General features: G+C 37.4%; 1 protein-coding gene across 1 annotated transcript; it reads right to left on the reverse strand.

Annotated features, from left to right (window-relative positions):
• Positions 1 to 12,925: 12,925 nt before the first annotated feature.
• TRPC4 (transient receptor potential cation channel subfamily C member 4) lies at positions 12,926 to 112,594 on the reverse strand (the record flags this gene model as incomplete). The annotated part of the gene is made up of 10 exons (XM_084296704.1): positions 12,926 to 13,642; positions 16,024 to 16,113; positions 18,929 to 18,970; positions 27,884 to 28,078; positions 29,802 to 29,997; positions 30,855 to 31,165; positions 39,078 to 39,217; positions 54,935 to 55,271; positions 82,365 to 82,883; positions 112,217 to 112,594. 10 exons carry the CDS (start codon positions 112,592 to 112,594, stop codon positions 12,926 to 12,928), a joined length of 2,925 nt encoding a protein of 974 aa, XP_084152830.1.
• Between the last annotated feature and the right edge of the window lie 31,585 nt (positions 112,595 to 144,179).

Raw genomic sequence — 144,179 nt, forward strand, 5'->3', positions numbered from 1 at the left:
AATGGATAAAAAACAAAACAAAACAAAACAAAAACAGTTCCTAAAAGCTGAAATAGTACATCCATGTGTTGGCAACATAGAGCTATACAGGGAATTCATACTGTTGATATTACTTTCAATGCACAGCTTGATCTAAAGCTGGATTCCCAGCAAGATCTGTGGACAGATGTTGTTTTGTTATAACAGCTACACTTTTTAGCTATAGTTTTGTTATAATAGTTATAAGTAGACCCTGAAAAAGGAGCAGTGTAACAAACAAAAATGAGTCCTGATCACCGTCATTCTCGACTCCTGTATGTGAGACCTAGGGATGTGAAACCTAGTACATTTTGCAGGATTTCACTATAAAGGCAGAAATAAATCTTCCTGGTAGTCAGAAAGCACGTATAGAATAGTACTCAGGAATTTCTGGGGTCATTTCTGTAAGGAGAATTTGAATTTTACATTCCTGTCTTTCCTCGGAGGCTTGGGGAGCAGTCTGTGCTAAAGTAAAAACTTCTGAGAAACATCAGAACAAACTATTTAGCACAAACTATGATAGCCTCCAGGCATCACAGAAGAAGTCTGCAGCTTTCTAGCAAAACCCTGGACAATTTCTGAGGGGAAATCTTCCCTCTGAGTTGCACAGAGAGAGGTACTTCTTAGATATCAGTTTTTCTGTTTCATTGCATGGGGCTATCCCATGTTGTTCTTTTGACATAAAAAACTAGTTTTAACTGAAAAACTGAGTTGTTGATGGTACCCTGAATTAAAGTGCAGAGTGTCTTCTGTTTCTTCATTGAGTAGTTTACAAGTTAGCAATACAGAAGTTAGAGGGCCAGTCGTCTTCAGAGAGAAGCTGCATTTGTGCATTCAATGCACAGTTCCATACAGTTTCAATTTCAGTGGGAGTACTTGTATGTTCGAAGCTAAACACACTGGTGTTTGTGGATTAAGGATAGTTTACTCTTGGTAAAATTAAAATCCTTTCAAAAGCAGAAAATAAACCTTTTTGTCAAAGCCTCCCTGAAATAACAAAGTTATCTGAAATAAATACAAGTCAGCAAGAACAGAATATATACAAGTTATATATATATATATATATTTTTAATAAAGAGAATACATGGTTTTCAGCTTAAGTTGTTCTAAAAATAGAAAGTCAAACTTATTTTTCTGTTTATGTCCTAAAACTGTTTTGAAAATAGGTCTTAGACTTCCAGGTGTGTTGGTATTAGACCTATAAAGCTACTCCAATGCATTATTTATTTATTTATTTTTAAATTCATTACTGTAAGTGTGATTAAAACATTTATTTTATTTTATAATCTTTTTTTATCCTATCTGATTTTAAACTTTGTGAACACATTCAATAATTTCAGATGTTCTGAAAAGTTCCTTGAGGCTAAAAAGCCTCAAGTTACCTGGGGTCTGTACTTTCTCTACAAAAGTCTGAAAATTCAACCACTGAATTGATAAAAATCGGTAATAAATTGTTCTTGATAAGCATCAAGAACAATCCATCAAAAAATAGCAGAGAATTTTAAAATGAAGGCAGCAATAGCTAGTCACCGAATTCTCTTCGTATATTAATTTTTTCAAAGGCAAGGTCAAACCAATAGTACATTGCTGCAAATACCATGTTTCCATCTCTTTCCCTCTCACAGGATATAAAACATAAATCCCATGAACTTGTTCAAGGCAGAAGCAAGGACAAGGGAGAAATGATTTAAAGCTACCTCTTAGCTTTTTTTTTTTTTTTTTTTTTTTTTTTTTCCTCTGAGATTCAAATAAATGCTTAGCATCTGATACATTTCTGTTCCCAGGGATTTAGTGAGTGGAACTGTGAGGCTTTCAGAAATGCTTGTGGGCTCCAGCTCATAGCAGAGGTTCAGCTGACAAAGACAAACCAGCAACTCAGTTCTTTGCAAGTAAAGAACCCTCCACAGCTTGGGCTAAGGTGCAGCTTCAAGTCAACCATGCCAGAGAGTAATGAACTCTTGGCAAGCCATGGATTTTCCCAGCTAAGTCTGGATTATGCTTGTCTTTCATCCAAGAATAGGTTAATGTTGAGAGAACTCCGGTAGTCTCAGGGGAGACCTAGCTACTTGCTGCTGATGATAGTGTGATAAAGCCCCATTAGAGACAGTGTGTTGTATCTGAGACAAGAGCCAAATCCACTGGAGTATTTTGAATAAGCAACTTTCTTATACTCTCCTGTTAGATGTGTTTTATTTTAAAGTGTTTTTTGTTTGTTTGTTTGTTTTGTTTTGTTTTTTAATAAATGGAGAGACTGTTGAGGGTACTTAGCTGGAGTTAGTAACATCATATTCCTTTACAGTAGATATTTCATCTGAGATTGGGAAGCTTGCTACGGTCTAAAAGTCTTGAAGTACAGACTATCTCTTTGTAGACGTTTAACTCAGAGAAAGCAAGAATTGGAACCTATTCTTCTGAACTGAGTGTCTGTCAATATTTTGGAAGATCAGTCCTTTTCTTACCTAGGAATCTAAACCAGACAGAAACACCTCCTTCTCCTTTGTATCTTCCATTTTGCCTGGAGTAACTGAGGTGGCTTGATATTCAGAGGTTTTATTTCTAACTCTCATATGTTGTAAAGTAAGCTTAGGTGCTAAACAATGAGGCAGCTAAATATCTACATGTTTTTTAATAACACTACCTAGGTCTGGTTCAAGGTATAGCACTGAATTATTTAATTTTCAATATTATATTTAGTTAATAGAACCATAGAATCATTAAGGTTGGAAAAGACTTCCAAGATCATCTGGTCCAACCATCCCCCTACCACCTATGTCACCCACTAAACCATGTCCCTAAGCACCACGTCCAACCTTTCCTTGAACAGCCCCAGGGATGGTGACACCACCACTTCCCTGGGCAACCCATTCCAATGCCTGACTGCTCTTTCTGAGAGAAATGTCTCCAATTTCCAACCTAAACCTCCCATGGTGCAACTTGATGCCATTCCTTCTATTGCTATCACTAGTTATTTGCGAGAAGAGGCTGCCCCCCAACTCCCCACGCCTTCCTTTCAGGTAGCTGTAGAGAGAAATAATGTCTCCCCTGAGCCTCCTCTTCTCTGGACTAAACAACCCCAGTTTCCTCCACCACTCCTCACTGCAGTAAAACAAACATTAACTTCTCAGTAATGTTTCAAGTAAGTTTCAAGAACCTCTATGAGAAGAGATGGTCTAACTACTAGGCAGCATGCTTGGATATTAAAAGTATATGCTTGTTCACTGCCTTGATCTCAAATCAAAAGCACATCCTAAACAAGCCCAGTTCATATGCCAGAAAAATACAAAGATCACAAGGTCATGATTAGCAAACAAAACATTAAGAGCAGAAAATAAACTACTGAAATACAAGATATTTCTGTTCCCATGTAAATCCCCTATTCTCAGGGAGTGGAAGGATAGAGCATTTCTGGGAAAGAGGTGAAAAGTGAAAACTTTGTTTCAGAGCCAACAAATGAAAGTATGAAACTAAAAAAAAATGTGTTTAATTTATATTTTTTTTATTATTTTTGTTGTTGTTGTTATTATTATTATTAATCATTTGCATTTTAAAAGGTTAGAAAATAAAAAAATATCATTTAGAAAATCCTTCTGCAAGCGATGGGAATACTTTAGTCATTTTCATATTCAGTTCCTCCTACCATTAACTGAAATAGTTTTATCAGAAAGCACCAGTATGAACTTCAGATAGGAAGGTGTAAAACACAAAATAGGCCCCAAGCTGGAAATTAAAATGATGAAGTATAATACTAAATCCTCAGTGCTTGTCGTCATTAAAAAAGCAGACGGTCTTGTTGTGTGAGTAGGTGTCTCAGACTGAAAGGCTTAAAACTGTACTGGAAGTAAATTCCAACTGCAGTTTCCGGTGATGCGGTGTTCTTCACTCTCAACTTAAGCTTTTAGAGTGCTATTCAATATTCGTAGTGTCTGTTTAATGCATTATGTCAGATGAAAAAAGGCCACAATAGTATGAAAACACAAGTTAATGTTAGATTTAAGGAGGAAAAAAGGATTCTTTGCACCATTTGAAGTGGCAGAAAATCCTTTTACCTTGAACTTATTCATAGGAACCTGTGGGCATGGCAAGTGAAGTATCTTCCCACCACCTGCAATTGCATTATCAAAAACATAGAGATTAAAAGAAAATTTGTGTTCTAACCCAGGATTAGTGAGAGGAAATAACTAAAAAACAACAACAAAAAACAAACAAACAAACAAACAAAAAACAACTCTTTTGATCACATGACACGATTAATTAGAGAATAGGATAGTTCAGAAATTGTGAATGACATGAATGCGTGAACATGGAGGACAGAGGAGGGAAAGAAATTATGAAAAATGACTAGGAGATAAGATGACAGGAAAAAGAACGGTGGAAGAAGAAGAGAAACTGAAGGACTAGATTTAGAAGTGGGGAAAAGTCATTAATAAATAAAGACAGAAATGTAAGAAAAGAGAATTTGGAATACCAGAGAGAGCCTGGAAAATAAAGAACCAAGTGAACGCAGAGGTAGGTGTACTGTTCATCTATGCCATTTACTGATAGAATTAATTTTAAAGATTGAATTGATTGATTGAATGATTTTGTGTGATTTCCAAAGCAGGTGCTGAGGACATGACTTAGCATGGTGTATTTTCTTCAAAAATTCTGTTCATTATGATGTATTTCCAGTCTCATTGCATGGGAACTGCTGTATAACCCTACTATTCAAACTGTGCAGCTCAGCCTTGCATCAAATGAAGGTATAAATACTTCCCACAGGCAGCAGTTTTGGCTTGTAGATGAAGCAATAATACATTTTAATGTTACTGTAATTTACATTTGAAGTTCCCAGCACATCTGTTCTCTTACACGGATATACAGAAAGGAGCTATTCCATCTTCCTTGGAAATGTACCTGTCTCTAGAATGACCCATTACCTTTTTGAATAGGATAGTTACTCTAGTCTGAAGTAATAAGATGTGAACTAAATAAATTATTTCTTTGAGTTGTATTCCCTCTCTGTTTTTCAAACTGAGAAAGAAATTTAATTCAGAGAGGGAATTCAGCCAACATGAAACCTGAAATGTTGCTACTAGTTTGAAGAATCACTTTGGCAGAGTCATAAGATAACTTAAGTTGTTGGTGTTATACTTTCCTTGATGCTGGTGACAGTGTTAGAGAAGATCAGCAAGCAAATCATGGATTTAGCTCCTGGAAAGAGTCCAGTGGAGGGCCACAAAGGTGATACGGGGCCTGGAGCATCTTCCCTATGAGGAAAGACTGAGAGACTTGGGCCTGTTCAGCCTGGAGAAAGGAAGACTGAGAGGAGATCTTATTAATGTTTACAGATATCTTAAGTGTGGGAGACAGAGGGATTTGGCCAACCTCTTTTCAGTGGTTTGTGTATACAGGACAAGGGGTAATGGCCACAAGATGCAGCACAGGAAGTTCCGCACCAACATGTGAAAGAACTTCACGGTAAGGGTGACGGAGCAGGCTGCCCAGGGAGGTTGTGGAGTCTCCTTCTCTGGAGATATTTAAGGCCCGTCTGGACACCTAACTGAGCAACCTGCTCTAGGGAACCTGCTTTGGCAGAGGGGTTGGACCTGATGATCTCTTGAGGTCCCTACCAACCCTACAATTCTGTGATTCTGTGAAATACCATGTGAGATTTCAGAAGCTGACTAATGAGAATTCTTCAATTGATTTGTCTTGGTTTCAGCTAAGATAGGGTTAATTTTCTTCACAGAGGCTGGTATGATGCCATATTTTGGATTTAGGAGAAAATTAATGTTGACAACATACTAATGTTTTCCTTGCTGAGCTGTGCTTACACTAACTCAGGGTCTTACCAGCTTCTCATACTGCCCTGCCAGCCAGGAGGCTAGGAGTGCACAATGGTGGTGACAAAACCAGTACAGCTGACCCAGACTGGCCAAAGGGATATCCCACACCTTATGGCATTGTGCTAAACAATAAAACTGGGGTTGTTGGCTGGGGGGGCTGCTGCTGCTTGGGGTCTGGCTGGTCAGTGGGTGATGAGCAGTGGCATTGTGCATCATTTATTTTGTATATTCTTTATTATTGTCGTTGTTGTTAGTGTTTACTCTTCTTTTTCAGTCCTGTTAAAATGTCTTTATCTCAACCCACAAATTTTGCCTTTCGCTGATTCTTTTCCCCATCCCACTGGTAAGTAGAGAGCAAATAGCTGTGTAGTGCTTAGCTGCCTGCTGGGTTAAACTACAGCGGATTTTAATAAATTTATACGAAAAAATATTTCCCCAAGCAAATTGTGACATAGTTCTTTATAAAAACTTTCATGTTTTATAATACTTGCAGCCAGTTTCAAGCTTATGATTGCTTTCACTCAGTCTTTCATCACTTACTTGACCATGCTGCATAACTCTTGGCTCGGTATCATACATCTGGTTCTCTCTTCATCAGACTCTGGGTGTGAGTGTGTGGGAATATGTCAGATTTCAGAGTTTATTTGTGTTCAGCAGAAATAGAAAACAAACAAACAAGCAAAGCAGTAGCCGTATTCTTTTCTCTGGGGAAACTTGGGCCAGATTTAGGTTTGAGTGTGATTTTCCAAAAGTCTGGATGTTTGGACTGAGGTTCTGGGTGGGCATGTTTTAGACTGTCTGTTGCTTCAATATTAAAACATGGATGATCCCCTCTTTTATTCAGCATATATTGCTTGTGTCTATTTTTTGTACTGTTCTTCTGACACTATGTTAAATGATGATACTTAATGGGTGACCCTCCTGAAAACAAATTCTTTGTGCAGACTCTCAAAATGAGCACAGCATATTTCTCTGTGTCTGAAATCTTAATGCTTCCTCTATGTGAATCTGATTTCAGTTCAGATCAATGTAATTCAAGGACTGTGACTTTGTTTGGAAAATGGTCAGTGAATTTTATAACCCAGGGAGGTTACAGTTCTGTAAAAACCAAATCAGTGGAACCAGTTCTCAGATGAGATCTCCCTTAAAATCTCATGATTTAGAATCTTTCAGCTAATGAAACTTTCATTAACTATTAAATACAAATTCTGCATCTTTTGCAAAGCAAAACTAAAAAGAAACTATAATTTTAAAGATAAATACTTAAAAAACAAACCCCTTAATATTACTTAATTAAAGTGAAGGGAACTGAGGATACTAAAAAACTATACCAAGTTTATGTTTTGTTTTTTTTTTCTTTTTTTTTATATGTGTCTTTTTAAAGTTTATTTTTGCTGCTTACTTCTTGAGTTAGAACTGTATTCAATTGAATTAGTCATGGAGAAAGATTATTTCCATGCTTTGGTGTCTGGATGTAAGTATTCATGTTTGTAGTATCTCTCAGTATTAAATGTAATTCATCCAAAAAAAATTATTTCTAGTATTTCATAATAAACTTTCATGTTATGGTATGGACACAAGGACCTATGTTATACACCAGATGATGCGACATAAAGTATTGCACTAAAGGGTCTTAGTGTCTACATTTGCAAAGCATATACTGGAAAAATATAAAAGGTATCTTTACTGGGGAAACAACACATCCTCCGTGTAAACAAATCATCAAAAAGGGAAGATGAAAGAAAGAAAAATGATGAAAATTATTGCAGAAATAAGCACTTGCACAGAACTTTGTACGCTTTCTCTATATGCATATGAATACTTACCATATTTATTTTAAGGCATACGTGACACTCATCAAAGGTTGATGTATGCATCTCCCACCTTGTAAATTACATATTGTGTACTAAAACCATTAGTCATTTACCAGAATGAGTTATTCTGCAGTTATGATTCTTACTTTGCTACATTTAAAGAGCAGTTTATGCTGCCCATTCAATTTATGAAAGGTTAGTTCAATGATTTCAGATGTTGTGAGGGTATTAATTATACTAAGAAAAACTATAAATCTCTGAAGTCTGAGAAATCTGTTTGTTTGTTTGTTCTTTTTTTTTTATTATTATTTTTCCTTTCTTGTTGTTTTCTTTTCTTCTATTTTTTTTTCTCCTTTCACCAAGCTACTAAATTGAAACACATGGATTTCTAGAAAATCATTATATAATAAAGTTTTTTTTTTTTTTAAATTGATCATATGTAACAAATATAGAGTGTTATCTTTGCTTTTTCAGTTCCACTGAGTGAAAAGTGTGCAAGCTCTTTTGAATTAATTATTGATTTCATGTGATTGAATAATTTCTAATGAGTTCTGCTTGAGTGAGGTTCTATTACTAATTTCCAGACTAGAGAACATAAGTAATAGCAATGTCTTTTGTGGCTTAGTCTTGTTGGAAGCTCCAATTTTACATCTTGAACACTCCTTCTGTTCCTGATGCAAGCACTGCTCTTATACTCTTAAAATACAGTAGTGCATATATTGCCTTCATGAGAGTCTGTTATCAGCAAGCTAGAAGAGAAGAATTGGTGAGAGAAAATAAACTGAAGAAGCACCTTATGGAACTGGTATCTAACATCAGCTGTTGGAAAGTTAAATTTCTAGTAATAGACAGCTTTCTAAACTCCCTTTAGAAAGTACAAAGTGGGAAAAGTATCTCTCAATTTGAAATAAGATGCATTGGCTTCTGTACCAATTGCTTTCTTTCCACAATAAAAGAATAATAGATTACAAATGGCTAAAGGCCAGGCTGAAAAGCCACTGTGAACACTATGACACCCAATGCTGCACAGCACTCAACAGTAACTATGATGGTCAACTAAAGAGAGCAGAAAGTGTTTGCTGAAATGTAAACAGCATAATTTCTTTAAACCCAAAGAAAAACAAAGCTGAAAGGAAAAGAATGCTATCAGAACAAATATTAGATGGAGAAGAGCTATAATGTTAAAAGTTACTGACCACCTAAAATGTATGAATAAAAACAGCTGAAATATTTCATGAGTATAAACATTTCAGAACTATATTTAACAACAACAGAGGATTTGATTGATTTAGGATGACAATTATGTGATGGGGCGACTTGTAAAAAAACTGAAGTATATTGTAGGACTGGTTTGCTACGGTCCTATGTTCATGAAGGTGAAAGACTGAAACTTGTTGTTTAATATAAAGAAGAGCCTTCTCTGCTGCATTCTTTTAAACTCATACAAGAAGGTAACTCTCAAGTATTAGATCAGTGGTTACTGAACTTGATTTGATGTTGTTCAATGTGTTCAATTCCTTTTCATATCTGGAGGGTTCAGACTCATCCTTAACTCTGGTGATTTATTTTGGAGCACACCCAACTACTTAACTATGGACTGTCTCAGAGGATCTCTAATCTGCTCTTGCTACAGTGGCTGTAGGGTTCAAAACTAAAGCTAGTCAAAGAGCTGAAACATGGAGAGGTAAGATTTTTAGCCTAGAGGTTAAAAGTACTTCTGTGGGAGGAAGAAACTCCAGGTTCCAGTCCCTGCCCCAAGAACAGCTTACTGGTATTATCAACCCATAGTTTGATGTGGAAGACACAAAGTCTTTTGAATAAGGGTCAAAACTGAGGAATTCTGTTTCCCAGGTAAATGTACAAGATTGCTATTATTACATTTAATATTACTAGTAATAATTATTACCATTGCCATTACTAATACTCTTTTATGAGGTTGCCCTACTCAGCAAAGGTGTTGGATTCTTTTAAGAGACTTTAAAATGAAAATGGATTATAATCTTCTCCAATTTATGTCTCTACATTCCCATAAAAAAGTCTTGATACCAGATAGAAACAAATATTTTGAACTGGAAGCAAAAATGCATTGCCTCACCACCCTCTTTAAGCATATGGCTCACCTATTTTCTCTTTCTTGTTACCTCCCTCACTATTTTCCCTACATTTCCATACCAGAATCTAATTGCTTATTGAAATCTAGAGAGGAAAAGGGGTGTTATGGCCTGGAATACATATATATAGTAGAATTTGAGATGGACATATAATTGTTTCTTCATGTCTTTTGTCTACAATATATGTATGTGAGGTAACTATGCAGAAATTATCCTGAAAATTGGTTCAAGGATTCTCTGAAGGAAGACATTCTTGTTTCAAGCATTCCTTTTAAGAACTTTTTGGTGCCCATACACCCAAATTTCATTGCCTTTTATACCTCTCAACAATTACAGTTATGATGAAGATACACGTTGTCCTGAAAGTAGACACTACTTATTCACAGAAAACTTCAGATTAGGAAAGTCATCGTAGGATGAGAAGGTGGAACTCTTCACAGTTCCTGTCTACTTGGGGCAAGCAATGCTCATGGACAGAAAATGTAGCCACATTTCACAGACTCATAAGTTCCAATTCTGCCATGATTACAGTAAAATTGCAGATGCCAGTTTGTGCCATTGCACTCAAGCTGCACTCTACATTCCCATAGGGAGAAATCTCCTGTACTGAGATCCTTCTCTTTTACAATTTTTTAACAGTTGTAGTCACCATCATTTGTCATTAACAAAGAACCTGTAGAGTCATTATGGTACTAATGCATTTTTCATTTGTTGTGATGGAAGAGGAAATCATTTACAATGACACCTATGCTATGGTTTCACTCATCTGTGCCCTGTTCTATATGTCTATAAAACATCAGTGCTTGGCATGGATACTTTTCTCTGTGTTATGTTAGACTGCAAAAGATCAGGCAACCAGATGAGTTAATCATCCCAATTCAAATGGGCAGAATGGCAAGATGCCAAAGGGAGAAGTAGAAAGGAAAAAAAAGTTTCTAAAAGCTCATGGGAAATTAATCCAGTATCTTTGGGTAGCTGCATCTCTGGAGTAGCAAATTTTAGCATCCCAAATGGTTGTACAGGCCTTAATAAAATATGATGTAAATGTTATATGAAATCAGTGATGGTAAAAGACTGTTAACTGGGATATAGAGAAGATTGTGACGAAAGCTACATGGGACACATTGACTTTATGTCATTCTTAGCACAAATGTTACAGAAGAAAAGAGAACTCTCTAAAAGAGTTGACCTGGTAAAAATGATATGAAGTTATTCCACCATTATTATTATTATTATTATTATTTATTTCTTGTTATGCTTGTAATAATTCAAGTGCTTTCCAAACAGAAAAGCTTCAGGCCCTGCCCCAAGGAGCTCACAATCTAAAGGTGGATAAGGGGAGAGATGAGGAGAAGAGGTTCACAGAGCATTCAAGAGGCCAAGGTGGAAATCAACCATAACTTAGTAATCAAATGTGATGTGAACACAGTGTTGCAAAGCCATACAAACTATTTCCCAATTACTTGTCCATTTTTGTTCAACTAATTCACTCCTAGGTCCCATGGCACAGGTACACGTACAGGAAGGAAGCTCTCAATATATGAACTCAGAGAGAGTAGTACACGTGTAAAGCAGAGCAGGAAAACACACCCAAATGTATAGCAATGAGAGGAGGTTAGTCTGAATTTTCAAAACTCAGTAAAGTACAAGCATAGTTTAGGTACAGAATGCACCTAAAGGCTTTAGGTCATGTCCTACATGGTGAGAGTTAATGTCATGGATTCCATCTGTTTTGTCCTCATTTTCTTCTTGTTTTATATTTATAGGGATATGTTATGTAAGTGTACTCTATGCATCTGCACATCCCTTAATACAGGGTAAAATGAACTTCGAAATCTATTATAGTAGGGCTAGGGAAGTTCAGAATGAAATGACCACACTGAAGTGGTATATTCATGTTTCCATGGGAGAAGAAGGATGGTGCTGGGAGCTCAAGGGTGGTCTTTCTTAGGTCAGTTGTAAACTTATTATTTTTAATAATGTATGACACCAGTCACTGATTAAAAAGCAACAGACTGTTTAATTTTAAAAATACTGTTTTTGACTAAGACAATAAGTCACTCCGTTAAGAAAAATACTATTATGTTATCTTTATACATTTAAATGTCTAAATATTTTTTTTATAAAACCTCCAATCAGTTTCTCCCAAACTCTGAAGTTGTCGAAGAAACTCTCCTAAGTTTTGCCTTTAAAAACTTCTCAGCAAATTGTCATGTCCTCCCAAGTACTCAGGGGATCCTTGTATGCTTGTTTATTCCTGAAGTATCTTTCTCTTCGCAAATACTAGTGTATTGTGAAGGCAAAAGCTAATAAGCAGTTAAACATTAAAGTGCATAGGTTGTCCACATTTGGAAAAATAAATGGTTGAAGAAGCAGTAGCTGTTGTGATTACGGATTCCTGAGGAGTAATCCGTCATCAAATTTTAGCAAGCCACAAATATTTCTTTTACCATAAGAAACATTTTTACAGTCTTCAGATCCTGCAAAATGCATTCCTAACATTGGTATCAGGAAGGTAATAGTCCTCTTCCTGGGTGGGAGAAGATGTAATTGAATAATCAAATAGACTGATCATTCATAATTTACAGGTATTCATATTCCTTCAATAAATAAAAGAATATACTTTATATTTTGTTTCTTCATAGATTTTGAAGCAAATCAACTTTCTAGCAATTTAAATAAATGATTCTAATAGCTTGACATGAATTATGTTGACAGGAACCACTTATGATAATGATGTTGTCCAGAATCTTTTAAGAACCTACAAAGTTAAATAAAGGCTTACAAGTCTCTTAAGCTACTTTTTATTTGCATAGAAAAATATTTATCATAGGAGTCAACTATCATATGAGAGAAATTGCATTTGTTGTAATTGAAAAAGATAGCTAAAAAGTTTCTGTGGGTTATTGCAACAGTACAAGAATACAAGATGCTTCCATTTATTAAAAAATGTAAAACAAATTGTGAAAGCTAAAGCAGGCTACAAAACAGAAGGTCCCTTTATTATCTTTCTCTTGACTACTATGTTACAAGATCATGTGCCACAGTTGAGTACTATAAAGTGTAATTCTGCATTTGCTAATATGTTCTTAAAACATTGCCCCCCAAAAGCACTATGCAAAATATATATATTTGTAAATGCTTCTTCCTGTAAGCATCACAACCTTGTTATCACATAGTCACCCTGATCAATTGTTTCCTGTTTCCCATCACAGTCAATGCTAATGTCCAACTCCTTGTCCTGCTGATCCTGTGGTGTGGCTGGTTCAGAGTTGTGTAACTCCGTTTTCTCTGTTTCTAAAGCACAAATACTTCCCTCATCCTGCGAATCTGAAGTGTCGCTGTTATTTTGTGACTCAGCTAACATGCACTTTTCATCAGGACTTTGGGTGTTTACTTCACAGTTCATGGTCAGCTCTCCCTCTTCCAGTTCATCAGCTTTCTCACATTGTTCTTCTGCTTGTTGACGGGAAACTTCTTCAGAAACGGTGTATATTTTATTTGTACTTTGCTCCACAGAGTTTGTTTTTGACCGTCTGTGAAATAACCCAAAATTTTTTATGTCTGTTACAAAATTCACACGTTTTTGTTTCTCTTTAGAAGACTCTGATACCATCATTGCTGAGCCATTGCTTACGTTATGTGCTTCAGAGGCAATAGTGGCTGATCTTGGGTGAATCATTGTAGTTATGTCAAAAAGGCTAAAAGCCTTTTTCTTTCCTTTCTTGTTTCCCTCACTCTCACTCTTTTCTTCAGTTTCTGACAGAGATGCTGCATCTTTGTTCATTTTTGGAGTATGCAAATTAGAAAGCTTGCTTCCTTTTAGTAGACCCAGGACTTCAAAACGAAAGCTGGAAATATCTTGTTTTAACTCCTAAAAATGAGGAAGAAAGATGAAACATCAAAGGATGAACACTAATTTAACTTTTCATCTTGTAATTAAAAAAAAAAAAAAAAAAGAAAAAAAAAGAAAAAAGAAGTCAGTTATGGTAGGGATAAAGAAGTTAGTTATGGTAGGGATAAATAAGAAGCCTCATCATCTGGACAATACCTGAGATCTTCGAGGTGCTTTGCATACTCTGTCTAATGGATCTTCCAGGTGAGGCAAAATAGTGATAATCAATGTTATCAGGGGAATCTTCAAAGGAAATGTACTTTGGCCTAGCACGGAAATCATCAACAGTGGTGGAGGAAGGAGCAAGGATAACTTAAACACCTGCAGGACAGTGTTGTCCCATCATCATAATGGCCTTATGACCAGATGTTAACACTATCCCCAATATACAGACACACACAAAGAGGCATAAAGAATCACTGAATGGTTTAGGTTGGAAGGGACCTCCGGAAATCATCTGGATCAACCACCCTGCTCAAGCAGGAACACCCATAACAGGTTGCCCAGATCCACATCCAGGTGGCTTTTGAAAATCTCCAAGGAGGGAGATTCCACAACTTGTCTAAGAAACCTGGGCCGGTGCTTATCCACCTGCACAGCACAGAAGAGCTTCTTGATGTTCAGAGGGAGCCTCCTGTGTGCCATTTTGTGCCTACCCTCTTGTCCTCGCACTGGTCACCACTGGAAAGAGCCTGGCTCCAACCTCTTTGCACCTTTCCTTCAGGGATTTATAGACATTGATGAGATCCCTCCTAGCCTCCTCTTCTCCAGGCTGAAGGTCCCAGCTTTCTCAGCCTCTCCTCTTCAGAGAGGTGCTCCAGTCCCATGAGAATCTGGGTGGACCTCCGTTGGACTCTCTCCAGTATATCCAGGTCTCCCTTGTACTGGGGGGCCCAGAATTGAACCCAGCACTCCAAGTGCAGCCTCAACAGTGCTGAGCAAAGGGGAAGAATCACCTCTCTGTACATGCTGGCAATACTTCTCATAAGGCAGCCCAGGAGACCAATGGCTTTCTTAGTGGAAAGGGCATGTTGCCGACTCATATTCAACTTGGTATCCACCAGGACCCCCAGCTCCTTTTCAGCAGAGCTCCTTTCTATCTGGGTAGCTCCCAGCTGGTGACTGGGGTCATTCCTCCACATGTGCAGGACTCTGTACTTCTCCTTGTTGAACTTCATGGGGTTTCTGTCAAGTCTGTCAAGGTCCCTATTAATGGCAGCATGATCCTTTGGTTATCAGCCATTCCCCCCAGTTTCATATCATCTTAATTTCTTGAGGGTGTATTCTACCCCATTGTCTAGATTTTTAATGAAACTATTAGACAGGACTAGAACCAGTATTGACCCCTGAGGAACTCCACTCATTACTGGCCTCCAATCAGACTTTGTACATTGACAACTTCCTTCTGGGTCTAGCAGTTCACCCATTTTTTTATCCACCTTGCTCTTTGCTCATAGAACCTGTACTTCTACAGCTTCTCTGTGAGGATCTTATGGGGAACATACGTGCTTGCTTCCCTATGAGTAGCGTGCAGGAACTGCAGGTAGGACTTTGTGCGTTTCTCCTAAATGTTGGGCAGCTGTCAGGTAAGTCAAGAGCTAATCATTGCAGACTACTTTCTGCCAGTGCATCCTCTATTTCTTAAAGACCTGTATTAGGTGAAAACTCCTTGCCTTTACAAAATGCCTATTTCTCCTCATTTTTTGTAGAGGAATATTAGAGCAGCTAGCTCAGGCTCCAACTGTATCTTCTTCTTGTCAAAGCTGAGACTGATGGATATAATTTTGGATATTTGAAGGTAGAGGCACTAATAGTAACAAAATGTTTGATGCTAGAAATACACAGTGATTAATGTAAAAGTTGTGGTACATATGGACCTGTTCATTTAATCTTTCAGATAAAACAGATTTTAATAGTTAACTCCTTATTTAAGTTTTCCATCTATTAAGCCTGAACATCCCCAGCTCTCTCAACCTTTCTTCATAGGAGAGGTGCTCCAGACCACTGATCTGGACCTGTTCTAGCATATCTGCACCCTTCTCTGTACTGGGGGCCCCAGAATAGGATGCGATACTCCAAGTGGGGCCTCACAAGAGCAGAGTAGAGGGGGACAATCCCCTCCCTTCACTTGCTGGCCACTCCTCTGTTGATGCAGCCTGGGATCCAGTTGGCCTTCTGGACTGCAAGCACGCAGTGCACACACACGCAGTGCTCCAGGTGGAATCTCACAAGAGCAGAGTGGAAGGGAACGATCACATCCCTCGCCATGCTGGTTATGCTTCTTTAATGCAGTCCAGGATACAGTTAGCTTTTGGGGCTGCAAGTGCAAAACATGCATGAACACATAATTAAATACATACCTTAAAATTTTCTTCTGTCAGTCCTTCCTCAGTTTTGGCATCTCTTATCATTGCTGCAACATATCTCTTAACCAGGTTTCTCATAACTTCCTAAAAATGTAAAATATTGTGTTAGTTTTCTTGGTAATAGTTACTAAATCTACACTCACTGTGTCTTCTTGCGTTTAAGGAACATGACAAAAAAATGTATAAACCTTTGATCTGGTTAAAAATTTGTCCTGCTTTTCAATTGAAAGAGGTGATAATTAATTATCCTAAGAATGGCTGCTTTGGCTTTGATCAAAGGTATGCCTCATGCTAGTAACGTCTTCTCTGACAGTGAGCAGTTGCTGATGCCTCATGAGAAGTATAAGTCTAGGGCAATTGTATAATGTTTTTTTTACAGCTATACTCTCTCAAGCCTCCTGCAATCTGAGATTCAGGGACTTCTTGAATCAGAAATGTTAGTTTTATGTTTAATGGTCCATGAGAGGTTTTCCCCATGGGTTTTGAACTCATGTAAACTTTCAGCATCCACAAATTCTCTCCTGATGAATTCCACAGTATAGATAGACTAAAACCTAGATATAAACCAAAGTATAGATAGAATAATCCTTGTGGGGTTTTGCTTATTTTTAATCTTCTCTCTGATAGTTTCCAGTGTTGCCTTCTACTTCTAAGAATTTTAAATTTATTTAGGTTGGAATAAATGTCTGGAGGCAGCCTGATCCAGCTGCCCCATTCCAAGCAGGGCTATCTCTGAAGTTGTATCAGGTTGCTCAGGTCCAGTTAAGTGCTGAACAACTCCCAGGCTAGAGATGCTGCAGCCTCCCTGAGCAATTTTTTTTCCAGTTCTTTACCACCCACATCGTGATAATGATTTTCTTTACAGAATTTCCCTTGTGGAACTAGTGTCCATTGACTCCTGTTCTGTTGCTATGTTCCTCCAAGAAAAATCTGGCTTCCATTTCTCTCTAACCAACATTGTGATATTGGAGATAGCAATAAGCATGCCTCTGCCTCCCCCCCCCCCCCCCCCAAACCTACTCCAGGCTAAAAAAACATGGATCCCAGCTTCTCCTTTTAGGTCAGCCCTCTAACCTTGTTGGTGGCCCTTTGCTGATTTCCTTCCAGTTTGATGCATCTTTCTTGCAGCAGGGGGCCCAAAACAGGACACAGTGCTCCAGATACAGACTTACAAGTGTGGGCTGGAGGAGAATAATCACTTCTCTCAAAGTGCTGCCTACAGCCTTATTAATGAAGCCTAGTACTTGTCTGGTATTTAGTTTGAGGATAGATGGTAAAGAGCTGCTCTGTGTTCATCTTCTCCATGATTTTATAGATCCCTGTTGTACTCTCTACAGCTGTCTCTTTTTCAGGTTGGAAAGTCCTGGTTTACTCAGTCATTTCCCATATGGAATCTATTCATTACCAAATTTATAAGTGTACAGCCCACATCTTGGTGAACTTGCACCCCTTTTAACAGAATGAAAATTGAAAATAAATCTGAAAATTCCTTATGCTACAATAATCTCAAAAAATCCAGACTCTGAAGCAGGAAGGATGGAGAACAGTTTACAGGGCATCTAGGGAAAGGGATTATTAAGGAACAAGGAGGTGTCTATGGGAGAACAGAACTGGGGATAGAGAGAGATGGAGAGCTGACTCTGATGGAGCATGTCAGTTAGCTGCACATATGGACTTGGTTAATCCCAGAAGGGAGGTGGAACTATCTTTTTGTTTTGTTTTGTTTTGTTCTGTTCTGTTTTGTTTTGTTTTGTTTTTTAAAGGGAAGTGTCAATCTGCCGGAGGGTAGGAAGACCTTGCAGAGGGACCTGGACAAGTTGGATCAATGGGCAGAGGCCAACAGGATGATGTTAAACATAGCTAATTGCCATGTCCTACACTTTGGTCACAACACCATGAAATGCTACAGGCTTGGGGCAGAGTGGCTAGAAGACTGTGCAGAGGAAAATGTTTTGGAGTTTTGGTCAATGCTCAACTGAACATGAGTCAGCAGTGTGCCCAGGTGGGTAAGAAGGCCACAGGCATTCTGGCTTGTGTCAGGAATAGTGTGGCCAGCAGGGCCAGGGAAGTGGTCGTCCCCTTGTGCTCTGCTCTGGTGAGGCTGCATCTTAAGTGCTGTGTTCAGTTTTGGGCCCCTCACTACAAGAAGGACATCAAGACCCTGGAGCATGTCCAGAGAAGGACTACAAAGCTGGTGAAGGGCCCAGAGCACAAGTCCTATGAGAAGCAGCTGATGAAACTCAGGTTGTTTAGTCCAGAGAAGAGGAAGCTCAGGGGAGACCTTATTGCTCTCTACAACTTCCTGAAAGGAAGGTATGGAAAGCTGGGGGTCAGCCTCTTCTTGCAGATAACCAGTGACAGGACTAGAGTGAATAGCCTCAAGTTGAACCAGGGGAGGTTCAGGTTGCAAATGAGGAAATATTTCTTCTCAGAAAGAGCAGTCAGGCATTGGGATGCGTTGCCCAGGGAGGTGGTGGCATCACCATCCCTAAGGGTGTTCAAGGAAAGGTTGGACACGGTGCTTAGGGACATGGTTTAGTGGGTGACATTGGTAGTAAGGGGATGGTTGGACCAGATGATTTTGGAGGTCTTTTCCAACCTTAATGATTCAGTGATTCTACGTTACAGTGGATAAAATACTAGTCAGCATACTGTGGCATTAGGAAATATCATTTTGCACCCCAAGAGAAGAAAATTCTATATTTCAAATGCTCTTTCAAGACAAAATGTACTATCCTTTTGCTTTTTTTTTTTTTTCTTTCTTTCTTTCTCTTTTTTATTTTTTTTTCCCTTTGGTATTTTTCTCTGCTTTCTTGTGAAAATTTTCCCTTTCTCCTCCTGACACTTTTTCACAGCCATAGAAAAACAATTACAAAAAAAAAAACACATGGACCTTTACCTGGTACTGATGATGTCTTCTCAGATTGTCAGCTGCACGCCTCTGGAAGAAAACAAAAAACAAAAACCAAAAAAAAACAAAAACAAAACAAAACAAACAAACAAACAAACAAAAAAACACAAACAAACATGAATCTCTATCTGGTAGAAAAATATATCATGGCAAAACAGCAGGTTTGTGCAGTCTGTGGGGTATCTAACAACCTGAGAGATGGTTCAATGGTTCAATGTCTGCTGAAAAACTGCAACATTAGAGTGAATCCTGTCATTAGCTTTACAGAAGGGAGTATGTCGTCACTGGAGAGGCAAAGTTGATTTTCTACATTTTCTTGTGTGGTGCTAGAATTGGCATTGGTGTGGATGTGGTGGAGCAGCGAGGTCTCTGCTTGCAAAGCTTTGAAGTCACAGATCTGAGATAGAAGATGTGATTATGTCACTCATTTGCGCAAATTGAAGGATATTTTACTGAACTGAGAAGAGCTTGACATATACAAGGTGTTACCTACGGCTGTCTCCTTACATCTCATTTAGGATACAGCTATCCACAGCCTGCAATATAAAACCATTTTTAAAAGAAAATTCCCTGCTTAGTTCTTTGTTAAAAAGCCACATGATACATAAAGAAGTATGAAAGACAGAAACTTAGCTTTGTGATAGAAAGTTCTGTGTTAATAAGGAAGGAGGGTATAAGGGATAGCAATTATGAGGAGGAACAGCAAAAAGAAGCTTAGCAGAATGAAAATAGAGTATAGGCTTCAAGAAAATGTTGCATTAGATTATGCTGCTATATCGAGGGGGAGTCCAGAAGAAGATGGTGAAAAAGAGCCTTGAATTACTCAACATACTCAGTATGTTGAGGACATACTGAGTAACATTTCTTTTTATTTTCTACCTTAATTATCCCCAGCTGGTGGAAGAGAGTCATATAGTTTTTACTTGGCTTCTTATATCTGCTGCTGGTGAGAAAAGTAGGTGTCTGACCACTAACCATATTTCTACAAAACAGAACACTTAGAGTATCTTAAAACAGGATAAAATGGCATCCATGAGACTCAATAAAATTGATCTCAGTTGCATAATGAGCCAGGCACAACAAGGTATTTTGTCATCTTCTGTTACTTGAAACTGATTGGCAATTTATTTATGATTAATAATTTCCCTGTTTGGGAATAGTTTCCATTTTATTATTGATTTCGTTTTGTAATTAATTTGAGAGATGCAGTACCTGTGTGGTTAGGGTTGGCAAAAGAGAATATACATGTAAAGGGGAAAGCCATGATTTCCAAACTGCTCAGATACCATGAGTTTGTACATAAACATTTTGCTTTCAAAGTTTTTTCCATATGGTGTTTCTGCATCTTATATCACATCCAAAGGCAAGATGGATGCGATTCCTCATATTTAAGGAGGGAGGGATGGGAGTCTGTGTCCACTGCTGGGGCTGAAGGGGACAAGGTAGCTATGGGAAAGGTAATACCCTCCCAACACCTATTTTAAAGCAGATTTAATTTTCAGATTTTTTTGCAGTTGACCACACGATGGAGGTATTTCATTCCTGCTGAGAGAGCACAAGGGAAATCTGAGGCTGTACAAGAGCTTTCCACAACTGCTCTGACTCACAGGCAAAGGAAAAAGAACACCTTAAGGTGTAAGTGAAACAAATTTCAGTTCAGGTAACCCTCTTAAACTCCTATAAATAAAACAAATGCTAACTCTTGCCTTGAAGGCTACTTTCTACAGTTGCTGTCTGCTCTGCTTTATTTTACAGTTAAAAGTAATCCATTACTCTAAGAAGCTGAAAGAGAATGCATTTAAGGGTGTATTTGCATACACATAGACACAGCATAAGGGAATATGCATACACCTACACTATCAAAGTTATTAACCACATCAGTTCATTATCTCTGGTTTAAATGCTCAGATTCAGTCCCCAGATCATAATCTCCTTTTGCTTCCTTGTCAAAGTGGAACGAATCTTTAAATAAATATGTCTGAAAATCAAATTACTCCCCAAAATTGATATTTAATTGATACAAAAAATGATATTGACACTTCTTTTCTTTATTTAGTTTATAATTAGCTGGCTTTTCTCTACTTGGTCATAGTCTAACCTGTCACTGTTCACAATTTGTTTCAAGGAACTGCTGTGCTGTGTGCAAGAAGAATTGTTGAAAAGTATGGCTGACAAAGGGTTAAACGTTAAATCTGATTGAAAAATAGCAACAAGGGAAGAAACAGTTTTGTGATGGAGATATTGTATGAGATGGCGAAATAAAAAGAAATGTTTTATCACTTCCCAAAGGGGGCCCCTAATACGTTTTATGAAGCTTTAACAGCACTTTACTGGCATTGACAATCATTTTGGTCTTCCTGTATATGGCATTGCTAGTAATTTGTACTTTTTTTGGAAGAAAAATTTCTTTAGCAGTTAAAAAAAAAGTCAAATTAGTTCTTTTGATGTGATTTATCAAAATTATATCCTTTATAAAATATGAATTCAAATTTCACATCTATCTTTGACCTCAAACTGCTTGGTGATAAAGGTCCAGAAAACGTAATGATTATCTGAAGTCATAAAAAATATTCCTCATCTGGAATTGAAACATTACAGTGGTACAGGGGAAAGAACTTATTTGTGTCTTCAGAAAGGTTTCCCTGTGAGATGGTGGTCTTTGGTTATACAACATATATGTTCCAGATTAGTGATTTCCATTCCAGGTGGAAAGTGGTTTGTTTTTGCCCTAGTTTTCAGCAAGACACATTTCAAGGAAAATACAAAACAGTTGTATTGACTGAGGACTTGCATCATTTTCCACTTGGAGAAAGAAGGCTAAGAGAATGCGAAAGAAGATTTTCTCTGACAAATGCTTATCACTGTAATGTAGATCGCTTGAAAAAATGGCAAGAAAATCAGGATAGCTAGGGGAAAAAAAAAAAAAAAAAAGTAGCTATTTATCTAAACATTAGATGCGCAAAAAATACTGAAGGTATGTCTGGCAAGTCCTTTCAATTTTATCCTCTGAAATTCTTGAAATTATAGATAAAAACTTTTTGGTGACTGATCAGACACAAAGTGAAATATAATTTGAGGAAAACAGTACAATTTATTCCAGCGGGCTTGGGGTTTCTTTTCTTACATCTCTTCTCTTTAGAAATATCAATAGATTTCAGATGACCAACAGGAGTATATCAATAGATTTCAGATGACCAACAGGAGTAACCTTGAGACACCCAAAGGGTAGTCAGGAAAACTTCAGCCTGATCAACGGAATTGAATTACCATTCTAGCTTTTGCAAAGGCGAGCTGAAAAAGTTGGCAGAACTGCTATATATAGCTTTAAGAGCAGCACACACTGTTATTTCAGAGTTTTGAGTGTAGGAGATACTTTGTAATAAAAGCTAAAGAGAATGCTGCGTACCTGGGATATGTCAAAATGACAAAATAAAAATGTGCTGAAATCTGAAAAGGCAGAAGATCTCTGTCTGATTAATAGCATGTTGAAGTGCTAGTGAATCATGTGTGAGCATACTGTCCTTCCTGTACTGAGGAAGCCAGTTGTAGTTGTGGCTAAAGATCATGCCATCAACATGGCTGGGCAGCCTGTGGAGAAAGATACTGTTCTTTGAAAAAGCTCCACTTGACTCCACTGCCCACCTCTTCATCTGTCCCGGTACAAAAAAAAGGATGCTAGAAACAGAACTGACAGTCAAGGAGAATAAAAGTCATCATCTCTCTTCAAAGGCTCCTCACTTCCATGCAGACCCTCTTATTTCCCATGATAGCTTTTCTGTAAGTAGCACTGTAGACGGTCCTCCCAAGCAATCATGACAAAGGTATCTCTACTGACATTTTTTGTGTGTGAGCCACATAAATCTTTTCACTGGGTGCTGCTGTAAATTATGCTGACCCTAAAACCTTTCTTTACAAGTTCTACCTACGTATAATTTTTCAAGCGCTTTTTTCTTTATGTATATGTATTAAATCTAACATTACATATATAATCCAACAATACACTGTGTATATATATATATTCTTTATATATATTTATCTTTATATAATCTATATATACTATACATATATATACACACAGAGCAGATTGTTGGTGACACATTTATACCTCCTTGATTCCTTTTAGCTCTTGATTGATGCTTTTTTATGCAGATCTTATGCCTGATCCTTGAAAAATGCTGGCTTTAACATGACACCTATATTCTGTCTATCATTTGTTTTTTACCCTGTAGCACTGACTCAGCCTTTGGATGCTCACTATTGTTTTTCCTACTGGAAAACACCACAGTATGCCACTGCTGATCACAGCTTCCTAATAGCAAAGTTAGCATACAGAAATTTCAGGAAAAAAATGTTTTCAGATCTGACTTCTGCATCACAGACAACCTGGCATTCATACATCTATTTAGCTGATGTAAGAAAATGAGCCTGAAATGGAGTCAAGTGCATTTTTCCCCACTACTGATCACAAAAAAAAAAAAAAAAAAAGATATCAGAGTTCATAATACAAGACTCAGTGAAGAGAAATATTTCCCAAAAAAGCTTATCTTGTAGATCTGAGGCAGAAATTCCAGTGAGCTGGAGTCAGAGAGCTGTCAGCTGAAGTCTTCAAACAAAAGGCAGTGATAACTCTTCATTTCCCTTTGTTTGTAAAGGTATAAAGTTTCTAAATTTAATTTTTGGTACAGTTTGTTGGGACAACTGAAAGAGTTCTGGGAACACAAGGCTGAGCTGTGGGTGATATAGGTGATGATAATAAGTTGTTCAAAATCAGAAAACAGTGCACTTCTCCAGGACAAACTCTGAAATCATGAAAATGTGCCCATTTTTTCTTTAACGACTTAATCTCTTTATTGGAGAAAATCCACTTAACAGTGTCTGCTTTACATCTGCCCAGACAGTGTGTAGAACTGAATGATGGAGTGAGTGGCTCTCACACATGTACAGATAAATTTTCCTTATGCAGAAGTTATAGCGCATACGCCAATCTTTGCCCATTTTGGAGCTTGAGTGCATAGCTGGGCCTAGAAACTTCAAAATATTCATAATGTAGACAGCTCTATTGGGGCAGCTGTTACACCTGAGAATGGCTTAAGAACTTCATAGTTTTATGAGATGCCCAGATATGTAGACTGAATCTGGCTGGTCAACCACAGCCTTTCACCGTTTCCAAGAAGCTGTAATTCTTGTTGCTGTGATGATTCAGCTGGTGAACACTCTGCATCAGAGGGATTTCAGCTACACTTACAGCTGTCTGTTCTATAGTTATAATTAGTGATGGACATGGCCCTATTGTCTCACAGAGCTTCATAATTTTTGCATTTTCTCATCAAACATTTTTTTTTTTAAGTTTACTGTACAGAAAACAACAGCAACAACCCCCTACATCTCTCCCTCCCCTATGCCCACTGCTTTCAAAGAGGTCAGTTATTGGAAGTTCACTTTCAGATCATAGGGAAGCTGGGTTCATCTCCTTCTTTTACATTGTCTGAAGAGAACACCTTTTCCCCCAGTGTCCTCACCCTCGTGAGAAACTGGCTGGGGGACTGGGCCCAAAGAACTGTGGTAAATAGGATTAAATCCAGTTGGTGGCCAGTCACAAGTGGTATCTCCCAGGCCCAGTTCTGGGGCCAGTTCTCTTCAAAATCGTTATCGATGAGCTGGACAAGGTGATCAAGTGCACCTTCAATAAGTTCACAAATAATGCCAAGTTAGGCACGAGTATTGATCTGCTCAAGGAGCTCTGGATAGCCTGGACCAATGGGCCAAGGCCAACTGCATGAGGTTCAACAAGGCCAAGTGCCAGGTTCTGCACTTGGGGCACAACAACCCCATGCAATGCTACAGGCTGGGGTAAGAGTGGCTGGAAAGCTGTTTGGCAGAAAGGATCCTGGGAGTATTGATCAATAGCTGGCTGAATATGAGCCAGCAGTGTGTTCAGGTGGCGAAGAAGGCCAATGGCATCCTGGCTTGTATAAGAAATAGTGTGGCCAGCAGGTCACAAATGATAAGGAAATGATAAGGAGACCTTATCATTCATTACAAATACCTCAAAGAAGGTTGTAATGTGGTGGGGGTCGGTCTCTTCTCCCAAGCAACAACCAAGAGGACAAGAGGAAATGTCAAGTTGCACCAGAGAAGGTTTAAATTGAAAATAGGAAAAAATTATTCAATGGAAGGGTGGTGAGCCATTGCAACAGGATATTCAGGGAAGTTGTTGAGTCACCATCCCTGAAGGTATTCAAAAGATATGTAGATGAGGTGCTCAGGGACATGGTTTGGTGGTGGCAGTGCTAGATTAATGGTTGGACTTGATAATCTTAGATATCTTTCCTAACCTAAATGATTAAATGATTCTATGACTATGATTCACAGTTTTGGGACAGGAATCACCTCTTGTCAGAGCTGTTATGCTTGGCATAAATAATGAAGTACTTACTGGAGAATGGAAGTGAACCTGGGTCTCCTATAGCCCAAACTATTAGCTATTTTTAGCATGTGCTCCAACAAGAAATTTTGTCCTGAATCTGTCTTTCCCAACAAAAAAAGTTTTCTGGAACTGGTATATATTTATGAAAAAGAAAATAAGCAAGCAAACAAACAAACAAATGAAAAAAAAAAAAAAAAGGTTGTAAGGAAAATGCTATGTGGAAAAAATTCTCAGAGAGCTTTGTGTATACACTTTTGTTGACCCTTTGCTGCAACAGTTTTGCAGAAAACAAATTTCCTGATACCTAGAAGCTTTTATTTATTCCCCCAGCTGTGGGTAGCTGCAGGAACCAGGGGGTGATTTGTCTGAACCCCCATTTACATTTTCACCATGTAAATCAGCAGGGGGCTGGAAGCACCCTGTCTCTTTCTTCCTTCTTCCAGACAGCCAGGAATAAGATTACTCCCAGAGTTGCACGTTGAGAGGGAAACAAAGGAAAAAAAAAAAGAAAAAAATAAAAAGTCCTTTATCCTGCATCGAAAGTCTGTCAGAAAATATTGTCCTGAAGGCTTTTCTGGGATGTATAAGAGTATTCATAATCTGTCCCAGTCAAACACAGATATTGTGTTAACCAAGTATAGATACTCAGCTGCTATGCACTGGCATCTCTCCATTAATTTTAATATCATTCTATCAGTTTACACTAGATAATCATCCCTACCAAATGCTCAACAAATGCCTAGAAGTATTACCCACTCTCCCCTACACACAAGTACATCAGTTTCTCTATTTCTAACAAAAATTCACAGTTTTTCCTACAGTCGCTCTCTGCACTTCTTTTCTTTGCTAGATTACACAGTGATGTTTTGTTCTTGAAGTTCTTCACCATTCATTCTCAGTTCATGTGTTTTATTTTTATTTCTATCTGAATTACTACTTATTTGTCTTCACTGCTTTTCTAATATTAATCCAAAGGATTTTTTTGGTGTTTCTTTTCTGCAGTTGCTAGTTTGTTTCAATATCATCCTCATGTTTTATAAGCTACCTTTTCTGTCCCTTTCTTTCCTATCTACAAGTATGACAGCTAAGTGAAGCATACTTTCCTTTCACAATGTCCAACAAGATCAGGATATTGCAATAAGCCTGATTAAAAGCTTTTCACAGACTGCATAATCTACTAATCAGCTAAAGAAATGTGAAATGGTTTTATTTGCCACACTGCCTCTTTATGACATATCTGTGCATCTCTGCAAACTTGTTCCTTGAGGTGTATCTGATGATAAAGCTGAATGCCAGGATATGACAGGAGAATAGATAAGAAAAAAATTACTTATTTCTCTCACTTTCTCAGGAAACTGGGAAGAAGTACACACAAGAAAAGAAGGTACGTAGAGTAAATGTCTGTAGATAATGGTCCAACAAAGAATCATATCATACTCCCAGCTTCTTTAGTGTATTGCTAATAGTTTAAAAATTGTGAGGACTACAATCCTTTTTTCCCATTACCCATACATGGAAATCATACAGACTCCCTTAATGCTTTGCCACTTGAGCTCATAACAGACTTGAAAACATTTGTACTCATCAAATCCCTATAGTATAGGGAAAAAATTACCCTATTTTACTCGCAATAGATTGATTTGTTTGTTCATTTTTTTTATGCTGGAATTGTCTAAATGCAGTCTAGTTAACAAGGTACTCACTTGATTTATATATGAAATGAAGGAAATATTCCTAGAGAGATTTACTTGTTGGTTGGTCAAGTTGTTACCTGACTATTTCCTCTGACAATATAGGAACATTGTGCTGCTTACAGGAGAATCTCAACTGAATAAATATATGAGAAGCAAATTCAAATTTGCCTTGCACTGCAGCTACCAGAGAGTTTGTGGTTAAGGTATTACGCAGACATCTGCTGAACCTAAATGCAGGATTATTCTTGATCTCTTCATGTGTCTTTTTTTTTTTTTTTCCCCTAGAAACTTCTACTGCTATTAAGCACTATTAGAATAGGGCAATAATATGATTCTGAAATAACTCGACCTGAAGATTCAGGTAAGCAATTCTAAGTAATAGGTTACCTTTCAAAATGTTTTATTTAATGTGAACAGCTTTTGGTAAGAATGATTTTATGTAAACCCATTTCACTACATGTAGAGAGAGAATATGCCATGACAAGTTGTTTCTATACAATTCTGTGGTTCATGAAACTTTGATCAAAATTGCATTGTGACACTTGAGCTGGAGAGCATTAACCAGAACTCTGGAATTGGTAGACATAGTCATGTTTCATACTGTCATTGTGCAGAAATCCAGTGATGCTTTCTCTCCAGTCAGATACATTGACATGAATGTAAATAATAATAAAAAAACAATTCTCTGAATTCTAGAATTACTCTGTAATTCCTATTCACATTATTTGACAGTTAAGAGCCTTTCTATCTCTCTAAGGCTGACAAAGACTTATCTGTATATGAAAGAGGAGGATTAACAGCAGAGTAGCACATAGGACTTACCCCGATTGTTCCAAAACTTTCAGGCTTTCTTCTAATTTTTTTCTTGCACAGGTGTCTCCATAACCATTTGATCAGATACCAGAGGGACTTTGGACTTGGTATGACATTGAAAGGAGTGGGCAGAGTCCCTCCTTCTTCAAAGTAACTCATCCAAAGTTTTGTCCGAGCAAACTTCCACTCGATGTCTGCATGATCCTGTGAACAAAAAACACAACAACACATACGTGGCTGTAATTAAGGAGATGAAACAAACCTCTAAAAAAAAAAAAACAAAAACTGAACATAAAGCTAGAACAACCCTGAAACTCTAATGAATTTTCTTTTTAAAATACTGGAACCTTCTTTTTGCAGAAAGTTTTTAACACAAAGCAAAGCTAAGCTGGTTTACTCCAATAAAGAGATGTTACATACATACAGTATATCTCCACTTTCAATCTTTCTTGCTTAGCTACGGGCTTTTAAATAATTAACAGTCTCTCAAACAAAGTCTCTCAAACAAAGGATAATTACAAGCAGAAAAATGTTACATCTCTGGTAGAGATGTTTTGTTATAATAGCAGCTCATCATTATTCCACATAGATCACTCTAATTACTCTACTGTGTAGCAGCTTCAACACGTCTGTGCCTCATGCACTCTCTCATTTGTTGCCAGCCCCTGAAATTTACAAATAACCTATCTAACAAATCATGAGGTTACTTAAAACTGTTGAGTTGAGCAGAATTATTTTCTCCTACTTCAAAATTGTATATTTGGAATTGTTTATGGTATTGTTTTTTTCTTTCTCTCTCTCTCTCTCTCTTTCTTTCTTTCTTTCTTTCTTTCTTTCTTTCTTTCGAATTTGAATGGTTCTTTTCAATTCTATATTATATTCATCATTTTGAAAAGTTAAAAAAAATCAAAACTAAAACTGAGAGCTTGAAAAGATTGCTAAGTCTTAGCAGTTGAACAAGAATTTTAAAGGAATAATGTTTGATTTTGACAACAAAAAATAGTAGCCAAGAGCTTACTCTATAGACCTAACCCTAACTTTTAATATTTAGACAGATTTACTATAACCAAAACAGTAATTAAGAAGTTTTATCAGGAAAGTATTCTGCCTGCAGAATGAGTTTTGATGAACATTAATACATCATGGTATTGTGTAATAGAATTTATCAACTACTGTTATATAAACACATTTCATCTGTGGAAAAAATTGTAATTTATTTCCAAAATAGGGAAAAAAAAAAGCAAAATAAAAAGCAGCCCTTTAAAAAATCTTAAAGATGTGTAGTTTTCTTTCATTGTTGGCTTTCTGCATGATCATATTTGAATTACTATACAATACACCAGTGTTTAATTTCATTAGTCTCATAATAGAGAGATGAGAAATAAAAATAGCTCTGGTAAGGATAAAGACAGTTTTCATTACACAGGAAAACAAGGTACTGCTTAATGAGGTGTCATGACCTTTTATTTCACTTGTTAATGGGTTCTAAATTGTCCACGAAATGCAGACATCCAATTTCTCTTCACTATATGTCCGTACTATATAAGAATTACAAGATAACAGCCTTTTAAAGGTTAATCAATACATTAAAAATAGAGATCAAATATTCTATGTCTGCGTCTCATTCAGAACAGAGGTCCTGCACAGAGCAGTTAGGGGAGTGCTGAAGCTTTTGTCACTTGCCAGGACACCCTTCTCTACCCTCAAGCTGGCTTCTGCAGTGGGGCCACCTCTTCCCCATTCCGAGTTCTGGGGAAATTCCCCTCTGCTCCAACTCAGCTGTGGTCTGGCTTCTGTGTCCTTCCAGAATAGCGCAAAAGAATTAGAACAAACCCTACATTCAGTCTTCAAAAAAGATTTTCTGACAGAAAAAAAATGTGGTATGTAGGAACAGAGAGAAGGTATATATTACAAATGATCAACTTACAGCAATTAGCTGGTAAGAATTATTCATCATGGCTATTAGCATGTTGAGTAGAACAACCAGAGAGATTACATTATAGGTACCAAACATGGTAGCCCCAACAAATTCAGTAAATTCATGCTTTGGTTTCACATTGGTCACATAGAGATTGATGAGTCCAAATATAGACCAGAATAATGACTGCAGCGTTTCAAATAATCTGAAAGACAAAACCCAAAAGGAATAGCTGTATAATACCAATGCATATACTTTTCAGATTATTCATTTTTTCCCCTGACCACAAAATGTCGTTGAATTGATTGAGGTGGATGATTCACAATATAGGCAACCTATATGGAATATTTTTCTGGAGAAACATTGTCTAAATGTTTCAGATATGAACCTCTAGATATCCAATGTTGAATCTATAAGTAAACCTGTGAGTTCAAGGCTGATTCTGTTCAAACTCCTAAAGGATAGATGTCATTTTAGAGATCTTACTTTGGACACTTGTCTTTGAAGTATTTTGCCCTTTGCCTTGTCTTTAGAGTGTAGAACAAGGATCCAAAAGTAACTCATTGACTGTGTTTTAGCAAGATGTTAAAATAATTATGGTATTTTTGTACCTATTCTGTGTTGTCAATTTATGCCATTTCTACTTTGTGTTGAGAATCATTGAGATTAAAAAATACTCTAAAATTAGAAGGGCATTACTATCTTTATCATGCATTTGCTTTCATAGAGAATGGAAATATTTATAAGCAAACATGCCACTCTCATATAGCACTTGTTCTTTTACAACTAAATGTTATGGTATTCTCTTAAAGAAGTTTGGGACAGCAGCTAGGAAGCTAAATAACAAAATCCCACTTTTAAAAAATCCCACTATAGGATGAATATTATTTCAGACTGATACAATGTTAACATTTATTTATTTATTTTTAGAGTGTCTTTAGGAGTATCTGTCAGGATGCCTCTGTAAGAAAAATAGGGAACAAAACGACAGCCTTTTTCCTGTGAAAAACATCTATATGAGTAAAATATTGGGGTAGGGTTAGAAGTAGATCAGCCACTTACGTTGAAAATGCATTATTCTGCTCTGCACATCGTATCCCTTTACACTTGCTTTCATTTGTCTCATAGTAGAAGTACAGCTGGTTCAATCCATTTGCAAAAGCTAGCAGCACGAGGCAGTATATGAAGAGAAACTTCAAAATGTCCAGCAACATTCTTCCCAGAGATATCTGCAGAGGTCCCAGGTGAGAATTTGCAGTGAATAATGAGATCAAACGTAGAGAGCTAAAGATGTTTGCAATTGCAAACAGGGCCTCAGCCACCAGCGTCGGATGCCACATGTCCCAACTCTGTCGTGGAACACACCCACTATACTGAAAACAAGCAGAAGGGAAAAAAAAATTACTTCACTACTTATATCCAGGAAAAAAAAGTGTCTTTTTTTTTTTTTTTTTACGAGCCATTCCATTAATTTGATGATAGCACAATAAAAATAAACATATTTCGGAGAAAAATGTCTGTTTGAGACCTTTGTATTTTAGCAAAACTTAAAATGGATGGTGTCTGAGTACTTGTCCTTCATTTCCATCTGCAGAATAGCCTGTACTTTCTTGGGTTTTATTGTGCTTTGCATTTGATTATGATTTTTACAGTAGCAAAAGCGTGTCTAACAAATCTGAGAAAATCAACCATTTTTGAACATCTAGATTTTTAGAACTGATGAAAATTTCAACTGCTTTGTTTTTGCAGAACCGTGAAGATATGACAGTTATGGATAGAAACACAAAAAAACTTTGAAAAAGTTGGAAGAAAATATTTAATCACAAACAATGGACCAATAAAGAAAAAGTGTTTTTTAATGAACCATGACAAACTACTTGTGTATCTCATTATCAAAGAGTCTTATGCCTGGGACTATGATTCTTTACTGTTCCAGTTCTACCAAAGCACTTACTGAAGATGAAAGATGTTACTTTGAACTAAGGCTTAACTACCGTGTCAGACTCATTATTATTTATTGGGTCTCATTAATCTGCTTTATAGGACGTATCAGAGGACAGGATCTAAGCTATGGAGCACTCTAAAACCACGCAATAATGTAATATGAAGCAGATACAAATAAGGACAGTCACGAAGTCTGTATTTACCCACTCTGGGCCACCCAGATGCATCCTTCAAAGATGGTGAACATGCCCTCAGTAGTAAGGAAAGGTACCCTTCCCTAATGCTGTGGCCAGATGTAACATAGCCAGGCATCACAAAATTTCAACACCACGCTCAGCTACCAAATAGCATGACTGCTCTTGAACTGCAGATGGGATCTGGGCATTTTCTGGGGCAGTACTAGTTGGCACAATACCCTACCACATTGAGGATGCTTTAATCAATCTGCAGGACAGGTGAGACAGTGCCAGTGCACCACAATAATCCCTGGCAGTTTTATTTATGTATAAGTATATACAATGTAGTCCCAACAGTATCTGACAGTCTTGCAGTCTGGGGGAAGGGAACTGCAGAACTGGAGAATAGTCTACTGCAGAGTTAAGAACCACATTGCCTTATGCTTCAACCACCAGTGATACTTGTTTTCTACAGAGCAGCAAATTAAATCGAGTCCTGCTGGAGTCATAGGTCATTACTCTGTTCATTAGACTATCTCGTTCTCTAATGACCAAGCTGTAAAATCACGTCTTACTATATTTGACATTGTAACTCCAAGAGAGATGCTATTCTGCCTCATTTACTATTGACCTTCAGTTCAGTTCTGACTGACTCAAGATCAATGATAAAGGCAGTAGAAAACAGAACTGAGTTTCCAGAGCCCCCAGCTAAAGCACAAATAAAATGAATATGGAAAATTTACAATGTTTATTGAGAAAAGAGAGGTGAGAAATCCTTTGTGTGTTTTCTATAGTGTCTTTGCATAATGTTATACAATATATTACTGTGAATTCTGGTGGTACTTTAAAGTCCTGGTGTATGAAAACTCATAGCTCTTAAATAACTGGGAACAGTTGCCAGTATAAGCAAATATTAGATGTCGAACAATGCAATAAATGCTCAAATTAGGGAAAAGTATACTCTGTGTGTTATTGGAATAAGGTAAAATCCATTAATGAAAAAAAAAATAAACTGAGAAGACATGGAATTTTTGGTAGATACAAAAGCATCCATCTGCAAACATATTTTAGATGAAGGGCATGTAGTAGTAGATTCCAAGGAAGTTAAACAAGCAAGTAAAAATAAATAAATAAATAAATAAAATAAAGAGTAGAAAATAATAATAGCTTTTTAAAAAGTACGGAAATACCCTTCTGAGAAAAACATAGAACTACATGGCAATGAACAGAGATTGCATATGATGTAGAAAGATCATATTCAAAGATCATATTTATTGTAGAAGGATCATATTCAAACAATTAGGTGAAGACAGCCACATCCGATCTCTCTGTCAGCATCTTTTACAGTCACCATTCACATTTCTGGAGTAGTAGGAAAGCAGATAAATAAAATAGGTCATATGTGGTCTAACACTATATTTTTCTCATTATTAGTTATATGAGTTGGGGTAGGGGACAGTTATCTTAGGTATCTAAGAAGTAGTCTGACAAGATGTCACTTTTTCTAAAGGAAATGATGAAGCTAAGGAAAAGAGAAGAAAGGACTTTATCAGTGATGATCTCGACCAAGATGCAAAACTGGTGTGTTCAAAGTCAGTTTCAGAATATCCCAGTCTAACAAATTAACACAACCTATTTGTTATTTCTTGTTATCCAAATAAGAAAAGATCAAGTGACCTCTGGTCTGTAAATGGGAAATCAAAGTCACAACAGTGTTATTTCAGCTTTACTGACTGCCTTTCTTGGACCCAAATGCTTCCATTATGTGTGGAGATGATGCAAAAGGTCTCATAGTCATAAACGCAAAACAATGAGGGCTAATTTAGTTTTGAAAAGATGTGCTCTAAGAGATGAGAAATGAAAAAAAAATATATATATAGTGATAGAAGTAAAGGCCTGAGAAGTAGGTTTGGAAATGATCTGTGAAACATACTAGCTGAAAGAAGACAATAAATGTGATAAAGAAAATTGTGAGTATGAAATGGCTCTGACAACAAAACCCCATTGACTTTACTAACTAGAGGAGGCAGAGATATGAGGATATGAAGACGCTGAAAAGAAATCTAGCAAGATCAAAGAAGAACTAAGACAACAAAGAGGCTTACATGAAAAGGAAAAGAAAGCAGAGGAGCAGAGAAACTAGGCACATTAAAACCAGAAACAAGCAATGAAAGTATATATATATATACACATACACATATATGTACGTATGTGTGTGTGTGTGTGTGTGTGTGTGTATACACATATAAAGGTAAGAAAAAATATAGTTTAGGGCCAAAAACTAAACAATCCATATTGTGCAGAATTAGAGAAGTAAACATATATAGCAATGCCAAGCTTGTGGTAACTCAGATTTCAATTCTCTGCAGTTATTGTTTTGTTATTCTGTGGCCCTGATGAATTTCTGACTCCACTTCAAATGCAAACACAATCTGTTGATAGGTTATAAAGCCAGCCATTTTTTAAAGCACGATTGAATGATGACTATCATAGGCTTATGGGTTGAAAAAAATGCATGTGGCATGTCAATAGAAAATTAAGACCAGAGAACAAATTGAGCAGCATATAAACTATAGAACATCAAAGCAAATGTATGATGAGTGTGTGATATCACTCAAGGAATATAAGGTAACAATTTTTGGTCATTATTCAGAGGAATTCAAATGAAAATCTAATATCTGAACTATTTGTCAGAAGAATGCTAGGTTTCTTTAGGACTAAAGTCATAAGCTGTAGATTTAATGAGATCACCAATAGACATCAGTTAAAAGGTAGATCAGGCCACCTCAGTGTTGAATATACTCCGGGGCCTTGGTCAAATACGACACCATTGTGCACTGGGTTCACATGGCAAAGTTTTGGTAGCAGGAGACTGCAGGGGTGGCCTCTGTGAGAAAAATCCAGAAGCTGCCCCATGTCAGATCAGAACAAGTTCCCACCAGCTCCAAAGAGACCCACTGCTGGCCAGACCCGAGCTAATAAGCAATGTCATTTGCACCTCTGTGAGAACAGATCTAAGAAACAGAAAAGAAAATGCTATGCAACAGCAGCTGTGAGAGTGAGGAGCGAGAACCAGCCCTGCAGACCCCAAGGTCAGTGCAGAAGGATGGCAGGAGCAGAAGATCCCCTGAGGCCTGTGGAGAGGCCCCTGGTGGAACAGGCTGTCCCCCTGCAGCCCATGGGTCCCACATGGAGCAGATCTCCACGCTGCAGCCCGTGGAGGAGCCCCCTGTGGAGCAGGTGGATGTGGCCTGGAGGAGGCTGCGGCCCATGGAGAGCCCCTGCAGGAGCAGGCCCCAGGCCGGAGCTGCAGCCCGTGGAGAGGAGTCCACACAGGAGCAGGGGGTCTGGGGGGATCTGCCACCCACCTGTTGGGGACCCGTGCTGGAGCAGTTTGCTTCTAGGGGATGGACTCCATGGTATGGAGCCATGTGGGTGAAGTTCCTGAAGAGCTGCTGCCTGTGGGCAGCCCCTGCAGGTTCAGTTCAGGAAGGATGGCATCCCATGGGAGGGACCCCACGTGGAGCAGGGGCAGAGAGTGACCATGAAGGAGTGGCGGAGACGAAGCATCAGGGACTGACCACAGCTCCCATTCCCTGTTGCCCTGTGCCACTCTGGGAAGATGTGGAAGACGGTGGGTGGGTGGGGGAAGGTGTTTTAGCTTGTTCTTTTCATTTCTCACTGTTCTGGCTTGCTAGCAATAGGCAATAAATTTTATTAATCTCCCTTTAATAAGTCTATCTTGCTTGTGATTATGGTTGTTGTGATCTCCCTGTCCGTACCTCGACCTTTGAGCCTTCTTTATTGTATTTTCTCCCCCTTTCCCTTTGAGGAGAGGGAGTGATAGAATGGTTGTGGTAGAGCTCACCTGCCCAGCTGAGTGAAACCACCACACCTTGACTCTGTTACCAAAAAGAAAGTTTAAATAACTTTATCCACTGCAGAAAAAACAACAACAAATCACTACAACAACAAAATAATAATAATAAAATTAAAAAAATAATAATAAAAACAAACAAACAAACACAAAAACATTAAATCCTTTTCCAAAGGCCATGTATGCATGTGAACTCTTGCTATTTAAAATATGTGCCTCAATCTTTACATTCATTTTGCTGTGTTTCAGAGTAGGGAAGTTGGAATTAAAAGTAGAAAGAGTCAGGAAGTGGGGAGGGGGCTAGCAAAGATCTTTAAAATATTAATTACACTCAGGAATGGAGTCAATAATTTTTCTTGGGGGTTAATATTCATTTAGATGAACATTTGGTCTTTGAAACCAGTGAAACATCAATCAAAACCATTTTACAGTGCAAAGGGAGAAGAAAAACTGTCAGCTTCTGCAGAACTTGTCACAGTAGAGAAATATCATCTTATTTCTTACTAAGCAGAATGGATCTGACATGGTGATCATTAAGATAATAAATATAGAGACAAATAATTTATTTTCAGTTACTTTTCAGAGTTTTGCCTTGAATAGGAACATGTTTTCCTACTAGATTTTCATGTCAGCAGCTGAGACTCACATAATCAGTAATATGAATTTGCATGCTGTCTCTAGTACAGTTGGAAAAAAGCACTGCATCCAATGCTCAAGCCCGGTAAATATTTAAGGTAGAACAAGTGGTGTCTGCGCATGACTTACCATTGCACATCATTTGACCTATCAGTACAAAATAAATAATCCTCCAAAAACATGAAAGCATCCATTTTTCTTAGAGCTCAACAGCTTCTGTTTATATTTATAACCCTTGATCAAAACAGATGTGTTGCTTAAAATCAGTCATCTTGTACTCATATAAAACATGTGACAGTGCACTATCTATAGTCACATGCTATTTATCGAGGAGAGAGCATTTTCAGTGGATAATTTAAAAATCTCTCACACTGATATACAATCAGAGACAAAAAGCATAGCCCTTTGAAAATTATGAAATATAGTCATTTTATTTAAATGCTGACAGTGAAGCAGATAACTTTGAGTTGTCTTAGCAGTTCCCTCATCCTGATATTATACTCTTTGGTATGTTTTACACTATCCCATCAGCTGCTGTTAATAATAACCATCTTCTTATCTAGTATGTCAGTCAGAGAATGGGCCACAAACAGTAAGTTTGTCTCTGGGAACATCTATCACAAAGGAGATATGAGGGTGTTCTCATCCTTATATTCAAAGGTTTTAGTTAAAAATGGTTTCTTAGGTGGCTTGAGCTGCTACAGTGACTCACAGAAAGGTAAAATACATCTAAAAACTTGCTTATAGATTTGATTAAAAAAATACAGAAAAGCTGTATTTTTGAAAAATGTGTGTTCCAAGGTTTAGGAAATGAAAATGAAAGTTTTGTACCAAAATGTACCAGTTACCTTCAAAACCCCTGCTCAGAGCTGGAGAACTCTGTTGTAGCTATTTGAAGCATGGCTGGGGCAGTAAGTTACTCTTGCATTACTCTGCTCATTGTTTGCACACTGTGTTTCAATTGTCTACCAAAACTGAGGCTCTTCTAAAGAAGAACAGAAGAAGTATTTGGGTGCAATATTGCACATGCAGTAAAAAAAAAAAAAAAAAAAGCTGCAGAGCCAAAAATAGTGCTTTATGAACCGTGTTGTTTATGATTGACATGCAAGCACTGATTTGGAGAGTAATGGATGCACATTAACACTGATACTGTCACCTTGGAATCTGATTGCCATGAGACGAAACTGTCTGGGAGATGAAAGGATTGTAATGTCTTGTAATTAATATCATTCTAAAGTGAATAATTGGCCATCTCCAATGCTTTGGAAACATGCATTTTCAATGAATTACTTGCTTTGTTACCTGGGAAGGTGAAATGACTATTTATTTTCCAGTCACTTTATGATGAGGCTTTCATTAGCTATGATCAGTATTTCATCACCTTTATATTACAGCTCTCCCCACATCTTTGAGCCTCTTGCTCTTTCAGGCAACAGTTCCAAATATATTTTAATGAGAAGATTTCCAAGTGTTTGCAATCAGAAACACTCTGTGATGGGGGAGGCTGTTGTGTCAATTGATCAAGTCTTTGCTCATCCCTGTCGCTCATCAGCTGATGTTGACCCTTGTGGATAGTCATCAGGTTATATAAATTATTCCTATATCACTCTCTGCTTATGGCAGGGCTGCAATGGGAACAGCAACAGTTTGGGGGGACGGGGAGCTGTAACTGACTATTTGATAGCTTTTTAGCTCTTTCCAGAAAAAAAAAAAAAAAAAAAAAAAAAAAAAAAAAAAAAAAAGTCTTGGCAGAGGAGAGACACTCCTTTCATACATATGAAGTAGCTGGTGTCAGGAAACCTGAAAGAGCTGAAATGCAATGCTGCAAGAGTGGCCAGTAAAAAAGGCTTTGTTATCTTGGGTATGACAAGAAGTTTAAGACAGATACTAAGAAATGCTTTCAGAAGTGGTTTCCTTGCATTTGAGGCCATTTTGTGATGTAAATATTTCATTTTTACAAGGATTTTATTATATATTATAAATTCACATTGAATATACAGAAAATGCAACATGTTCTGTGGTTTTGCAAAGAACTACTTTGCTGGAAGACATTTCAGACACTGGTAATAAAAAGCCTTTGAAACAGGTGAGAAAATATCCAACCTCTTATCCAACCAATCCCATTCAGTTTTACTTTTTAATCAAGTTGCACTTACCATGAATTTTCAAAACAAAATTAAAATCTTACTCTTTAGCTTTCCCCTCTCCTCCACCCCCTCCCCTAATTTTGAGTAAATATTTTTCATGCAGTCCTGCCCTGAAGTTTAGCATAGAGGGTAACATTTTCTTAGGGGCTGTAATTTCCTACTGGAAACTAGGCAGAGACTAACACAAAACATAACATTGTGCAAGCAGTGTAAGTATTAGGAACGATTTGCCTTTTCCAAGAATATCATAGCATGAGTATTCAGGACAAGAGAGAGAGATTGTCTGGTCCAAATACAGAAAAAATAATAATTTGTAATCTTTTGTTTGCTCTTATTCTGGCCTAGCTTCTTGTCATAGTTGCAGAAGATTCAGTGAGCAAATCTAACATCTCTTACATTATTAGACCTGAGAACCATCAAATACAAAAGAAAGTCTGAACAGGTCCAGTCTCAGTTAACTTAAATATTTTGCTAAAATTAAAATAAATAAATAAATAAAAGTTACCTTTGAAAATGCAACAATTTTCAAAGAGATTGTTGCTAAGTACAAGGAGTTCATTACAAAATCCATGAGGTTCCACCAATCGTGAATGTAGTCCTGCAGTCCACCATCCCACATCTGTTTAATTTCACCCCAGATAAAGCCTGTAAACAGAACATAATTCATTAAGCATGAATACTAAATAATAATAAAAAAAAAGTCTGTGAGTATCCTAGACACTTATCTCACATTGGATTGAGCTTCCCTACAATAATTACAAAAGAAAAGTGGATGACTGCTCTAAATTACATGTCTAGTCACGTGAAGTTTTATCTTTCAATTAATATTTTTGGAATTGTCAGGCAAAAAAAAAATCACCTGCTTATACGAGGACAATTTATTTGGTTTTCTTAAATCTCCTTCTCCCTTATAACCTAATAAGTATAAAAAGGGTCTCCAAAGCAATTATTATTGCCAACTTTATCCTCAGTATCTGCTGCAATGTAACTCTAACTGTAAACTGTATGACTGCAGGAACCAACCCAGCTCATTATTTTGTTTCAATTGGAACAAACATGGTGAGAGGATTTCATTATTGCTGTCAATGCTAAACTAAAGTCTGCCTTTCCCATAGGAAAGACCACTGTCTTCAGTGGAATATTTTTTTTGTTGGTGCTTGCCTTTGGGACTGGAAGGAATAGAAGTTGTTTTCAGGTGTGCAAAGTATGCATTGCTCTGGACACAATGTGACACAGAAATATTCAATCCCAGTGGGACATTTTGCGAGTTGTCTGACATAACCTCAATTTAACAGCTCCAGAGACAACTGTATGGAGACTTTAGTACTGTAAACATTAAAATAAAATGTCTGAAGAGGATACTCCACATTATTTTATAATACAGAATGATAAAATATATAAAAAACAATGTAATCTTTATATGCATACTTCATATTATTATCTACAAAGCTTTTTGGTTACCAGTCTCGGTAGAGCTTCTACATGTTCCATAGTAAATTCTTTGCTGAAAGGATTTTCATACTTGTGTGCTCATTAAGGGGACAATATTTACAGCTAAGAGGACAATCTAAAACATGTGGATGTTGAGATACAGTTACTTCATCATGGCTTTCCTCCATCTGCTTATCATAAGTTCCTTTAAAAAATGTTGAACAGATTTCATACATGGATTTTCAGAGTCCTGCATCACTGTAGTCAGGGCTTTATTTACCTTGAAACTCAACATTTTGTTTCAGTGGTCTTCTAGTTGACTACAATGGTAAAGAGAGTTAGAGGAGTGGAGTAGGTGTGACAAGTACAATTTAATTTTGTAGTGTTTTGTCTGAAGTCATTCTGTCTCCTGATTGCTTTTGAAAGGAAAACTTCCTCACAGCTTTGCCCCTTCTGATCTCAGCCACACCTTCCTGTCTTGTTCCTGCATGCTATCAGGAACTTCAGAGTACCTAAATCATCTAATAGATCCAGCAAATTTTATACTCATAGAGTTCCTTTTCAGATACACCAACATCACTATTTCTATCTGCAGATCTGTAGGAACACATTCTGAGAAAGGACCATAGTGGGAACATGTGGACAGGGACATGCCAATTTAATATCTACATCAGCCTAGACAGGCTGATTGCAACTCTACTTTAATTGATCAGATAAAACTAATACATAAAATATAACACTGATAAGAAGCTAACATTTATTTTAATGCTTCATCCAAGGTAATGATTCGTAGTGGGAAAAGAGTTGAACATTATTACATGGCAGGTATCAGTGTCCACTAACAGTGTCCATTGCTGCTGTTGCACAAGCACCATCACAGGGCTACCAGGCGGGCTCCTAAATGCCTGCCACTTTCAGCCTGGGCAAAGATTTAGACATCTTCCTTTCAAAGAGCTGCTCACTCCTGTCACACAATATGAACCAGAAGGTCTGGCTCCCAATTTGCTCCACAATCCCCTCTAGCATTCAGCATATAGTCCATGTACTTGCAAATATCTCTGCTCAGTCTTTTGGTATGTTTTAGGCACAATATTTTGAGCATCATCATGTCGTAAAAGCAGTGGTTTTGTGGGCTGCAGTATATGCCTCACATTTCAGACACTGCTCTGAATTGCTCCTGCTCAAACTGCAGAAGAGTGTATAAAATTAACCATTGTGCCACAGGAGTCTGAGGTGGGGCTCAGAAGAGATCTGGAGCCAAAGGCTGTATAATACAGGTATAGTCCCTAAGCCTTAGTGTTAGAGAACAGTTTCTTGCCCTTTTTAATTAAGTGATCTTGACACTACGATGACTCCTGTGAGTCAGAAAGTAGACAGTTACATTGACAGAAAATCTCCCTTCCTCCTGTACCCCTCCCTCCCAAAAAAAAAAAACAAAAAAAACTTCACAGAAATTGAAGCGCACATTCATAGAACTAAATATGCTCTTTTCTAATTCATCACAGTTAAACAATCCTTTTAAAACATGCTTTAAAAACAGAGCGTAGGGGTAATCAGTAAGATGAAGGCTTAGAGGAAGCATGCTTCTATTTTGCCCTCATGAGGCCCCATTTGGAGTACTGCATCCAGGTCTGGGGCCCCCAGCACAAGAAGGATATGATCTATTAGAGCAAACCCAGAGGAGGGCCACAGAGATGATCAGAGGGGCACCTCTTCTGCAAAGAAAGATTGAGACAGCTGATGTTCAACCTGGAGAAGTCTCCAAGGAGACCTCACTGTAGCCTTTCAGTACTTAAAAGGAGCTAATAAAAAATGGTGAGCAACTTTTTACATGATAGTGATAGGACAGGGGGAGGAGCGGGGGGGATAGATTTAAACTAAAAGAAGGTAGATTTATGTTAAATGTTAGGAGGAAATTATTTACTATGAGAGTGGTGAGGCACTGGAACAAAGAAGCTGTGGATGCCCCATCCCTGGAAGTAATCAAGGCCAGGCTGGATGGGGCTTTGAGCAACCTGATCTGGTGGGAGGTGTCCCTGCCCATGGCAGGGAGTGGTGAAACTAGGTGGTCTTTAATGTCCATTCCAATCCAAACCATTCTGTGATTCTATGATTCTGTGATCCTATGATTCTATGATTCTAAAGGCTGTAGATTCCTTAAAGTCTTCTGCTGAGATATACTATGATTCATACTCGGACAAAAACATGAACTTTCACAAATGTAACAGGGCTGTTCTCTGTAAGACTGTTGCTCAGCATCACATACTCTGACAGCACCGACTGAAATATAATAGAATTATGTACAGACTGAAAAAGAAATGCTGACTAATACTTCTGCATTTGATCAGTTTTGTAAGTGAAATTCAGACTCAGTCCAACAATTTCCTTGGCTTCAGAAAATGAAATGTAATTGTAAATTTGATATTAGCAGAGAAATACTGAACAATTAAAGAATCCTAGTGAAATAAAGTATATTCCTGTTATATTTTTTTTTTTGTCATTTAGAATGAGAAACACAATTAACCCAAACTATCAGTAATGTTGAAGTCCTTTGTCAGTTAAAAACCTCGGAGTATAGTTTGACATTATAATATTGGTGATTCACTCTTTTTTTTTTTTTTTTTCTTGGTTCAAGACTACTTTTATGTTTATCCTGATGTAGGGCTTGTTCCTTTAAATCAAATGATTTTAGAAACTGGAAATCCTACATTATTTTTGGCTATGTGGGAGATATGATAGTTTAATCTTTCTTGCCAGCCAAAATCTAAGTGCATTTTCCTCAAATAAGTACAGTTACTGAGATTTTATAGGACCCAAGAGAACTTGAAGCTAGGATGACTCTATTTCTCCATTAAGTGATAATTAAGTGATATTTTTATTTTATTTTATTTTATTTTTTTTATTTTCCATGCAGCAGCTGACACAAAAAATTCAGTGGATAGATCATGGAGCATTGTGTTTGAGGAGGAGATTTTTCTTACCTAGCTTTAATTTTCTACAGTACAAACAGCTCCACCTGAAGTAACCACCCTATTTTCCCTTTAAAATCAATGGAGAGAGAGAGTTGATTCTGGGGATTGGCTTAGACACAGACACTGCACTGCAGATGTCTACATCTAGTTGGATGAATCCCATACTCGCAGTCTACCCGTAATGCAAGAATTACTGAAAGGTATGATTAAGAGCATTTCAAAGATTTCATTTATTTCCATCATTTTTGAAAAATTTTACTGTTTTTGAGCAGTTTCCATGTCTTGAAGTTCAGAGCCTGGGACATTCCAGCCCTGACTTCAGGGCCCATGATGCTACAATGCGATTTGGAGACAGATGACTCTACCTATTTGTGGTAGTTTTCTGTTTTTAACACTGCTTTGGGTGTCAGCTGACTAGGCTTGAGATGGATATTCCAGGTAAATTGATTATAAATTTGTGACACACATGCTATCCATACATGTGTAGTAGCATTTCTCAGACATGCCAGATACCTAATGCTTTCTTTGAAGAGAAATCTTGGAAAGTAGAAACTCCTAAGGTGGATTGTATAAGTCCATAACTCCATGGTAATCACAACATGAAAGCCAAGTTCTGTCTTTGGAGGTACCAGATCTCTATACCTAGGTGCCCTGAGAGGTGCTCAATCAGTGAATGAGGGGAGAACTAGAATTTCTAGCATCCTGTAAGTCCTCCCAGGTGTGCCTGAGAAAGTGTACTCTGAAGTTTGATAGCCTTTCTGCATTCTGAAGACTTCTTGAAGGCCTGATAAGCTTACATGATGGAGCTATTCTGGGCAAGGAACCTCAGAGATTCCAAGCTGTGCAGTTTAGGATTAATTTGCAGTCACATATCCAGAGGTTTTGAAATCCTGTTGTAGACTTTCGCTAGAAAAGTCATCAGAGAGAAGACATCAGCCAGTTCTCTCCACAGTGTCTGACACATTTTGTCAACTTTGTTTTTTTACATTCATTGGGAGAATCAGTTAAACATATAAATAAATACATAAATAGATGTGTTAAAAACAAAACAAAACAAGACAAAACAAAAATAAACAAAACAACAACAGCAGCAACAACAAAAACACCCAGAGATCAAAGCAGTATTATTTCTGTGACGTTGTACACACTTCCCTTTTCTACTTGGTGGACTTATGGGTAGCTGGACACAACCTGACATTATTATCTAACGAGTCTTTTAGGCAATTCCAAAATATGACCTGACATAAGAGATGAAGAGATACAGAGACAAGACTGTCTGATGTGTGCATTCTTACAGGTAGGAAAGAGATCTAGGGTCCAGGCATTGCATAATTATTATTGTGTAAAAGCAGCAATGCTATCACATAATGGTAGAGCCACATGTGTGACAACAAAAAAGGATATCTCAATACAACAGAGGAGTGCATCCTCTCCTTGTACCCTGGTACAGGGGGTGCTAAGAGGAACCAGCCAAATATAAGGGGTAGATGTACAAGTGAACACTTTTAGACGGTTAGATTGGGAACAAGTTAATTGCCCAAAGCTCCCTTTGTCTCTCTGGCAGGAAAGAATCATCTCCAAGATCCTGTCATCTGCAGGTGGCTGAATTGACTGAAAAAGTAGCTGTGGAGGATTAGCTTGAATTAAAACAGATGTCTAACTTCCAGGTGCTTGTATTTAGTTGAAATAATTCCACACAAATCAGATTTCACTGTGGTAGCTGGATAAACTTGGCTTTATCCTGATTGTCTCTTTGCTCCAATTCTCTTCTTCCAACCCTTTCTCTTGTGGTGGTTTTACTGTGCTAGGCAGCTAAACACCAAAACTGCTCTCTCACTTCCCCACCTTAGATGAGGAGGGGAGGAAGTAAAGTAAAGAACAACTCACGGGTTGAGATAATGATAATTTAATTAAAGGGGAAAAAAATAATTATTAAGGAAAGATTATTATTAAATAAACAATTTAACTGAAGAAAAAAAAAAAAAAAAGGAAAGGGGAAAAGGGAGGGGGAAAAACAAAACAAAACAAATAAAGGCTATGTGGAAGTGCAGAGGAAAGAAATTACTCTCTACTTCCCACAAATGAGCGATGCTTGACCACGTCCTTGAAGCAGGGCCTCAACGCACGTAGCCAGTGATCGGGAGAAGGACCGACATTTTTCACAATGAGAGCCCACCCCTCCCCTCTTCTTCCTGTTTCCACCTTTTATTGCTGAGTGTGACATCATATGGTATGCAATATCTGTTTGGTTGGTATAGGTCAGTTGCCCTGGTGATGTTTCATTTCTCACTTTTTTGCCCACCCCCTAGGAGGGTTAGAGAAAGTCCTGATGCTGTGCCAGCACTGCTCAGCAGTAGACACAACACTGGTGTGATACCACTGCTGTTCTATCTACAAGTGCAGAGCACAGCACTGTATGGGCTGCTGCAGGGAAAGTTAACATCCCAGCCAGACCCTGTACACTCTTCATGTAATCTTTATTTCACACCTGTCTCTTACAGCCTCACCTGTCCATTCCCCATCATTCTGCTTTTATCATTTATTTCCACTTAAAAGGAAATTACCAATATTATGCAGCTATTCCACCTCATTAATTGAGGAATAAATCAAAATGTTGAAGGTGATACTTTCAAGCATTTATTACCATCATTTATAAATTAAAAGCTAGAGTAGTAAAAGAGAAATAGCAACATGGATATTTGGAAACAGGATGAAATGATAGAAACAAATGTGATTAAACATCCCATAGTTTTAATGGAATTAAATAAACTTAAAGTCAGGGCAAGAACCCCACACCCCACATGAGGCCTAGGACAGACTGTGTAAAGCACTGTGAGTTATTACACATGCAAGCTGATCAATTTGCAACCATTTGACTGAAGTCCAACTTGACTGATGCATTCAGTCAATGGAAGGAATCAATGGATTCCTATCTAATTTTGGCATTACCTTTCCTGAAAAAAGATTTGTTTTTCTTTTCTATTTTTGTTCCTTACCATTTAGTGATGGGAAGCAGGAGGCTCCTCAGGATCAGTCTCTACATGCCAAGTTCAACAACAACCTTTCAGTATGTTTCTTGAAGAATGTATTTTCACTGGACTGTGAAACCACTTAACTGACATACTCAACTTTGCTCTGCAATGCACTCAAGTTTTTCACAGGTACAAGAAATGAGACAAGTTGCTAATGATTTAAACTGTGAACTGAGGAGAGTTTGTTCCAGGGAATTAAATGAGCATCAATAAGGCTTGAAATCTCTCTTCTGTTTTACATCTGGTCTGACATCTGATCTCTGTTGAAGAAGTATGAAGGTTGTGAGAAGAACTGTGAGACATTCTGTTGTAATTCATGGGTTCCCAATCTATGGGATTTTTTTTTTTTAAAAGTAAAATACAGCTATTCAAAGGAATATACACAAAATTAAAACCAAGTTTTCTGCTTTCTCCTAGGAATAGGGAAATGGATGTTTGTGAGGGGAACAACTGTGCAGTGTCTGTGTCCTGTGTCAGGTCAGGCAAGAGGCTGGGAATGACATAGCTAGAGGCATTGTAGTTCCAGATTTTTTCTCAAGACAATGACACTTAAGTGATCTGAATCTGGGAATTATCTGAGCACACAACTCAACACTGAGAATACTTAATATCTAACCTCAGTTCACTCTCTGTCCTTGCTTTCCTGTTGTACAATTCAGCTTAATTCCTTCCCCCGCATGAACAGTGAAGACTAGTTTGATAATGTCTCAAGAGTATAGGGAGAATATAAAGGAAAATATGAAGATTATGAAGCATTCAAACTTTCTGGATGAAATGTACTATATCAGAGCTGAAACTATTCAGTGCTGATTATAAATCAGCGGTATATTTACTCTCATGTTCAAAGAAAATTACAATTTCCAAGAAACACTGATCAGTTACAAATGAAAATGGTCTAGGAACATTGTGAAGTATGTATATATGTGTTTCACCCACTATGGAATAGCAAATGCAAACAGTCTGGACAATCAGCGTCAAACAGACCCTCAAATATTTAAGGCTTAATATTTCACCAACTATCAGATTATTCAGTTGCTTAAGTACTTATGCAGCAAGGTGTCCATATAACTGCGATAGCTGTTCCATTGACCCAGTATTTTAATTAACAAGAAGTCTGAATTTTGCAGTACTCTCATAAGTGATAAAAGAAAATATATGTACTTAGCATACTTTTTTTTTTTTTTTAATCTTTTTAATTTCCTTTTCAAAATGTTGTGCAATGCAAATGAATTGTCGTTCATTTTCATAGTGGAAGATTAAAGGAGATTTTACTTAGTATGTCTATCTTAACTTTATTGATCCTTTCTTTGTCCTGTTTTTACACCTCCAAAAAAAAACAGGTTTTACAAGAAAAAAAAAGAAAAGAAAAGAAAAAAAAAAAAAAAAGTATTTAAGATCCTCTTCCTGTAGTGTACGTGAAAATAATTGTAAATCCTGGATTAACATTTCCTTTCTGTGTACCTAATTTTTTCATATCAGTGGACTGTATACAGTGACAATGTAGTTGTCATAATCTGGAGAAGCATGAAAGACAGTATTTTTGGAATGGATTGTGTGCTTAAACAGAAGTGTCTGGTGTTAGCTTAGATGCATATCCAAACTGGCCATCCCATGCATTGTCAAAAAAAAGGTACAGGTTTCCTGTAGGATATTTATCAGAGGTACAACCTCACAGTAAGTATATCCAATTCTCAAAGACTTCAAAATTGGTAACAGTTTCATCTTTGTAGGCACCTGAGTTGCTTTCTTTATGTTTACTCTGATTTAATCTCCTAATTCATAATGACAAGACTTGCTAATTGCCTGAGTTTGGAGTAAGGGACTATGGACAGATATAAATGTGGAGGTACAGTGCAGAAATTCTGTACATTTCTGTTTGAACTCAGGTCTACAGTAATGTTGTAGATAGAAATTTACCTATCCAAAGTATTGGTCCATTCTCTCAGGTACTTTTGCACAGGAATCTGTAAATACCTTTAAAGAAAAAGTATATCCTCATTTAGTGCTTGCACATCTCTATTAGGCTCTACAAATTTACATGAGGAGTGGAGCATGCAAAGTTTTACTCATTATCCTTTAATCTCCATGGTTTCATTGAAACTTCGTGGCAGCCATTGGCTGAAGTTGATTTAATATAGAAATTATTTTCTTACTTTCACAAAAAATATTGTGGAAAGGGTAAAGAGCAAAGCTGATATATTATTTCCAAAGAAAGCATTAATTTATAAATATATATATATTCTAGAAGTAGGGTCATGCAGTCTAATACCCATTAAACTGTTGTATCTACTAACATCTATATATTCTTTATTGCTCCCAGCATTAATTGCATTTTCTTGGTGTTGCTAGAATAATATAATAAAGATATTATGCAGTCAGTAGAAAAACAAAACAAAACAAACAAGCAAACAAAAACATTTTTCAAGTGTGTGCAAGTCTTAAATCCACAAAAAGATGCAAGACCTGGAGGAAGAATAAATGAATGTATAGCACAGAAAGTCTTTTGTAGTATTGCTTAAAAGCTCTTGGAGCTCTGAACAGTGCAGCACAGCATTAAACGTGCAGCTCTAGGTAAGGCCAGAAGTGGATATTTAGGGATATCTGAAACTGCTCATCTGCTTCTACATTATTAACAGGCACGTAAGGATTTGAAGTTCTTGATAATGAGGATCCAAATTTCATATCTGAGAACGAAATCTTATGAAAGAGTCTAGTCATTGAAATAGTTGGTGCTTCAATGCTTAATTTAAGTACACAGTACTGAATGTAGAATTCACCATGCAGGGCACCTAAATTCCCCATAAATTCCATTTTATGCTCATTTTGAGTTTCAAATGTTGAGCTGAGATCCACAGGTTATGTACTTAATTTAAGTACACAGTACTGAATGTAGAATTCACCATGCAGGGCACCTAAATTCCCCATAAATTCCATTTTATGCTCATTTTGAGTTTCAAATGTTGAGCTGAGATCCACAGGTTATGTAGACAGTTATGACACATTGAAGGAATAACAAGAAGTGGAAAGAGTAGTGAGTCTTGTATCTCATCAGCACTTAGCGTCCTATCTCACACCTTCATCTAAATGTCCACATGAGACTGAGTTTCAGAGTTTAGAGCACCTTCGTTTCCTGAAATGATGAAACTATATCCAACATTGTTGTCAACATTTGACATTGCAGCTTTATAGGTAAAATTCTTTCTCAGGGAACAGGAAACTTGCCTTTTCTCAGCATGAGGGAAGATGGAACCTCTTTCTCAGAAGAGTACTAGGGAAGGCATAAGGGGAGAGAGGGGAGAAACATTCACCTTCCTGATAAAAATGGGGACAAAGGGAAACTGAAGAAGAGGGAGCTAAAGAAGCTAAATCCAAACAAATGAATAAACAACAACAAAAAAACAAACAACCCACAACTTCAGTGACAAGCTTAGTGTTTTTAGCTTCCTTACTAGGGTATCTACTAGGAAGCACAGTCATCAAAGCTAGGCTTCACACACACACGCTGCTTTATCCTGATCAAGTAAAGATCTTTATCCTGACCAGGTAAACATCCTGATCTCATGGAAGGTATCCCTGCCCATGGCAGAGGTATTGGAACTAGATGACCTTTAAACATCCTTTCCAAGCCAAACCATTTTATGACTCTGATTCTGTGATCCTTAAGCTATATGATTATAATGTCTAAATGTGAAATATTTGAATTTTTGACCAAGTACAGTGGTACTACACTGAAAACAAGCCTGAGGCCTGAAGGTGATCTCAGGATACTGTCAAAACCTGTTTCCATCAGCAAATTTCAAGAAAACATTTGATTGCATTGAATACTTGTCTATACTTGAATACTTTTCTATATATGATTATATTATCATGTACAAGCAGAATCTTCATTTACAGATATTGCCTGTGGGAGGGAAATTTTCCATAACTAATAAAAGTGAATGCAAATTGAACACTCAGACAGTTTTAAGGAAACAAAGTCCGTTATTTTCTGTACTCTATTTAAATGTTGAAAAGGGACAGTAAAGATAGAGAACTGCTCCATATAGCCTAAACTCCCATTCAGCTGTGATTGTTTCTGGATGTTTAGGGAAAGGATTTGAAGACAGGGTAAGGTAAAGTCTCTACTAACTTCCAGGTTTCCTAAGTTCAGGGATATCCTGATCCAGATACCACATCTCCACTACTGTGACTAAGAGCCACTGATTATGACTGATTGTGACACTATGGATGGTATTCAGTAACCAAAAAACAGGCTGTAGCTCCATTGTAGATGGAAGACATACTCCCAAAAGCTTTTCAAATCTAGGATAGAGTTTTACTAAAACAGAAAAAAATACATAAAAGCTACCTATGCTTAGGTGGAATTTACAGAGCCAATTAAACTGTTTTCCCAAACAAAAAGTCTTCTGACTTTATAATCATAATCAAAACAAGATGTATCTCTTTGGCCTCAGTTTTGGAAATGGCAAGACAATTCTAAGCTAAATCTTGCACACACAAACACACATATCAAGAAACACCACCAACAACCAAAAAGTAAAATAAAATCATCTATATAGCTCAAATATTTGAAATGTGGTAAATCTCCAAGGAACTAAGTAAAAGGTCCTGCTACAATAAGATTCAGGCACTAGTGACAACTGACTCTCTGGATGTTTAAATAAATGACTTCATTAGTGGATCCAGTTTTGGGATACCCCAAGAAAAAGATGTTATGTGACTGAGCTGAACCTAGTAGAAGGCCATCAAACTGATTGCAGGCTGAAAAACGTGATGTACAAGGAAAGGCTGAGGGAGTTGGATTTGTTCAGCCTGGAGAAGAGGACACTAATAGGAGGATATTAATGCTGTCATCCACTAATGAAAATGCTGCTTATGAGTAATTGGAAAAAAGACCTGTCTTAGAGGTGCATATTGAAAGGAAAAAAGGTAAGTTGCAAGCTGTGGCATGGGATATTCCCATTGATACCTGTAAAAAAAATCACCAGTGGTTAAATGTAGGCATTGGTTGCTGAAATAGGTGGTAGAATATACATCCCCAGAGAAATTTCAAGTTTTGACTAGACAAGGGCCTGAGCAACTGATATATCTTTGTAGGTAGCCTGTGTTGAGCAGTGGTTTGGATTAAGAGGCCTTGAGTGGTCATTATGTGCATTATCCTTCTTTGTGACTGAAATTGTGTTCCGGCTTTGTTTGGTATTATTTTCCTCCACTACACTTTACTTGTCACTATTGGTTATGTACTGTTTCATCTTACTGGCTGTATTATCCTTTTTATCTGCTCCCCAGACCATGTCAATTTGTACTGTTTCATATTTTTTTTACACATATTTTTTCCTACCAAATTTAGAATATGATGTGTAGTTTACATGCCACCTCTATGATCCCTTCATCCAGACTGTCAGTATGGATGTTCATTTTGTTCAGTACTGGCAAGAGTGTATATTCCCCATAGCAGTTTGTTGACCATGAATGTTTGCAGTTTGCACAGTTCCTGAATATTCTCTGTAGATTCACACATTCTAATAATCTGCATAAATCCCTGACAGAAAAACAAACAAAGCAAAAAAAAAAAAAAAAAAAAAAAAAAGATAGTGTTCTAAATCTACTTTCTTTTAGTTTAAAGCTATTGTCCCTTGTCCTATCAGTACACTCCCTGACAAAGAGTCACAAAGAGTCCCTCCCCAGCTTTCCTGTCACCCCCCTTCGGTACTGGAAGGCCGCTGTAGGTTCTCCCTGGAGCCTTTCCTTCTACAAGCTGAACAACCCCAACTCCCTCAGCCTGTCTTCATAGGAGAGGTATTCCAGCCCTCTGATCGTCCTCATCTTCACGGTCCTCCTCTGGACTTGTTCTAATAATTCCATGTCCTTCTTGTGCTGCGGGCCCCAGAACTGAATGCAGTGCTCCAGGTGGGGTCTCACAAGAGCAGAGCGGAGGGGAAGAATCACTTCTTTTGCCCTGCAGACTGTGCTACTTCTGATGCAGCCCAGGATATGGCTGGCTTTCTGGGCTGCAAGTGCACATTACCAGCTTCTCATCAACTAAGAGTTGCCTTCTTGCATGATCCAAGGCAAGTCAGGAATTGGAAAGGAAATTTGATTATGCAAGTTAATGTTCTTCCTCACTTTTTTAACAATAGGGGTTTGCTGTTCCTTTTTTTTCTTTTTTCTCTTTTTCTCTTTCTCCAGTGGTGACAGATTTTCAAGTGTAGAAGCTGGTCCTATATTTCTGTAATGTGAAGCATCTTGCATGCTTGGGAAATTTGAATTAACAGCTGATAAGAAGAAAAAAATATAATTGTCCTTACTGACAAAAGCCTACTTAATATTTTCCTATATGTAAGGACAGGAGATTCCAACTTTTCTTACCTGCAGAGCTTTCCACAACTCTTTCTTAAAGCTATAACATCAGCCTTGTTATACTGACTTATTGTTCCATGGATAATCACCTTGTGTAATCTCTTGTGTAATCATCTAATCATGTAAAAGACAAAATTAATGCAGAAGTTTCCTTAAGAGACTTTTTAAATGTAAAATTGATAGTCTCCATGGAAATGTAGCCCAATACAGGTTTTTTCCTCTGAACCTCCTACTCTAGTGACACTTTTAATATGTGCTAATTATGCACATTCAGTCTTCTATTGCGAAGTAGTAGGTAAATGCTAATTACTGTTTGTTTGTTGGAGAGCTAAGTTCACTATGGACAATCCTGAAACCTCTTCAATTCTGAAATATATGAATGCTGAAATTCATTTGGAAGAGAAGCTGGAAAGCAGAACCTCTCTTCCTCTCTTCATTTTTATAGAGGTATATAAAATACAGCTATTAAAATGTAAATTACATGCAGAACTATTTTAATGGAAAGAAAGACAAACAAAGAGTTATATTGTTTAAAATGTTAATAGTTTTGACATGCTGTATTTGTTCCAGAATAACCTTAATTTGGGAAAAGGGTTTACTTGGTCATGTTCCCAGTTTCAGAGTAAAGCTATAACCCTTGTGTCATATTAGTTTCATCTCAGACTTCAACATTTTTCATCTACATCCGTAAATGCAAAGATATATCTTTGCACCTTTGAGATAGGATAACTCATGCAATTCAAGAGTGTTTTATATACTCTTTAAGGATATTGCATACCAGTATACTGTGAAGAGATTAGCTAACAGATTAAATTTTGTCCTGGAAACTAACCTAAGGTTATTGATAAGAACTTAACAAAATAAGTAATTTAATTTACTAAAAGATGACTGGACCACAGTTTATATATATATATGTGAATAGAAAGCATCAGATTTTATCTGACATTAATTTCTTTAAAAAAAAAAAAAAGACATATTTGTCACATGCTGCAACAATATTTACTCATGCAATGGAAAATACACCTTACAGTGAAGACTGGTCGTGAGTGGTGAGGATTATGTTATGCTGTGCTATCATGTTGAAAACCACAGACAGTAGTTCCTTCTGAGAACTTCCCAAATAGTGTGAACATGTTTTTGGTCATGCTTGCTTGTTTGATTAAGTGAACAAAGTATGTACCTCTGCCTCATGCTTCATGTAGTAGTGGCCAAGTGCTCTACTAAGGAACATATAGAGGAAAATCTACTGACTCATTCTCCTTCTGTGTGTCAGACACTGCCAATTAGTGCATTATAAATTCAATATTACATTGTAAATTATATCAGCAATGATGTCAAAAGCCTTGTTGATTTTGTTGCTCTAAAAAAAGCCTAGGAAAAGTTGCAAAACAGAAGAGAAGCAGCGTCTTAATGGGAGGCTCTGGAAGAGGTAAGTGTAACGAAAGCACACCAAAACATTTCAGAGAGTTTGTGCATGAATTTGTCTATGTGGTGATGATATGAAAATATTAAACTTAAATCCTTGCAGTTAAAGCCTCTAAGTCCTTCCTTCTACAATTTCTTTTCAGTCAAGACCAGGTATATTTGGCCTGATGTGGTTAGGAATCAACTTATATTGAATGAAACAAGAAACAGAGCATGCCAAGAGAGGTAACATCTAGCAGGGAAGAAAGGCAAGTACAGGGAAGACCAAAGATAATGTGATTTTATAGGACAGAGCAATCACACAGGCAGTCATTTAAAGCTGACATGGCCTATACAAAATAGCCTTTCAATAAAACCAAACTGAAATTTTATTTTGAACTATCAAGACAGAAGGTTAATCTTTTCCCTCTTTTGAAAAAATCCTAGCAGATTTTCTTATGCCTTCTGGTGAGAAAATGTTTTGCTTGAAGTTGTGTGACAAGTTCTCATCAGTGTTTTGGCACAGAAAAATTACTCTGTATGGATATTTTAATTAAAATAGTCAATTGAAAATGCTGTTCAGCACTATTTACTACAGGTGGGTCTGTGATATTAAGTATTTGTTACTTTCATAGGTAACAAAGATCCGTGATAACACCATAATTAGCACTGTACCTTGTTCTAATACATGAAAAATATTTCAGTGGTAAAGAAACCCCTTTTTAAAAGCTATACTAGTGAAGGAAAAAAAAAAAAAAAAAAAAAAAAAAAAGGAAAGGATATTAGAAAGGAATAAAGGAATGAGAGGAATTGGAGCAATTTCTGCCCCAGAGAAAAGGAGAAGATAAATATGAAAAATATTATCACAATTTCTTTTTCAGGCCTCCACTTAATCACATACTGCTTAATCTTTTCCCTTCCTGTAGTATGTCAGACACTACTGGGTGGGTACACTTTGGATTTTTAAACACTTTCCAAATTGTACACTAATCCCACTAAGTACTGGAGCAGATGTACCATTTGCCTGTTCTCATATATCAATAATTTATAACAGAACTCTCCACCATATCTTCCTGCATCAGAAATTATTGGAAAAAAAAAAAAAAAAAAAAAACAGATTTCAAAACACTTTTCACTGTATTTTTCTTTAGTAATACATTTACCCAGGACCCACGGTAATATCATCCACTCGACGATGGTTGGTGGTGGTCCCTGCAACCTCACATCTGGCCTGTCGATGTGTTGAGAGGCAAGCAGTAGCAGGAACAGAAAAGTCAAGTAGGATGCAGTATGGCAGATAAATTTGATAAATGGCTTTCTGATGAATAGCCCTAATGGGCTTTTGGGAGCTATCAGGTAGCACACAGAGAAGACGGGGAAAAGAAGTCCTATCACAACGCATGTCAACATCTTCACAGCCCAGTGTCGCCTCCTCCATCCAGGGAACTCATCATACCAGCGGGATGCAAGCAGCTGCTGGCAGTTAGGTTGGGCAACAAACTGCAGAGAGAAGAAGAAAGGGAGACAGTTATTTCTCTATTATCATTATGAAGTTAATTCCATTCTACAAGTTAATTCCATGTTACAATATTTAACTTCTGGATGGAGATTAAAAAAAAAAATAAAAAAAAATCCACAGCCTTCGCATGCCCATTCATGGTGATAATAACAGCAAGGCAGGGCTGGGTCAGACTTCCCTTCCTTCAATGTAAAAAATATGCTAGAACCCCATATCCTCCCAAGATTCACTTTTCACAGTAAAGCTGGACTTCCCCATGTTATAGTACACAGGGAGCGAAAGAACTGTAAACCACAGATACTTCAAAACCTGATTTCAAATTCAAAAACATGTTTACAAAGATTGCTTCCATTATTTAAATAACAAAACTTGTGGAAAATAGTTAGAACACCAGGTGAAAGACACTATGAAAATGAAAAGCATGATATTTCTTACGAAAGCACAAATAAGATCTGTAAACAGAAAAACTGAATTCAACAGCCAAAAATGAACTATTCTCAGTATGTTCCCTGCTAATTCTTTAAGAATCAAGTTTACATACTTTTATACTAGACAAAGTTCCTACAGATATATTACACAATGCTTGCACAATATGAACTAAGCACTAGCATTCCCCAGTGCTTCACTAAACCTTGTCAGGCTATATTCCTATTTTGTACATTATTTTATGGTCTGTCTATTCTTTATGATATAGTTTCAGTTTCTAAAATATGATTCTTAAAATTTATTTTCAACAAAAATAAATCTATCAGTAAATATTTTGTTTCAGCTATTTTTTCTCTATAAGTATACTCAAGCCTTTTATGTCATATTTCTATTTGATCACTAGTTCCTATTTTCCCTAATGCTTTCTTTTTTAAAAGGGGACATACAGTAGTAGCATGCTAGACTTGACATAAGAAATATAGAATAAAAGCAACATATGCACCAAAGAGAACCAGAGTTGTATTCTTTTACTTTTTATTTTCTATTTTAAAATGAAATTAGCAAAAGAATCTTTTTCCTTCTTACCTTACATGCATGCATACATACATACATACATATATTGGATTAAATCAGAAGACTTAATAAAGCTATGTAGGAAATTCTTTATCTTATTAAATAATAAAAATGTTAATTTACACAATATATTTTTATATTTGAGTCCTACTTAAATGCACCTAGTTTTGAATTTTACATGATTTTGGCAACACTTGTAACCAGAGAAGCCAAGTTCTTTTTGATGAGTAATAGGCAACTTAAAGAGTTTCTGAAATTATTGGGAATCCTACTAAGAGAAAATGTTATTTAGACTGGAATGAAATGAGAGTCAGCATGCATCTTTCTATATATGTCTGGATCTTGTCAGTAATGTTAATGTGAGCCAAATTAAGACCTGGTATATGTTAAAGAAATGCCAGTGTCCTTAGTAGAGACATATTTGCCTACCAGACACCAGTACTGAAATTGCCTGTTGTGAAAGATAATCTACTCAAACCATAACCATCTTGAAAATAGCCTTAAAAAAGAATAACAGAGTGTTCTCTTCTGTTGGGAAAAATGCATTCACAAGGTTTCAAGGTGTTTATTTCAAGATACAAATGCCTAGAATAATACTGCATATAATCAGAACAGACAGTTTCTAAGTTATGTGTTGCCAACTTTTTAATGGGGGTCTCCCTACAAAAAATCTCACCTCAGCTTGCTTGGGTAGACACAAATTCTTGCTTTGCTTGACTAGTGAAAATAATATGACTTTTGGATTAATTCCTGAGTACAGTATTTTCCTTACTCTCTCTTCCTTCCAAGTGTGTCAGATCCATGTTCGTTTCCCCTTCTTCACCTTCTTTGTAATGTATCCCTAATACAAATCCTCTCACCTTCTAAAAGTAGTTCCTTAGTCTTGCCTCTGTCCCCTTCTCAAGATCTTTAGGCCACCCTCATTATTTTGGGTACCAAAGTGAAGGAACAACTTCCAGTGTTTACCTCAAAGGATAGTGGTGGATGCAGGGGGCATACTCCTTGACATTTTATTATTATTATTATTATTATTATTATTATTATTATTATTATTATTATTATTATTATTATTATTTATTATTATTATTTATTATTATATTAATTTTTTTTTTCCTATGTCCACCAAGTACTGGGCTGCTCTGAGACAGTGTAGACCAGAATTGATGCAGAAGTATCTCTTGTCATGAAGAGAAAGTTGGCTGTCGACAACACCATCAGGAAGATGCTGTACACTGTTGGCAGTAGCTGCTTAGTCCTAACTTCTATACCGGTTATAATGCAAAACATCCAGTGTTAATAAAGGAAAGAAGGTATAATTGCAACATTTCTGAGCAGACATAAAAAAAATTTGCTGCTTCCTAATATCCATATAATTCTATTTTTTTTCAGTAAATTATCTCTCATAGTATTCTTGATTCTATGGTAACTCATGACTGTTACCAGAGTGACATGACAATTTACGCAGCACTCAGATCCTCTGACAATAAGGGAAAACTAACTTATATTATACATTTTTTATGGCTAGAGTTAGGCTGACTACCATTGGCAATGTACTTTAAATGAATTAACAAATATAAAACAAATATAAAGGGAATAATTGGATGGTATGGACCAAGCATATAAAATACTATGTCAGCACTTTATGAACTGCACATGTAAGGAAGCAGTTCTAGTAGTGTGGGCAAGGGACTATAATAGAACTGACAACACAATGTCTACAGATGATATATTCAATTTCTGGGAGATCCAAATAGCTAGTTTCATGCTGTCACTTTTATTGAATAACACTGTTGGCAATGTTAGTGAACAATGTCCTAAAGCAGCAAAACTCTTCACTGCATTCTTTTCGTTATGGTTCTGAGCTCCATTGGCCATATATATATATGTATATATATATATATACACACACACTATGAACTATTCTAAAGTGTCTTCAGGTATCCAGAAAATTAACCTAAATATCTTGCTGACACTTCTTTTAGAGTTATTTTCTGCTTTGTTTATCATGGAATTGCATAACATTTTTTAAAATGTCCATGTTAGTTTCCACATTTGACTAGTGGCTCCATGTTTTGTGCTGAAGGCACTGTCACCATGTGTGGCAAAAGTTGTTGAGTGGTGATAACTACATTTACTATATTAGCTGAAGAATGTGGCACATTCTTAAATGGAGAACAGTTGTTCAGGCACCCAGATGGCAGCAGTCGGTGCTGAACCTACTGGCTTTTTTCTCAACTTCCCAGAGAGGGGGAACTTGTTACCACACACTGCATCTCCTTTCTTGTCCTTGGGGACATGTCTCCTCCCAAGCAAATGAAGGGAAGATGATGTGTTCCCACGCTTTGTTCTCATGTGTTTGAGCACATCATATAGGAACTGGGAGCTGGAAGATCTTCCTGGGCCCCACTGTATAAATGCTGCCTGTATAGTCTGTCTCAGAGATATTACTCATATGTTGCATATGGTTATATAGGTCAATTTTATTAGTGATCGTGAGTGAGTATTCCAGTTGACATTTTGATTAATTCAGTAAAAAAATCTTATTAAAAAAAAAAAAAAAGCCTACATCAGATTTATATTCTAACTATTGCACGCTCTTCCATTAGAAAGGACTGAGAGATGTGGTTGGAAAAAAAAAGACATGCTCCAAGCAATAAGATACTTCCTCTATAAGCGGGTTGGACCACATCTAGGATGATATAGGTCCTCTGCTGAACTGAGGGTCTAAAAAAAAAATAAATGTATATATATATATATAAAATACAAATAAATAAATAAATAAATATGTTTTGCACAAATATTTTATAACTAGCCAAATTAAGAGTACTCTGTGACAGTAATTTGCCAGTTCTGCATTGCCTATGCCAAAATATTTTCACTGTAATATATTTTTTCTTCCTTAATTGGAGATATTACATTAAAATTCAAAGTATTTTTTGTACTTTCAGTGCTGTGTTATTTGACTTTGACATTGTCTCCATATAATTAGCAATCAGCATGTTTATATTTTCACATTACAATGCCTTCTACTAGCTTCCAGCAGTTTATAATTATGTGAGGGATTTTGCTGTAATGATTATTCCTAGTTGCACAACTTTTGCTACTTCACTAAGTCTGCTTGTCTAAAAATGTTTTGGTATTCATTCTCTTCTTCATCAGCAATTATTCACAGTGCCAGCAAAAAACAGTCTGATATAAATAATAGCAGAGCCAGATTCTAATGATACTCAAGTAGATACATTGTGCATAAATTCATTTTCACTGCTTATTACATCTAATCTGTAATTTTGCTATAATACATATTCTATTGTGAATGGAAATTGTGAAATAATAACATAAGTGGTACTGTTAACTATATAAAGACTTTCTAGAAGTAATAGTTTTTATAAATATAAGTATTTTTATGAAGTAGATATCAGTCATCTTAAGTTAAGCTAGTTTTTGCCTGTAGCACAACATCATTAAGTATTCATTTCATTATATTAGGAAATATACAAAAACATTCAACAAAACATAACAGTTGTTACAGAGTGCTCATTTTTATGCTTACAAAGCAGTCTAACAAAATCTGAGGTCAAAATTCTCGTTCTGAGGTTAATAGGTGTTTTAGTATATATGACAAGTAAAAAGAATGTGATTTATCATCTAAAAATAGAAAGTTGCCAAAGAAAACTGATCTTTTTGACTTTATGTATAAGTGGCTTATGCTGTAATACAGAAAAATATCCCTGATATCATTTTCTAATGCATTAATATTAAAGAAGACACTGGGGATAGGGGAGAGATGGGGGAAGGGTGTGAAGGAAAAATAAATGGTTATCACAAAGTTTCTTATAATATATTTTTAAAGCCATGGGTCAGGTTCTTTGTTGTGCTGTTTTCTACTGCCATTACAGCCAAGTTGGTAGAAAAGGTTAGCACTGATGTCTTCTACTTTATCACACACACTTTGCAATGATTATGCTCCAGTTCAACAAAAATTAAGCACAGTTTCTTTTACGTTCTCTAGAATGTTTTATGTTTTCTTAGCTTACACATTTTCCCAGATACGTTATGAAAACCTAAGCTCTTCTTGATATGTAACTTCAAATTTAGATGTCAAAATTCTTTCTCTACTGATAGTGAAAATTATATTTGCTTGCCAGATGACTAATGACAGATTTGAGTTCCAGTCTCATTAAGTAGATTCCTAAAGTTGGTATATATTTTTTTCTTTCTCCTTCTAGAGACATCACTACATATTCTCCTCTATATCTCCTTCCCTCCTGCTCCCCTCCCCCCCCAGCCTGTTTATTGACCTAAGTCCATAAAGCATATTTATAGAGTTAGGCACTTTTTGAGGACTGGTTCATCAAGTCAAATAACATTGAAATGCAATTTAAATTCTTTAACTTCCTTGACTGGATCAGCACTACATTTTCCTTTCTAAATGCTAGGAATCATTCTTTGGACTCCTTTGGCTACATTTCTACTGTTTATTTTCTGCCTTAGGCTAGGAACCTGGGCACTCCTGTGCCAATTGCTATGAATCTTTGATGTCCATCCTGTGCAAGCACTAGCCAACTGGAGAAGGATGTTGTTATAATGACGATTCTTCCAGGAACCAAACCTGGGTCAATTTTTCCTCAGCTCTGTCTGTAGCTTTGTCATTAATGAAACTAACCAGCTAACTCAGGATACTACCTGAAAGGGCAATCAGCTTCAGTTCAGTTCCTTTAGCAAAACAAATTGACTGCATAGATGTCTTCATAAAGATGCATTTATACAGCTCACACGGAGAACAGCATACTATGCCAGTGTTTTCTATAGTACTTATAAAATAGAATCATAGAACTGTAGAATGCTTTGGGTTGGAAGGGACCTTAAAGATAATGTAATTCCACCCCTCCTCCCCCCCCCCCATCATGGGCAGAGACACCTCACACTAGATCACATTTCCCAAAGCCCCATCCAACCTGGCCTTGAACACCTCTATAGATGTGTCGCATACAATCTCTCTGGGCAACCTGTTCCAGTGCCTCACCACCCTTATATAAAACTTAAAACTACTTTCTTTTAGTTTAAGGCTATTTTCCCTTGTCCTATCAGTACACTCCCTGACAAAGAGTCCCTCCCCAGCTTTCCTGTCACCCCCCTTCGGTACTGGAAGGCCGCTGTAGGTTCTCCCTGGAGCCTTTCCTTCTACAAGCTGAACAACCCCAACTCCCTCAGCCTGTCTTCATAGGAGAGGTGTTCCAGTCCCCTGATCATCTTCACGGTCCTCCTCTGGACTTGTTCTAATCATTCCATGTCCTTCTTGTGCTGGGGGCCCCAGAACTGAATGCAGTGCTCCAGGTGGAGTCTCACAAGAGCAAAAGAGATGGGGAGACACATATCCCTCCACCCGCTGGCCATGCTTCTTTTGTTGCAGCCCAGGATACAGTTGGCTTTCTGGGCTGAGTTCCTATCCTAATGTTTAACTTATAGTAAGAGAAGGAACAAAAGAAAAAGAAAACATAAAAGCAAAGACTGAAATGCTTCATTAAAATGATTAATGAACATTATTGTACAAATGATGTAGTTTTTACTTTTAACATTTTAAATTTCCTTTTTGCCACACCAATACAAGCAGAAACCTTCCATTTGATTCATCAGTACTTTTCAGTGAAATGAATCAGCACACAGAAAACTATTAAATATCTAATAAGTGAAGACTTATCTATAATTGGAATGACTCTGATTAATTGCTTAGAAAAGGCAATAGCCATTGAAAATGGAATGCAATTCTTAGGAACCAGCTATGCATGAATAGCCTTGTTAGACTTTCCAGTAATAAAGAAAAAATAATCAGTTGTTGGGCTTCGGGATGAGTATGTAAATAGCTCAAAACTTCAGAACTAACATGTGGGTATAATGTCTCTAGCTCCCTTTCTGGGCAAGTATTAGGCTTACCACAACTCAAAATATTTCAAAAACATTTCAGAAATATTTCAAAAATATTTCAAAACATTTAAAGAACATCTGTTAATATCTACAGAGAAAATACAATATGAATTTGCTGCCATTATATCAGATTGCTTTTTTTATATAGCTAGCTGGTGAATTTTCATGCATAATAATCTAAAAAAATAAGGTTGATATTTATATGCAAGGTTCTACACGTGGGACAGAATAACCCTGTGCAACAGGATAGGGTGGATCTGACTGTATAGAACAGACATTGGGACAGCAGAAAGGAGGAAGTTGAACATTACTGTGCCTGTGCAGTGCACACTGGGCTGCAGTAATGCAAGCGTAGCAAGCATTACTTGCAAGGAAGGTGGTAATTCCCATCTATTTGGCACTTGTGAGACTACGTCTGGAATGCTGTGTTCTGTGTTGGGTCCCCCACTATGACAGAGATATGGGAAAATTTGAATAAGTCAAGCAGGGCACTCCCACGAGGTTGTGGAACTTGACTGCATGATGCACAGGGAGAGAAGAAAAGAAGTCTGTGAGCCTGAGAGACAAATCATAGGTTTCACTTGCTGTCTTACACAAACAAAAAGGAGGTTATGGACAAAAGCAGGTTTTTTTGGGGGGTACAAAAAGAAAGGATGAGGATAGTTACAAGCTGCAGCAAGACAAATTCTAGTTGGATCTAAGGAAAACTGCTCCTACATTCCCTATGAGCACTGGATGCAAAGGAAAGATACAGATTCTCAATCCTCAGAAATATTCACAATTTTTCTGGAAAGTTCCTTAGCTAGCTGTTTTAACTCTGATATTAGCCTGGTTTTGAGAATGAGGTCAAATGAGATGAGCTTGAGAGGTATTTTTGAAGTAAGCATTTTCATGATCTGACTTACACTAAAACATTTTTTAGTAAGAGCCATAGTAATTGTGCTTACAGGTTTGAATTAATATATTTAGGTTTGAATAAGTTTTCTAGGAACACAGTGTATTGCTAAGATCTTTTTCATGGTTGGTTATTACCTCTGAAAGGAGGAAGAGACTTTCTGCCTGTCTGCCTGATATCACTGAACCGTATTATTGCTAAATACATAAAACCATTTCAGCTATTCCAAATGTGTGCTGTAATAATATGTGCATCATGTTTAGGTAAAAAGGCATAATAGTCAAAATATTTTTTTAATTCTCTATCACTTCAATCTTATTATTTCCCAAGGTGTTTTTTGTTTGTTTGTTTGTTTTCAGATATTTCTGACAATGTTTTCTGTTTGCACCAATAGTTTTTACAAAATAAACTAACTGTTGAGAGAATAGAAAAAGAAGATAATCATTCTCCCAGTACTCATTCTAACACTGAAAAAAATGAGATTATGAACACTTTTATTCATAACTTTAGGAGACCAAAATCAATATATATTCTAAGCAACTTCATATATTTACATGGGTCACTCATAGCATAAAGTTCATGTAAGTCATTTTATCAAGTCAAATTGATTTGGGAACAAACAGGCACTTATACAAAAGATGGTCAGGAAGGAAGGAAGGAAGGAAGAAAGAAAGAAAGGAAGGAAGGGAGTCCGAACCACTCAGCAAATACCAGCAGCATCTTTGTTACACTGAAACTGTTTTTGTGTCCTGTATCACTAAGGCTTCTATTACAAACCCAGAGTATGACAGAATCAGTGAGTTCACTCATATCTAGCTCATTGTACCATTTTGTCTATTTTTTATAGCTGCCAGATTGCCAGAAGGAAGAGTTACAAATTAATATACCAACCTTTCAAAATTCATGAGGGTACTGCAAATACGTTGAAAGCAACCGAAGCACGGAAAGCAGCAAGATTCAATTCAAGAAGAATTAGCTGGGAAAAGCTCTGAGTAAGGGAAGGATAGGAAAGGGGCTAGAAAATTAGGTTCCTTCTCTGGACAATACTTGCTTATCTGAGAATTTCTACGGACATCACTGGAGAGTGCCTTGCTCCTCCTTTGAGCAGGGGTCAAACAAGTTAGAGTGACATTTTTAGCTTCATTTTCCTTTTTTTGGACATTCTTTCAGATTTGAGCAGGTCATTATTTGGAAGAAAACTGACTACAGAGAAAAAAAACCAAAACTTTTTATTTTTATTTTCTCCATTGTCAGGCTCTGCCTTTTTCTGTGAAGAATTCTTGGAGCACTGATGTATTGTCATGTCATTTGACTTACAGATGAGCTCTTTTTATTTATTTTTTTCTTCCTGTAAAAACAATGGTAATCACCTTCCATTAGTACCAGGCAAATTTTGGTTTCACTCCCTTGGTTTAGCTTATGAGGTACCATCATGCATCCTGATGTGAAAAATGGATATGAACACAAATGTTTTTGACTCCAAGCTTATGTGTTCTAGCCAAGTGATCAGAGAGCCAGCAATTGAGTCATGCTGAACTCCAAGGTTTCCCATTTTCTTTGGAACTATCTGTTTATTATATGAAGCTTGTGTGGAACTGTTCTCCCAAGATTCCTCAAATCAGTGTAAATCCTGTTTTCAGAAAGCTTGATGCTCATTTGAAGGCTTGACTGAATACAGAATTAGGGAAATGACAGAAAAATAAACACACTGACTGATTACAAAGGCATTTAGACTATATAAAACAATAAACTCCATATTTTCTCTGTAAAGTTCTCTACTAAGCTGTTGTAGGGAGGGTTGGCTTTGTAGTTTCATTAGTATTCATGAAAAGAATATATATAGTCACTCAACCAACTTTTCTTTCTCTTCAAATACTTCAATGTTTTCCATCTTTAAGTTCCTCTTGTTTAATATGGTTATGCATTTACCTAAAAAATCAGATAACCACCCAGTTCCTGCATAAAGACTCATATGAAATAATAGGTCTTTGGCAATGACAGTCAGTAAGCATGATTCTGAGACCATTTGCAGGAGAAATGCATGTTTCATAGTAAGTCTATAGCCGATGCATCAATTGTGTGTCAAGTGTGCACTTCATGAACTTCTGTACTTCAGAGATGGTGGTTTTCATCAGTTCATTATCTTTGCAATTCACCATTCTTCCCATTTTTGCGTTATGTGAGTTCAGAACCACAGTTCTTTACAACCAGCATGTGCAGCTTATGTGATTATAACACAGAATATGAAACTTGGGAAGGGTTACAAGAAGTATAATTGCTCCAAAATTTCCTTTATGCTTATGAGCAAACTGTGGTTCAAGAAAATGTCATTCTTTTGTGAACAGACCTAAGAAATACTTACTTCCCCATAATGAGAAGATATCTAAAATAGCTGTTAATGAAATTCTATGTATCAGGAATCTGTCAGACTTGAGAAATAATGACAGCCCTTTGGTAGTCTTTTTATCCCTTTGAAGCCTTGTTATTTGTAGCTAGCCATTGCAGTCTGGTACCTCAATGAAACATTGCTCACTGTTCTTGTACAGAAAGATGTCAGAACACTACTGTCTTCTTTCATGGTAAAGACCCAGAACAAAGGAAGGAACCAATAAGGGTGTACTTGATTTTTACATATGCATGACTTTTAGGGATGTTCAGGCTATATTTACACCAACATATCAAACAGTGACTGAGTTTGAGCAATGGATCCCAGTCATTCACTCTACCTATTGGTCTGTTTTCAGTTTTGACCACTCCAGATGGCTTTATGCCAGTTGCCATCTGCAACTGCCCTTAGTGTCACTTGGTCTCAGGGCTAAACTATGGTCTTCTTTCATTTAGCATTATAGACAAAGCCTCAGATACCACTTAGGTAAACAATATTTTACTGAACTGCACGGTGCATTTCTACATTAGACTGACATTTCTAAAGTTTTGAAGATGTTTTTTTTTTGCCCAACTTCCACAGATATTCTTATGGAGATGGAGCAGAACTCATTCACTTATATTTTTAGGTAAAGAGGTATATTTTATTTAAAAATATGGGAAAAAATTACCATTTGCCAAAAGCTAGAAGCGGAGGAGACATATTGTGTATATGCACTGATATAAGCAAATGCTGTGCTATGGTCCCAGTGGGTCTGAGGGCACATTCTTCCTTAAGAAATCATGGACAATTTGTTCATTGGCAGAGAAATACACTCCATAGGCTGTTGACATTGCATGACATGCATGCCCCAGCTTCTACTCCAGCATGTCAGAAAGGATATGTTTGTAAGAAACAGCTGCTCTTTAATCCATGTGAAATACATATCACTGGTGCTCTGAAGGAATATTATCTGTTGCTTCTTTTTCACTCTCCTATTGTGTTAAGCAGATGCAATCTGATCATATGCATGAAGTCACGATTCCCTAATCTAAAATTTAATTAAAGAACAAGACATATGTTATAATTAAGAATAAAGGAAATTATTGTAGAGTAAAAGATAAGGGAATAAGGAGGAAAAAAAAATCAAGCAAAACCACAAAAATGTTGGAGCTTTTATGTGACGTGTGATTTAAATTTAGACTGTGCATGCCCTTCATATCTCCTCCACTTAAGCATAATATGCAGGTGCTAACAAAATCAGCCAGATGGACTTCTGTCTTGACCCACAGGCAGGCTGGGTGATGTCTTCTGAGCTAGTATCTTGCTTCTTATTTATTCTATCTCTTTATTCTTCTCCACAGTATCCACCCAGCAGTTGTAAATGCCTAATGCTAATAGCATCAAATATGGTAATCAGAGAAATAAAGCTTCTTTCCTACCAACCAGCCGTCTCAAATTTACTCCCTAAATACCACCTCGCTGAGCCTCCTGTTAGGTCAAACCCCAGCAGATGCTGTAATGCTTCTGTTTCCAGCTTCTATCACTACACTTCAATGAAAGGAAGAGAGGATGTCAGCCAAAACAATCCATACTTGGAAACTAAACTATAATGTTAACTAAATTACATCTTAACCGACAGGGAAAAAGCAACAGCTCTCAAGTTTTAACTGTAAGCTTCTTTAGTGCTTAATTTCAGAACTTCAAAGACAAGCCTTTTTTTTATTATTATTATTATTTATTTTTTCTGTGTATGGGTGATTTAAAAAAATCTCAACAAGGGATCTGAGACACAAAACCTTTAATTGTTCAACCTTGATGGATTGCAAGGGCAAAAACTCACCTCCTATTTTGAAGAGAAGACTGGATGGCAGATATATCTCACTCCTGTTTTGGGGAAATTTTTTATTTATTTATTTATTTATTTATTCTTTTCTGCACCCTCTGGACCTGTTCCAGAACCCAGCTTTTCCATGGAAATTCAGGGAAGACAAAAGCTAAAGGACCCACAGCTGAGAGAGCAATTGTATGGGCAGAATATTTGTATTGGTAGTGTTACAACTATGGTCAATTTACATTAATTGCAAAGAAATTGAGGCAGAAATCCAAGGAAATTTGCTGCCTTATTTTCTCTTTGAAAATTACAAGATAATGATTTTCACCTAAGAATTTTGTATTTTGAGGTAGTATCACAATAATTGTTCAACATTTGATAGAGGAAGAGTAATATACATTTGCTAAAAAACCCATTCTTTTCCTTTTTTTTTGTTTTGTTTTGTTTTGTTTTGTTTTGTTACTAATTTTAGTTCCAATACTGTGTGTTCCACTCCTGGGGAAAAAAAAAAAAATCTGTGAACGAACACTTCCATATTCTCTCCTCTGATATGATAAATCATTTTGTACTGATCTACCCTTTTTCTTCCTTAATCATACAAAAAATTGTATTGCTTGGTTATTTCAGATGCATTAAAATATATGTAAAGTTAAATATCCCTGGAGCACTGATACTATATTAATAACAACAACAATGTTCTTTCTGTACTCTTAAAAGGTGCTAAGAATGAAGAAGATATAAAAATGCTCCTCTCTTTATGATTTCAGCTGAAATGTCAGGACATATACTGGTAAATACATGTAAGAAAGACTCACATGACCAGAATTCTTAATGTCACAGAAGGAGAGAGAGGTAAGTATCTGTCATCCCCTGTACAATTGATGACAGGTTCACAGAGACTTCCAAGCACACTGGCCTCAATGTATATGACTCCTTGATTTCTGTCATTGTATCATAGGATAATTCAGTTTGGAAGGGACCTCAGGAGGTCTTTTTTCCAACCTCCTGCTCAATCCATGGTCACCTATCAAACTGGGTTGCTCAGGGCTTTATCCAGTTGAATCTTGAAAACCTCCAAGGATGGAGACAGACTCTCTGCAAAACTTCTTCCACTGCCTGACTGTCTTCATGGTAAATCTTTTTTCTGTATATCTGGACTGAATTTTTCTTCTGGAAAATGATATCAATTGTTTATTGTCTTTCCACTGTGCACCCCTGTGAAAAGCTTGGCTTCGTATATTCAATGACCTTTCTGTAGTCATTGGCAGGTCATGTTGGCTCACCTTTAGCTGTCCCTGCTCCAGGTTGAACCAACCCTGTTCCCTCAGTCCCTCCTCACAGGGGAAGTAATTCAGCCTCCCCACAGTCTCAGTAGTCCTCCTCTGGACTATCTCATGTTTATTGATGTCACTTTTGCATCCACAGCTGGATGCAGTATTCACATGTGGTCCAAGGAGTGTTATTTAAAGGGGGACAAGCCAAGCACTTGCCTAAATATACTGGCTATATTCCTGTTACTACAGCCCATGTTATTATTAACCTTCTTTGCTACTGGCCTGTGCTTGGCTGGAGGTGCTCACACCTCCAGCTTTTTTTTTTTTCTGCAAAGCTACCAATTAGTCAATCCCAAAGCCTGTGTCATTGTAGGAGCTTCTTCCTTCCCAGGTCCAGGACTTGGCATTTGTTCTTGTTGAATTTTATTAGGCCTGTCAGCCTCTTACTCCAGCCTCGCAACCATGTCCTTGAGGATATCAACTGGTCTCTCTAACTTGGTGTCACCTGCAAAGATTTCAAGACTGGACTCCTTTATCACCTTCACTTCTCTGCTACATCTGTTGAATAAGCAAAGGGCTGGTACAGATCCTTGCAGCACTGAAGTTTTTATTCATCTTCAGGTAAAGTATGGCTCATTAAACACAAACTTCTGACTTTGACCATCCAACCAGTTTTTTACCTATCTTATTGTACTATCTGGTCTGTAACATCCTAATTCCTAAATTGGACACAACAATATAGCAAGAAATGGTGTTGAAAGTCTTGTTAACGTCAAGATAAAGGAAATCTCTTTGGCCACAAATCTAGTTAGTATCCAAGCTGTATATATGTATATTCTGATTGCAAAAGTCTCAATGGAATGTTTAATTTCAAAAGCAAGCCATCTTCAAATCTATACATGTATAATTGTAAGTATTCGCTAGGTTTTGTTTAACTGTCATTTTTACACAATAATTTGCAATGATTATACCTGGAAAGATCTGTCACTGAAAATAAAAATTCTCTCCCTCCCAGATCAATTCTGCCAAGGTTTAGTACAGAGCAAAGAACAATTTTTCACAGCCAGGCTAGGAAGACCTAGCCTTAAGTTACTTTAATGGAAATGACAATGGTTTCTCTTCATTCAAGTGTAATTATTCTACTTACCTTTAATGTGATTTGACTAATGTATTTGTATTGAGAAATAAATTCAATTAAAAAGTGAAAGAAAAGTTGGTTGTCTTTGTTTTTGTTTTTGTTTCATTACATATAAAAGCTTTTTATTTCAAGATTTTGACTTTGGTTTTGAATAAGCTCACTATTGATTTCCGGCTTTGGAAATAATGATGAAAAGATGGCTTGATACGAGAGGAGTCTTGCAGGCTGCCATACTTCTAACAGCCATTACTCCCTGCAAACTTTCCATCTAATCTTGAAAATCAAGTAAAATTCCCTCAAACCATAACTCTGGAATGCAGCTTTACATGATGTTTATTTCTCTACATGAAATCCAAAGTCATCATTCAATCTCTGTATATTGGTGGGAGCTCCCAAGCACTTGATTTCGGTGGGAGGAAAATGATACCTGTATGACCAGTATAAGTCCTATAAAGCTATTTTCCATGGAGCTTTGTCAGCTCCTCTGTAAGGTAGATACATGGGTTATGGTAGTTAAAGGAAAGCTATATTTCATCGAAAAGTGAAGAGCAGGTTCAAATATGGACAGCAGTTCAGTGAACACAGTCTTGCATGTTTCTATTAAATTTGCTGACTCTTAATCTGTACATAGCCAGAAACATAACATTGTTTAGGAAAGGTTGATCTGAGACTATGTTTAATCACTTTGTTAAACGAAACACAACCTGTCCAGACTGTATGAATGATACCTTCTCCCTAAAGCAGTACAAACATTTAACATGTTCTGTCTTTACACTCCGAAGAACTCTAAAATGAGGTCTAAGTCCATGCTTAAACACATGACAGTGTATAAACAATGTAGACGAGTCTCTGTGGGAAACTCAATTTTGTCTCTGAACTTTCTGGTTAATACAGACCCAGAAGGGAAGTTGTATCTTGGACTTCCAAAGAGATTCCAGTGAATAGACACGCCAGGTTCATCTATCCCACTTTAAGGAGCTTTCAGTTCTCAGAAGGAGAACTGAGGAGTTAAGGAGTTCTCAGAATAGAATATTAAGACTTTCACAAAATTAGCTTAAGGCTACTTACCTTCCAGAAATTTTGTTCTATCCTTCTTAAATAATTTTACCTTCTCTTTACCCTGTATAACACATCTAGTTATCTCATGCCTCCTCTGCAATCAGTGGAAGAACCGTAGGTGGTGCCAAAAATAATTTTGTTCTTAGACAGTCTGAGTTGCTATCTGGAGATGTCTGTCTCTTCCCATCAAATATGAAAAGACCCTAGGCTAAGATGCTGACAGGTACCTTACTTAAATACCTGGTTATGTGGAAGGACTCACAGCACCAACCAACACACTACAAAAATGGCTATTTCTGGTTTCAATATGCATGCCATAAAAAGGGAAAAAAAAAAAAAAAAAAAAGAGTCCAAGCCTTGAACTACTTTTATTAATAACGTGTCAAACCTTTTTTACCTTCTGTTACATTTTCAGCTTAGCTTAATGTCAAATGCTGCATAACTGAGTCATGTCTTTTTGTGAACCCTAACAGGGCTGCTAATGAAACCTTTAAGGTTAGCTATTTAAAACAACCTCTAATTTAAATGAATACATTACCCTGCTAATTAAATATTATTATCTTTTCTTCACAGCAGGCAGTGTAAAACATTTCCTTTTTCTCTTCATCCAGCTTAAAAAATAATGAGCCAGATCTTGTACTTGAGCAACAGAGCATAGGTGCATTATCTTCACTGTGGACCTTCAGAAATTTCTGTGTTGAAGGTCTGCAGTGGTCTTTTCTCTTCTATAGATGCTAAGGATCTGTATGCTACTTTTTTTTTTTTTTTTTTAAACATTATTCAGGAATGAAGCACAGTCAGAGAAAAAATAAAAGTGTATGATATGATAAAGAATATACTATTCAGTTCAGCTCTGTTCAGCTCTGGTTTCATTTCTCCTCATATACATTCACCTACTCACCTTTGGCTTTCCCCTGTTCTTCAAAATTTTCTGCAAAATACTTCCTTATCAAGTTCTTACTTATTTGCAAGTGCTAACTAACACCAAGCCTATTGCCTCTGGCAAAAGAGTTTTCACTTTCTTAAAATCTTTCCTCAAAACATCTTATCTTATTGAGAAGGTCTTAATTCTTTCATGTGTTGTACCATTTGATGTGCCCAAACGTATCCAAGACATCTGCATAAGACACATACCTGATATAGGAAAACTGGGTTATCATAAAAAAACAAAACAAAACAAAACAGTGTTAATCTGTTGAGCCCCTGACACACCTTCTAGTAGTGAGTGTAAAAGACTGGATGAGTCTGCAATCTCAGCTATTTGTTCTGGGTTTGCTAAGCATTTACGTAGGCAGAAAGAAAATCAAACCCAAAGCGCTTACATATCAGATAAACAAACTACTTTTTGAGTATGTTTGCAGAGCACAACTTGCAGCAGATAACTTTCTAAATTGTCTATTTCCATTACTGTGAAGCCAAATGTACTGTAAAAAGGAAAAGAACATTGAAAAAAAAAAATGTTTTCAGTTGTCTCCCCTGTTTATTCTGGTTCAATACACTTTTGCACTGGTTTTAAGTTGTATCAGTCCGATAATCTAGCACTATATAAAGTGAAACTACCAGGAAATCTGAAGCAACAGAGAAAAAAAAAAAAAGAAAGGCAGTTATGTTTTATATTAATTAATGATAGCAATAAAATAAAACATTTCTTTAAGCAACAAAGCTATCAAGCTTTTCACAATCTTCTATTAACAACTCAGATGTTTTTTCCCAATTCTTCCTTCAGTCCCCAAATCAGTACTTAGCAGATATTGATGCATTGTTTTCCAGACAACTGAAGCTGCAAATAACATCAGCAATTTATTTCTTCTGGTGTTTTGCCTTCAAAAGGCATAATCTTTTTTTTTTCTTTTTTTTTTTTTCTTTTTTCTTTTTTTTTTCCAAGTTTTAAAAGTAAGTTAAAAATATTTAAGGTAAAGAAGTGAATGAGAATGTATTTTCAGAAGCAAAGAAAAATGTTCTTGTCTCAAAAACACATTCTCTTAGGCTGGTTGGTCAACTTTAAAATGTCCATAAAATATCAGTAAAGCATAAGAAATTGCAGTTCCGCAACAGGCCTAAGCAGGATCTTTATCAAGTAACACAAAGGCAGAAGCTGAGTCAGTGAGTTCCATGGGCTGGCCTAAATGTACCCTCTTTATGCTGAGGTAGGTTGGATTCAGCAGAAAAGAAGAATTACGTGATTTGTTTTGCCATCGTCATGGATACATTATACATAACAGAAGTAAAATAAAAATCTTATGAAATAAAGAAAGCGATTCCTGTTATATTACGCCCTTCACCACGAGGAGCTGCAATCACACTTGTACCGTATTTATTGCTTTCAATGTGTTACAATAGCACATACAGGACATAAGATCTGCTCAGTGGGACTGACATGGAAATTGATCTTGAAGCTCTGAGGCTCTGATCTCTGGATTGGCTATGTCCCAAAGCCCACGTTGCTATCTGATCTGAAGCACCCTTGTCTGTTTCACCAGTCAAGACTGAGACAATCATAGAATTACAGAATCATAATATAGTCGAAGTCGAAGAAATTCACAGGAATCTTCGAGTTCAACTGCTGGCTCCACACAGGACCACACAAAAACCAGGCCATGTGTCTGAGAACATTGTCCAAATGACTCTTGAACTCCGTAAGGCTTGGTACTGTGACTATTTCCCTGTGGAGCCTGTCCCAGTGCCCGACCACCATCTTTTGGTGAAGAATGTTTTCCTAACACCCACCTTGACCCTGCTCTGTTCCAGTGCTATGCCATTCCCTTCCCTTGGGTCCTGTCGCTGTCCCCAGGGAGCAGAGCTCAGCACCTGCCCCTCCTCTCCCCTAATGAGGGAGCTGCAGGCCGCCATAAGGCCTCCCCTCAGCCTGCTCTGCTCTGGACTGAACAGACCAACTGATTTCAGCTGTTTACATCTCCCCATCTAGACCATTCACCCATCTTCATACCCCTCCTTTGGACAGTCTCTAATAGTTTTATTTCTTCCTTCTATTTTGGTACCTCAAGCTGTACAAAGTACTGAAGGTGAGGCCACACCAGTGCAGACAGCCCTAAGACAGAATAAATTGTGGCACTTTCCATGGTTATTGCACCCTCAAGGAGCAGTCCTTTAAACAGAGAAGGGAGTTCAAGTCCCTTCTCAGGAACCCTTTTCAGATACATCTATGAATATGGCACCAGGCAAGTCAACATACAAACATTTCAATGACTGCATCAATATCCAGAAGGAACAGACAGCAACTGAAGTGATCATTCCACTGAACTCATAAGTGACTAGGGATTTTACATACTTACAAAGACAGACAAAAGCTGAAGATACCTATATTATATTTGTGAATCTGATGTGCAATCATCTTTCCAAAGTAACCTGCAAGCTGGTGTTAGAGGAAGGACTAAAATCCTGTCTGATCTACTTAGCCATACTGTCTCTTGTGTAACTTGGCCTTAGAAACAAAAGAACTTTCCTTTATGATCCATGTGTCTTTTCAAGTATTTCTGGTCTCAGGAATTCTGTTTGATCTATTCAGTCTCAAGATGGAGTCACTAAATTAGGGAAAACAAGATTCAACAGAAATGCCTGACTATGCCATGGATCTGAGACACTGTTTTCCTGATGGTCAGCCTAGGGGATAATTGTCTATAAGCCACGAAGACTGGCAATTTAGCCTTTCTTGTGATACCCCCACTGGTCATCAGAATTTATGAAGTGTTGGGCTAGAAGGAAATGGGTAGAAGATCCACTCTTGGACCGTGCCAGTGGAGATAGTCTAAGGATGATCTAGTGAAGAGGGAATGAGATGGGGAGGAATGTCATTCTATTTTATTTTTTTTATTTATTTTTTATTTTTTTATTTTTTTTTCAGAAGAAAGCCAAGCATCTCTGTCAGGATTACTTGTTAATAGTTTTGTATGAACATTTTATTTTCAGTATGAAAAAATAGAATTTCAAATGCCACCAGTCAAACTTGAGATCTACATGGCTTTCACAAACCTTCGTCCTTGTTTGTCAAGCCAGTGCCATACTCAGCACCTCTCCATCATTTTTTCTACCTGGAGCTATAAAGTTTAGAAGGACTTATTTTCTACCAAAAAAAAAACCAAAAAAAACCCTGACCTCTCCTTAGACATGAGTGCACTAACTTTGTTATTATTATTATTATTATTTTATTTTATTTTATTTATTTATTTATTTATTTATTTATTTTTAACGGGGATCAGAAGGGAAGAGAGAAATCTCTGTGGAAACTTGGTGGAGCAAAGGGAAGCTATATGAAAAGAATGAGCAGACAGGCAAGCTTGCTTTGCTTGTCTTTTATTTTATTTTTTATTTTTTGGTCAATAAACCTTAATGGAGGGAGACCTGCCAGGGGAAAATATCTCACCACAACAGTGTGCAGAAGTTTCAGCCAGCTAACTGGTCAAATGTGTCTTGGTTAAGCAGTCATAGGTCAATTGCTCCTAGCACAGACATGGAAAGGTTAGATCTTGGACAGGAGGAGAGAAAGCTTTCTGTGAGAAAAACATAAAAGATATATGAGAGAAGAAGAGTTGCTTAAGAGCATTGTAGGAGCTAGGAAACAAAACAAAACAAAACAAAACAAAAGATACTAAGAGCTAAGAGCTGAAATAACATAAATTATTTGAAGCTTTTAGACTTTGCCAAAATCACCTGTAGAGAAGAACGGGCTGAAACATAGCTGTTGGTGCAGCTACAGTAGCATGTGTGGGGAGCACAAAGGAATAGCTGCACTAGGGAGGAGGCGGCAGTGTCAGGAAGGACTGAAGGTGACTGTGGGAGGATTAGAGGCAGCCAGCAGAAACAAATTCCTCCACAGCTCATGCTGGGGTTCATCCCTCAGCAAAACTAATGAATCTGAACTGTAGCTCCTGCAGGGGATGGTGGAAGAACAGCAAAACCACAAGCTAGTACATGAAGGGAGAAAAGAGAGCTGTAAAATTCCTATAGGTATAGGTCTACATTCCCGATGAAATAACTGCGTGCTACCTTATTTATCCACTATGTGAAAGATTTTTTGTCTCTCATATTTTGCTTCTTAAGCCAAAGCTTTATGGCTTTAAATACAAAAAAAAAAAAAAAAAAAAAAAGTTCCTGGGGCTAAATATATCCAAGGTATCTAGGGAAGCTTGTTGGTGCATTAGTAGTGACTCCTTCAAACCATGTGCGAACTTCTGTTGCTTGCAGTCATATTCTAATAGAAAAACTGTGCATTGCTAGTTAGGGATATTCAATACTGTTTGTTCCTGCTTAAGGCAGACATCACAGCAGCATTTCTTTGAAGGATAATGCAAAAAAGGAACTGAAATGAGAGACTGACACTGTACTTAATTAACAGCAAGTCTCCTCCTTCTTGAGTTAATTATTTCTGCCAAGAGTTCAAAATAAAAAGATGCTGGTGTCAGTTCATGAATAGTTTAAGTAGAACTGGGATGAGATGACTGGAACTTGTGTGCAGCATATAGCATTCAAAGGTTATTGATGCCTTCTGAGACATCATTAAAAAGTTAGTGCTGAGATTCATTTCCCCTTACGTGGGCTCTGAGCCTTCAGAATCTAAAATCTCTATTACCACAGGGTAGAAATTGCAGTTGTTGCAATCAGGTGTGTAACTTGCATGCATATTTTCAATGTCTACTGATTGAAGTCTCCTGTTTCCTTACCCAGCTGAGAGCAGAAAGAGATGTCTTCAGAGTTAACTTAGATGTCTTATCTTGAGAAGATGGGATCTCCCTGAATGCATACACCTCTCTTTTGACTGTATATGGAATTTGCTCACATACTTTATGATTGCTTCACAATGCATTTAAAATGTAGGAAAAATTACATACCCATGTGAAACAGATGTGCTCCCACCCTGTAATTAATTTTTATTTTATTTTTTTTTCCAGCAGCAATAACTGCAGCTTCCACTGGGACACCTATACTACATTAAGTTCTGAGGTAATAGATAACCAAATAGAATAAAACTTCAAGTATATATAGTAGATAAACTACTTTCATATTTTCTGCTATATAACAGTTTGTGGAGTCTATATCTGTAAACACAGAGACATTTACGTTATCTACAAAGCAAACATATGACCTGCTTAAGAATACCTGGCTCTTGCCTGGCAAAATGTTTACCAAACTTTTTGAATACTATGAATGCGAATCTGCAGAAATAAGTCTTTTGAAGACATGATCCTAAACCTACATACATCACTCTTCTCAGTTACAAGATTCATAGACTAAACGCATCTTCCTTTGGCATTAAAAACGTCCAAATATTATCAGAGTCATATTTGTGTGTGTTTGTGTGTGTGGTTTTTCTGTATTTTTACATGGAATTTCTTACTGAACCTTTCCAGTCTTTTGATGAATATTCATGTAGTTACAGTGACTGGCTAACACAGGTCTCCTGTCTTTCCATTTATCTTTCAGATTAATTGTTTTTAAATATAAGGTAGTTCTTAGATGTGTCTCCAAATTCATTTCTCCTCACATACTCAATAATTCAGGCTTTTGCATCTCAAAGAATTTTAAACAGAAACACATTATAATGGCCACTAAAATTACTCAAAATCAACCTGTGGTTCGAAAGGAAAATTAACTCAGACTTTTAAACTGTATCACTGCTAGAGGAGCTGTATGGAAATTTCCAGTGTTTTCAGACATATATTTTATTACATGTTAGCTAACATTTCCAAAAGAATGACAGTTTAAACACTAGAACATATTACTTAGAACATGATAATTTTTTATTCTAGTACTTTCAAATATACTTCTCCAGCCTTGTTGAAATATTCAATTATAATAAGGAATATTTTTTGCTTATGTAATATTTATATTGTTTTGTACAATAATATGATATGTAGGATATTAGGTATAAACTTTGCTTTGTCAAAAATGGTAAAGTCCAAGTGAAGTAAGAAACAGTAGTGAAACAATGCTTTACTGAAACGAAGTATTTAGACATCAATGTGAAATGACAGATTTTAAGTGATTTGACATGTTTTCATTGAAAATTTCACTGAATTTATGACATTATTGTGAAACATTTTCATTCCAGGGAGGCTTTATTTTACATAGAGAACTGGTGAAAAATGGAAGATGGTATTTTTAAAAGTTTTGTATTGAGAAGAGCATACAGTTTGTATTGTCAGTGACAAAGCTAACTTTTTCGTTATCTTGTATCCTCATTTTCTTAGAAAACAAGAATTGATCCATGAAATATGAATATTATCTTATTGTGTTTAAAATTTAATTAACCAATTAATAATTTAGTGACATAATAATTTAGCGACGTAATAATTTATAATGTATAATAATGTACAGTGATAATGATATAATAATTTAGTATATAATGTAGTATGTTATATAATTAATAATATATATGGATAGATATAAGTTATAATAGAGTGATATATTAATTTGGTAATATAATAATTCAGTGCAAATAAGTGATCAAGGTAGTTTGAAGCTGATTTCCCTGAAATATTTTCCCTGAAATTCTAATTAATAAATTCTGTACATTTTTTAATCTAATTGTCTTTAACCATGCTCTTAAGACCTTGTCCCTCTCTCCCTGTTTCACTGTCTCTGCTAGTTCAGGCTCTGCAAGTACCAATGACTCAGAAATAAGCGTGCTCCTGGGAACTGGGAACTTTCAGAAGACCAACAAGAGACATTTGGAAAAGTTTTAGTAATTAGACAGCTAAATACTCACTGAAAAAAAAATAAAAATGGTTTCAGCTCAAAAAAAAAAATACTGGGAAGAGAAATGAAAATTTATTAACTGTTTTATGTTTTAAATCAAACCTTTGAAAAATAATTCAGGATCAGGAAAAAATGTCTTTCTTAATCTTCAAATATTCTGTTGTTCTTGTTTTTATTTCCTATCCTGTAATGTGATAGATCTGCCTTCACATTGCTTTTGATTTCTCACTCACTCTTCTACCACAGAACTGATGTTTCTCAGTAGAACACAAAATATTTTTTATTAGAAATAAAATATATATTTTTGTATAGAAATCCTAATGGTATCAAAAAGACAAGGTGACTGTACAGTCCCAGGAAAAATGAAATTTGCAAAGGTATTTCTTACTCATTTCTAATGATTTTTTTTTTTTTTCTTCAAAAAACTGTTGCACTAGGAGCCAGAGACAAAGAAGGTGGCTTGGTTTTTTACCTTCTACTTACAGAGGAATAAAAAAAATGGTAACAGTAAAATAAGAATGGGAAAAAAACAAACAAAACAAACAAAAATAAGCTAGTATCTATTTATTTGGAAAGTGTTGGAGAAAAGGTTAATAGGTTAATATTCAAAATTTCATGTTTTCTCTGTGTTGGTAACTGAACGTATAATAAAAAAGCAAAATGAGATAGTACTGCCAGTAATGACAACCACACCCTGCTACCATGTTTGAGTTCATACTACAACTGTTTAAATGACATTGACCAGTTAGTATTGGGCAGGCCAGGCAAGACAGAGATGTAAATTACAAGTATAACTATTCAAATTGCCCTAACAAAAGTTATCGTGAAACCAGAGGATATTGATTCACTCTATTAATCTCCCTGCTCTTTATTTCAGGTATGTGGGAAAATTAGTAAGCATTTTAGTAAACACTTCTTCCCATTTGCGTAGATATATGCGTAACACCTAAACAGAACCGTAGGTAAAACAAGATAATTGAGCAGTGGGAGACAATGTGGTTTTACTGGGATTTCTCTATTACAAATTCCCAATATATGAGACACAACATGTATTTTGCAATCAGTGGCAACAATGACAGTATCTACTCCTTATTATAGACTGTTATTATTCTCTGATATTTAATTGTACTGTTTTACTAAAGTTTTGCAATTTGCTTAAGTCGGAATGACATATGAGTCATATGTGACATATGAGAATAACTTTTGCTTGTGAATCATATACAGAATTGGGGATTTTCCTTCTACGTACTCAAATTAAACAATTATTTCACTCAATGTTTTTATTTGCTTCAGCAAAACAAGAAACTATTTCTCATTGTTCACTGTATGCCTACAATCTAGCACAATGAAAATGTGACAGCCTTTATAAAACCAAACTCTGCCTTAGTTGAGATAATATTATATGGTAGAGAGTTAACAAGTGGTTTGTACCCAATGCAGAGTAGTTGCATGACTTCAGGGAATCTCTCTTATTTGCTGCTAATTGTAGCCCAGGAAATGGTAGGTGTCAGGAATGGGCACTATAAGCATTAGCAGCTTGTTTTTTCTTACAATCAACCACCAACAGTGGTGCAAAATGAACAGAAAAAAAAGTTGTACATTGGGTGTTCTGTCCCTAGTGCTATTCTGTAAAAAAGCTGCAGCTAAGTACAAAAAATATACATGCTGATGGACACTCTGGTTCTGCCACCAAACACTGTGGAGATATTCTGCAGAGTCTTGTCAGACATCATTCTGCAGTGCAAACTTGAAACCGTACATTAATTTCAATGTTATTAATTATTAATAAAAGAAGGTAGTTGGTTTTATCACTGAACTTTTTCTTTGGTAGTACACAGCAGGTTCCCTTTGACATGCCTGCATGAGTTAAGAACTGATACCCCTGAGATGTCTTTTGACAGTGTATGAAAGAGATGTTCACAAACCTGGAGCAAGTGAAAAAGGACTGGAAATGAAGATTAGTACCTTTCACTGATTTTGTTTGTTTATTTGTTTATTCGTTTGTTTTGAGAAGGTCCACAGATAAGGAGTTTAATAAAATCTGATTTTACTTCAGGGAGACTCACAGGGTAATAGTGGTAAATAATTATAGAAATAAAAAATGTAGGTAAAATATAAAAGATCCTCTGATTTGGACTTGTTGCACTATTGTGACTATGTCACTATTGCTTTAATGTTTGCTATTACGCAGAATCAATAAAGTATAATCAACTGTGTTAATGCAATTTAATTAGGCAAGGGAATCAGATGTGACTATAAAAATCATTTCCCCTCAACAGTCTCTATATCAAATTAAGGAAATTCAAGCCTTGTATATATCAAGCATATTTATTCTAGCATTTCAGTGAAAGTAGAATTTCTTAAATTCTACTATGCATTATAATGCATTAACTATGCATTATAATACAGGATTTGCATTTCAAGAAATCCAAATTGTAATTATTGAAAGAAACTGTAGTTTTTTGTTTTTTTTTTTTTTTTTTTTTTTTTTAAGTCTAGTATTGCATCATCTGAAAAGAATTTGCAAAGGCAGAGAACATGTTACCTAAAACATTATACTATCAAATATGAAACAACACAATACATTTATTGAAGGAAAAGATTTTTATTAGAATACTTATCATGAAGCTAGAGACCAATTCAGATATTTTTGTAGTAGAACTTCAGTGGGTCCCTACCTTCACAATACCTTCTTAACATTACTAAATTGTATTTTAAATGGACAAAATAATTGTTACATATCACAGAATCATAGAATCATTAAGGCTGGAAAAGACCTCCAAGATCATCTGGTCCAACCATCACCCTACTACCAAGTCACCCACTAGACCATGTCCCTAGCCACCACGTCCAACCTTTCCTTAAACACCCCCGGAGACAGTAACTCCACCACCTCCCTGGGCAACCCATTCCAATGCCCGACTACTCTTTCTGAGAAGAAATGTCTCCTAATCTCTAACCTAAACCTCCCCTGGTGCAACTTGAGGCCATTCCCTCTAGTTCTATCACCACACATCTGCGAGAAGAGGATGACTCCCAGCTCCCCACACCTTCCTTTCAGTTAGTTGTAGGGAGCAATAGTTATTGTTCCTGCAAGCTTTTCTCATGTACCTAAAATATTAATGCATTTACTAATATATTTTGCAGAACAGAGATTTAATGGGGATAAACTGGTTCAACAGAACACAGAATTTTCTTAAGCACTTACCATACTTAATATGAAAAAGTAATATTTGTTTATTTGTTAAAGTTTTTATTCTTGCCTATACATTTCCACATTTCTTTTTATCTTGGATGTGCAGGTTCCAAACAAGATGACAACATACATTCTGATGTGATTTCTAGCAGAGATCAAGTGAAGTTTTGGAAATCTCAGGAGAATTATTTTCCTAACCCATATTTCTGTCTTGATTCTTTTGTTTCTGCATGCATGTAAAAACTTCAATATTTTTAAAAGAAATGCAGGCATCCTCCAATTCCAGCTGAATATCCGTATCAACAAACCAAATTCATGAATTTTTAACTGTTATGAAAAACAGTGCTCAGGTATCTCTATTTTGGATTTTATGGAAGAAAAAAAAAAAGATCTGAAGCACAGCTTCAGTAGCACAGCTACTGGAGACAGTGTCTATTCAGGTGTAAAAGGAAAATAAAAGTTTATTTGGATCTGTGCTATAACAAAGCATTTCAGATTCTGATACTATTAAACCATAAAAAGTTACTCAAATTAATCTAATTAAAAAAAAAATAAGAAATCTGTAGAAGAAGAGAAAAAAATAAGCAGCAATTTGTCTCATTTAAAAGGATGTATTTCAAGCTATTATCTATCACATTACTATTACTAAATATGCTTAAATATTCTTCATCACACTCACCTCTTTTTGACGGTACTTAATTGCCAGTTTCAATCTTGCAAGATCATTGCCACTTTGTTCTTCTATCAAGCTATTATCATCTCTGTAATTAAGAATAATTTCCAATTCCCTGGAACTCCGTGTCTGATCCAGAAGATCTTTTGCAAATTGCTTGCACTGCCGTGACAGTTCCTCATATTCTGACTTAAATTCATTTTCAACTTTACTCAGTTCCTGCAATTCCCAGCTCAGCTGAAAAGCAGTAAGGAAAGGATCCTCACTGGACAAAGCAATCAAGGATGGGCTTGCCAGAGCCTTGTAGATATTGAGTCTAGATCGAGAATGCCGAAGGCTGTCCACATCTGAACTTGATACGCATTCCACGCAGTTACAGCGGACCTCATGTGGCCTGGGCACAGAGACACCTTTTTGCACAAGGAGCTTTATGATTTCATAATTGTTGGTGTGGGCAGCCAGAATAATGGGTGTGATATCTGGTGTAAATTCTGAAAATTGTTTGTCCAGAAGTATTGGTGGCACCTATAAAAAAGGCAAAAACCATTACAGGCCTCAAAATAGAAAAAGAACTACAGAAAATTATACTATGAATAGTTTACCAGCTTGTACCCTCTCTCATGTATCTCTGCTTCCAACTGGAGTGAAAGAAACAGTTTAAATATAACAATTCAATTAACCAAGATAGCCTCTTTTCAGTTCATAAATTGCAATAAACAGGGTATGATTTTTCATAAAGCCTTTTTGTACGTAAACAGTCCATAGGCAGCAATTCATTAGAGCAAATGATTAGATACACAAGGAAGAGTTAGACACAAATGTTCCTGTCAAGTCTCTTAAGTCCCAGCTGTGAGCAAGATGTAAACACTTCCTGGTCTCTCCCTTGTTAATTTCAATTTTGTAAAGGAAAGAGATTCATGGAGGCATAATTATGATACTCTGAAGGAAGCAGTTAACAGGGGCAGGAAAGCTGGAGTTACAAAATATAAATGGCAAGTAAATGAGAAAGAAAAGATACATTTCCTGAAGGAGAAGGTTAGTAACATGGCGTGCAGAGAAGCAAAGATACCTGTTGCAAAGAATTTACTATCTTAAGGTTCATTTCTACATTTGCATGCATAAACATACTATTTTTGTAGTAAAATGGGACAGTTGGTAACATAGGATTCCCAAAGAAGAAACATTACTGCATTTTTAATTTTCTGCTATATTATGTATTTTATCAGAAGATTGTAAGATGTTTCATTTTATGCTTTTTTCTATACTTTACAATATCTGACTCTTAATGCTTTTCATATATCAAGACATCTTATTAGATTCATATAATGAAGCCAGGCAAGTGTGATTAGCCAATGGTAATTAAAAATAAAAATAAAAAAAAATATTGGCAGCATTGCTTACGGAATACCTTTGGTTCTTAGTTCAGCAACCTAGTGCAAACTCAATCTGCATCAGGGGGAAGGTGACCAATATTAATCTAAGTTCACGATCATGTATCTGGATATGTAGATTTGTCTGATGTATGTATCAGTCAGCATATAATCATGTTTCTTCCATCTGTTTTCCTTCCATATCATTATATTATATGATCTACAGCATTTCTCTTTTATTACTCAATTTTAACTTCAGGACTTATTTTCTTTTTTGGTCTATTCACTACTGAGTCATATAGTTGAGGAAGAAAACTGACAAACACAACACATCTACTCCATTTCTGGATTTTCCAAGCTGAAAGTCAGAACAACGTTCAAAGTACAGAATACACAAAATCCACTTGCTAGCATTATCCAGAAGTTGAAGTGCTTGCCTTGTGCATCTCTGGTCACTACTGATACATGTAAGACCTTATAGGGCAATTCTACAACACAGACTGGCAATGAGAGAAAGGACAAGTCTTCTTGCCCTTGATAGATTTGCAGTGCTGCTAGGAAATAGTATTTTTATTAGTATATCAGCACAACAAGCAGAACAGCACATGGAGAGCTACTATTCACAGTACTACTCTCTGATTTTGTAGCTGTCTTGGAAGCAGATGCACAATGTGACTTTTGTCATGCTACAAGAAGTCAGCGAGGTACTTCGAGTGACAATGCTTATTTAGGAGGAGGAAAGGGGAAAACATCCAGCTAAAAGTTAGCTGAAGCCTAGTGAAGTATATGGCCACTGGAGGGAGGAAAAAATATTTGAAAATAGTCTTATGACAGCAGTATTAGCTCATTGCCAAGTGGAAAAACTACAAACATCCAAGAGAAGCTAATAAGAAACAGGTAAAGCATGTGAGGACAGTATTAGAATTAGTTGAGATTAGTTGAGATTAGTTGAATTTTGAGTCTTGGGAGGGAAAGAAGTGGTGCAAAAAATGAAATGCACAGAATCAGGCAGAAATGCAAGAGAAAAGAAAACTAGAATGAAATTAAACTGAAAACAAATAGTATTCTGTGGATCTAAATCCAGAATTAAAATCATGGCTTTGATTTTAATTAAGATCATGGCTTTATTTTTTTTTTTTCCTTCCCCCTCTTTCTAATGAACACACTGTGTATATTTTGTACCTTTTTTAGCTGTTCTGCATGTTAAACAACTTATGTTTGTTCAATGGGACTGCATCTACGTATAAGAACTGCTATGTGTGTGGGCTGTAAAACAAGGACCTCAAGCAGTAATTAGCTGAATCAGAATTACTTTGAGAGGTGGCCATTTATTCAAGTAAAATGGAGTAGAAAGTCAAAAGCATAGATCCAGCCTTCAGGAGTATAATCATACATCCCTAGGGAAAAAAAATCTCTTCCCATCCATAGTGTATTGATGACCAGATCCGAGACAGTACATGAATTCAACAGGCAGAAACACCTTCTCCCTTCCCACGCTTTCAAACATACTTAACTGTGAAGCACTGAGTAAAGCTGGCACAGATGTTGTTTCAGGGCTGCAGGGTGTCTTGAGATAGCCCACCCACCCTCACGACCACATACAGAAGGAGCAGCCAGCTTCACGGTCCTCCCACATGTCTTATGGGGGATGTTTACAGCAGGCAGTTGTGAACCCAGCAGTTCCTGAGCAAGTTCTTTTCTGCTTTCATGTTCCATATTCTGAAGTGCAAATGAAAAGTAACATCTTTGCATAGTGTGTGTATAGAATCATAGAATGGCTTAGGTTGGAAAGAAGCTTAAAGATTTCAACCCCCTGCCATAGGCAGGAACACCACCCACTAGATCAGATTGCCCAGGACCTCATCCACCCTGGTCTTTAACACCTCCAGAGATAAAACATCCACAGCTTCTCTGGACAACGTGTTCCAGGGCCTCACCATGCTCTTAGTGAAGAATTTCCTCCTAACTTCTAATATAAATCTCCCCTCTTTTAGTTTAAAACTATTCCATGTTCTGTCATTATGTGACTGAGCAAAAAGTTGCTCTCTATCTTTGTTATAAACCCCCTTTAAGCATTGAAAAGCTGCAATAAGGTCATCCTGGAGCCTTCTCTTCTCCAGGATGAACATCCCCAGCTTTCTCAGTCTTTCTTCATAGGTGAATAAAGTTGATCAGCCCTCTGATCATCTGTAGCCCTCCTCTGGACCATTCTAATATATGCACATCATTTTTGTGCTGGAGACCCCAGACCTGGACTCCAAGTAAGGCCTTACAAGGGCAGTGTAGAGCAGGAGAATCACCTCCTTCAGACTGCTGGCCACTCCGTTGTTGATGCAGCCCTGGGATGCAGTTGGCCTTCTGAACTGCAAACGTGCATTGCCAGCTCATATCAAGCTTTTTGTCCACTAGAACCCCCAAGTCTTTCTCTGCAGGGCTGCTCTCAATGAGTGCTTCTCCTAGTCTGTACTCATGTCTGGGATTGCCCTGACCGAGGTGAAGCACCTTGCACTTGGACGTGTTTAACCTCATTAGTTTCATATGGGCCCAGTTCTTGAACTAGTCCATGTCCTTTTGGATGACATCCCTTCCTTCTGTTGTGTCAGCTGCACCACTCAGCTTGGTGTCATCTGCAAACTTGCTGAGGGTGCGCTTGGTCCTACTGTCTATGTCACTGATAAAGTTCTTAAAAATTACCACTCCCAGGACAGACCTCTGAGGAACACCACTTGTCACCGGCCTCCACCTGGACTTGACCGGCACTCTCTGGGTGCAACCTTCAAGCCAATTCCTTATCCACTGAATGGTTCACCCATCAAATCCATCTATCTCCAATCCATCTCTCTCATCCAGACCAGGATGTCATGTGGGACTTTGTCAAAGACCTTACAGAAGTCCAGGTAGATGACATCAGTCACTCTTCCCATATATGTGTTCAAATATTACTCAGGAAGTAAATAACCTGGTTGAGAATATACTAGAGTTACGTAAGGCTGGAGAGGACATTCAGATACAAGAACAAGCAGAAGGTCTCTACACTATTCCTGGTGTCAGCTATGGTCAGGACAAGAGCACAACCTGGGCATGTGACTTTTCAGAGAACTCTCTGTGTGTCCACATTGTTCTGTCAGGTCTCTCCCAGTGCTGGAAACCCACAGTTATCTGGCACCTCCAGACTAGCTACTGCATGGAGCACCTTGGGCACTGGATTGTTTCATTATGCCTGTCCAGTTTGGTCTGGGACTTGAAATACATATCTGTGTTCTCATTTGTCTGTGGTGTCCGTGAGCAAAACGAGACAATTCCAATCCCCAAACCTCACTGGTTATTTCAATCATAGATTTGTCTTGTCTGTTACATATTATATGGGGGAAAAAAAAAAAAAAAAAAAAAAAGAGCACACTCATGCACACACTTGTTCTGTTCTCTAAATTGCAACCGTAATCAACATTTTTATGCTAAGAAAATGGCAGTAGAGGCTCAAAGTCTGCATTAGTAGAAGCAAGCTTTGGGCTATCATTTGGCTGAACAAACATTACTGAGAGGAATATGTTGTGCTTTGACAGCATCTGCCGCAACTAGTGAGATTCCCCTCTTGGCCCTGGGGTCTGAGTACCACAGCACAGAGGTGAGAGCTGGAAGGGCAGAAAGCTTAAGGATACAAAGACATAGCTCCAAATCTCACTGAGTGCTCAGGGTATTTCTGTGTCACTTAGGATGTTATTATGTTTGAATTGTCTGGCAGTACTAAACTAATATTCGTTTCCAGCCATTCCAGACTGAAGGCTATCGTAACATGTCATTAACCTCAATCTTCTCTGAAATGTTAGCAGAGACAAAGCTCCAAACAACACAGCATTACAATGACTGACTTGTATGTGGGGTCCTTTAATTCAAAAGCCGCTTTTTTTTTTTTTTTTTTTTTTTTTTTCCCCTCATAGTTTATCTAAATCATTCATGTTAAAGGAACTCAGCTGATGCACACATTCTGGAATTCATAACATCACAATTTACCCAAATATAGTAGTGTGCATTAAATCATTTCAGCCTTAACTTACAGAAACATTTAAGCTTAAAGGGCAAACCTTAAGACTGCAATTTTAATTACATCATGAGTTTAACCCCTGATCCTTCACATCCTATTTTAAGATTTCCGACTCACTTAAACCAAAGATATAAAGAAAGCCAAAGCAATAAGGTCAAATTATTCCCTCATCTGCAGCATAATGAAGTACTTATCTTTTGAAGTTTTGAGTGCTCTCAAGACACTCAGGATATTTCTGTATTTAACTGTTGATCTTGTACTTGCTCTGAAATCACCAGACTTATGAAGAATTTTACTTTCAAACTACTGAAAACAATTCTTCTTAAGTAAGCCAAAACAAATAATCAGCACTCACAGATATTAGCCACCCAATTTTAATCTTTGACAGAGCAGTCACAGAAAACATATGAATATTCCTTAAATCCTGGGAGGATGGAAAGCTACTGGGTTTTACAGTCACTGACTGTGACTGTAACTCCCCAAGGCTTAGGAGTTGTGTGAATATATGATACACTTTGCAGTTAATATATCAAGTGTGAGGCTGCCTAAACTTAGAAAGGTCAAATTATTTTTGCCTTCTTACATTTTGCTGGTTTTTGTTTTTTTTTTTTTTTTTTTTTTTTTTCCTACTTCAACATTATTTATATGGCTGAGCAAAGCAGTTTGAGGGTTGCATACTTGTATGATTATCTGTATGGGGATGAGTAGGAAAAAAACAGAAAAGAAGAAAGCATAGTTCAAAGCCTGTACTTTTCATTGCTCAAGGACATGAGCTTTTTGTTGCATTCTTTTCCCCTGTGCTTGCTGTAAGTGGGAATGAGTCAGTCTGACTTAGATATCTAAGAATTTTTTAGGTACCAAGTGGAACAACCCTCTTAAATATGTGTTTAAGTTCCTTGTATGGTCTATGTGAAGAAAACTCCCTTTGCTATGACAGAAAGAGTCTAAATTAATGCCAGTCAGGTCTGAGACATTTTCTGTTCCTAACAATATGATATCAAGGTAGAAAGACCAATTGCTCTGTTATGATCTGTTAGATATTCAGGAAATAGTCACTTTGGAAAGAGGAACTGAAACCCCAGGTCTGTACAAACCATATCTAGGTTTCTCGTAGCCCTCATTCCTGCAGTATTCTAACAGAAAGACTGAAAAATTAAATGCCCGTTTACTTAGTTTTTAAGCGCAAGAGCTCAGAATTTATGTAAGGCAATCTATTTCCTTGGATAGCTCAGTTCCCGTTTAATTTTCTTAAGTCTTGCCTTGTTTATTTATTTACAGTTATTTTGCCTGTTTGTAAAAGGGAAGCAAATCCTGCAATGACTGCAAGTAGTTAGATGAATGAATTAGTGAGCTATGTCAATCATGACAGCATGAATGAAGTAATCATGGAAAAAAAGGAGGAAAAAATAAAGCAAAGGAAATACGTATATATGTGACAAATAACAAAATGAATGCATATGTGTTCTGATGAAGTATCACAATATATTAGGAAATTAATATTATAAAGGTGTGTTATCAAACTCATCAGTTATTTCATAACTCTTGCTCTGTAGCTGTTAATCAACTGAACTCCTTGAACATGCTGAACTCTGAATTTCAGTACAGCCCACGGTATACAAGATATCTCTATGCATATACAGTCAGCCTCTATGTTTTTGAAATCTTCCCTTCTTTGATTCCATATTACTATAATATCAGCTGAAACACATTATGATCATAGAAGTTATTCCATGAAGAAAAAATGAAAAAACATCACTCTAATTCTATTCTTTCCAAATGTACCAAGCTGCTGCTGATAAACTGCTATATATATAATTTGAATAACTTGAAGATATAATTTCAAGACAACTTGAATTCAGTTGTCACACCACTGAAAGGGGCTGGATGTAGTCTATCCTGAAAGCTCTGCTGAAACTATCCTCACAAGTCTGCAAAAACTGCAGGGAGGCAGTAGTGGCCAAGATGTGGTTGAAGGTCCTACTCCCCATTCCAGGGTATTCACTGTGCCTTGCACAGCTGGAATGTTGCCTGGTTACTGAGCACCACTGGCAGACAAGTGGAAGGAAGTCATCAAACTGAGCTAAGGAAAAGCATAATTTCAGAGCAGTGTGTGTGATACATGCCATATAACAGCCATCTGGCATATCTTCTTGCTTTCCATAGGCAGCTTCCCTGGCTTCTCTGAAAAGGATTTAACTTGTTAATTGCCCTTGGACTCATTTCATTTCCTAAACTATTTGGGGATGTAAGTACCACATGTTTTATGTGCCACTGAAATATTTTTCTTTCTTTTACAAAATTCTGTCTCTATACTTTCATATATATATATATATATATATATATATATATATATATAGACAGACATATTCACAAAACCTCACCCTTGCTCAAAGGCACCGTAAGTTAACTAACAACAGTCTGGGGCGGGGTGGTGGGGTGGTGGGGCGGGGAGGAGGATAGCTAGATAGCTAGATGTAAATGTACAGCAACACATGAATGAGTATTGAAATTTTTTAGAGATATTATAACTTCTACAGAATGCACACTTTGAATACTAATTAAACAGCTGAAATGCTCCCTGTGTAAATTTAGCACATAAGGTTTCGTTTCAATTTGTGTCCTTTAACATTTTCACACTCAGTTCAGCTCAATGCTATCAAGGTGTTTAATGCTCATCTTTCGCTTTTCTCTGTATTCAAACCACAAGCAAGAATGATAATAAAAATGGAGCAGTACATATGTGAGGTTAAGGGATTCTTATATTTTGAATCTGAAAGAAATGTTGGTTGTTAAATAATGTATGTTTAAAATATTAAGATACTGATTCTTATATAAAGTATATGACGACCTCAAATTAACATTCAAAACGCTAGACTCATAAAACCATAAAATGATCCATTTGGATTAAATCATGGACTGGTTCACAGCAAAATGGAAGGAGTGACTAGCTGAAATTCTAACTATAAGTCCAGCTTTTGTGGTGCAATGATTTCTTTGTGTTGCAGCTTTGAGATGGACATATTTTTTGTTAGATTTTAAATGTTGCTGTGAACAGAAAAAATTACTTATTCAGGAGGAAAAACAGTAAATTTGATTTAAGACAATAGCAGCTGGACAATTCTTATGGATGTCAGAACTCAGGTTTTGTTCGCAATTCTGCTAGTAACTCCAGGTTGCCTAGGAAGAGCGTCTCTTTCTCCTTCTTTTCCCAGCCGTATCCACTTTTTTTTTTTTTTTTTTTTGACACAGGATATAAATGCAGTTATGAATTCATGTCAAGAAGATTTAGCAAAAAATAATTATTAAAATATAAGATTTCTGTGTGGAATTTTCTGAACAAAAATTCTGGACTTTTTTAAAATTATTATTATTATTATATGTATATAATAATAATATTATTATTTTCTTGGCCACAAGGGCACATTTCTGGCTCTTTAACTTGTTGCCCACCACAACCCCAGGACATTCTCCACAGAGCTACTTTCCAGCAGGTCAGCTCTCAACCTTTACTGGTTCATGGAGTTATCCCTCACCAAGTGCAGAACCCTGCACTTGCCTTTGTTGAATTTCAAGAAGTTCCTCTCTTCTCATCTCTCCAGCTTGTTGACATTCTTCTGAATGGCAGCACAGTACTTTGGGGTATCAGCCACTTCTCCCAGTTTTGTATCATCAGCAAACTTGCTGAGGAGGCATTCTATCCTTTCATCCAAGTCATTAACAAATAAATTAAGCGATATTGGACCCAGTATTGAACCATGCTGGGCACTGCTTGCTAAAGGCCTTCAACTAGACTCTGTGTCACTGATCACAACCCTCTGAGACCTGCCATTCAGCCAATTATCAATCCACCTCACTGTCCACTCACCCAGCCAACACTTCTGAGTTTGCCTATGAGGATATCATGGGAGACATTTCAAAAGCCTTGCTGAAGTCCAGGTAGACAACATCAACTGCTCTCCCCTCATGTATCCAGCCAGTCATTCCCCTACAGAAGGCAATCAAGTTGTTTAAGCATGATTGCCCTTTGGTGAATCCATGCTGACCACTCCTGATCACCTTGACTTCCATATGCTTACAGAAGTCCTCCAGAATGACCATCCCATCACCTTGCCAGGGACTGAGGTGAAGCTGACTGGCCTGTAGTTCCCTGGGTCCTCCTTCCTGCCTTTTTTGAAGACTGGGGTGACATTAGCTTTCTTCTAGTCCTCAGTTATCACTCTTGATTTCCGTGAAATTTCAAATATGATTGACAGTGGCCTAGCAATGATGTCCACCAACTCCCTCAAAACTCATGGATATATCCCAGCAGAACCCATGGACTTGTGGACGTCACATTTGCCTAAATGATCCTCCTCAATCAAGGAAAAAAATTGCTTTCTCCAGACTTTCTCTTTGGTCTCAGGGGTTTGGGATTCCTGAGGGCTGGTCTTGGCAGTGAAGTCTGAAGCATTCAGTATCTCTGCTTTCACTCTGTTCTCTGTCACCAGTTTTCTGGTAGGCCAACATATTCCCTATTTTTTCTTTTGTTATTGATGTATTTGAAGAAGCCCTTCTTGTTGTCCTTGACTTCCCTAGCCAGATTTAATTCCAAATTGACCTTACTTGTCACATTTCTGCATGCTCTGACAACATCCTTATATTCACCACAAGTGGCTTGTTTCTGCTTCCACATCTTGTACATCTCCTGCTTATGTTTGAGTTTTGTCAGGAGTTCCTTGTTGCAGGTCTTTTGCACACTCTGCTCTATTTCTTGCTCATAGGAATGCACCTCTTGAGCCCGGTGTAAGTAATCCTTGAATATTAACAATCTATCTTGTATTCCTTCTAGGGCCTGATCCCATGGGATTCTTCCAAATTTATCCCTGAAAAGGGCAAAGTTAACTCTCCTGAAGTCCACGATTGCAATATTACTGCACTGCTTCCTCCTTGCAGGATCCTGAAATACAGGATCTCATTGTCACTGCAGCCAAGGCTGCCCCCAAACTTGACATCTCCATCCAGTCCTTCCTTGTTTGTTAGTACAAGGTCCATCAGAATGTCTTTCCTCATTGGCTCCTCCATCACGTGTGTCAGAAAGTTATCAGTGCTTTCCAGGAACCTCCAGTATTGTTTGTGCCTTATTGTTGATCCTGCAGCAGATGTCAGGGTGGTTGAAATCCCCCATGAGAGCCTGTGATCTCGAGGCTGCTTTTAGCTGTCTAAAAGGCCTCATCTACTTCCTCCTCCTGATCAGGTGGCCTGTAGCAAATACCCACAATAGTGTCCCCATCGTTAGTCTGTCCTTTAACCCTTACCTATAAGCTCTTGACTTGCTCAACAACCACCTGGAGGCAACGCTCCAAAAGTTCTAGATGTTCTTTCACCCAAATGGCAACTACAGCAAGAAACACCTAACTTTAGATAGCTCAAGTTGGTTAATACTCCCCTTAGCCTGGGGATCAACAGAATTTATTTAACAATCTATGTTATGAGTTAGCTTAAAATGTGTTGGCTGAGCTATCCCATGCTAATACTAACCTGCAACTGACCATAATGCATGCCTCACAACCTGTAACAGTAGGATACAAGTTGGATATTTTTCAAAAGAACTGGGTTTATAATTCTATCCTCTTTTCCAGAATTTGAAAGAAGATATTAACAGTTTATGCTAAATATTTTATCTTTAGGATTTTTTTTTGTCTGTCTCCTTTTAGTATGGCAGGGAGCTGCCAGTTTTGGTTCTCCTGAAAGCCTTTCTCAGTGTACAACACAAAGTCCATAAATCTGTCCAGAGATCATGCATATATATCTTTACTTGCTGATAATATGCATTCCTGTTCACAAGGGTTAACTCCCCCCCACACACACCCCACACCCAGTTAGTTAGAATACTATGTGATATCACATCCATTTATTTTGCTGGAAATTTGCTTTCAGCTTAGCTGGGACATGACAAGGAACAGGGATGTTGCCACAGCCAATACTAAATCCATGTCACATTAAGGTGTCCTCAGCGCTTATCTTGTCATATATATAGGAATTTTTCAGTTAAATTTACAAGTCTGAGTTATTTTAATTCTATTTTATCCAAGTGTGAGCTGGGTTTTCAAAACCTTAATTTTTTCCCTTATCAGTTACACTTAAAATACCATAAGATTTTTTTTAGTGATTTATCATGCTCATGCTATTACAGCCAAATCAGTTTCTGTGCCTCAATAATCACAACATGGACTGATGACTTCCATTTACTGTGCCAGCCATATTGCATGAAAGGTATTGATATATTTAAAATAAATAAATAAACAAATACAATAACATTTAGTAACTCACTGAAAATAACATTAATTTTTTAAATAAGGATGATTTGCATCATCCCATGATGGCCTGCAGCAGTGGGTGGATATGTTGCACTTTTTCCACGTAACTTTTCTGATATTTAATTTGTTTTGCCTATGTGCAGATTAAGCCTATAATGACCCATTTTATAAAATGTGGATACAAGGAATATTTTATTTATTTGCTATACCTCCTGTTTTTTCTTTTAAACACCCTTTTTGCTTCAGACTTCCTTATGGGGTATATTTCCTAATTTTATGAAGCTTCTTACTTCCTCCTGCACATTCTTTACCACTTCTCAGTATAACAAAGGACAAATTGACATTACTTGTATTCTGTACCCTGTTTGATGTAACTGAGTGTGATATTGACTTTTTCACACCAACATGGTATAGTCTAGCCATTTTCTATTTGTCTTGTTTTAATTGTCCAAGCAAAATTGTTGCCTTAAACATATTCAATTTCAATTTATACTTGATTGTATCTGTTCATTTATAACCATGTACTCCTTACTGAACTATTTTATTTTTTACAAAATCATTTATCTTATTTGCCAAGATCATCCTGAATTCTATTTCTGTCTTGCAACAGTTTTGTGATGCCCTCAGTTTTATGTTGTTTACAAATTTAACATGTTCTCTCTATATTTCATCTTAAATGTCATGAATGAATATATTGATTGGGATACACCCTTACAGAATTGCTCGTTTCATCCTTCTGTTTGATTCACTCATCATGTTTTACAGAGGACTGTTGGCAACTACTATGATTGTGGTTTTCATCTTAGACCATATTTTGATTGACAGGTTCTGAAATCTTACAAAACTCAAGCTATACGATATGCTTTGCCCCAACCTACATAGCTTGCTATCTGGTGATGAATGAAAATTATATTGTTATGACAAGATTTGTTCTTGACAAATCCAGGTAGGCTGCTACTCATCCTCAGGTTTTCTTCTTGATGCTTACAAGAAGGATGTTTGATTACTTTCTTCAGAATCCTTCCTGCTGTGATAAAAGTATGGATTTATTTTATTGAAAAAGGGGAGTAGAGAATGGAAAGAAAATCTTGCAAAATGAATTGATGACAGTTTCCAGATGGAATAAGAGAAAAAGATATTTGAGTTGATAGATTTGGGACATGCATTTGTTGGGTGTGACTGATGAGAAAGCCTTCAGCAGTTTCTCTCTCTCTCTCTTTTTTTTTTTTTTTCCTCCTCCCTGTCTGGGAGCTGATCCAAAATACAGCCTGTACATGAAAGTGGTCATTTTCAATTAATGTTTTCCTGTGAGCATTATTAGCGGATGGATATGTCCTTCCAGCAGTCAATGTCAATATCTTGAGCAACAGAGGGAAATGACTTGAAAATAGACTCACAATAAGTGACTGTCAAGATAGTTTGAGCTTGTTTCCAGCTCTGCAACTCTTACCTGCTCTCTCACTGCACATCTTTTTGAAACAAGACAAATAAAGGGTTTCTCAAGTAGGAATTCTGGACATTCCTTGAGTGTTCATAATGAAAAATGACAATCAAAGAATTTTGTTTTCACTCAAGAACAGTGAAAGAAGAAGATGGAAAAGGTTTGAGAAAAAAAAAAAAAAAAAAAAGAGACCTAACAAAGAAAAAAGATCTTATCATGGAAATGATTAAAGGAGAACTCAGATTATTTCTGACACATCATAATAAAACTCATATAAGCCTCTCACAAAGTTAGCATGATGAAAAAAGCAAATATCAAAACTTCCTGAATATTCAGAAGTAGATGTGGTTGGGTCCTTCCCAAGAGAATTTTCTTAAATGCATGCATAGATTCTTTTCTGAAAGGCAAAATGGTTTGTAAAGGCAAAATCATTTTAACTATGTTTATATCTGACATTCTCTCCCCAGAGGTCCTGTGTTTCTGCTTTAATTAGAAAAATTTGGTTGATGTGGCAAAGTTTCGGTAACAGGGATGCTGCAGGGATATCTTCTGTGAGAAGAGCCCAAAGGCTGCCCCACGTTAGGTAAGAGTCAGCTCCATCCAGCTCTGAAAGATACTTGGCCAAAGCTGACTAATGCTAGTTGCACATCTCTGAGAGCATATTTAAGAAAGAGGAAAACTGCTGTACAACAGCAGCTGGGAGAGGAGGGAGAAACTGTAGGGAGAAAAAATTCTGAAGACACCACAATCAATGCAGAAGGAGAGCAGGATGTGCTCCAGGTGCCAGAGCAGAAGTTCCCCTGCAGCCTGTGGAGAGGACCCTGGTGGAGCAGGGCGTCCCCCTGTAGCTCACAGAGTACCATGGTGGAGCAGATCTCCACACTGCAGCCTGTAGAGGAGCCCATAGTGGAGCAAGAGGCCTCGTGTGAGCTGCTGCCTGTGGCGGACCAATGTTGGAGCAGCTTGGTACTGAAGGATGGATGCCAAGGTCCAGATCCATATTTCAGCTGTTCTTGAAGAAATTCTGTCTATGGGAAGTCCATATAGGTTCAGTTCAAGAAGTAGAACATCTTGTAGGAGAAATTCCAGTTTGGAACAGGGGAAGAAAGCAAAGATATAGGAGCAGCAGATAAAGCATTATGTCTAAGCACAACTCCCCTTTGCCATTTCTCTGCACTGCTCAGCAGGAAAAGATAGAGCTTGATGTGGGATGAGGGTGAACATGAGGTGAGCAGGTGTTTTAAATTTGCTTTTAGTTTCTCATTGGTCTAGTCTGTTAGTAATAGGAAATAAATTACTCTCCCTAAATTGAGTCTGTTTAACTTGTGACAGTAATTGGTGAGCAATATCCTTATTGTTCTCTCAGTCTTTGAGCCCCTCTTCATTGTATCTTCTCCCCCAGTCCCTTTGAGGAGAGGGAGTGAGAGATAGCTGTGTACTGTAATTTCAATAGCTATCAGGATGAATCATAGAATCGTTAAGGTGGGAAAAGACCTCTAAGATCATCTGGTCCAACTGTCCCCCAATGACCAATATCACCCACTAATCCATGTCCCTAAGCACCACTTCCAACCTTTCCTTGAACACCCCCAGGATCAGTGACTCCACCACTTCCCTGGGCAACCCATCCCAATACCTGAATACTCTTTCTGAGAACAAATGTCTCCTCATTTCCAACCTGAACCTCCCCTGGCACAACTTGAGGCCATTTCCTCTAGTCCTGTCACTAGTTACCAGCGAGAAGAGGCTGACCCCCAGCTTTCCACACCTTCCTTTCAGGAAGTTGTAGAGAGCAATAAGCTCTCCCCTGAGCCTCCTCTTCTCCAGACCAAACACCCCCAGTTCCCTCAGCTGCTCCTCGCAGGACTTGTGCTCCAGGCCCTTCTCTACCTTTGTAGGTCTTCTCTGGACACACTCCAGGGCCTTGATGTCCTTCTTGTAGTGAGGGACCCAAAACTGAACACAGTACGAGCACAGCACCAGGTGTGGCCTCAGCAGAGCAGAGTACAGGGGGACAATCACCTCCCTGGTCCTGTTGGCTACACTATTCCTGATACAAGCCAGGATGCTGTTGGCCTTCTTGGCCATCTGGAAATACTGCTAGTCTATCTTCAGGTAAGCATCAACCAACACCCCTGGATCCTTTTCCTCTGCACAACTTTTCAGCCACTCTGCCCCAAGCCTGTAGCACTGCATGGGCTTGTTGTGATCAAAGTGCAGGATCAGGCATTTAGCCATGTTGAACCTCATCCCACTGGCCTCTGCCCATTGATCCAACCTGTCCAGGTCCCTCTGCAGGCTCTTGCTACTCTCTAGCAGATCAAAAACACCATAGAAGAAAAGCTCTTGCTCTTCCTTAGTTTTAGCCTTCACCCAAGCTGGCTCCAAAACTCAGTGGGAGAGGCAGAAGGAAACTGACTTGCTTCTCCAGGGAGGTCTTGAAAAAAATGGTAAAAAATGAGTTCTAACAGTCTGAAATGGATCCTTTGTTTATTTCCTGAATTTCACAGTTCTAGAAACAGAAAAGGTGTCCTGCTGGCTGTGGAATGAGAAACGTGGTTTTTAAAAAGGAGCTTTTGAAAAAAGAGGAATAATAGATTGGTGGCATCTTGAGAAATCAACAAACTGCTTAGGATATAAAAGTGTTTCAGAGGGAAGGGCAGGAATTAGCTAAACTTCTTTACAGCTGATTGCAATTACTTAGCATTATAAATTAATTTGAGATATCTTCACAGCTGGGAAGTAAACTTCACATCTAAGAAAATTAAAAAAGGTTATACACTCAAAGAACAAATTGGGAATCAGACAAATTTGCAAAACACTTAAGGAAAAAAGGTTCTATATATTTTCAAAATATTATGACAAATGAATGCAAAAGAGTATGGCAGAGACAAACCCCCATAAACCATAGAGAGGATTTAGAGAAATATTATAGTGAGAAGTTTCATAACCATGTTATTTCTGGTATGTTGCTCAGTTAGTGGTTTGTTATTAAGCAGCAGCTCTAACTTTCCAACCATCAAACAATAAGTCTTCCGACTTTGACAGATGAACAAGACTTGTTTTTGTGTAATTGAGGAGACTGAAGCTCATGCAGCCATGCTGGCATAGAAAAATTGAACTTTCTTTGAGAGGTAAAAGATTGTCAACTACATTTTATTAATGATAACTTCATCTGTGTTCATTTCCTTAATGATGGACGCTTTAAGATCCTCCTCTTCTGCTCTGCTCTCATGAGACCCCACACACAGTACTGTGTATGACTCTGGGGCCCCCAGCACAAGAAGGATGTGGAAGTGTTAGAATGAGTCCAGAGGAGGGGGCTGGAGCACTTCTCTTATTCAAAGGCTGAGAGAGTTGGGATTGTTCTGTCTGGAAAAGAGAAGGCTCCAGGGAGACATTGTGGCCTTAGGGGGCCTACAAGAAAGCTGGGGAGGGACTCTTTGTCAGGGAGCATACTGATAGGATGAGGAATGGCTTAAACTAAAAGAGGGTAGATTTAGATTAGATATTCGGAAGAAGTTCTTCACAATGTAGGTGTTGAGACACTGGAATAGGTTGCCCAGAGAAGCTGTGGATGCTCCATCCCTGGAGGTGTTCAAGGATGGGGCTTTGATCAACCTGTTCTAATGGAAGATGTCCCTGCCCATGGCAGAGGGTTTGGAACTGGATGATCTTTAAGGTCCCTTCCAACACAAACCATTCTATGATTCTAATTCTATGATGCTCTAAGATGTAAAAAGTTTGTTTGTTTGTTTGTTTAAGAAAATATATTTTTACTCTATTAAGTACATGGCAGTTACAGAGAACTAATAAGCAGAGATTTTCTGTAAATTTTCAGCAGCACCTGGGCCAGTACATAGCATGAAATATAAGGTTTTGGTGGTGAATATTTCAGGTTTTCCTTTTTCCTGCCACAAGGCTTCACACATGGTGACAAGCCTGAGGACTTCGATAATATTTTAGTACCAGCCTCTACTAGCTTAATTTGAAGGAGAAATAATTTTGCATCTTGCCAGTCCAGGGTGAAGATGTAGAAGATATGGATCTTGACACTGGCATGATATGCAATTAAGACTTCTATCAGTACAATATGTGACATGTGAAACTTCCACCCAGAAAGTGGTTGTTAAATTGACAGGGTAAATTGGTAGTAATCTAAGAAAAATAAGCCTCTGTAATCATGTTAATGGACTCTGTCAGCCACCCCATTGTGATTTTTGAATTTGTTGTGCTGTTCCAGCTGAATGTTAACAGGAAGGAATATTAGATGTAATAAAATCCCAAAAATTTCCTGAAAATGCTCTGGAGGTGGATGATTGAGGTCTTAAGAAAATTCTGGAGTGTCATCTCAACTATGCTAATAAATACCAGAAAAATCACACACACCTACCAAAGGAAAAAAATAATTATATATATATATATGTATATATATATATCATGAGAACACCAACTTCTTAAAAAGCTTTTATGAGTATTCATAATTAATTAAAAACAAATATAATTCTATCATAATGCACATGGTGGTGTGAAAATCAGATTTCATAAATTTCACTTCTTATAGAACAATTTGACAAAAGGTGACCTGTGACAAGAGTGTGACAAGAGGACGGGATTTATCTCCAGTTGAAAACAATTATAGTGTCTACATATGAGTTAGGTTTTTGAGCTTCCATTAAACCCAGTGCAAATCTAGGACCCAGCTCACTTGTCCCCATGTAGGTGCAATTTCAGATATTTCTGTAGGTGTCCTGTCTGACCTCCACTTGTCACTCCAGACAGGCACTGGTCTCTCAGAGGTCCTGTGTTGTATTTCCAGCCCCATATTCATCTCTGAAATGTCTCTAGAATGCCTCACATATCACTTGGTAATGACTCGTAAGCCCCTGACTTGGGCCCCTGGTCAATTCAGTCAATAAGGTCTACAGAACTATTTTTCATAGCTTAAGGTAACACTCAGATTTGGATGGCAGTGTAGGTGGAGGCCAGGCCTGTCCTGAGGCAGAAGACATCTCTTCACAAAGACACGGCTCTAGTACTACATTGCACTACATTCAGGAATCTGAATCGTGAGCTGGACACCCTAGCCCTTACATAAATATACCTGTATACATATTGCTTATATATAATGCATATCTTAGTCTATCTCATCATGAACAAAACCATTAATTGTCCTCTGAGAAGCTGCTCTAGTCAGAAGAGACACTGGATTGTTTACATTGCTTCTTGAATGTTTATGTATTTTGTTAACTTCAAAAGTTTACTTGCACAGCCAAATGAAAAGTAATTGGCTGTGTGCATTTCTAGACCTTACCTCAATCAAAGAAGGTTTTGTCTGTTGAACCTTTCAGTCTTTTTAATAGATGCATAACACTGGTGTCAGGGCTAGGTTTTTAGATTTTTTTTTAAGCATCAAAAGCATCAGAATCTTTAGTCAAAACTATCTGCATAGCTGTTGAGTTAACGGGAAGTAAAGGCAGGCAAGTTTAGCAAATAGATTCCAGGCATGGGGGTTTATGAAAATAACAGTACAGGGTCTAATAACTGTAGAAGGCAGAGATTTTAGAATTTTTGTTTGTTTTCTATGTGTATGCTGTACCTATTTGGATAGTAAACTTGAATGAGTGTCATAAAATGGCAATCAATAAATATAAAAAGAAGGGAAAAGAAGACAGTATTGAATATGGGAACTGTTGAGGAGAAATATGACTTTTCTACAGATCTCATTTTTGCATAAATCCTTTAGAGATTTTGATTTATTTTCAATTTTCTAAAGATTTTAATATAGTTTAGATTTTTAATTGTTTATGGCTAATTTTCATGCATCTCCTTGCAGTAGAAAAGTGCTTTTATTTGCAGGAGAAGTTAAAATAAAGAAGTGTGAAAAAGCAAGTGAATAATGACATAAAATAATTATTACAAATTAGTAACATTTAGAGTTTGGGTAGAAGTTTAGTTCACCAATTGTCTTTGAACTAAATGTATATTTGTCATCATCAAATTTTTATTTATTTATTTATTTTATTATTTTTTAAATTCTACAAACTGCTAAAATGGAGGATTATATTATACTTTGTTTAAATTACCATTGATACTGCTACCCGCCAATAATCTAGTCTTAAAGACTATGACACTCTGGCAATATGTATGTTGCCAATAGCAAAATGGCTCATCATTTTGTACATTTCAAGAAACTATCACATTCCCCCATATTTTGGCATGCTTATTTTTTGTTTGTTTGTTAGTTTGTTTGACAGTGCTTTACATTTGGAATTTATGATTTAGCATTTGTTACAAGGTGATGGGTGCATATTGTAGAATACTGAAATTGCCAACAGCTCTATTTAAGGGCACCAATATCAGCTTCTGAAGTCTTTCTTTAGCGATTGTCACTTTTTTTTTTTTTTTTTTCTTTTCTATACAGCCACCCCCCTACTTCCGATGCATATAAACATAGGATATGTGAGTTTATTGCCAAGATGTAATGTCACTTGTGGCTTCTTTTTATTATTATTATTATTATTATTGAACTTGAAAACAGTTCTCTCTAAAAATGAATTAAAGAACATTATTTTTGTAAATCCATATCTCCATCTTTTGTGCAATTAGTCACTGATGCCTTTATGGTACATTTCTCCTTCAGAGTTACATGTTTTTTTTTTGCATGTGCCCAAAATGTTGTATTAAAAACTGAATATGTGGATAGGCTTCTATATAAATTTCATTAATAAACTGATTTATACTTTACATAGCCTCTCCCATTCATCTCTGTCTATCAATATTTTAAAACCTGCCAGAGAATTTAAATTAATAAGATGCCACTGGAAAAATAAATAAATAAATAAATAAATAACTCATCTACCCACTCAGAGTGGGAAGATTCAACTTTGTGTCCTCATATTCCACTTCAAGCCTATGTACTTGAAGCCTTACAAAATAGCTTCGCTTCCCTCCTCCATACTCCTTACTAGCTAGACTGTCATTAATCAGAACATTCAAAAAGGCACTTAGTTCATGAACTTTTGTGGGAGACATTTTCAAAACAAAAGTGATGCTTTAATCTCAATAGACGAAGAGCATTACAAAAGTGACTGTGACTGATATTTTCCAAAGTTACTGGAGAAACATAAGAAAAACTACAAGGCATCATGCAGTCCTCATAAAATCTTTCTCTTTCTGCCCCAGCCTCATCAAAATAAGTCCCAGTTCTGTAACTGGGTGAAAATCTGAAATAACCTTGTAAAATATCAGATCCAACATCTTTGGGTTTAAAGTCCATTGCGGGTGAGCTAGGCCTACAACCAGTACATATTCATTTGGTCCTCTCCATCATGACCTGCACTTTTACTATGAGGAGGTACAACCCCCAAACACTATGAGGTTGTGGGGCAACACAGAGCTGAGACAATGATATTATCTCATTTGGCCTGAAAGGAAAATAATGGACTGAAGCTAACTGAATACTCTGGGTCTACTAAGAGTCTACTAAGTGGGAGATGAGGCCACATGTGGGGGATTTTTCAGGAGCCAAGAGCTCTGTCAGCTTCTGTTAAAGAAGTGTCAAATCTAGGCTGCTACCATCTCAATCAAGGAAAATGACTCTTTAGGCTCTGTGTTGCTTTCATGCTGTTTCCTGATTTTTCAACTTTAGACTTTTTATCTATTTTTGGGATACTGCCAGACTGAAGGCACTTTGCCTGAAAAGCTGCCTAGCTTTGCTGTTTGTGTCCTTTCCTAGACAGTTTAAGTGAGTGCCTGAACATCCAAGTAGCAATGGTTTAGATACTATACTGTGCAACACTCTTTACACATGCTTTTATGGGGCCAGTCCTCTCCCTAGCTGTTCTCCCACATACTTGCATTCTTCCCCAAACTAGATGGCAATACAGCTAAAAACAAAACAAACAAAAACAAGCAAACAAACAAAACAAACAAAAACAAACAGATGTTGAACATATGATCAGTCTTGTTTTATTCTAATCAGAATTGCATGCAGTAGAGTCAAGTGAAACACAACTTTTATTGTCAACACCTCGTCTTCTCTTCTGCCTTCCCCCACTCCAAATAATTATCAATCAGCTAAAGTCATCAAGATTTATAAAATATAACTTTAGCTTGTGACAGCACAATAATGTCCCTTCAACCCACCTCCCAAAAACTCTTGGGACAGCCAGCTGATACTCTGCCGTAACTCTTCCTGTCCAGGAGTACACACTGGTTGCTAATACACATAAATGCCAGAGCAAGCTCTGAGGTGCTGCTCTGCCTGTCACCCAAAGCAAGAAGTTAGCCAGACCCTGTTGTAGCTGTCTTCTAGCTCTTTCAACACCCAAATGTGGGACGATGGACTGGGACCTCCCAGAGTTAAGGTGCTGCCACGCCATGCCCTGGGACCCAGAATTCCAGTGTGTCCTGGATCCTCTTGTTCATACATAGCTAAATGTCCATGTCAAGCATTGTGCATGTGGCATACAGTACCATTAGTATATGTTTGGCTGAGTTATATGGATGGATTCACATCTAGTAAGAACAGTATCAGAGTTGTCACCTTCTTGCATACTTCACATCTCACCTATCTCTGCCTGATGCTACATTCCTTGTAAAATTAAAACGTATAGTCACAGTTTGCTGTCCTAACCCCCTTCACCAAAACTTAATCCCTTTAATTTCAGTCCTTTCCCTTAGTGATAAAGGATAAAACATACTATCCCTTTTATTCAGCTGCTCAGAAAAATGCCTGTTGTAGTCTACCATGACCAGAGAAGTTACTTGAAGAGGTCCTTAAAAACTGAGGAAGAAGGGTTGCTCACGAGTCTACCTGGAGAGAAAATCATAACTATACATACGCTTTTTCTGAAGGAGTCTCATAATACTGTAGTGAAATCAGAAATTTGAACACAGAGCTCTGAGTGCAACCTAAATGATAGCTAACCAGATTAGTAGAAAGCATGGAAAGAAGTGAGGTGGTGGAAGAGGTTTCTGTAAAGTGAATATATGTTACTTTGGGGTGGTTGGATGGACATTTCCAGGTCCACTATAGCCAATTGGCACTGACAAGCCCTGCTGTAATTATCTCCATTTTCACTAACTTGTAGTCTTGAAAGGGCGAGAAAAAAATCATGAAGGTATTGAGATGCTAATTCAGGTATAAGCATCTTTTACCACTTTCCAAACACATGCCAGACTCTTTTACCTCATTTCTGGCACCAATATGCAATAGGCTCTTTGTCAAGGCACATGCTGAATGTATTTAACTCATTCGGTAGATATGAAGTTTTGGAGGTTTGGGTTTTGTTTGTTCTAATTAATCATTTTTTCCCCCTTTTGTAAATGAAACACACATCTCACAACATTTTTTCAAAGGTGGAATTAACTGAAGCAATTCTGACAGGCATTTCCTAAGCTAGGTCTTCACAAAGTACGTATACAAAAGATAAGAAAAATTTAGTATCATGTACCTTGACAGGATACTCTCTGAAGTACTGTCCTCAATTACTCCTTCCACTTGCAATCCCCTTACATTTGTGAATGCTAGTCTGGCATTAGCCTGTTGCTTTTTTCAGACACCTGCAAAAAGTTATCTCCAGGGTGTCCACTTTTCAAAATACTGGCAGTGTCACAAGATCATTTTCTAACAGTAAACAGGGAGGCGCTACCATGTGCTTTTGCTAGGCAGGCAATGCCTGTAAATACTGCAGTTATGTTCCAGTGCCCTAAATCTAGACTGTCAGATAATATGGTACTACATAGATTCAAGTTAAATAACTATGACTTCAGTTTCACTTATGTGTTTTGTAGCATCCTCAAGAGGCTGCTGCCATCTTCCCTGAATATAAATGCATATCTAGGAAGTCAGCCACCCAGGTAGAGACTGATGCCTGGGTTTGTCAACCAGCAGAGCATATTGTGGTTTAGATACAGGTATTGTAATCCTTTTTTTTTTTTTTTTTTTTTTTTTTTTGTGCTTCCTAACCCACATCCCATCTGTGGATGGTGATATATGTAGTTTAATAATATAAAAATATTTCTGACAGATACTAATTTTTAAAGAACGATGGCCTTTTTCCCTTCTTAATTTGGCATTTGACTATCTATCAGGGTAAGCAACAAGTGTCTTGGCAGATAATTCAGGACATATGGCTTTGAAAAACTGATAATTTAAAAGTACTTGAGCAAGTTTCTTCAATTCATTCACCTTAAATTGTGTTATTTTCTTTTATGTACTCTGTAGCAGCTGCTGCAGCTAAAATGTGTAGAAAATATAATGCAGTTGACAAATAACCTTTTCCTTAGTTATGTTGATGTATACCATAAAAACCTCACTCAGAAACTGAATAACAGTAGGAGTCAAATACAGATCAAAGCTATTAAATATACATGGCTCATCCGTAGTCACCAGATGGCACCGGATATATCCATATACTGATAATCAGCTTAAAGCTACTGTAACCCTTGTGGTCATTGAAATGCAAAACACATCACTTATGGATATTAAGTTGCTCCCAATAGCTGAGTGGTCAGTAGACTGCAGACCTTATATTAAGCTTTAACAAGATCTGATTTTTATTTTGTTTTATTTTATTTTATTTTATTTTATTTTATTTTATTTTATTTTATTTTATTTTATTTTATTTATTTTATTCTATTTTTTGAAGAAGGGAAACATCAAAGATGAAGATACATCTTCCAAATCTGAAGATAATGGTTGGAATTTTTTTACAAAAATGAAGGAATATACCATTATTTTAATTAAATGCATTGATTTTTGGTTATAATTAGGATCATTTCATTTCATTTTGGTTGGAAAAGACCTCTAAGATCATCAAGTCTAACCATTAATCTAGCACTGCAAAATCTACCACTAGACCATGTCTTAAACACCACATCTACAGGTCTTTTGAATGCCTTCAAGGATTCAAAACTACTCCAAACTCCAGGGACTCAACTACTTCCCTGAGCAGCCTGTTCCAATGCTTTACAACCCTTTCAGTGAAGAATTTTTTCCTAATATCAAACTTAATCCTCCCTAGTGCAACTTGAGGCCATCTTGTCTTGTCCTATTTCTTGTTGCTTGGGAGAAAAGACTGACCCCCACCTTGCTATAGCCTCTTTCAAGGTAACTGTAGAACACAATAAGGTCTCACCTGACCCTTCTTTTCTCTAGGCTAAATAAACCCAGTTCCCTCAACTGATTCCTAGAAGACTTGTTCTCCAGACTCTTCACCATCTTTGTTTCCCTTCTCTGAACATACTCCAGGGACTCAATGCCCTTGTAACTAGGGGCCCAAAACTGAACAGAGTAGTCAAGGTGCTTCCTCGCCAGGGCCCAGTACGGGGAACAAATACAGATCACTTCCCTAATCCTGCTGGCCACACCATTTCTAATACAAGCTTATTTCTAGTACAGGCTGTTGGTCTTCTTGGACATTTGAGGCACTGCTGGCTCATATTCAATCAGCTAATGCCAGTTGACTATCCCCTGATAGCCAGGACTGCCAATAGATGATGTCAGGCGGCCTAGTGAGCACTTTCACCAGCTTCTTCATTACCCTTGGTTGGCCCCATAGACTTGTGTACATCTAAATGGAGTAGAAGGTCACTAACTATTTTGTCTTGAATTCTAAGGGCTTCATTCTGCTCCCTGTCCCAATCTAACAGCTCAGGAGCCTGGGCACCCAGAGAACAACTGGTCCTACTAATGAAGACTGAGGCAAAGATTTCAAATCTCTTTACAGATTTTTATTTTTTTATTTTTAAATATTTCAATGTTTTAAAGAATCAAAATTTTGAGAAAAAAAAATAGTTCTTTCAAAAGATACTTCAACTGTCTTAAAGAATCGTAGCTTTCTGTTGACAACAAGCAATTTATTTATTATTTTTTTTTGGCTCTCTGTTATTGCTAATAAACTCTTGAAAGCCTATGCTTAAAAATCCTTTAATTTTATGAATATTATCACATTATTGCATGAAGATGAAGCTGAAATTAGCTATACCTCATATATAGGATATTATCTCATTAATATAAATCAGTGAAAGCTAATTGATTTAACTGTAAATCATAAGTAATGCTTATTAATATTATTACTTTTTATTATATTATTCTTTGTATGCTTACAACTTTAATCACCAATAAAGTATTTGGGAATCTAAACTCTTTCTTGAGCTTGGCAGTATTTAGCACACACATTTTTCTAATTCCCTATTCATCCGTCTCCTCTGCAAATAACTTCTCTTCAAGGAGAACAAAAATAAAAAATAAAAAAGCAAAAGGGTGAAATCTTGACCTCACTGAATCAGTGGCAAAACCCCCACTAACATCAAGGGCTGGGATTTTAGCACACATGACCAGCTTTACACAAAGGAGAAGAAAACAAACAGACAAAGATATCATGCTATTTAAAGTACGGAGTCTGAAAATGGATCGTCATCTAAACAATATGGCAAATATTTATAAATTACAAAAGTAATCAAATAAAAGTTTGAAATAGAGTTTTGAAAGGACCTTGATTCTCTAGGGAAAATGTAGCTTTCTTTCTAAATACTGAACATATAAGTTTTAGTATATAATTCTAAGCATTCAGATTTTATATCTTTAATCCGTTTTAATGAATTTTCAGCCAGAGTGCTGCTTTTGATTATGCTAAATATTCAGTATTATCTGCTTCACTGCAGCAAAATGCTTACTACAAAAATGTAATCTATATCTGCATTGACTTCATCATGAACTGTTCCTAAAAATGAACCAATGTTATTATCTACATTTACAACACCCATAGAAACATAGTGGTTGGTGGGGTCACCAGTGCAAACAAAGGTGTGAACATGCAAATAATCACAGCTTTTTTAAAGGTCATTTTTTGCAAGCACTAGCTTGTAGGCAATATTTTTCTTTGCAATGGACAGACCTAGCCTTGTACAGACACAAATGGAGATGTTACTTTTCAAGTGATTTGTGATTATTCTTCATGTTTTACAGTAGTGGGCAGACCCTTAGCAAATGTTGTGAAAAAAGAGCTTTTGTAAAACACTTTGCCATGTTAAATGTGAGGAGGATGTAAATACTGTTATCCCACAAGGAAAGACAGGAAAAGAAAAAGAAGCAGTACTCTTCATACCATCCAGTTGTGGAGTGTGGCACTGAAATATTTTTAAGTTTGAGCCAATAGTGCTAACCTCCACTTTGGACCAACCAGTTTGTGCCTAATTTAACACTGTAGTATGTACTCAACAGGCAAACCTATCTTTTGTCTTCTATAGTATGCTATAGCAGGGGCAACTTTATTGCACTATACAGGTACCTTAAAGGAGGCTGTAGTGAGGTGGGGGTTGGTCTATTTTCTCACGTGCCTGGTGACAGGACAAGGGGGAATGGGCTAAAGTTGCACCAGGGGAGGTTTAGGTTGAATGTTAGGAAGAATTTCTTTACGAAAAGGGTTGTTAGGCATTGGAACAGGCTGCCCAGGGAAGTGGTTGAGTCACCATCCCTGAAAGTCTTTAAAAGACGTTTAGAAGTAGAACTTAGTGATATGGTTTAGTGGAGGACTTGTTAGTATTAGGTCAGAGGTTGGACTCAATGATCTTGGAGGTCTTTTCCAACCTAGATGATTCTGTGATTCTGTGAGCTTCTACTATTTGTACTCCAGCACTGAGTCACTGTCCCCAGAGAGCAGAGCTCGGCACCTGCCCCTCCGCTCCCCTCCTGAGGAAGCTGCAGGCTGCCATGAGGCATCCCCTCAGCTTGCTGTGCTCTGTGGGGACCGAGTCCCCTCAGTCTCTCTCTTCTTTTGGCTGAACAAATTAAATGATCTGTCGCTCCTCATGGCTCCCCATTTAGACTTTTTGCCATCTTTGTTGTCCTCCTTTGGATACATTCTAATAGTTCATGTCCTTCTTATATTGTGGAGACTGCACACACCAACCCAGAAAGTCTAAAGAACAGTCTGAAATCAAGAGCGTAGTACAAGGTAAATACGCAGGCTCTCTCTACAGTCCAAAAAGTGGTTTATGCTGTTTTAAGACATGTAATTTGGAAAGGCAGCATGAATTTCTCCCCCAGTATCTCTATTTTTCTCCATTGGTAAGGGGATCCCAGGCAGCCAGATCAGAGGTGGCTACTGCTCAGTGAGACAAACTCTGCTCTGCAGATGGCAGCTTCCATTACAGAGGCTGGAGAATGGTGACACAGGTGATTTAACTGACTTGGCACTGGGCTTTGCACGGAACCTTCTGGGTTCTGGTGCTTCACGTAGAGAAGTTCAATTTGTTGTATTCTTATCTGTACTGTCAGTGGGGAAATAATGAAATGAGCCAAAAATAAGGTGAATCTAGTTCTCCTCCCCTTCTCTGACATAAATCTGTTGTCATATAAAGGAATTCTGCTTTTACTGTCTAGAAGATAAGGCAGACACTCACATTTGTACAAAGACCTACTATATTTCTTTCTTTCCTTAACAAAAAGATCATATAATTCATGTTATTTTATCAGCAAAAATTATACACTTACTTATCATCTGCAATTCTACCTATAGCAAGTACATAATACTGTAATTAAATTTTATTGTATGCATTATCTGAGAGATCTCTAATCACTTCAACTTATTATTCATTGAAATGCATTCATACAGTAACTATAATATACAAAAAATGAAACAGATGAAAATAGAAGACAACATTATAACTATTTATAAGGATTCTCCTCCTGAAATAGTCTTAAGAATATCAGAATTTATAGGTTATGCCATCACCCATAAATTGAAGACAGGGCTGAAGTTCTGATTAATTGGGTCGTGTCTTACAATGAGCAGAGAGATGCCTCCATTACATGGAGACATTAAAACCTCTACTGAATTTAAGAAATTCTTCACTCTGAGTGTGGTGAGGCAGTGGAACAGGTTGCCCAGGGAAGCTGTGGATGCCCCATCCCTGGAAGTGTTCAAGGCCAGGCTGGATGGGGCTTTGAGCAACCTGGTCTAGCAGGAAGGGGTTTGGAACTAGGTGGTCTTTAAGGTCCCTTCCAACCCAAACCATTCTATGATTCTATGATTCAAGGGAATCTATGATTCAAAGGATTTCCTAAATTAATTCCCATAGACCATGTCTTTACAGTGTTATTCTTTTTGGAATGATTTGCATCTTTGAATGAATAAGGATTTCCCACAAATATCTTTGGAATACCAGTGAAATGGCAGAATGGCCAAACAGCTGGAAAATACATCATTTCCTGGTGATACCTTCATATTAGCTGGGTTTGCTTCTCATCTGTTCATTTCTTTTCCTTTCTCTTTAGATGAGACTTGACACGCCACTGCATGAATATTATTTGCCTAATTCACAGAATCACAGAATGGTTGAGGTTGGAAGGGTCCTCTGGAGATCAGCTGGTCCAACTCCTCTGCCAAGCACGGTCACCTAGACCACATTGCACAGGATTGCATCTAGGTGGGTTTTGAATATCTTCAAAGAAGGAGACTCCACAACCTCTCTGGGCAAGCTGTTCCAGTGCTCTGTCACCCTTACAGCAAAGAAACATTTCCTCATATTTAGCCAGAACTTCCTGTGTTTCAGTCTGTGCCTGTTGCCTCTGCCTTGTCGCTGGGCACCACTGAAAAGAGTCTGGTCCCATCCTCTTGACACCATCCCTTCAGATATTTGCATACATTGATCAGATCACCTCTCAGTTTGCTCTTCTCCAAGCTAAACAGGTCCAGCTCTCTCAGCCTCTCTTCGCATGAGAGATACTCCAGTCCCCAAATCATCTTAGTAGCCCTCTGGTGGACCCGCTCCAGGATCTCCATTGTAGCATTGTCTATCTATGTCCCTCCTGTACTGTAGAGCCTAGAACTTGATACAGTACTCCAGGTGTGGCTTTTCCAAGGCTGAGTAGAGGAGAAGAATCAGTTTCCTCAACCTTCTGACAACACTCTTCTGAATACACCCCAGGATACCATTGGCCTTCTTGGCCACAAAGGCACATTGCTGGCTCATGGTTAGCTTGCTGTCCACAAGGACTCCCAGGACCTTCTCTACAGAGCTTCTTTCCAGCAGGTCAGCTCCAAACCTGTATTGGTTCATGGGGTTATTCTGCCCCACGTGCAGGACCCTGCATTTGCCTTCAGTGCAAATTCAGTGCAGATTAAAGCAAGTTTATGTAAACTCTTGCTGAAGTAGAAGAAAATGTTTTATTTGGCTTAGAAAACAAGAGGGAGTTATGTGGCAGTCTCCAGCAGTCTTAGCTCAATCTATGCTCAGAAGGTGGCAGTCAGTGGGGAGTTACTTTTTTAAACCATGTCAGCAGTTTCACAAGCAAAACAATTTTACCAACTTCCAGATTTTCCTGAGTGAGTTTATCCTGGTTGCAAAACTCTTGACTTGAAGAATTTTGCCTTTATTTATTTATTTATTTTCACTACACTGTTCCAAAAGAGTGTTTTGAGGGTGTAAAAAGGATGCAATTGTTTTTATCTGTACTAGTTGGAAGCTAAGTCTCAAGTGACAACTACCTTAAGCCAATAAACCTGTGGACATGTGCAGATTTGACTGATCGAGAGAGATGTCTTAGAATAAACACAGTATCAAAACCATTGATTTTCTCATTTGAAATACTTGTGTGCAAGGATGACAGTTTACTTTTTGTGTGTGTGTACTCCCTTTGCAAATTCTTCTCTTTTCATCAGAGCAGACTAAAAACCTAGAACAAACCTGGTACATACCTGTTTCTCCCCACTGGGCTTCTTGTGGTTTAGCAGCAGCTCCACAGCACCAACTACTTCCTTTCGTATGGCATGCAAAAGAGCATCTCCCACATATACATTAAAACTTAAGAGCAGTTCAATTAGCTCAAGGTTCTCATTTTCAATTGCAATAAGGAGTGCAGTTCTTCCCAGAGGATCAATGCAATTAATATTGATCTTGAAATAAATTTCTGCTTCTTCCAAAGCTTTCTTCACACTGGCATAATCTCCTTTCTCCACGGCATTCAGATAGGCTTTCTCTGAATGGGACAGTTCAGATTCTGCTCGTACAATACGAAGAGGGATACGATCTCTGTAGGGAGCATTGACACTTCTTTTGTAGTAGAACTGGGCCATATTTTATGCCATTCTAATACTTTATCTCTGAAATATGAAAAGAAAGAATAAATCAATAATGTATTTTGGGGTACAGTACACCAAGTTAATATTTTTAATATATAAGTATTTAAATAAGAAATAATTTAAACTAAATAATAAACTAATAAACTGATGTTGAAAATAAACATAACTTTAAGAAGTATCCAAAAAAAAAAAAAAAACAAAATTTTGTGAGATCACCAACAAAGTGTGCGAAACAAAAACATAACCATCTTGCTCAAATTTACCAAGCCAAAGCATGTCAGCACACCATTCCCGTATATATATCCCTTAAACATGTAGTATGAGGTGATATAATGCATTTTGCACCAAATGTGTAGTCCCACTTCATCCTTTATTTTTGTAGTAAATTCTGCTACCTCACGTTTGCCACAGCTTGAGAGTACACTCATACACAGTTACTGCTGCCCACTACTACAGGGCATTTATACTTTTTGAGCCTGATTGTGGTAACAGTTATGTCACTTAGAGGCTGTTTCATCTGCCCTTCTAAAGGTACCTAGTCCTCTTTGAGATATATTAGGTACCCCACCAGCACTCCATTATGACACGGGTCTTTCACATTTAGAACTTGCATACACATGTCTTTGATATCCCATGCAACCCAGGTGTTACTGGTGGTTGTGTGTGGACCACTGAATACAGACCATTTTGTCTGAATCTTTAGCTTGGGAAGAAAAAATAAGTTAGAGTTGGAATAGGTTTAGACTTCAGTTTTTCTGACTGCTCCTGAAATACCCTTTAAACTTAAATTAGTTTCTCCTGACTTATCTGAGATAGTTAGACCCAGATTCCACAGTTCAATGGAGTGCTTTCCTACTAAGATTTTGATTCAGTCTCATATGCTATAAAGAAAAACAGTCATACAAAATACTTTTCCAGCCAGTACTTGCTAACATATTAATTAGAATTCAGAGCATGAAAGGAAAAACAAAAGCCATATAAGATAAAGTCACAAAGACTGGTTAGATAAAGATCATGGCTTTGATTCTGAGCTATTAAAATCTAAACTAGAATGAATACTGAGATGCTACAACTATAAAGCAACTCTAACGTCTTACAGATGATAAAGCATTTAATGCCTCTTTTAGTCTGTACATTTTGTGCAAGAACTTTGCAAAAATAGTTCCTTCTAACAGGAACAATTTATCCTGACTGTACCTACTACCTTAAAAAAAAAAAAAAAAAAAAAAAGAGAGAGAAAATGATTGACTTAAAAGAACAGAGCAGACACACACACACAAAAATGCTGTTCCAGTAATGGCTGAGCAGTTTCATATAACCATAGAATGGTTTTGTTCCAACCTCCCTGCCATGGGCAGGGACACTTCCCACTAGAACAAAGCCCCATCCAATCCGGCCTTGAACACTTCCAAGGATGGGGCACCCACAGCTTTGCTGGGCAACCTGTTCCAGGGCCTCACCACTCTCATAGTAAAGAATTTCTTTCTAATGTCTAATATAAACCTGCCCTCTTTTAGTTTAAAGACAATCCTCCTTATCCTATCAGTACACCCCCTGACAAAGAGTCCCTCCCTGGCTTTCATGTAAGCACCCGTTAGGTACTGAAAGGCCTTGGGATTGCTCTAGCCCAGGTGCAGGACCTTGCACTTGACCTTGTTGAACTTCAGGAGGCTTGCAAAGGCCCACCTAGTTTGTTAATCAACTAAAACTATAGATTCTTATCTTGTTCTCAGTTGACAATGCAAGTTTGGTAAACACAAGGACTCTTCCTCCATTTCCTTCTGTCATTAAAAATCATACAAATTTCTGTCAGAATCTAATTTTGGAAATGCAGAGTTTATTTTTACTATGTGAGGTTTCAGTTCATCAAAAATTTTCAGTAGCCATTGTGAGAAACAGTGATTCATCTGCTCCAGTCTCCATATGCAGTTCAATGAGAAGTAAGTGCAAAGGCTGTTACCAAGTTGTTTTCTTCATTTTCTGGAACAGATCAACAGCACTTGAGGCAGGTATGCAGCAGCAAAGGAGATACGTTAGAAAGAATTTCCCTCCAAATCCACGTACAGCAACTAAGTGATTGCACTACTTTGCATCCAAAATATTTCTGAATTCTGCCTTGAGGTGATATCTGTCTGCACCATGGACTACTAGAAGTTGTACAGACAGTTGATTATGTTCTGGTAAACTCACTGTATGTAGAACACATATCCATTGTACATTTTTACGTCCCTGGAACAGATATAGCATATTCTTATTTTTAATGCATTGTATTTAACAGTTTGTCTTTCACTCTTACTTTTTAGGTTCAAGAAGAAAAAAAAGGATGTACAAAATCACTATCACTTCCAATTTAACAAACCTAAATGTAGATGTTTACGTGTGGATATCTACTTAAAAGATAAGGTGCTACATTCTCATTACAGCTATGGAGATTTAGGGCTCCATTCCACTGCCCATAAACTGCCCATAAACAGGTGCTGGATGCTGAAGGGCATCCTGCCTAGCTCCAGGTGCCACATCATGATGACTTAGGTCTCACATGGGGTCTCATTCCTAGTTGTCAGCTCCACAGAGAAGTTTTGGTTAATGCTATGGTTTATGAGAGTCTCTCTGATGCTTGAGAGAGGATAATTAAATGTTGTCCTACTCAATAAATTAAGTGCAGCCTAGAAGTCTATTGATACTATGCTAAAATAGACACCGACACTTGGTCAGCTGAATAACTCCCTGATTTTTGCTGAGTGTAGGATTGAACAAATATTGTTCAGTTTCTTAATATCTACAGAGTTCCTCAAGACTCCTGGAGAAAAACGAGTGACTGCAATTTGGACACCATTGCTGTAAGTTCCTGCCTCTTGAAAGAACAGGAAAGAATAGATGCATAGATGCCTACTCATTTATTGGTAGTTTAACCTGAAACTAATCTGGATCATTGAAATTGGGAATCACAGAGATGTTTATGGTAGAAGTACTGTAATTTACAGACGGGATCTATTATGATTGCATTAGTATAATTTTGTTTGTTTGCTTGCTTGTTTTTAAAAGACTGAAGAAGCTCTTATATTGCTTCATGGTAAGCCCTAAGGAAAACACTTGCTGGAATCTCTTGTGTTTACTTCTTCATGATTATCAAATGGGAAAAATTAGATTTAAGCTTAGTTTCTCTCTTACAGAAGAGACACCTCTAACAGACATTGTCCTTCTCCTAAATAACTCTCTTCTGCTAGTCTTTCTTTCAAACCCAACACTTCCTGAAAATAATCATCCTTATATGCAATTAGAAAGTAAAGATTAACAGATGATGCAGTACAGTGCTGGAAGATCATATATAGATCATATATACTATAAAGGTAATAGCTCACAGGTGTTTAGAGAAGTAAAATATTTATTTTGGTTTTATCTACAGATAGTTTTGTGCGACAAATATACTATGCTGTCACCTGCAAAGTTATGTATAACATCTACAAGGGCATACCATGAAAGCTGTAAGAGCTGGGAGTAGCAAGCTGAGATGACGAATGTCTCTATTTGCCTTGAGTTCCTCTGCAGTATCAAGATTTTTAAGAAACAAGAGGTCCAGTACACCAGACCAGTGACAGGGGGACAAAAGAAAATATGAAACATAAGGTCCAAAATTTAGCAAGAGTGGAGCTACAGTTTCTGCAGTCCACACACCTGATACTTAATAGAGTAAAATTACTTCAGAGGAGACTTACCCTGAAAAAAAAAAAAAGAAAGGGACTGTTCTGAGCCCTAAGCTACTACTTATTCCAGGTCTGTAAATATATAGATAGATAGATAGATAGATAGATTAGATAGATAGATAGATAGATAGATAGATAGATAGATAGATAGATAGATAGATAGATATACTTTTTTTTTTTCCCTGCTGGAAATAGCATCAGACCTACCTTCCTTCCTTCCTTCCTTCCTTCCTTCCTTCCTTCCTTCCTTCCTTCCTTCCTTCCTTCCTTCCTTCCTTCCTTCCTTCCTTTCAAAACAAGTTCTTACAACTAACTTTGCAAGAAATTGGATGACACCATGACACCTCTAACGCAACTGATAGCACAGAAAATTACAACTGCTTTAAAAATTAATAGTATTTTGATCAGTAATCTTCTCTACTAATCCATGATCTTTTAATCCAGATAAGGGAGTTATGGCACTTTCAGTAAAAGAGCTAAAACTTAATAACTGTGCAAGTATGATGCTCACTCTTTAAGACCCTTCAGATGAAGAGATTATATTGTATTTTGTGTTTTGCAAATACCTCAATACCTATTCTCCTTATTTATAAAACATGCACAGAATAATTTGAAATTCTGATGTCTAGCTGAAAACCCAGCTGTGGAACATTTTAAGATTAAGATTCATGCTAGGGATTTAAAATATATATATCTATATATATCATTGCATTAAAAAAGCATTAATGAAAAGGTATTTATTTTGAAATAATCTTTACTAGGTAATTGTGTCATAGCTGAAAATATATCTGTTTTAAAAGTGCATGTTTCTCCAAATAGAATTACAAACCATTAAAAAAATGAAACTAACTTTCCCACAACTAGATAAAACAAATCAGCTTCAAATAGTGCCAAATAATTTATCTTTATTCTTTTCTTTAGCAGTATTTTCGATTATGCTATTCATGTTATTTGTAGAAATGATAGAACAAATATTAACACAGATATTGATTAATTTTATATTCATTATTATAAAAAGTATTCAATTACTTTCATCCCATTGGTCTAACCACGTAATATACATGTATACTCTAATACCACGTACTACATACTCTAATCTATACTTATGATATACTTTAAGAATCTCAATGAATTTTTCAAAAATAAAGTACTAAATCTACCAAAAAATGCAGCTCAACATTTGTAAAATGTTTAGCTATAGGCTAGGTAATTATAACTGATGAAATATAATGGATTAACTATAGACCACCTAGAGTCAAGCAATTTCCAGTGACACAAGGCCATGCAGTATGCTTTAGGGCTTCTCTGGTGGCATGAGACACTTTTGAATGGTGCATAACCTCCAATGGAACATTATTCTCAATTAATTTTAGGACCATAATTCATTTATTTAAATATTGACATTTATCATCATGGCATTGTCTAGAGTATGTCATGCCATATTCTGCTGTTTCTACAGAAGGGCAGAGGTCTCCTGCAGGTCTCATGTTGCATCTGCCAGCCCTGTGTTGAAGTCCTGGCCATTTCAGATGGCCCCAAACACCCATATTCTGCCTTGGCAACTGATTCCTGCCCTCAGAGTTTAAAGCTGAGAGTAAAGCACTTCCCAAGAGTGATTTGTCTGGCCTGTTTTAGACAGATACAATAGAACAAAAAAGTCATACCCTTCTTTGTTAACATGGTTAAAAAATAATTTAAATATAATTTCCCTTTCAAGTGTCTCATCAGCTTGATTTATGATAACCACTCTTACAGTATTGCACTTTGTGACCTATAAAACCCATTTTATTGTATTGATCAGTCCTTTTTCACTTGTTTGTAGTCTCCCAGTTATTCTTAATTTCATTTTTAAACTGTTGGCTAAGAAAATTAGTTTTTAAACCCTTTTCCACATAGTTTTAAAATCTTTATTTTGGAAGCAAAATTTTAAATTACATTTGTGCTTTTATCTTAAAACAAAACAAAACAAAACAAAAAAAAACAAACAAAAAACAAAAGCACTCTAACACACCTTTGCATTAGTGAAATTAATTTGAGTTGGATATTGATGTAAGGAAACAAACCAGTGCCAGAGAGCAAATTGAAATTCAGAAAGCTTAGATTTTCATATACACTGGTAATTATATATAGTGTGTAGTAGTCGCAGCAACAGAATTTGTTTTTCAATGGTTTGATGCTATTTCCAGCAGGGAAAAAAATAAAAAAATTAAAAAAAAATATTTACAGACCTGGAATAAGTAGTAGCTTAGGGCTCAGAACAGTCCCTTTCTTTTTTAAAGAAAGAAGAACTTATTTAAATCTCTTATCAGGAGGGCCTGGTAATTACTGAGTTACTGGCTTTTCCATTGTCCCCCCCTCTTTCAGAAAGCCAGTGTTATAGGAAAATAAGCAAAATAACTATAATATTGGAAGACAAGATATTAACTGAGATATTCAGCTATCATTGTCTCACAGCAGCTGTATACATCAAAGTGTGTCTACGCACATACACGTTAACATACCACACACTGTATAGTGCTCCCTGCCTTTTGCAGAAACCAGGAAAACATCATCAGTATCTGAGTAGGAGAAATTTATAAAAGGAGAAAGCCATAATACTTAATGGAAAATTGATGTGAAGTCAGTCTTATGAGAAAAGGTTTTTTCATTTACAGAAGCAGTTTCATGTAAACCTGCTACAAACTAATATTTCACATGATTTGACACAATTTTTCATATATTGTTGTTCCAGGGAAAAATAAAATATTCTGTAAATGTTCTGTCTTGTTTGCAAACTTAATTTTTTCTACTCTTGAAGTCTAATACTTTTAAGAAAAGATTATAATAATTTTACTGATTATAGCTGATACTAATTTTACTGATTTTAAAAGAAATCACCAGAAATTACCTTCTGCTGCTATATTCTGAGTGTATATGTAAACATTCTGTAAACCAAAGCTACTCAGAAGTTTCCCAATCAAAGTTAAAGCTAAATTATTGCAATCTGAATTCCTTGGATTTTATTCAACCTTTAGTTTTCCCTAAGTGCACAATCATATCCTCACTACTTTTTTTTTTTTTTTTTTTTCCCCTAGGGGAATCTGAAAAACCTGCACCACCCTTCTTTACTCAGAGTGTGGTGAGGCCCTGGAATAGGTTGCCCAGAGGAGCTGTAGATGCCCCATCCCTGGAAGTGTTCAAGGCCAGGTTGGATGGGGCTTTGGGCAACCTGGTCTGGTGGGAGATGTCCCTGACCATGGCAGGGGGTTGGAACTGGGTGGGCTTTAAGCTCTCTTCCAACCCAAACCATTTTATGATTCTATGATTCTGTAACCTTGACTTGCATTCCAATGTTCCTACCCAAAAACACTACTGTAGCCCACAGTGTACTAGAGGACACAGCATGATTTCAAAGTGACCTACTAGCAGGCATCAAGGGCTTCCATAACAAACCACTCCTGCTGCTAGCCTCAGTGCCTGATTATTATTACCCTTTTAGAGACAGTAAGAGACACCCAGTCACACATCTCCTTCAGATGGAAAGCTGGATTGACACAGGTGTGCTCCACAGTACCTGCATGTGCAACTTCTCAAGTTATCACTGTTACTGACCTTCTTTACTTCCAGCACTGATCTCTAAGTTAGACTTACTAAAGCATTATGACACTTTATAGCTTCTACTGTGATGTCATCAGAAGTACTCTTTTGAATTTGTGTACTGGGTCTGGCTGGAATGTTAACTTTCCCTGTGTCGTGGTTTAACCCGGCTGGCAGCTAAATACCACGCAGCCGTTCGCTCACCCTCCCCCCTCCCTCTCTGGGACGGGGGAGAGAAATGGAAAGTGAAGCCCGTGAGTTGAGATAAAGACAGTTTAATAAGACAGGAAAATAATAATAACAAAATAATAATAACAATAATAACAATAATGTTACAATGGTGATAATAGGAAAGTAATAATAATATGTACAAACAAGTGATGCACAATGCAATTGCTCACCACCCGCTGACCGATGCCCAGCTTAACCCCAAGCAGTCCGGCCCCCTCCCCCTGGCTAGCCACCCCTATATATTGTTTAGCATGACGTCAGATGGTATGGAATACCCCTTTGGCTAGTTTGGGTCACCTGTCCTGGGTCTGTCCCCTCCCAGCTCTTACTGCACCCCCAGCCTGCCTGTTGGCAGGACAGAGCAAAAGGCTGAGATGTCCTTGGCTTGGTATAAGCACTGCTCTGCAACAATTAAAACATCGGGGTGTTATCAGCACTCTTCTCATCCTAAGCCAAAACACAGCATTCCACCAGCTACTAGGAAGAAAATTAATTCTGTTCTAACTGAAACCAGGACACCCTGCAGTAGCCCATACAGTGCTGTGTTCTGCACTTGTAGCTGGAACAGCAGTGGTATCACACCAGTGTTGTGTCTACTGCTGAGCAGTGCTGGCACAGCATCGGGACTCTCTCTAACCCTCCTAGGAGGTGGGCAAAAAGTGAGAAGAGAAACATCACCAGGGCAGCTGACCTAAACCAACCAAAGGGATATTGCATACCATATGATGTCGCACTCAGCAATAAAAGGTGGAAACAGGAAGAAGAGGGGAGGGGTGGGCTCTCGTTGTGAAAACATCGGTCCTCCTCCCGAACACCGGCTACGTGCGTTGAGGCCCTGCTTCAAGGACGTGGTGAAGCATTGCTCATTTGTGGGAAGTAGTGAGTAATTTCTTTCCTCTGCACTTCCACATAGCCTTCATTTGTTTTGTTTGTTTTCCTCCTTTTTTTTTTTTTCCCTCCCTTTTCCCCTTTCCCCTTTTTTTTCCCCTTTAGTTCAATTGTTTAGTTCATAATAATCTTTCTTTAATTATTATTATTATTATTTCCCTTTAATTAAATTATCCTTATTTCAACCCGTGAGTTGTTCTTTGCTTTACTTCTTCCCCTCCTCATCTAAGGAGGGGGAGTGAGAGAGTGGTTGTGGTTAGCTGCCCACACTAAAACACCACACTTTGCTTATCGGTTTGTTTTTCAGACCGGGTAAAAAAAAAAAAAAAAAAAAGTGAAACTTCAGAAGTAACCGTGGAGGTACCTTTCTCAGGAAACCAGCACAGTTATGACAAGTGAATAACTCATGGATTTATGTGTGACTTCCTGAAACTATTTTATATGCACTTTTCATGACAAAGGAGAGATTCTGACATTTGATATATTCATGAGAGCATGAAATTTTCTTTCTAAAGTAGATCTGTGACAGGCCAGCTTTAATCTGACACAGAAACCTATCTGATACACAGTAAAAATGATATTCAAAGTGAATTTTTCAAAACAAGACTACAGCTTTTATAAGCATCAGTCCAAAAGAAACTTGAAGTTCCTTTACTTTCAGTCACCAGGACAGACTGTTTTTTGAACAAAAACAAAAGAAATGCCTTTTATGAACCCAGAATCTGTCCAAATACTTGTGTATAGACACATGTTTAGACAGGTAAACTAAGCATATCTCTAACACTGAGGTCAACTGGATAAGCTGTGCCCATACTGTTAAACTCTCTCAGTCCCAAAATAAGACGGCTGAATAAAAACTGTTTAGTGGGAATAATTTGTGGTCCATGCTAACTTTCAAACTGTGTCTGAAAATTGCACGGGACAATGTAATTTGCTGGAGCCAAAACCATTCTTGGGACTGATAATGGAGTTCCACTGTCCATATATGTCTTCCAGCACTGTTTATTATACAATTGTTATAGCTGAGAATATAATATACAGAGTCCTCTCCTGAAAGTCATTTGTCATTGTTAGTTAGCTCTATAGTCAGCTTCAGACTTGAAAACTAACAAGAACAGAAGTAGCAATCTGGACTTTAACATATAGCCATGTAATTAGGAGATAAACTGAATAGCATAATGTGGTATACATTCCTTACAAGGCTGTTGATTCATGTTGAATAGAGCTAAATCTCTTGTTTGTTCTCTGGCTTAAAGTACACTGAAACCCAAGTTGCAGTAAAGCAAAGAACATGACGTAGTACACAGCCGTCAGTGGATGACGGGAGGCAGGCTGTCATGCTTTCTGCTTATGTATATTCTGGCTTCACAATCAGCAAAGCAGGACATCAGCTAAGAAGTTGTTCTTAAATTCCAGAGCTTGAGACAGAATGGATATACAACTGATGAAATTCTACCAGTTTCTTACATTAGCAGCTTTAAAGACTGATTCTCAAGAGAATGCAATACTGACATTGAATGTGGTAAACCTTTAACATAGTGACATGGATTACTTGCTTAGATGATTTTGTGTCAATTTTGAGACAGAATGCAATTTCATAGCAATATCTTGGTTTTAAAGTATAGTGCTTCCTCTACAGATTAAGTATGCTCTGTATGTTCACTTAGTCTACACAAATAGGAGAGAACTTTCATCTCCTAGGGCTGACATCACATCAGATCTCAGTGGGAAATGACAGGTTCTTCATGTAACAGTGACATTTAAGATTAGGATTCTTATCAGAATGAGAAATACCAAAAGATCAGATTCAGGGGCTTATGGAAAAAAATACTTACTGAGAGATATTAGAAATGCCATGTACAGACCAAAGGATCATATCAGGGTAGGATGATTTGGGGCCAGGCGCTTGCTATTGTGAATCTGCATTAGTGTTAAAAAGAGGTATTCAACTCAATTCTTCAAATACAGCTAAAACTGAGCATAATTTCATTTAACTTATCAGAGAAAATACAGCTTTTCGAATTAAACAAACAAACAAACACACAAAACATTATTAGATGATAGCAACTCTCTAGTACATAATATATTAGTTCATCTTTCCAGTTTTATGCAGACTAGAAAGAGGCATTCCTTTAAAAAACCCAATGGCACCCATGGTTAGATCTTGATGATGAGTAGCGGTATGCAAATACCCTCAGGAAAGTGAGGGAATGAGCCTGAAGCCTGAACTATTTGCTCTTGCTCAGAGGAGAATATTGAAGCATACTAGCAGAACAAAGGAGAGAAAGAATTCTTTCCATGGACTGACACATACCTATTCTTTGAAATGATGGAGCATGAATGATGTAAGCCCAGGCTACATGAAGTAGGCAGACAGTTTGAGGGGGGAAGGACAGAAACAGCAGTAACACAGATAATGATCTTAATGAATTGCTGCACCATCCAGTTGAGCTGACCTCCCTGTCTGCTTGGCTGGGATTATTCTCCTGGGCAAACTCAAGGAGCTCTCCAAAATAATTTTCGAGATAAAGTACTCCAGTGTCATCTGGCTACACAGAAGGTCTTCTTCCAGCATTCCCAACAGTAGCACTGACCTTATGCTCTGTGGGTGTGATCCTGCAGTATTCTTACAGTACATCAACATTTCTCAGGAGATTTGGGGAGGGGGTTGTCCTATGCTTACAGGGTGGGTGGAGGGTTTCTCTAAACTCTTCCCAAGCATGGCAGAAGCAGCAAGTATGCAATTTCTGCTGAGAATTCACACCATGGTTGGGCAGCAAGGGTGTAGATGTAAATGTTGGCTTGGGGAGGGAAGGGAAGGGGAGGCAGAACAGCTTGGGAAATATAGGGCAGGACCCTTTTCTTTTCATTGCTTGTAAGAGTTATGCTACAAGTGGGAGTGACATTTCTGTGCTTCAGAATGTGTTTACATGCAGATCCACATGTCTTTCCATGCTTCATATGAAGAAGCTCCAAGCAGCATGCAGTCTGACCAGAAAAGGGAGGTTGTGGGCAGACTGCCCAAATACATTTAATAAAGACTTGCTAATAAAAACACTCCAATGGGGGTCCATTTTCAGATGTACAAGCTAAGCCAGCCCGAGAAAGTTAAGAAACTTTCTAGTATTTAGGACTGATAGCAAGCCAGCTGTGAAGAGATCTGTGTACAAATATATGTGCTCACATAAACATTTCTTTACTGGCTGCTGCCCTCAGAGTGGTATGTGTATTTTGCAGGGAGCTCTGAAAGAGACTGAACTAAAACAAAACAAAAGCTGGTAAGAAATGAAGACTAATTAGGGGAAGCTGGTCAGTCTTTGGAATTTACTGGCCTGTTTCCATTCAGACCCTTAATGGTTTTGCCCTTACACTTCTTGTTCAGAGACACACGAGTCAGTGCATTTTAGTATATTTAACTAAAAGACTTTATTAAAAAATAAAATCAGGAAAGCTTTTCACCTAAGCCCAGCTACTAATAATACCACACTAGCTCAAGCAAAAAGAATTATAAAGATAAATCAAAATCAAACTGAGATCACAGCACACCAATTAGACTTGATAGTATGTTCTACAATCTTATTGGATAACAAAAAAAAAAATAGTTATACAACACTAAAAATGTTGGTTGCCCATTGGCAATAAGCCCCAACAATGACAATAACAAAATGGTTGAAATGACTCAAATCTGTATTTTGGGTTGTTAACTACATGAACACCAAAACCAAACTACTGTCTGGACCAAAGCCTGACAAAAATAATGATAATCTTTTTCCTTAATACTTTCTATCATATATGATGACTAACCCCTTCTTGCCCCTGTAGCAATAAGGGCTTCAAAGAATAGAATATAAAACCAGAAAGCTGACAAATTCTATTTACCAGAAGTCATAAAATGACAGCTTCATGTCACTCAGAACCTTTAAATGTATAGCACAGAACATACCTTAATGAATACTTTGATGAGGTATTACATAAGGCTGCTTAAATCCAGAAGAACATTTCTTTTCAGAAAATTGTCTGCATGGCCAAATTGTGATTTATGCATTTGCATAAATGGAGGACTAAAAGTCTCCTGCTAAATGAGAATAGGAGTTAAAAATATAAAGAGTAACAATAAGAGAATTCTCATTCCCAGGAAGTGTTGAAACCAGAAAGTTTTCATGTGGATTGCCTGACTCTTACAGGCATGTTTAATATACTGCTGTATAGATAACCTATCTAGCAGTAATTATGTTAGCTTGGTAACAGTCAAAGTACTCTGAGTAGCCTTCAGAAAGTTTGTATTTTCTTTCTTGGGTCAGAAGATAGTAAGAATGTACATCACGATGTTACAACACAAAGCCTTTAAAAACAGATCACTGGAAAATCTTCACAACAAATCTAGCTAGCTAGCCGGCACTCACTTATCAGATGCTTTCTCAAATATTATGTGAAGCTTTTTATCCTAAATAATGACTCCTCTTGCAGACACATAATTATTCCAGTATGGTATTCATAGGAAAACTATTTGACAGGGATAGAGATAGGAAATAAATAATTGATGTAGAAACTTTCAACGTGGAAAATATGTCTTGCCATGATTTCCAATTAACAGTGGATTAATTCTGTACTCATTTAGGCCATGATTCCACTCATCTAGCTAAAAAAGCAATAATTCAGATCTATCCCTGGAATTAGGGAGTAGACAGCTTCATTTTGAAGCATTTGTGGTATGTTTCCTGCACCTAGAGCCAGAAGGGGACAAGTTCATCTAAACACAAACTAGCCGAACTCGGAGCTGCAAGCATTATTCTCAGTATGGGAATTCTTGCTTGGCAAGACAATCTAATAAAAGCTGAATAGAACAAGGAGTTCTATGAAAACCTTAGCAAACTTAAAGTTGGTTACCAGGAGCTCTTTGAGTCAGGCATTGGAACAGGTTGCTCAGGGAAGTGGTGGAGTCACCTTCCCTGGGAGTGTTCAAGGAAAGGAACGATGTGGTGCTTAGGGTCATGGTTTAGTCTGTGACATTGGTGGGAGGGTGATGGTTGGACCAGGTATCTTGGAAGTCTTTTCCAACCCTAATGATTCTAATGATTCTATGAAATATTTTCTTTCAAGAAGCTCAGAAGTTGTGGTCAAGTCACAGACGTAAGGATTAGTTCAAATATCTCAGCTGAAATCTGTCATCAGACAGGTCTAATCAGCACAGCTTTCTGGTCCCGAGAAGCCAGAACTAGAAGAGTCTGGGTCACCAAACCCAGCCTCTTTATCACAGGCAGCATTGTCACTTTTAGACAATCTTTGCTAGAGCAGATCAGACATCCTGTTAGAAGTAGCTGGGATTGCCCAGTTTGACCCACCTTCTTCTCTGTTCCTGTTAGCAGTGGCAGACTCATCTCTCTGATGAGACAATTTCCTCAATCCTAAATAAGGTTCAGCTGTTAAGGACTGCTGTCAGGTTTATCCTCCCATACTTGCAGAGAAAGCTCTCTCTTCTCTTAGACTTCATTTTGCCAGGCTGCACAAATCTAGGTCCTTTATACCTCTGGCCAGCTGTTCATGCTTTGATACCATCTAAAATATCCCAGGGTGTCTGATCCATGACACAGCCACTTCCCTGGGTGGACATGGGTTCCCATCAGCTCTTGGTGTCAGACACCAAACACCCTGGTACCCGTAGTCATTCAAATGGCAATAAATGTTTACAAGTGGGCAATCAAATTGAATTTTCTGTCTCTTTTCACATTTGTACTACTGCTTTGCCACATAATTTTTCTCTGTGTTACCTGAAGGATTCATTTTGCTTCAAGACACACTTCCATGCCCTCTTGGACAATTATTTTAATATTTCCATATCTCATGCTTAGATATTTTGCTTAATACAGTTCTAGATCTTAATCTTAAATCTGCTGATAACTCATGTTCTTTTCTTCTTCAGATGTTTTCTGTCAATGAGCTTCCACTTTATGCTTTATGGGAAAAGAAAAAAAAAATATTCTTCTATAAGTCTGTGTATTAATTTTGTATTTTGTTCTGCTAGATAAATTAGACTAAACTTTTGTACTTTGCTTCCTGCAGTAGTGAAATAACTGGTCTCAAGGGAAAAGGAAAAGAAGCCTCTTGATGAATGTATTTAATTCTGTGGTAAAACATACATATAAGTTTTGCTACTTATTTATTTTTTTCTTTCACCCTTGCAGTAATCATTTTCCTCCCCAGTGCTTGACTTTTAGTCAGTTTTCTCTACTTACATGCATCACATACTTCTCTGGCTCTGTTAGTACTCAGTAAGTCTTTGACTCTGTGACCTCATGTAGTTATGAATGTCAAATGTTCCCTGTGAACTGCATGAACTTTCTTCTTGAAAACTTTGTTCTAAATATACCTGTCATCATTTTTCTTTATCGAGCAAGATAGGTAAAACATAAATATGAGAAAGTATTTTGTTCTTTGAGTTTTAAAATCTTTTTTTCTTCCAGTATATCAGGTTTGTCAGTGACCAAAACCAGACATCAGTCATCAAGAAGAGAAGTTTATAGTGTTTACTGTTTTTCAAGTCAATAAAATGAAGCCATCTCATACTAGTGGAATATAAGGGGTCAGTACTGTAGATAAACATGTTAAGTAGTGCTGCACCTAGATTCAACTTACCTAAACTTAGATACATGTCTAGAGTTGCTTATTTGGAATGTATTTATCTTGGAATCCTTCTAAAGTTAATGGAGAAAGAGAATGAGAGGCCCGCTGCAAGCAATTCAGTTAAATCCACATTTTTTTCTTTTGATGGGTAGGTTTGAACATCATAGGCTTGAACATCTTCATGGTATGATGTTTCTTAAGCAAATATGTTCAAAATATTCATTTTGAAAAGAAATTGTAAATATGACCTGGCATTTTGTCAAAACTAAAGGAAGATGATGGAAGATATGCCCCTGCCTTGATTAGGGACATCTCCTCTTATGTGGGATAATGTCTTTCACTATTTTAAATCGGGTAAAGCAATGACCTAACTAAGTCTAAGGTCTGAGATTATCAGAGTTTGGAAAAAAATTCACTTTACAGAAAACCTACTTCCTATTCTAATTACCTTCTAAATATGTATGCATATAGCAGCAGTGATGGCCTACACCATAACTTGTGTCATACATCCTCTTTCAGATACCATGCTAAACCAACATTCCAAACCATTAGGGAGCACTGGAAATCTCCTAAAATACCTTGAAAGAACAAAGAAGATCACCTATGTTAAAAGGATATATATGTACAATATACAGGAAGTAATACCCACTTTTCCTTGAAATTAGTTTTCTAAGAGGAAAAATTGACCCTAAGGTACATAAAGGTGAAAATACAAACAATTAAACATCACTGTGCAGGTGAATCCTGTATTTTTTATTGTCCCCAGCATGCTAACATTGCACAGTAAACATACTGAATGTAGGAATTATTTCAAATTCAGTTACTAGTGACAAAGTTTCCATTTACAAATAACTTTTTATTCTAAAGATGAGAGTCTGGTAACTGAAGCTGATCATAATTCACATAAACCAAATGAAAAACTGTTAGTAAAAACAAAAAGGCTATTTGTAACGCTGCTGTATACTTCTAAGAAATCTTGAAAGTAGTTAGTTTCTTATACTAGAATATCTTCTTCTAGAATATCATTGCACAACACATTTGCTTAAAAACTTAATTTCAAGTCTAAATTTGCTCATAGCCACTTTTTCTTCTTCAAGCACCGGCTTTTAAAGAAACTTTTCTAACTCCCCAACTTCATGATGCATTTGTAGAAAACAATAATATCTTTGATGCTGACTGAATTTCTGAGTCACTCTGGGATTCATTTTAAATGAAGGATTAAAGTTATCTTTAGCAGCAATAGATAGGTTACCTGCACTGTCATTTTCCATTTAGGAAGGAATTCAACTTTATCTCTGTCTTCAGGAAATAAGAAAAAAAATGAAATAATGTTATTTTAGTACTGAACTTCTGAAACAAACTTATTCCTGTGAGCAAGGAACAAAGTAATATTACTAATATAAAAGAAAACCATTGATGTAGCTATAAAAAACAGTGAGTTTGTAAAGGCAATATATGTTTAGACACAATCTACAGCATTTCTTCTCACTTATTAGATTGCTATGTTAATATAAGAGTAGGCCAATGTTATGAATTATATTCACACTGTTCCAAAACACAGGTTTAAACATTCATTTGAGCACATTTTACCATGATTTAAAAACCAAAATCAATCAATCAAACAAACAAACAAAAAACATAAATTCATCAGGTTCCATCCAAGTCAATGCAGACTTGCAGAAAATTGTATTTTATAAAATCAGAACACATCTCAGTGTTTACACATAGATTTTGGAATACAAGTTTATCCACATTGAATAAGTTGGCTTCAGGTTCCAGTGCAGCACAGAAGACAAAAACCTAGGCCAAGATGAATTTGAGTTGCCATGAAAAGTTGCTAAAGTAAAAGAGAGAAGCAAAGCCACAAAGAAAATTGTCCATGAAGTTGGTAGGAGGGGACATATAAGGAACTGATGAAACAAAAACAAGTATTCAGGACACATGTTTAGGGAGAACAGCAGAGCACAAATGAAACAGCAAAGAAAATGCTGAAAAATTAATGATGACTGTTATGATTTCCATGCTCATGGGGTGCATTAACTAAATGAAGAACACATTATTCTGGGTTGGCAATAGCATTTTCCCTGAAAGCACAGCTAGTGCATTTTATCTCAGAAACATACACTCCAGCCATCACTTCCATATCACCAAACTGTCTCCTGGTGTCCTCGGCAGGGATCTCCACCAGTCCTTGCTGGTCTGTGCTTCCCCACTGTAGTGGATTTACGTGACAAGGTTTTGGTAGCAAGGGGCTGCAGGGGAGGCTTCTGTGAGAAGAATCCAGAAGCTGCCCAATGTTAGATAAGGGCCAATTTCAGTCGGCTCCAAAATTACCTGCTGCTGCCCAGAGCTGAGCCAATAAACGAGGTTGTTTGCACCTCTCTGAGAGCAGATTTAAGAAAGGGAAAAAAAAAAATGCTATGCAACAGCAGCTGAGAGAGTGAGTAGTGAGATCCAGCCCTGCAGTCCCCAAGGTCAGTGCAGCAGGAGGGCAGGAGGTGCTCCAGGCATGGAGCAGAAGATCCCTTGAGGCCTGTGGAGAGGCCCCTGGTGGAACAGGCTGTCCCCCTGCAGCCCATGGGTCCTACATGGAGCAGATCTCCATGCTGCAGCCCATGAAGGAGCCCCCGGTGGAGAAGGTGGATGTGGCCTGGAGGAGGCTGCAGCCCATGGAGAGCCCCAGCAGGAGCAGGCCCTGGGCCACAGCTGCAGCCCGTGGAGAGGAGCCCATGCAGGAGCAGTTTGCTCTGGGGGGAGCTGCCGCCCACCTGTGGGGAACCTGTGCTGGAGCAGTTTGCTTCTAGGGGATGGACCCCATGGTATGGAGCCATGTGGGTGAAGTTCTTGAAGAGCTGCTGCCTGTGGGCAGCCCCTGCAGGATCAGTCTGGGAAGGACGGCATCCTGTGGGAGGGACCCCACATGGAGCAGGGGCAGAGAGTGACCATGAAGGAGTGGCAGAGACTAAGCGTCCCCCATTCCCTGTTCCCCTGTGCTGCCTTGGGGCAGGAGGTAGAAGAAAGTGGTTGGGGGGAAGATGTCTTTAGTTTGTTTTCTTTGTTTCTCTAGCTTGCTAGTAATAGGCAATAATTTTCTCCATTCTCCCTACACTGAGTCGGTCTTGTTTGTGATGATAATTGTTGAGCAATTGTCCCTTTATCAACCGTTGAGCCCTTTTTCATCATATTTTCTGCTTTTTTGAGGAAGGGGAGTGAGAGAGCAGTTGTGGTGGAGCTCAGCTGCCCACATGAGTAAAACCACCACACTCACATGGCACACATGGCCACTGGGCAAGCCACAGCCAACTGAAAGGAGTGCTGAACAGTTCTGTAATGGGTTAGTGTACCGATGCTTTAGCCAACGCTGGTGGTTTCTATTTGAGGAAATCTAAAATTATGTAATGACATTCTTTCCATTGAGAGCTACAGTTCCAGATGTGCAATAGCCCTTGAGAAATGATAAGGAGCTGTTAACCTGTCATCTACCATAAAAACTGTTAATACTGTTTTACGAGGACCCTGAGGGGAAAAGAGGTCGATTATCTTTAAATCACCCCATTTAAAGTGAAGGCTTGTGGATGTAAAGAAAAATCCCTTTGGGAAAGATTAAGAACTGAAAAATTCAAAGTAATATTTTTGCAGCAGGAAAAAATGCTAGGCTATCAGATGCCTAGGATAGCATGTTCATGGAGTACACATTCCTCAGTCCTCTATACTCATTACTTGGAACAAGGGGGGAAACAAAATTGTCATTGGTACATGCTCTTCTTGAGTGCTTATTCAACTCTGGTTGAGGAAGTAAATTTTGGAAGAGGTTTTAATGTCACTCACAGTAACCACTCATGGCAAAAATCATCAACTTTGTTTTTCAGAGGTCAAACTGTTTCTAGAATAATCACACTCAGAGCTGCTTAGTTAGTGAGACAAGTGGGACAAATTCAAAGGTAGTATAATTTAAACTTCTGTGCAGAGTAGTCCCATTCCTTATTGCATAGTGGCATGTCAGGGAGAACTTAATCAACTTAATTTTATAAAAACATAAGGTCAACCCCAAGGCAGAAAAAACAGCTGGCAATAAAACTCTCCTCTTCTGAGACACAATTTTTCTGTTTGACTGAATGAGGGTAGCTTGATTCTGCAAATTGTGGAGATCAGTAAGAGTGGAAAATATTCACCATTTTTAGCAGTGGCTTACCAACTGGCAGGACTGGGCCATACATGAAATTGTAACACACACACACAATGGGCAGTGGAAGAAGAAACAGAATGTATCCATCTTAATACAGTAAATTACACAGAACTGAGAATCACACCTACTGCCAGGGACCCTAAAAGTATACTCATATTTATTTACAAGAAGCAACCAACTGTTTGAATGAGAGCTATGTCAAAGTGCTGCATATATATGACAATCATTTACTGGCAAGTTCTTGTCGTTTTGCTTCAGGCAATCTCATCTCTTTAGACTACTTCTTTTTGGAGGGTAAAACTGTGGGTGGGATTCAGCTCAGGGTTAAGACACCTACGTTAACTGTCTAAATGTAGACACCAACATTTGAGCTAAGTCCCTGAATGACCTCTGTTGTTGGATAGCCAGGATTGGTTTAATTTTACTAACAAAGAGTCTAACAACCTTTAACATATCTTTGAGATATGTCTGAGTCACTCCTGGGGACTAGCCAAAAAGAGTATATGCTTCTTTGGCCACAGGTAGAAGGCAGACAAGATGACATTTCAGATGGCACTAGACATCTATCTTTAGGCCATGTAACAACAACCTTAGCAGGATTAGGAGAACATGCAACATTGTTCAACTCATCTTGGGTAAGCTGCAACACTCTCAAGGCTACACTGTCACCTAAGATGCTCATATATGCCTCCATACAGACACTGTGTAGATCTGGAACCAAATCTCACATGCTGAGCAGAATTCAGTGAATTCTCAAGACGTCTGAAAAGTGGTGTGTAGAGGCATAAGATGATACATTAGGCTGTCAGAGATGTCAACAAGTGAGTAAGAGGTATGAAACAAGCCCAGCGGGAGACCCATGCCCTTCTGGAGAGACAGGCAAGACATGTTTCTGGCTCACGCACACCTGCAGTGTGGTTCTGCCTGAGAACCAATGCTGCTGGTAAGCAGTCCCAAGCCTCAGATCAGCAGTGCAAGCTCTAGTTCACAGATTCTCCACATGGCTGCCCAGAGTCACCTCAACTTAATAGTTGTTAGACATAAAATGTCAGTAGAGAAAGAACACTGAACCGGGTAAGGAGAAAGTCATGACAGGAAGGACACAGGCTGCCTCCCCAGCAGGTATGCTCTCCCAGGTTACTCATTAAGAAGAGCCAAGGAATACACTGAGTGTAGATGTCCACTGGGGAGAGAGGAATACACATGATGCACAGCAAGGCAGTTGCAATGCCAGGGGTGTTACTGTCAAAACTGCTCCCTGGCTGTGCAGTCTATAAAATGCCTTAGAGCAGAAGGCTGGAAAGGAGCATGTCTCTTTCTCCTGTAGTGCTAAAACACTAGAAAATATTGACAATTCAAAGAAGATGCTGGCAACATACTGGTGGGAGATGCTTGTGCAGCTGTACTTCATTGCATGAGCTTGTTTACTGTGCACTTGTTGCTTCTAATAATGAAGTCAAGAATGTCTCCCATTAAATCTATATCTGATGAGAAAATGAAGACAAGATGCATTAGCAGTCATCACTTGGCACATATAGAGCTGTTGCAGGCACTTTGGGGGCAATTAAAGTTTTTGCCTTGACACAAAGTGCTAGCAGGCAACAGGGTGTCATCATCCCACAGTTTGGTACCTTGTTACTCCACATTTGAGCAGACGTCAGAGCCCTTCTGGGCTGCCATCTGGTTGCTTCTGATCTATGATACTTGGCTCACTATTTGCCCCATTAGAGATATACACTGCTAGGATTAAATCAGAGACGGCAAGATTTCCTAATAATTTTCATAGAAACATGATTTTCATACCACATTAGAAAGGCAAAACACCACAGAATATAAATGATGAATACATATGCAAGTATTTCAACACCAGAGGAAAAAGTTTCACAGTCCAACACAGGTCACTATTCAAAATGCTTTTGAGATATTTAGCTGATATTTTATTCCACTAACTTTTACCCTCTTACTTCTAATTATAATCACAATGACCTACTTAAACAAATTTTATTAACTGCCTGTTTATTGACAACCATTCCACCTAGCTATTTCTATCTATGACATCTATTAACTAGAAAGATTTAGAATACACTGGTTATATGTGTGCCTTTTGCTACGGGACAATGAGCAATGATTTTTAATGTGTTCACAACTTGTTGCTGTAATATTTTCAGAGGTAACAACATAAGATGATTTCAATATCATGTGCCACCTCTGAAGCAAGAGCTCTTATCCTTACCTTTTCCTTCACACTTCAATTAACTTCTTGTTTTGTTCACACCTCCCCTCCAAAATAAATAAATAAATAGATAAAACAACCAAGACTAAACCAAAAATAGTAAGTGTAAGGAAATCAAGTCAGCCATCTTGAAAAAGCTGTTAACAGCCGATCTACCAAACTTCAGTTTGTGTCAGGTGAGAAGGTAGAAGTGAAGAATTGAATTGGCTATTGACCAGCTCTGCTTTTCCCTTACAAGTCCAGGCTTATTTGATGAGAGAAGCTGAGCAATTGCTAAAACAACTAAACATTGCAATCTTGCTTTTAACTGTGAAAAGCAATCAAGCCTTATCAAGAGCAACCACCAAAGAGGAAGCAGGAGCAGGTGTATACCTGTGCCTGACATGACAAGAACCTGTTGTCTTGGCTATATTCAGAAAACCACCTGCTACCAGGGATAAAGAAAGGCACCAGTTTGCTTTCTGAGAATTGCTTTATGCTCCTTAAAAGCATCTGCATGCCTTTAGTGGGTCACAACAGTGCACTAGAAATTGTTATTTTTTCTTTTTTGTGAGATGCAGTGGAAAAGATACTCTAACACTGCACCTGCCTCAGCAATTAATATAATGCAATAGTACCAGATATCTGAAGTGACACAGAAGGTTCTGAGAACCCTCTATTTCTAGGGACTTACCCAACATGAGCTCTGTCTCGGTGCTATTAACTGAAGCAGCAGCTGGGATGCACTAGGCATATGCTTGGAGTGCATGCTTTAGCTTTGGGTAATTGGGAAGGAATCTAATTCTCATGCCACAAGCTGCTCTGCAGTATCAAACAAAGCATGGTAGGAGAAGGAAAATGATGAAATTCACTTAAATAATACTTTTTTGATATGATAGCACACTGATGTAGATGCAGTTACAGTAGCTGAATTCATTATTTTCAGAATTGAAACTATAGCACTGATATAAATTGCTCTGATAATTAAATATGCACGAAAGTTCCCCGTCTTACTGGTACTTGAGTGTATTATGGGTTATTTTCATGGGTTCTGGAGGCTTGTACACACAATTGGCTATGTTTTAAAGAAACACTCAGCTTGATCGATAAAAGGCTTCAATTATATGACAGAATTATCCTGTATTTCATGAATAGATTCCTTACTATGTGCATAGCAAAGCACATCTTTCAGGATGGGGTCTCAAAGTGACAGTATTGCAAAAAGACACAGCAAAGGAGAACAGATGCCTGTAAATCCCACTTCTTGTTGGGAAGACAGTTGCCACCCTCATTTACTGATCTAGAGGAAATTGTTCTACTTCAGGTAAGACCCAGGGTCAGAAACTCTTTATTAAAGGTAAGACCATCTAATCTGTTTTTCAGGCAAATGAGTTGGCATCACTGCTTTCAAACCAGAAAGAGATGTTATTCTTGGTTTTCATGATATGGTTCAGTGCTTATAGCACTGGGCCAAATAATGTAGGAATATCCTGAAATGGTTTAAACTTGTGTCTCTTAATGGCAGTGTTGCAATGAAGGATCATATCTTTCAGTGTTCCTTCTGAATTGAACCACTAAAGAAGAGATTCAAATCTGACTAGGCTAGAGACAAGGGATGAGAGTGTGATGCCAAAGACAACTGCTTATGGCACTTGGAAGAGTCAGTCTTTGGTTCTACATTCAGGACTGACTGGTACTAAGGGGTCAGGAGGTAAAATAAAAAGAAGAACCTCTTAACTCAGACTTGCCTTTTACCATGCACAATGGTAGAATTACAGCAGAATGCTAATAGGAATACATTCATATTCTACGCATAGAGGAAATTAACTGATACAGGAGCTTGATTTGCCCAATAAACGCCTCAGTTATAACTAGGTTTAGCAAAGTCTTGCTCTGCCAGTATACAATTTTAATTTTGAACAGCATTGAAAAGAGTTTGGATTTATGCTTTCTATGCACTGTGCAGTACAGATTAAGAAAGTAGAATATAATCAAGTAATAGAATATAATTGCTAAACAAAGAAAAGGCATTTTGTTTTGGATGGCAATGCACACTTTTTCAATTATATTCATTAAACTCTGCCCAAGGTTTTGTACTGACTCCCAGAACAAGTCAAGAGTGATTTGTCTCTAGCTACGTTTATTTTCTGTTCCTTCTTGATTGAAAATAAATCTCTGCAGGTGTTTTGTTGTTGTTTTTGTTGCTCATTAGTTTGTTTTTAAGTTTATAAAAGTATTATATACAATGGAACAACACAGGAAGAAATGTTCTAGGCATACTAAAAGATTCATTGGCTTTAATAACTATTCTTCAGAAATTCTGCAAATCAACCTTGATAGTGAAATATTGATCCAGATGGTAAGACAAGGACAACTATTTTATGCTTAGAATACCTCCAGAAAAGCCTTCTAGGAACAGTAATTGAGGGATTTCCATCGCTTATGTTCAGTTGCAGATTGTAACCAACTCTAGAAAAATCTAGAAAACCATAACGTTCATGAATTAATTACCTCATGGCATTTTAAATCTAGAAGTAAATTGTTTTGTTTCCTGCTACATTGATTCTAAATAAATATAGTTTGTATATTTTTTCTTAAGATAATGTTCTTCCCATACCATCTACGAATACCTAAATGGAGCTACATTGTATTGTGATACTATTTCTAGTCATTGCTAAAAATATCTAAAAATGGCTCCTTGTATGATGCAACTTTGTTCTTTTTTAAAGTTTGGAACAGTAGACATGGATGTATTCTAAATCACAGGGATTGTATGGATCGAATACATTTTCATCATGAATGTTTCCTCTAAAATACATTTATATGACTGGAATCTTCTACTAGCATAGTTTTCAAAATGAAGTTGGAAGATGATGGAGGCAGAGTATGTTGCCAAGTAAAAGGAATGGAAGATGTTTCTTGCTGCTTAAACAATCTATAAAGTGGATCTGGCTATATCATTTTTAATAGATGGAGATTTGCAGAATAATGAAACTCTAAGGAATATTCCATCAAACTTGTAATACAACATAAAAATGGGGCTGTCATATTGCATCAAGTTAATGCATTACAAATAAATACTGTTCCTGTAAGACCATCACTGTCAATCCCAAACTGATCAGGTCAATTGCCAAGTTCAAAATTCTACACTTTGTCAGCCAACAGGTCAATATTTCTAAGTCCTCCATTATGACCTTGTAAATCAAGAAAAGGTGTAACTAAAATAAGCTGTTCTTAACTACAGTTTCCACAGTTGTCAAATTGGAAAAAAAAAAAAAAAAAAAAAAAAAAACACCTTCCCCATGCCCACTTTCTTCTAACTCTTCTCCCCTGAGCAGTACAGAGGAACAGAGAATGAGGGCTGTGGTCAGTCCCTAACGTTTCATCTCCACCTCTCCTTCACGGTCACTCTCTGCCCCTGCTCCACGTGGGGTCCCTCCCACAGGATGCCATCCTTCCCAAATGGAGCCTTAACCACAGGCAACAGCTCTTCAAGAACTTCACCCACATGGCTCCATACCACATGTTCCATCCCCCAGGAGCAAACTGCTCCAGCACGGGTCCCCCACAAGCAGAAGCTCCTCCCAGACCCCCTGCTCCTGTGTGGACTCCTCTCCACGGGCTGCAGCTCCGGCCTGGGGCTCTCCATGGGCCGCAGCCTCCTCCAGGCCACATCCACCTGCTCCACTGGGGGCTCCTCCACGGGCTGCAGCGTGGAGATCTGCTCCATGTGGGACCCATGGGCTGCAGGGGGATAGCCTGTTCCACCAGGGGCCTCTCCACAGGCCTCAGGGGAACTGCTGCTGCGTGCCTGGAGCACCTCTTGCCTTCCTGCTGCACTGACCTTGGGGGTTGCAGGGATGGTTCTCACCCCTCTCTGCCAGCTGCTTTTGTGCAGCAGATTCTTAAATCTGCTCTTGCAGAGGCCCAACCATCATTGCTTATTGGCTCAGTTCTCATCGTCATCAGCAGGTCACTTTGAAGCTGGCTGAAACTGGATCTGAACTAATGTGGGGCAACTTCTGGAGTCTTCTTACAGAGGCTACCCCAGCAGTCCCCCTGCTACGCAAGTCTAAGCCCTTGCCACGTAAACCCTATACATATACATATACATATTTAGTGTGTTTATATATGTATAGTGTGTGTGTATATATATATATATAGTGTTATTGGAATACCTAGAAACTAATAGCTGAAATGCAAACTACCATAATGGTAGTTAAAAGTTACTTTGCAAAAGTTACTTTTGCAAAAGTTACTTTGAATTGCAGTAGATGATGCATGAAAAAGGAAACAGAACCATAAATGCCTGGTATCACATACCATGCCAAAAACTTACTGGAAAAAAAGAGATGAGATTTTTCTGTAGTGTTCCTGATCCTTGGCCATTATTTCACACTGCAAGCGTACCCAGAGATGTACATTTTAAGAGTATACCAAACTATTTCAGCTTGAGTGAGAGGATACAGGTGAAGAAACTCATCTGATCATCATACGATTACAATGAAATGACTATCAGTTTTAAAATGAATTGTATGAGGAACATACTGGAGTGACTAATTCAAGTCTCTAGCAGGTTCTCAAAACAGACACAGAACAGGGCAATTGTGAAATCCTCCCTGGGTCCTGATACTATGCCTTCAGTCTCATCAAGACAAACAGCCAGTTTCATCTTTGCCCACGACAGCGAGCATAATTTCTAACTGCATGTAAACTGCTGGGGAGGAATTCCTCCCACCTAAGTTTAGTTATCTAAATTTAGTTGTCTACAAGTAGGCTTAGTCAAATTTAGTGGATTAACTTAGGGGAGTCCTCCTTCATACTCAGTGTAGTGAAACAGGCTGCTACAGGGGGAGATTCCTCATGCATGTCTTAGATACTTTCCTTAGGATCAGATTAATTTTTTCTGCAGGTCTTGAGGACTACATGGTGGGCTGAAATTGATTTGCTTCAATTTAGACATACCTAAACGAAGTAGGAAGACTCTTATCTGGTCATTTAGAAGATGGATTTATCTCCTAAACTCCTTTCACTTGGGCCACAGATGAGTGATGAAAGGCAGGAGGAGAAGGCCTAATATTAAATTGTGTTTTGGATAGATGGCTATTTAGATGCATAGTAAACATTTTTTTTATAGATTTAGAATTGATTTGTTCTGTGGAAGTCATGTTAACTTTTATAACAATGATACCTTTAAAAATATTGTGACATGCCTAATTTTAACATATTATTTGTAATTTAAACCTTAATTAAAATAGGTCTTTGTTTAATTTATGTTTCTGAGCAGTTACTCTGAAGCTTGACATGCTTAGGGACATGGTTTAGTGGTGGACTTGGTAGTGTTATGTGATGGTTGAACTTGATGATCTTATGGCTTTTTTCCAACCTAAATGATTCTGTAATTCTATGATTATCAGTTTTGTGAAACTATATTATTGTATATTTAAGAAAATTTTCTTTTATTTTTAATCTCTTATGAAATAATTTCATACTAACTTCTTTGACCCCAAACCATGTAGTCCTTTATATACTTGGTATATAAGAGAAATGATGATCTGTGAATATGTTTTTTGTTCACTTATTAAATGAACACAATGTCCCTGGTACAGTGTGTAACTTAAAATTATTAGGTCACCATATGTCAATGCCAAACACATTGAAGAACTCATAACTAAAGTGGTACGATTCTTGGATTTTAAATCTTTCATTCATGCCTGTGTGTGAAGGTCAGATGTTGATGTTTGAGTTGGTTAAGGACCGTGGAATGTTTTGTTTCTCAGCTGAGAATATTCTTCCCAAGTGGCTGCAGGGCTTGTTCCTGGGCCTAAATTGAGACTCAAAACATTCCATGACCCTTCACCTTGCAAACTGAAACATCAACATCTGCCTCACATAACACCACTTGAGAAAGGGTACATATGGGCTGAGACATCACTAGAACTATTCTTGCACATTACTTAGGAAAAGCCATCCTCAAGCCAGGGCAGTAGTTGTAAATAATTGGATAAAACCTACCCCTCCTCCCAAAACAAGCAAACAAAAAAACAGCGTATACATTTATTGTTAGGATTTTCAGCTGGTAAAACTCTGAAAGAGAAAATTTAAGGAGATGTTAGCTTCTGTAGATATTTTTTTTTTTTTAATTATTTTAATTTTTGTAACTAATTTGGTCATATGAATAACTAGAAGGAAGAATTATCCAGAGTTTCTGCTGTAATGGAGTGTACACTTCAGCTTTAAAAATGTGGTGGTGGGAAACTCTAATTTACTACCTTTAATTTAACATCTTTCTGTTGAGTTTCTCCAGAACCCTTATCTTCCTAGAGACAGAACAAATAAACTGCTACTAGAAAGGAATTGTTCAGTAGCATTTATACCACTGTTTCCTATTTTTAATAATGATATTCATCATTAGGCTTTGTACTTCAGATGGTTGCTTATGTACAAAAGTATTTCTTTTCTATTTTTGGATCTGATCCTTCACCACTAAGCATTTCATTCCCACACAACAGCCTTAAAGAGACACTAAAGCCACATAGAAGACTACAAAATAAATAAATAAATAAATAAAAATCTTTAGAAATAAGTGTCTTTGCAGCATGTACGCAAATTGTATCTGCCATGTAACAGAACTTCACCAGCTCTGATAAATCACAGTTTCTTTCTTGTCGTCCTATAAAAAGATCAAGGTCGATCAGATGACACCCTGAGAGTAAGCCGTGAAAATGCTTGCTTATTACCTAATCCACTAAAAATTTCACGTTTGTTTTTAAGCACAGCAAGCTCTTCCACACAGACAGTCATTTTGTTGTGACTACCTCTTTTTCACCTACCTTTATTAAATCAAGACACAACACCTTTCATTTTATGATGAGCTTCTGAATATAGTTAATGTTTGAATGTGTTCAGCAATGAATTGGAATCAGGCAATAATCATGATGAGTCTGAACTGAAACAAAGGAAATGTGTTCATGCATGAAGTTGTCACCATTTCAGGTGTGCAAAGAGTCATGAGCATATCAGGAGACCTGCAGAGAAGGAGGCAGGTGATCGAGTACAATGTCTTGAAAAGTTCAGATACCAACATCCAGGAAAACCAATTGCAGAAAAGTGACAGAGAAGTGTGCAATCCACAGAAGACTGGAGAATGCGTGGAGAAATAAAATCTTCACTATCAGGAAAGAATAAGACAATGGTTTAGGAGGAAAGCTCCAGAGCCATCAGTAACTTCCCTTAGAGACTGCACTCTGGATAGAAACATGCTAAGTGAAGACTGGAAAGTGGAAAAACATCTCACATTTCAGGGGACTGCATCTGAAATAATTTCAGTACTTCCATAAATGACGTAATCTATGCTAAAAAAAGCATTCAACCATTGCCATAGCATTTTTGTAAGTATAGGTGTGTTTGCTGATGAGTATAGCTTTTCTCATCCAGTTAAATCACATAAATATGCAAGGAAAATAGTTCAATAGACATCTCTCAAAATTAAGCAAGAAGTCTATGAAATGACTGAAGGCTTATCTACCCTCAGTGTTTCCATCCCTTCCTATTAATTAAAGGTTTTCTTCCCTTTCTTTGGATCATGTCAAAATTCTTAACTTCTCATCTCTGTGTTTTAGAGACTTTGTATTTAATAATCTTTTCTAAGATTATTAATAAAACAAACAAACAAACAAAAAAACAGCAACATACACTCACTAGATATACTATGTCCTCTCCAAAAGTACATTTCTGAATGCAGTCTTGAAAATAGGATCTTAAACTAAAATCACTGATTACTGGCACAACCTTAATTGCTAAGTCTAATAGGAAACGAGGCTGAAATGATTACTAAAATGATTATTAAATGATCCCTAGATTTATTTGTAAATATTCAGAATATATTAACACAGAGGATCAAATATGATATCTTTACATACAGTTATAATAGCTGATTTTTGGCGTGATTCTTATATTTAAAGTAAAACTGACAAACTGACAAAACCATAGTGACCATAAAAGGTCACTGATAAGGCAAAACCTTAATGACCATACATGTTTGTCTCACAAGGTAAGAATCAAATGGTGTTTATTCTTTGCTACAAGGTCTTTTGAATAAACTACAGAATAAATGTTGATACAGGAAGTACACTGGAAGGGGAACACAGTTGAGTTGGAAATAAGAGGTTTTTTTTTGTTGTCGTTTTTTTTTTGTTTGTTTGTTTGTTTTTTTTCAGAACGACGAACTTCTTGTATCAAGTCACACCTGTGATAGCATCTCCATACCTATTTTTTCTCAAGACCCATCATAACTGTCCAAAGAAAATAATACACATAACTGAGATTACTTTAGTAAATTGAAGAGCCATATTTCATTATATTTCTCTATAAAGATAAGACTCCATTTTTTTTAATTTTTTTTTTCCTGTTTAATCCTGTATATTAGCAAATGTAAACCAGATTATACTGCTCATAATTTTTATGACATCAGGTGTTTTTCAGCTTGACCTTTGAGGTGTGCTTATTATTATGATTTGATCAAATTCAGGTTTGAGATTAGTAGCCTTACTGATAATGACAAGTTATTTCATCACCTTCCACTGACACGAATGTGGACATACTCCTGCTTGTAGAATAAAGTTTATGGAAAAAAGCTTTTGACAAATTCTATTCTACTTATATATAGTTGTATTCAATATATTACTTTCAATCTAAGAAAAATACCCAAATTTGAGAAAAAAAAAAAAATCAAATTCTTGTTCACACAGATCTAAGGGTAAGATACTAGGGTATAAGCTGCTACTGCCAATTACTACAGTCTAGAGATACAGTATTTATATATATGAAGGGCTGCAGTAGTAGTTCTTACAAACTATGTCTATTTCAGTAGAAGGACAACAGAGATTGAGAAAGTTACTTGGAGTAAACAATAACCTGGGAGCTAGATGGTGTAGAATTGTTTAATTAAAGTTGGAGTAGTAATCTTCTCTTTGCTGATTTCTTTTCTATGGAAGAAGTGAAATGCAGCAATTTTCATCTGAAATAAATTACACTCCCTGTAGCCCTTCTGAATGAAAACAGTGTGCTGTGTTAATGTTTGAAAACATAACCTACACCTGTCTTTCATATCTGCTCAGAAAGTGTGTTAATCAAAGCAATGCTGATGGGCTTAGGGTGGGTCTAGTCCTTCATTGATGCTAGGGAGCATCTAGTGACCCTGTGCTGAGTGGTGTGAATGCTAGCACATGGCTGCACAGCCCTTTCCCAGCACTCACATAAGTGCCTGTTTAATATAAGTACGTCACATGAGCAATGTTTGGACACACATCTCCACGCCCCTGTATTTTCTTCAGAGCTGTTTGTTCTGGATTATTTGCTGTCATTGTATTAATGTGGAGCTTCACTGTCTGATGTGAATATGTAGCTCATTATCAACTGGTGCAGAAACCTGTTGACCTTCCGCAGAAATGGCAAAAAGGACCCTTACTTTTGTGTTTTCAACACAACACCAGCTTGTGGAGACTGTAACAAAGAAACCATGTTGTCATATCAGCCAATAAAAATAAGCTTCCTCCTTTGTATTTTCTCCTCCTTCTGCTTCACAGTATTTAAAAATTAATCTTTCAGTAGGTAACTTGTTTTTAAATTTTCCAGTGTTGCCACTTGTCCCACTTTAGCTCCAACTAGGGAATATTGCTGCAGACAGAGCTCCAAAAATCATTTAATTTAACCCTGCCGAGAGCAGAGGGAGAGCTTATAACTGTTAAATGACACTAGTTAATCTCCATTCTCTTCCCCAGGGCAGAAACAACCCAAGGAAGTGTTCAGGAAAATAAAGTTACTGTAAACAGACTGTCTGTGTAGTTTCTTTCACCTTTCCTTTGCTCTCTCTGTAGAGAAAACCTTCAAGTCAGAGCCAAAGAGCCATCAGCACTGCATTTCTTTGAAAACTTATGCAAATTTTGATCAATGTGCACTCAGTTTGTCCTTCATTAATCTGTTTATCTATTATCTATTACTTAACACAAAGTAATTTTGTGGGAAAAATTAATCATATGTAAGGTTCATGCCAGAGGCGGTGGCTTCACCCCCTCTGCCTAGAAAGCCTGCTTGAAATGCACAATACTTGCGATAGTTAGTTAGTCAGAGTGCACTATTTGGGCCTTGTTTTCTCTGCAG

The sequence above is a fragment of the Netta rufina genome (assembly GCF_964035555.1).
Source record: "Netta rufina genome assembly, chromosome: 1".
NCBI classification, from domain to species: Eukaryota; Metazoa; Chordata; class Aves; order Anseriformes; family Anatidae; genus Netta; species Netta rufina.